General features: G+C 46.7%; 9 protein-coding genes, 2 non-coding genes and 1 pseudogene across 13 annotated transcripts; 7 read left to right on the top strand and 5 right to left on the bottom strand.

The window, feature by feature from the left end:
• Positions 1-16,905: 16,905 nt before the first annotated feature.
• On the bottom strand, positions 16,906-17,510 carry LOC120653700 (annotated as a pseudogene).
• Positions 17,511-29,466: 11,956 nt separating this feature from the next.
• LOC120653701 lies at positions 29,467-29,994 on the bottom strand. Its single transcript, XM_039931385.1, has one exon. The coding sequence runs from the start codon at positions 29,992-29,994 to the stop codon at positions 29,467-29,469; it is 528 nt and encodes a 175-aa protein (XP_039787319.1).
• Positions 29,995-44,786: 14,792 nt separating this feature from the next.
• LOC120657811 lies at positions 44,787-44,895 on the top strand. Its single transcript, XR_005668347.1, has one exon. It is a non-coding gene; the product is annotated as a small nucleolar RNA R71 (small nucleolar RNA).
• A 16,093-nt stretch (positions 44,896-60,988) lies between these two features.
• Positions 60,989-63,984, top strand: LOC120653702 (probable pectinesterase 8). Its single transcript, XM_039931386.1, has 6 exons — positions 60,989-61,209; positions 61,364-61,529; positions 61,619-61,825; positions 61,897-62,156; positions 62,264-62,432; positions 63,859-63,984. Exons 1-6 carry the CDS (start codon positions 60,989-60,991, stop codon positions 63,982-63,984), a joined length of 1,149 nt encoding a protein of 382 aa, XP_039787320.1.
• Positions 63,985-64,290: 306 nt separating this feature from the next.
• On the top strand, positions 64,291-67,772 carry LOC120656847 (probable dolichyl pyrophosphate Glc1Man9GlcNAc2 alpha-1,3-glucosyltransferase). The gene is made up of 4 exons (XM_039935037.1): positions 64,291-65,084; positions 66,197-66,403; positions 66,501-66,738; positions 66,999-67,772. Exons 1-4 carry the CDS (start codon positions 64,362-64,364, stop codon positions 67,367-67,369), a joined length of 1,539 nt encoding a protein of 512 aa, XP_039790971.1. The 5' UTR covers positions 64,291-64,361; the 3' UTR covers positions 67,370-67,772.
• A 787-nt stretch (positions 67,773-68,559) lies between these two features.
• Positions 68,560-68,631, bottom strand: TRNAM-CAU. The gene has a single exon. It is a non-coding gene; the product is annotated as a tRNA-Met (tRNA).
• A 7,479-nt stretch (positions 68,632-76,110) lies between these two features.
• Positions 76,111-77,974, top strand: LOC120656848 (E3 ubiquitin-protein ligase ATL4-like). Its single transcript, XM_039935038.1, has one exon. It carries the CDS (start codon positions 76,508-76,510, stop codon positions 77,684-77,686), a length of 1,179 nt encoding a protein of 392 aa, XP_039790972.1. The 5' UTR covers positions 76,111-76,507; the 3' UTR covers positions 77,687-77,974.
• An 11,775-nt stretch (positions 77,975-89,749) lies between these two features.
• On the top strand, positions 89,750-92,778 carry LOC120656850 (adenosylhomocysteinase). 2 transcript variants are annotated; one of them, XM_039935040.1, is made up of 4 exons: positions 89,750-90,535; positions 91,598-92,134; positions 92,215-92,473; positions 92,523-92,778. In XM_039935040.1, exons 1-3 carry the CDS (start codon positions 89,825-89,827, stop codon positions 92,422-92,424), a joined length of 1,458 nt encoding a protein of 485 aa, XP_039790974.1. In that variant the 5' UTR covers positions 89,750-89,824; the 3' UTR covers positions 92,425-92,473; positions 92,523-92,778. The 2 variants fall into 2 exon arrangements, with proteins under 2 accessions (XP_039790974.1, XP_039790973.1); XM_039935039.1 differs by having other exon boundaries at positions 92,215-92,778.
• A 4,872-nt stretch (positions 92,779-97,650) lies between these two features.
• On the bottom strand, positions 97,651-102,646 carry LOC120653704 (cysteine-rich receptor-like protein kinase 6). Its single transcript, XM_039931387.1, has 5 exons — positions 102,340-102,646; positions 100,607-100,765; positions 100,296-100,533; positions 100,059-100,209; positions 97,651-97,950 (listed from the first exon to the last, which is right to left on the bottom strand). Exons 1-5 carry the CDS (start codon positions 102,644-102,646, stop codon positions 97,651-97,653), a joined length of 1,155 nt encoding a protein of 384 aa, XP_039787321.1.
• Positions 102,647-107,383: 4,737 nt separating this feature from the next.
• LOC120654207 (pectinesterase inhibitor 12-like) lies at positions 107,384-108,374 on the top strand. Its single transcript, XM_039931741.1, has one exon. The coding sequence runs from the start codon at positions 107,543-107,545 to the stop codon at positions 108,125-108,127; it is 585 nt and encodes a 194-aa protein (XP_039787675.1). The 5' UTR covers positions 107,384-107,542; the 3' UTR covers positions 108,128-108,374.
• Positions 108,375-131,451: 23,077 nt separating this feature from the next.
• Positions 131,452-133,984, top strand: LOC120656851 (probable purine permease 11). 2 transcript variants are annotated; one of them, XM_039935042.1, is made up of 3 exons: positions 131,456-131,825; positions 132,001-132,064; positions 132,683-133,984. In XM_039935042.1, exon 3 carries the CDS (start codon positions 132,763-132,765, stop codon positions 133,756-133,758), a length of 996 nt encoding a protein of 331 aa, XP_039790976.1. In that variant the 5' UTR covers positions 131,456-131,825; positions 132,001-132,064; positions 132,683-132,762; the 3' UTR covers positions 133,759-133,984. The 2 variants fall into 2 exon arrangements, with proteins under 2 accessions (XP_039790975.1, XP_039790976.1); XM_039935041.1 differs by lacking the exon at positions 132,001-132,064 and having other exon boundaries at positions 131,452-131,825.
• Positions 133,985-139,680: 5,696 nt separating this feature from the next.
• On the bottom strand, positions 139,681-141,376 carry LOC120656852 (serine/arginine repetitive matrix protein 1-like). Its single transcript, XM_039935044.1, has one exon. The coding sequence runs from the start codon at positions 140,900-140,902 to the stop codon at positions 140,018-140,020; it is 885 nt and encodes a 294-aa protein (XP_039790978.1). The 5' UTR covers positions 140,903-141,376; the 3' UTR covers positions 139,681-140,017.
• Positions 141,377-142,342: the final 966 nt, after the last annotated feature.

The following is a 142,342-nucleotide window of genomic DNA, read 5'->3' on the forward strand; positions in this document are numbered from 1 at the left end:
AGGAAAGAAGAGACCAAAGAGATCTGAACAAAGTGGGGGAGCAGCGGCCCGGCGACCTCCGTGCAGGTGCGATGCCGATGAGCAGCAGACGGGGCAACAGCAACCAAATTGTATATGATATGCATGCCCCTTCAAATTGGGAGTCAGGGCTGGTGCCAAAGCGCCTGTCAGGCAGCCCTGCTTGCTTTCAGAGACCACTCCACTCCACCCAACCGAACGACGGAACGACCGGGCATTATTGCTGTGCTCGTGGCCTGGGAATTTTATAGGGGAAATGTCAATGGAGGAATCGGATACATTCACATCTACAATAACTGATGGGTGGAGAAAAAAAAATGTATGTGCTCCTACAACTAACTGTCAAGATATGCAAGTAATTGCAGAAAGCGCCTTGAGGGTGTGAAGCAGCTACCTGAACCTGAGCAGTGTAGGTGACACTTTCAGCAGCAGTTCAGTACCACAGGGGCTTTCGATTTTCATTGCAGATTCAGTCTAAGCAACTACTGGTAGATAGGCGTGCTGACACAAGGCTGCGAAACTGTACAACCAAGCTCACGCATGCTTAGTCGCTAATGCCGTAATGCGCTTTCACAACTCTCACGAATCATGGCCGTCACCACCGGTGTCTTTCTCCACTAAATGCAGTGCTCGAACCGAAGCATATGGGTGCTGTCAGAGCGGGGGCGCCACCCTTTCCTTTGGCCCCAAGCTCACACTTCTCCACGCCATGCTCCTCCTCCCGTTCTTTAGCCAGGCCAACCACCTACTCTGCTGTGGCTCACATTGCCATCCTTGTCCCCATTCTTTTCAATCCTTTTCTTGCCTTCCATCCGCATCCTCTTTTTTTTTCCTTCTCTAATCTCTTTCACACCATGCAGCTTCTTGGTTGGATAAACACCACAGGCTCTCGCGTACAGCTAGGTGTTTCAGCCTTTAATTATGGTAACTGATGCTGCCGGAGACTGATGAGAGTGTGTTTCCTGGAGGAGCGCCAATCTCGCCAATCGCCATCACATGCGCTGCCTTTTTATTATTACACGCCTCTGATCTTCCTCATGTGAGCAAGCCCCAAGGTCACACCACCTCTCTGCTCTCTGGGCTCAACAGCTCCCCCCCTGTTTCGCCAACCTTGCCTCCTCTTCCCTCTCTCACCAGTCAGGCAGAGTCATCACACACAGGGCACAGTGCTCTGGCTCCTCTTGAACGTGTGCGACCTTCGAGAAATGGGAGCGTGTGCGGTGTACGTGCCACTGTGTCTGTGTGTGAAACATCATACGACTGCACACTGAACCAAAGCTGGGGGCGTCACAGCTATCCTCCCGTGGGATCCAAGGCCATGATGATCTGGTGCCACTGCTAAACCAAAAATCCTCCGATCGATGCACTTGCAAGGAGCAAACATGTATGTGACCCTAGAATACATGGTTCCGACTTTCAGACATGAAGCTCATCCGATCCTGTGATCGATCACTTTATTCTTCAGTCGAAAGATTGATCCTGAAATTTTAGCTGTTTCCCCCTAAATCTTCAGCAGCTACTCCTACTCAAAGCAAGCAACAAACCCTAGAGATTAAAGCACTAAGCAGTCAGGGTTTCAAGATCGGCAGGTGATTTGCAGCGGCATGTCCCTACGCAGCAGCTCGAGATCACAAAGGGGGAGTCTTTCCCCATGACGCGGCGCATGCATGGCCTCTGTGCCTGACCTCAGATTTGTTTCTACTGACCGCAGCATGCAGCTCGCAGCTCGCAGCAGCAGCGGCAACCATTACTCCGTTCTGGTGAAGAGCGCCGGGTCAGATACCTAAATCGCGATGGCCCGATATTATTGTCAACTAAGACCTTGTTTGTTTTCAGAGATTTTTTTTAGTTCTTGTCACATCGAGAATCTTATCATTTAGAGATATTAAATAAAATTTATTTGACAAATGTGTGCTAATTTGCAAGACGAATCTAACGAGCCTAATTAATCCATGATTTGCTACAGTAATGCTACAGTAACCATCCGCTAATTACGAATTAATATACCTCGTTAGATTCGTCTCGCAATTTAGCCTAAGGGTTCTGCAGTTAGTTTTGTAATCAAATTTTATTTAATATTAATAAATATCAAAATTCTTTTGAATGAGACATAATCTAAAATTTAGCCCCAAGAACTAAACAACCCCTTAAACGTGTGCCCGGGCGGCCAGGGCCCCCTGTCATGCCCTTCCAAAGGGTCGGTCCTGGCACGCCCTGTGCGTTGCCCATCTAGTCCACAACACCATTGCACTGTCTTTTGATGCCGTCCTACTGGGAGCCAGGATCGAGGCCAGCCGAGCCCAGCAGTCCCAGCACTCACTCACCGGCCGATCCCCATTCAAAAACATGAATAGGGACACATACACTAGGCTGCTACTGGAGAGGAAAAGAGAGAGGAAGAAAGAAAGAAATATGGGAAAAAGGGTCGCCGTTGTAGACAGGAATTGATTTGGACTTTGCGAACCACATGAAGGCAGGCCAACCTCTTCAGTCCTCCCACACCCCACTTGATGCCAATCACATGAAATGGGCAATGCTTATTATTGTTTACTGTTGCTTCAGATTCATCTTTCGAAAGGGAAAAAAAACTCTTTCTTCAGATTCCTTTTCACCAGGTGTACAACAAATGTTACCGCTTATTACCTGGGTTTAAATAAGGTGCCGACCTAACTAGATTTGAAATGATAGTGGCATCTTACCAGTTACCACACACCGACACACGTGAAAACATAAATATTTTTCTTATAAATTCGCTAAAGCATAAATTCTTCACTAAAGCGGTGCTCATTTTACCTTTACATGCTAAAGAAGTAAAATCAAAATATTTTTTTTCGCAAACATGTTTTTTTTATAGATTGCGGGAGCACCCTATATCATTTAAGATAGGGGAATCAAGCGATTTTTTTTTTCTCAAACATGTTGACAAACCCGGTAAGTTGGTCATCCTATATTCAGTTTTCCGCACAAAAGGATAGTTTCCTCTCTCTCTCTCTCTCTCTCTCTCTCTTTGGGGTGCATGTGCATGTGGGCTGCCCATAGTTGCCCACTCATGCTGGTTCACGAAAGAGTAGTCCACCTATAAAATGGGATCCAGCCTCCAGATGGTGCCAGCTACCCAACAGTTTTGAAACGAAGCGATCTTACTGAATAGGCCAAGATGCAAACCTAATCCAATCAGCATACCGCGACGAGGAAAGAAGGAACACATCATTTTCTTCGTGCATAATCTAGATACCATGAGCCTGACCTAACACATCTGATGGCTATTAGTTTGATGCAGCACATGGTACAGGTCCAAAGTAACTAGAGTAAGATAGAGTAGCTAGAGTACATGGTATATTAGGTTGTGGAGGCTCGTATTGATGATCCAATCTAACTGAACGGGGTTCTCGTCTCGTGTCGATGTCCCAATCTGACGAGGCAGAGTGAGTATAGGCTCGGGTCAATGATCCAATCCGGCCGGGCAGAGTAAGTTGAGGCCCGGGTCGATATCCCAATCCGACCGGGTATTTGTTGGAGTTGAGTCCGGCGTGTGCTGATGCCCCAATCCAGTTGCCCGGCTTTGCTCTGTAGTTTTTTTTCCCATTTGTTGTTTGTCCAGTCTGGGCTTCATCTTATTTTTAATATAATCGGCAGCTCTCCTGCCTAGTTCGTTTAAAAAAAACAAGGCTACAAATTTTGACCGGGCAAATATGCTTACAGGATTCTTTGCTTGATCATAAGGTACAAAGGACTTCACTAGAGTTCACAGGTATGCATGGGAAAAAGGTTGTATGCTGCCAATTAATAACGTTGTATTATACCATCACACGACTAAAGTTGTTTGGTCACGACTTACACGGTACAAGTATGCCATGTGCTTCAAAAGAATCATGGCATACGTGCACCAATGGACATGTATGCTTAGAGTACAATTTCACAATCTATGATAAAATTGTTCATTGATAAGTTGGTTCAGAACTACTTGTATCACTTAATGCTATGAATTAAACTGCTGCTATTGTCCCCATTTTTCCTTGCACCCCATATTATTTATTTGTCTGTTTCTTTATAAAACTCAAAGAAATTAATCACGAAAAGGTTCAGACTTCCGAGACTTTTGTGCTAATTAAGTTCATCCAGCAGCTGGAAACTTCTACATGGTATGGTTTTAAATAGCGGGCTATAGCCCTGCTATAGCTCCGCTATAGCCTTTTTCGAGGGTCTCCGCTACGCTATTTGTATTTGTGCCGCTACGGTAGCTACGGATGCTAAATCCCGCTATAGCTGCGCTAAACGGTATAGCTTTAGTGCCGCTATAGCCTTAGGCTTAGCTCTATGCTACTGATTTGCTCATTTGGATTGTATGAATCTTGTTGTATTGTTAACTTAAGCAATGTTCCTTGGATTCTTGTAGCCTTGGAAACATATTTGTGATTATGATATTTGTTAAATATGATATTTTGTGCATCTATTACTTGTATTTTTCATGATTTGATAGTAAAACCGCAATTTGTCATAGCCCGTTATAGTTTCCGCTATAGCTTTATAGCCCCTGGAAAAATGACTCCGCTATTTGCCATAGCCCGCTATTTAAAACCATAGGTAGCACATACAGTGATGTAAGACTGATAATTGATCCATGACTCTGTTTATCTTAGGGCAGAAGCATAGGCTGCATCTGAGTCACGATCTCATCCAGCAGCGCTGCTAGATGACACCAAGAAACATAAAGAGATGAAGAAGAGCGAAAGGATAGCGGCGGTGGAATAAAGCAGGAAATATAAGGCAGATTAGGAAAGCCGCAAGCAAAGCCCATTGGTTTCAGGGGCTTACACAAAGCAAGCCAGAAACAGGGATTGGCATCATCCTCTCCATTATAGAGCCCACCTACAAATACTCCCTAGGATGTTAAAAAAATAATGGAAAACGGCCAACTGAATGTAGAATGGCACCAATTGGAAGCTGAATTCAATTCTTTGATGAGCGTGACTCCACCAAAAGAAGAAGCTAAGTGAAAAAAAAGAAGGAAAATTACCAAAAGGAAGCACCGAAGGGAGAAAACTTTGGCAGGTAAAAAGAAGTGAGGGAATCGCTTCGGAGGGCCGTGGTGGGTTCGTTACATGCTATGTTGGGTGAGTAGAAAGATGCTGAAAGCAAAGTGGATAGGGATGGATGGTCCTCAGTACCGGCTGACAGATAACAACTGAGGCTGATCTTGTTTAAAGATAATGAGTTCAGCTCTGACCATTTTCTGAACCACTTTCGATTACTTACGTTAGAAACATGATGTTGGATACTCCAAGGCAAAGCCTTTAAACCTATTCGCGAAGATGATTACACACTTGAGAACTGCAAAGATTGCGAAGTGGGAAATAAGTCACACCTCAGTACCTAACACACACACTTGCATTGCCAGTCAATTACAAGACAATGAGCACTAAGAACCAAGTTTGGACAGGACGACAGGTTATCCCTAGAGACAACTCAACATATCCATAGTATATATATCCTGAGTGAATACAGGTTAGCATTTTTGGTATTTATGCAAAGCATATCCATAGTACATGCACGAGCTAGCTAACTTTGAACATAGCTTCTGAAATTGATTTAAAAAAAAACTTGCATGGACAACACTTTGGCAGGTGGCTTTTACCCTGGACCGTGCTAGTCCACTCCATTAGCATATTCAACACTGAAATTTTAGTATCCCCTGGTGTTGCAGTATATCACACCCTCCACGAACTTAAACTTATTTGAGAATTATTAGTAGTGAGTTTCTACATCATTGTTCTAGATAAGATATTGGATATAGCTTTTCCGATTCAATCACCTAATACAATCAACTACATTGTCCCGTGACAAAACTGAATGAGATAAACACTTGAGTGCGGAATCCTTGCAGATATGTATGGGGTTGAGAGAAGAAAATATCATATCACCATCACCACTTGACACTTGCTTCCATATGTTGATTTAGCTGGCCATCACCAGCAAATTGAGGTCCAGAATCTGTTGTCAATGGATAATAATAGAATTAAGGTAGAAAATTATGTTGGGGAGGATTCCTGGGTGAGCAGTGATAGTGAGGAGGATAACATTGGTTCAGTGGAATTCAATGCAATAAAAAGTTTATGTGGTGAATTAATGGAGGAAGTCTATGAGGAGGACAGCTTACACCTAAGTTGTGTAATAAAAGTTGTACCTACTAAATGCAAGTTTCATGTTAAACCATGCTTGAAAAGGACTTGTAAGATAAAGCTGCCCAAAAACTCTCAGTGTAGTGCGAAATGAAAGAATTTTTTTTGAATAGCAGAGGTCTAAGCGACTTGGCTAAATCAAGGTTCCTAGCAGATTCTTCCAAAGAGCAGAATTTAGATTTTATTGCTCTTTTGGAAACTGGCAAAAAAGTATTCTCCCAATCCACTTTAGGTAACTATTGTGTGTGTGTGTGGGGGGGGGGGGGGTACTTTATTTGGCATTGTACAACACCTCATGGGAGGTCGGGAGGGATCCTTTTGGGGGTGGATATGGATAAGATAGACATTGGGAGCATAGAGGAAGGGGATTTTTTTTGTTAAGTTTAGACTAAGAAATAGGAGGGATGACTTTAAATGGATTTTGGTAGCTGTTTAACGGGCAGCTCAGCCAGAGTTCAAAGAGAGTTTTCTTACAGAGTTAGTCCACACGTGCAGCAAAGAAAAATTGCCATTGTGCATTGGGGGTGATTTTAATATCATCCGAAATGCCAAAAAAAAGAATAATGACAGATTTGATGGTAGATGGTCTTTTCTTTTTAATGCTATTATTGATGGCCTGGACCTTAGGGAATTGGAGATGTCTGGTAGGAAATTTACATGGGCCAGTTCTCTACAAAACCCAACTTGTGAAAAGTTGGATAGGGTTTTGGTGAGCACGGAATGGAAACAAAAAATTTCCCTTAGCTACTGTGGATGCTTTAAACAGAGAAATTTCTGATCATACACCTCTTTTGTTGAACATGGGGGAGGGGATCGAACGCAAAAACCAACCTGAGTTCAAGTTTGAATTGGGGTGGCTGCTGCGAGAAGGTTTTTTTGAGCTAGTCTCAGAAGTGTGGACAAAGGAGAACAAAGGATCAACACCTTTACAAAAGTGGCAAAATAAAATTAGAAGGCTAAGACAACACCATACTATTGACCAGAGAGCATGTCAAGAGTTCTCTCATCTACACCAAGCCCAACCGGAGAAACAAAAGCAATAGCACTGGAGGAATAAATTTTCTTTACAGGAGTCTATGACTGGGGATATACCCCAAGTCTCCAAAACAGAAAATGAAGCATTGACGGTGGTTTTTGTGGAAAAAGAAGTGAGAGAAGCTATTTTCCAACAAGGGATCAACACCTTTACAAAAGTAGCAAAATAAAATTAGAAGGTTAAGACAACAATGTACTATTGACCAGAGAGCATGTCAAGAGTTCTCTCATCTACACCAAGCCCAACCGGAGGAACAAAAGCAATAGCACCTCCCAATAGCACCGGAGGAATAAATTTTCTTTACAGGAGTCTATGACTGGGGATATACCCCAAGTCTCCGAAATAGAAAATGAAGCATTGACGGCGGTTTTTGTGGAAAAAGAAGTGAGAGAAGCTATTTTCCAAATGAAGTACAACAAGGCGCCAGTCCCAGATGGGTTCCCTGCGGAATTTTATCAAGTCTTTTGGAGTATCATTAAGGATGACTTGATAGCCATGTTTAGAGATTTCCACAATGAGGACCTTAGGCTTTTCAGCCTAAATTTTGGGATAGTAACATTAATTCCAAAGCTAAACGAGGTTAAGAAAATTCAGCAGTACGGACCCATTTGTATGCTTAATGTTAGTTTTAAAATTTTCACTAAGGTTATAGCTAACAGACTGGCTTTGGTGGCAAGTAAGGTCATAGGGCCGTCTCAATCTGCCTTTCTACCAGGACGATATATTTTAGAAGGAGCTATAGTTTTGCATGAGACCTTACATGAACTAAAAAGAAAAAAGATGGATGAGCTTATTCTCAAACTAGATTTTGAGAAAGCTTATGACAAAGTTAATTGGTCTTTCTTGCAACATGTGTTGAGAATGAAGGGCCACAAAAATGGTGCAAATGGGATACTTTTTCTGTGATAGATTGTGACAAGAGGAAGTGTGAGTGTTAAGGTGAATGATGAATTGGGATACTTTTTTCAGACAAAGGAAAGGTTTAATACAAGGTGATCCCCTCTCACCAGTGTTATTCAATATAATTGCAGATATGCTAGCAGTTTTGATTGAGAGGTCCAAATCACTAGAACATTTTGGGGGTTTAGTGCCCCACCTTGTTGAAGGGGGACTGTCGATTTTGCAATATGCATATGATACAATTCTTTTTCTGGAAGACAATTTGGTGAAGGCCAATAATTTGAAACAAGTACTATGGGCTTTTGAAAATCTTTCAAGCCGTAAAATCAATTTTCACAAAAGTGAGCTATTCTATTTTGGCAAGACTAAAGAAAAGACAAATGACTATGTGAGTTTGTTTGGGTGTAGGGAAGGAACGATGCCTTTTAAATACTTGGGTATTCCTATGAGCTATCGGAAAATTTCTAGGAAAAATTGGGGTGATATTGAGGAAAGATTTCAGAAAAAGTTAAGTAGCTGGAAGGGCAAGATCTTATCCTTTGGGGGGATATTGGTGCTGATTAATTCAGTCCTCTGAACCCTACCAATGTATCTAATGTCCTTTTTTAAATTACCTAAAGGTGTATTGAAAAAATTGGACTACTATAGATCAAGTTTTTTTTTTGGCAATGTGATGGTTGTTGGAATTGATCTCCACCAATTGGCCCAACGGCCAACTGGTCCCTTGACCTCGCGCCCTGATCGGGGCCCAGCCCAACACGAGGCTGGTGGGCCCCCGTCGCGCAGCCTATAAAGAGGAGATGGGGATTGACGACTCGAGATATGAGGTTCACCACAGCCGTCATTGCCCCATTGTCTAAACCCTACCCGATCCAGAGGGAGGACTGCAGCGACGGGAAGCTCACCGACGCCAGGATGTTCCCGCCACTCTACTGCAGGAAACGCCGTCGCCGCGCCTCGACGCTTCTCCACCGGCGACGTCGCAGCGCCCGGGACATCCCTGCACCGCCCGTCGCCGCCCTAGAGCGGATCTCCATCACCGAACCACAGATGGCCGGCTCCAGTTCAATCCGCGGCAGCGAGGGTCCATCCTTTTAATCTCTCTGTTCTCTTTGTTCATATACTAGATCTAGGACCTCTTGTTGTAACTCATGTGAAAGGTAAAAGAATCCCATCCGATATGTGCACTGCGTGATTCTAAATTCTAACATTGGTATCAGTCGCCTACACCAGTGTAGATTGAGATGGGGAAAGAAGGATTCGGTAACGAATCGGAAGAAATACGATGCAAATCGAACGCAGAAAATGCAAATCGATCTTGAATCGAAAAGGAAAAGCAAAACCCTAACCCTAGAGGAAAAGGGGCCGCCGGGCTTACCTGGTCCGCGCGCCACCGCCGCCACCGTTGTGCGGCTCAGACCCGCGCCACCGCTCGACGGGGTCGTGGCACACAGACCGGAGCCGCCACTTACCCCGGGACGCTGGAGGCGCGTGCGCGGGCTTGAAAGCAAGGCGTCGTCAACCGCCTACTCGACGGCGGCGCGCTCACCCTACGGCGAGTGCGCACACCGGCGAGGAAGCCGCGGCGGCGCTGCCACTTTGTCCTTCCCCAACCACCCATGGCCGCCATTGCCGCTCGCTCGGCTCGCGGCGCTCAAAGAGAAAAAGGGGAAAAGGGAAAGCACAGGGCTGCGGAGAGAGGGGGGGTGTGCGCCGCCGACTCGCCGGCGCCGCCGCTGCCTCCTCCGGCCGCCCAGTGGCCGCCACCGCCGCCGCCGCGGTGTGCAGAGAGAAGGGGAGGAAAGCCAAATGAAACTAGGGTTTTCGGGGGGAGCTCACCGGTGCTGCCAGGTTTTGATCCGCCGAAAACGGCGGACGGCCGTTGGATCTGATCCGGCGGCCAGGGATCGCCGCCGCTCTAATGGGCTGGATTTTGGCCCAGGCGGGGCTCTTGCGCGGGCCATTTTTCCGGCCCAGGCCCAGGTTACTGCCTGGCCGCGGGGGGAGGGGCGCGATGAACGGGCCGCGGGCCTACTCGGCCGCATTTCGGCCCACACAGTATCGATTTTTTACCGTTTTCTATTTTTCCAGAAGCATTTTCAATAGTATTTCGAATGAATTTGTTTATAGTTTGATCTCTATTCAATTTTGCACCATCGTGTACATTGTTTAGAGATAAAGGGCCACAGTAATGCTTCTGAAAATAGAATTCCTACATGTTTCCGCTGCAAAGTTTATATTGTTGCTCTCTAATTTAATTAGAACCAACGGGACAATTAAATTTTAAGAGCATGATTAAAGAGTTTAATTTGAGTACGTTTTGTACTATTTTATCTCTATTCAATTTTGAACCAACGAGATAAATTGTTTAGAGAGAAAAAGAGTACAAAGTACAATTAAAGAGTACAAAGTGTTGTATCTGTAAAGAAAAGGTTTTCCGCTGCTACAATGATGTTATCTTTCAATTAAGTCGGAACCAACGAGAAGATTTAATTGAAATAATAGTATAAAAACTCTTAAATGAGTTTTTCCCTATGGGTTAAAGACACATTTATAGTTTAAAGACTCAGAAAAGCTTATGGTGTCTTAAGTTAAAGTTAAATTCTGGCATCATTTCGCCATTTAATGTCTCAAAGTTGAGCATTGGTTTGTCTTCTTAATAGTAGCCATAAAGAAAGCTCTCAAAGAAGAGATTTTTAAAGTTAATTATAGTATTGTTATTTTCTGACCAACGTTGATGATAATAATATTATAATTTTATGAGTCATAGCTTAAAGTTTAAAGTCATTTGTAAATGTTGCATTAAAGTGATTTTTTTTTGAGAGAATACATAAAGAACTGCTGTTAAAGTAAAGAAATGTATTTTCTTGTTTCCGCTGCAATAAAGTTAATCATCCTCTAATTAAATTCGAACCATTGGAAGAATTTAATTTTGAGGAACAGATACATGGTTTTAAAGTTTATTGAGTTTCCCATACATTAATTCCGTTTCTGCCCAACGGTGATACAGAATTAATGTAAAAGATTATTCTATTTCTGCCCAACGGTGATATAGAATAGAACTTAAAGTATTGATTATTGACTTTTCAGACAAAGAGTTCTATGTTGTCCTTGAAGGACGAAAGATAATGAACTGGGTACTTGTGACTCAGAAAGAAAGAAGGTCATTACATAAGAGAATATATTCTCTGTAAAGAACGGCTTGACAGGAAAAGTATTCAGGATATTTATCCAAGAAGAGTAGATAAAGCAATAAGAGTTCATTTTGAGAAATGTCTCTTATGTACTCTCTATCAAGAAGAATTCATTTTGAGTTCAGTCAAAGTTGTGATAAGTCAATACATGTTTAATTTGACCAACGTCGGATTAAGCATGTGTGTCATGAAATATTCAGATTTATTTCTGAATTTGATATGAACCGATCCTGACATTTTTTATTGGAAAAGTATGAAATATGAAATAACCCGCATGACGGGATAAAGTTGGCTTAGTGCTAATCCTGCATGGCGGGAGAAAGTTGTCATGACTCATGTACTAGTTTATCCCATACTGGGAGAAAAGTTTGTAGTAGCTTTGCTATTCTAGAATTGATCGGGCACTTCTATTGTGTCACAGCGATTAAGCACTCAATGAGTTTAAAAGAATGGAAAGTTACATGCGAACCTCGAGATAAGAAAGATATGCAAGCATGACTTGCTAAAGTACTTGTAATAAAGGACTCTGTTGAGTTCGTGAAATGAAATGAGGAAAAAGTACTACCATATCGAATAAAGGACTCTATTGAGTTCTCAAAGCAAAATGAATAAAAGGTACTCACGTACAAATTAAGAAATTACTTTGTTCTGCATGACGTAATCATGTGGATGAAGTAATAAAGTTTCCTCATTCACAAAAGTTGTGAATAGTTTTCGAAATTGTGGCAGAAAAGTTCAAGTCACATTTCGAGGGGGAGAAATATGAGACAGTTTAGAAACATACTCCCCTGTAATATGCATTGAAAGCAAGAGATGATCTATTAAAGGATGAATGTGACCGTCAAGGGGGTACAACGGTCACTATGCTGATACCCCTATGTAAAGAAATAGCTAAATTTTAGCATTTTTTGCTGGACTGCCCTCAAAGATAGTAAGATGGTGCTTACGAGCACATATAAAGTTTACGGGGCATAGATAGAACCCAAACCAAAAGATTTATTGATATGCCATCTTTACAAAAGATGGCAAAATCTGGGGGAGCATGGTATGTAGATACCTTAGACTTGATGAGAAGTGGGAATGCGTGTCCACTTCGATGATTCAAGAACAACAAGTTTCTCGTACGTGCTGATGTTGTATACAACACATGTTGTTAGCTCTCAAAGAAAATGAATAAAGTAAAGAAGAATCTTGTTATGCAGGATCTCATTAGTCCATAGCCATTTGGCAAAAGGAGCAACAACATTCCTATACAAATTAAAGAAAATCAAATGGAGGTCGATTCCACCTCATTTGAAGAAGTCATAAGAATTCCGTGGGTTAAGTCCATATAAAGAAAAAAAAAGGATGTGATTCCTGAAAGAATCATCACAGTAGGTTATAATGGACCTACAAAATGTCAATGTGACTCCAGAGGGAATGTTGAAAGATATAAAGCAAAATTTGTGACAAAAGTTTTAGTCAAAGAGAAGAAAGAACATATGGGATACCACAATAGTAAATTCATTTATGGATTGAAGAAAGCCACGAGACGGTGGTATCTAAAGTTTAAATAAAACAGTATAAAATTTTGGGTTTAAAGAGATTGAGGAGGACAATAGTTTTAAGCAAAGTAAAAGAATGGGAAATCTGATTTCCTCATCTTAAATGAAGATAACATCCTACTTTCTAGTGGTGGTGTTAAAATATTATTATGGATAAAGAATTCTTGTCCTCAAATTTTTGATCTCGGTGATGGGTTTTCATTCTACGAATTGAAACTCATCGAGATAAAAGGAAGGGGTATTATGATTACAACAAAGGCATACTTGGAAAAGATTCTAAAGAAATGAAGTATGCATATGAATAAACTCATGCCTGTTCCTAATGTCAAGGGTAATAGTTTTGGGAACCTTAGTGTTCCAGGAACCAATGTGAAATGGAAATAGTTCCAAATGCTTCAGCTGCTGGAAGCTTTATAGGCGCGCAAGTAAAGAACTTACCCTGACATATTTTGTTTATCCGGGTTATTTTGGCAAAAGTTCAATCCATATATAGATCACTGGAATAAAATTAAGAATGTCGGCCTCATGCTAAGTTGGAAAGATCAAGTACTCTCAAAAGATTGTGAGTACAAAAGTAGAACATGTGAAATGTGTAGCGAAATCCACAATTGTCGCTAACTTTCACACTTGGAGGTTTTGTGTGGAAAAGCTCCAAAATGAAACAATTATCATCAATGTGATGCAAAGACATGGTATAGCATGATACGAGGCCGAGGGACAGGCAAAATGGTTAAGGGAACCTGAACCCGGAGTTTGATAATGGTTGACAACAGCGATAATCATTTAAGTAGTTTGCTCCTATGACAACGAGTCAAGTGTGGTGCCAAACACATTGACACAAAGTTATACGTTGTAAAGGAGAATGTCCGGAATTATGTTGAAATGCATTGAGTAAAAGAATGACAGACATGTGTTTGTGGATCCACTTATTAAAGGCTTGCCGCCCAGTGTGTACAGAGAACACACAGTCGACATGGGTTTATGGTATAGCCTATATTTTCCGGACAATAAAGGGCCCCAAAGTTAAGTATCTATTTCAGAACAGAGATATGTATTGTAGCTGTTGAATCTATCGGCAACCGACCGTGATGATGAAACTGCTCTATACATTAATTTGTGATGAAATATGAAAAGAAGTAAAAGATATGAAGATGAAAGTATAAGAGGAGATCAAGGGGGAGAATGTTGGAATTGATCTCCACCAATTGGCCCAACGGCCAACTGGTCCCTTGACCTCGCGCCCTGATCGGGGGCCCAGCCCAACACGAGGCTGGTGGGCCCCCGTCGCGCAGCCTATAAAGAGGAGATGGGGATTGACGACTCGAGATATGAGGTTCACCACAGCCGTCATTGCCCCATTGTCTAAACCCTACCCGATCCAGAGGGAGGGCTGCAGCGACGGGAAGCTCACCGACGCCAGGATGTTCCCGCCACTCTACTGCAGGAAACGCCGTCGCCGCGCCTCGACGCTTCTCCACCGGCGACGTCGCAGCGCCCGGGACATCCCTGCACCGCCCGTCGCCGCCCTAGAGCGGATCTCCATCACCGAACCACAGATGGCCGGCTCCAGTTCAATCCGCGGCAGCGAGGGTCCATCCTTTTAATCTCTCTGTTCTCTTTGTTCATATACTAGATCTAGGACCTCTTGTTGTAACTCATGTGAAAGGTAAAAGAATCCCATCCGATATGTGCACTGCGTGATTCTAAATTCTAACAATGGTCACAAGAAGAAGTACAGACTTACTAAATGGAGTATACTAAGTACTCCAAAAAAAAGTATTGGAGGTTTGGGGATTTTAGATTTGGGGGTGCAGAATAGATGTTTGTTAAGCAAGTGGTTATTTAAGCTCTTAAATGAGAAGGGCTTATGGCAAGACATACTCAAGAAGAAATACCTACAAAACAAGACTCTATCTCAGGTTGAGAAGAGGGGAGATTCACAATTATGGACGAGTTTAATGGAAGTTAAGTATCATTTCCTTGCTAGGGGTCGATTCGTGGTCCACAGTGGCCATCAGGTTTCCTTTTGGAGGATTTATGGATGGGCGACAAACCTTTTAAGTTGATGTTTCCATCACTTTATAGCCTGGTCAGAAATAAAGGAGCAATGGTGGCTCATGTTTTGAGCACCTCTCCTCTCAATGTGACTTTTAGAAGGGCATTAGTGGGGGATAACATGGATAAATGGCTGAGGTTAGTTGGTTCCATACTGCAGGTGCAGTTAGATGACCAAAATGATTGTTTTAGCTGGTCCCTTAGTAATAAAACTTTCTCTGTGCAATCTATGTATAAGGACATAATGAGAGCTAAGGGAGTTCCCCAACAATGCATCACCTGGAAAGTGAAACTTCCACTAAAGATTAAAATCTTTCTTTGGTACCTAAACAAAGGTGTCATCTTAACCAAGGATAACCTTGTCAAGAGGCGGTGGAAGGGAAACACTAGCTGCAGTTTTTGTGATACAAGTGAGACTATTTAACACTTGTTTTTTGATTGCCATAAGGCAAGAATGGTGTGGAATGCTGTCAGCATTACCTTTGGTTTCCCTCCGCCAACAAACACTAATTCTCTTTTTGGTTCTTGGTTAAAAAACTTCCATTTTAGACTAAGGAATCAAATTTTGATTGGGCAGCAACTGTCAGCTGGGCTTTGTGGTTAAGCCGAAATGAAGTTGTGTTTCAGAAATCAAAACCTAACTCGTGTTTGCAGGTAATCTTCAGAGCAACGTACTGGATCAGGAGTTGGGCCATCCTCTCTAAAGAAGAAGAGAAAGAAGCTCTAAAAAGGGGCTATCAAAGTTTAGAAGTCAATGCTATGGATTTTTACAAGAATTCAGGCTGGAATATCTTGAAGCGGATCAAGAACTAGTTCCTTTTCTGATTGTTTTGTCCGGTATCTCAGGGCAAGCTCTTTTGCATTGTCTCAGTGATGTATTTCATATCCTTTTGAACTTTTGTGTTTACAGCCTATGTGCTGTGCTTTTGTTTTAACCTTTTCTCTCGGTTGTAAGCCTACAAAACCTTGTATGCGGAGATCGGATTTTTATCCTCTATCTAAAAAATCACCAGCAAATTATTCTCAATAAAAGATTGGCAAAGGAGAGGGATGGCCGGAGGCGGACAGTGGCTAACCAAATCTGAACAAATTTACAGATGGAAGACTACCAACTAACCATTTGAAAAAAACAAACTACGCAGAATATGGCCATTTTCAATTTATACCTCAATCAAGAGTCAGGATTGCACAGACAAACAAGTATTACCCGGATGCAATGAAGGTTCCAATTAGAATGGGCCAGAATTGCAGGAGCACAGGTTGAGAGAAGGTGCCAATACATAAACATGGAGTAATGATTAACCATTAGAAGTTGCCAATATATAAACATCGACGGCCCAATAAGAATAAAGTTTCTGTTACCAGTTCGTTCGTGAACCATCTTTTTATCTTCTTTTTTTTTTGAACATAAGGCAGGAGCTCTGCCACTCAATTAAAACGATAGAAAAATATTTACAAGAAAGGTTAGCACAACAGGAAGCCAATGGACTTTCGAAAGCTAACCAACCCACGCGACGCGGTTGAGCACAAACACGACACAACGCCATAGGTCATCGTTGCCGAGCATGGAAGCAAAACCGCCAGCAGCTCCGACTTCCCATGGCAGACCACCCACGAACCACACACCGATGGATCCGAAGCAAACGGCCACAACCGGTTATCGTTGCCAAGCTCAAGTATCTTTTTATCTTCAGACTTCAGTACATTCTAAGCACCATGACCTGATTCCCTAACACCAGCAGCGCTGCTGCATGAAAACTTTATTCAATTATAAAGGCACCATTTTTTTTAATCTCTCTCCAATACATTTCAAGCAACTTTAAAAAAAATCAAGATTCTAAATAGCCAGTTATGCCATTTAGCCTGTTAAAGTCAGTTATAGTCCGCTAAACGCCGGCTATAGTCCGCTGAATGCCATAACGGCAGCTATGCTGCTAAAAGCTTTATTTAATTAAATCCAGGAGAAAAATATCATAAATTCATGACCCTTGCGAGTTGCGACCTATGAATCCATGATCATCACTTGCGAGTTGCGACCCATGATGACTTGGAGGCTTACTCTCTAGCAGACGAAGGATGTCACTTGCTAGGCCGGCCAGAATGCTGTTCTCCGTGTTCTCCTGTTGAATGGGATCCTTATGGGCGTTCCCCTCAAACAGATATATATCGCAGTCCATCGGCCGCGCGGAGGCATTGGCCGATATCTCGAACGAGGCATCACTGAATCGCCCAGCGTCCAAATCGACACGGACGTCCGCCAAAGACTGCAGCATATTACCGTAGTACTCGCGGCAGGTGCTCAGCTCGCCGACGAGGTAGGACCGTAGGAGATGACGCGCAGCGTGGACACGGCCTTGGTCGTGGTAATGTTGACAGCGGCCGACGCCACCCCGCGGACGTCCGTGGCAGCGGTGGCTGCCGGGTCGCCGGAGAGCACGCCCACGCAGTAGTCGTAGGGCCATAGGGGTTTGAGCTGCGCACACGTCGCGTTGATGACAGACGAGCCACCGACGGCGAGCCCAGGAGCGATGGCCACGGCGAGGAGTATTATGGTTATGGCCTGAACCATGGATGATGAGCTCATTGTGGCCGGTGTATGCTATTCTTTGCATATCGCAAGAGATCCCGTGAGATTTATGGAGAGGGGAAGGAGTCTTGAAAAAGAAAGTAGAGGTAGATCGAGCAATAATCAATCACCATTAAATTAGATATAGTACATACTCCATATATACAAATATATGATCAATGCCCTTCCTGATGGGTGAATCATTCAGGTGCTAATGATAAATGGTTTCTATCCCGATTCTACCACATGAAAATCGTGAAATGTTGTCACCGCTGAAACCAAACTAGCTAAATGGCTGAAAATTCTTTCAACTCGTGGCAAATTAATTGTTTTTCATATAGTACTAGTGGGGATGCACGTACCACAAGTACGCATTTTAAAAAATTAAACCCGAACAAGAATTTTATATTTATAAAGACCCAAGTCGAGTGACGGATCAAATGAAAAAGATTGGGAGCCGACAAACCTGGACCGAAATCGAGCGCCGCCGCTAGCCGCGTTCACTGTCCTCGATGAATTATGCAATTGGATAACCCCTGGTGAGTCACCAGAACAAACTACGAACAACAAAAGAAAGAACAAGAGATCAAATCAGAACAATAATTTAAATGAATCAGCAAAAAAAATCAATGAAAAAACCTTGGATTCGTGGGCCAGCGTGCTGGTCCCGCTACTCTCGCCGTCGCCGAGTCTGGACTTCAAGTCGTGGTCTTGATGCTGCTTCTACAGTGGTGTCGGTGGAGACGGTGTCGCGCCGCCGCAGCCCAGCAGCCGACCTAGGGCGGCTACCCTTGCCACCTCCACGATGGACACGACTTCGGCGATGGGCCTGGAATAGCTGCGGCGCCTGCGCCGGCACCACCGCCATCGGCCTCCACGCCACGAGCGCCTCCCACAACCTCGAGCAGAGGAGGGAGGCCGCGGCGCTCTTTCCCGGAACGGGGACACTCCGTGTGTTTGAAGACGCGGAGCAGGAGGCGTTGCGCGGCGCGACGAACGTCTACTTCGGAGATAGCGACGAGGACCCCGAGGACGGCTCCCGTCGCCTTCCCCCATGCACTGGCGAGATGCGGAAAGAATGAGAAGGAAGGGGTAGGGGAGTGGCAGAGGATGGGGACAGGAGCGGGAGTGGGAGGGGCGAGCCACGCTGCGGCGGGCGAGGGGTCGGGGTAGAGAAGGCGGCGGTGGAGGTGCGGAGGTTGATTGACTGATTGATTGATACTAATTACTAAATAATAGGAGCAACAATTTAGGAACAAATTAGATTTGGGTGCAACAAAAGGCAAGGCTGATAGTTTGTCCCACGAGACATGTATTTTTTATTTCACATCCATGCCATATATATAATCATATAATATTTATATCCTTTGATCAGAGAATACATGATAGATTTCCATCTATAATAGTATCCATAATGTAAATATTTTTAATGGAAGCTACATAATTTGATTCAATATATAGTGATTTATATAATCTTCTTCTATAGGAAAGTATCATGTGATTACATCCCTACCATGCAAAGTCATGAGTATATTTAGAGAGATGCAAGGAAAATTTCACACCCCTGCCATTCTTCTCTCTCCAGAAAGTCATTAGCTTTTTCGACTCACCATGTCTTCTCCTAAGTCGACTACAAGCCCCACCGTCCAATGGTGCGACTTATCTGTGGATCCAAGCAACATCATCATTGGTCATATTAATGTGCTGGACGTACTCAACTTCTCATCGATGTGTAGGCTGTCTAAACCCTACCCGATCCAGAGGGAGGGCTGCAGCGACGGGAAGCTCACCGACGCCAGGATGTTCCCGCCACTCTACTGCAGGAAACGCCGTCGCCGCGCCTCGACGCTTCTCCACCGGCGACGTCGCAGCGCCCGGGACATCCTGCACCGCCCGTCGCCGCCCTAGAGCGGATCTCCATCACCGAACCACAGATGGCCGGCTCCAGTTCAATCCGCGGCAGCGAGGTCCATCCTTTTAATCTCTCTGTTCTCTTTGTTCATATACTAGATCTAGGACCTCTTGTTGTAACTCATGTGAAAGGTAAAAGAATCCCATCCGATATGTGCACTGCGTGATTCTAAATTCTAACAATGGTCACAAGAAGAAGTACAGACTTACTAAATGGAGTATACTAAGTACTCCAAAAAAAAGTATTGGAGGTTTGGGGATTTTAGATTTGGGGGGTGCAGAATAGATGTTGTTAAGCAAGTGGTTATTTAAGCTCTTAAATGAGAAGGGCTTATGGCAAGACATACTCAAGAAGAAATACCTACAAAACAAGACTCTATCTCAGGTTGAGAAGAGGGGAGATTCACAATTATGGACGAGTTTAATGGAAGTTAAGTATCATTTCCTTGCTAGGGTCGATTCGTGGTCCACAGTGGCCATCAGGTTTCCTTTTGGAGGATTTATGGATGGGCGACAAACCTTTTAAGTTGATGTTTCCATCACTTTATAGCCTGGTCAGAAATAAAGGAGCAATGGTGGCTCATGTTTTGAGCACCTCTCCTCTCAATGTGACTTTTAGAAGGGCATTAGTGGGGGATAACATGGATAAATGGCTGAGGTTAGTTGGTTCCATACTGCAGGTGCAGTTAGATGACCAAAATGATTGTTTTAGCTGGTCCTTAGTAATAAAACTTTCTCTGTGCAATCTATGTATAAGGACATAATGAGAGCTAAGGGAGTTCCCCAACAATGCATCACCTGGAAAGTGAAACTCCACTAAAGATTAAAATCTTTCTTTGGTACCTAAACAAAGGTGTCATCTTAACCAAGGATAACCTTGTCAAGAGGCGGTGGAAGGGAAACACTAGCTGCAGTTTTTGTGATACAAGTGAGACTATTTAACACTTGTTTTTTGATTGCCATAAGGCAAGAATGGTGTGGAATGCTGTCAGCATTACCTTTGGTTTCCCTCCGCCAACAAACACTAATTCTTTTTGGTTCTTGGTTAAAAAACTTCCATTTTAGACTAAGGAATCAAATTTTGATTGGGCAGCCAACTGTCAGCTGGGCTTGTGGTTAAGCCGAAATGAAGTTGTGTTTCAGAAATCAAAACCTAACTCGTGTTTGCAGGTAATCTTCAGAGCAACGTACTGGATCAGGAGTTGGGCCATCCTCTCTAAAGAAGAAGAGAAAGAAGCTCTAAAAAGGGGCTATCAAAGTTTAGAAGTCAATGCTATGGATTTTACAAGAATTCAGGCTGGAATATCTTGAAGCGGATCAAGAACTAGTTCCTTTTCTGATTGTTTTGTCCGGTATCTCAGGGCAAGCTCTTTTGCATTGTCTCAGTGATGTATTTCATATCCTTTTGAACTTTGTGTTTACAGCCTATGTGCTGTGCTTTTGTTTTAACCTTTTCTCTCGGTTGTAAGCCTACAAAACCTTGTATGCGGAGATCGGATTTTTATCCTCTATCTAAAAAATCACCAGCAAATTATTCTCAATAAAAGATTGGCAAAGGAGAGGGATGGCCGGAGGCGGACAGTGGCTAACCAAATCTGAACAAATTTACAGATGGAAGACTACCAACTAACCATTTGAAAAAAACAAACTACGCAGAATATGGCCATTTTCAATTTATACCTCAATCAAGAGTCAGGATTGCACAGACAAACAAGTATTACCCGGATGCAATGAAGGTTCCAATTAGAATGGGCCAGAATTGCAGGAGCACAGGTTGAGAGAAGGTGCCAATACATAAACATGGAGTAATGATTAACCATTAGAAGTTGCCAATATATAAACATCGACGGCCCAATAAGAATAAAGTTTCTGTTACCAGTTCGTTCGTGAACCATCTTTTTATCTTCTTTTTTTTTTGAACATAAGGCAGGAGCTCTGCCGCTCAATTAAAACGATAGAAAAATATTTACAAGAAAGGTTAGCACAACAGGAAGCCAATGGACTTTCGAAAGCTAACCAACCCACGCGACGCGGTTGAGCACAAACACGACACAACGCCATAGGTCATCGTTGCCGAGCATGGAAGCAAAACCGCCAGCAGCTCCGACTTCCCATGGCAGACCACCCACGAACCACACACCGATGGATCCGAAGCAAACGGCCACAACCGGTTATCGTTGCCAAGCTCAAGTATCTTTTTATCTTCAGACTTCAGTACATTCTAAGCACCATGACCTGATTCCCTAACACCAGCAGCGCTGCTGCATGAAAACTTTATTCAATTATAAAGGCACCATTTTTTTTAATCTCTCTCCAATACATTTCAAGCAACTTTAAAAAAAATCAAGATTCTAAATAGCCAGTTATGCCATTTAGCCTGTTAAAGTCAGTTATAGTCCGCTAAACGCCGGCTATAGTCCGCTGAATGCCATAACGGCAGCTATGCTGCTAAAAGCTTTATTTAATTAAATCCAGGAGAAAATATCATAAATTCATGACCCTTGCGAGTTGCGACCTATGAATCCATGATCATCACTTGCGAGTTGCGACCCATGATGACTTGGAGGCTTACTCTCTAGCAGACGAAGGATGTCACTTGCTAGGCCGGCCAGAATGCTGTTCTCCGTGTTCTCCTGTTGAATGGGATCCTTATGGGCGTTCCCCTCAAACAGATATATATCGCAGTCCATCGGCCGCGCGGAGGGCATTGGCCGATATCTCGAACGAGGCCAATCACTGAATCGCCAGCGTCCAAATCGACCACGGACGTCCGCCCAAAGACTGCAGCATATTACCGTAGTACTCGCGGCAGGTGCTCAGCTCGCCGACGAGGTAGGACCGTAGGAGATGACGCGCAGCGTGGACACGGCCTTGGTCGTGGTAATGTTGACAGCGGGCCGACGCCACCCCGCGGACGTCCGTGGCAGCGGGTTTGGCTTGCCGGGTCGCCGGAGAGCACGCCCACGCAGTAGTCGTAGGGCCATAGGGGTTGAGCTGCGCACACGTCGCGTTGATGACAGGACGAGCCACCGACGGCGAGCCCAGGAGCGATGGCCACGGCGTAGGAGTATTATGGTTATGGGCCTGAACCATGGATTGATGAGCTCATTGTGGCCGGTGTATGCTATTCTTTGCATTATCGCAAGAGATCCCGTGAGATTTATGGAGAGGGAAGGAGTCTTGAAAAAAGAAAGTAGAGGTAGATCGAGCAATAATCAATCACCATTAAATTAGATATAGTACATACTCCCATATATACAAATATATGATCAATGCCCTTCCTGATGGGTGAATCATTCAGGTGCTAATGATAAATGGTTTCTATCCCGATTCTACCACATGAAAATCGTGAAATGTTGTCACCGCTGAAACCAAACTAGCTAAATGGCTGAAAATTCTTTCAACTCGTGCAAATTAATTGTTTTCATATAGTACTAGTGGGGATGCACGTACCACAAGTACGCATTTTAAAAAATTAACCCCGAACAAGAATTTTATATTTATAAAGACCCAAGTCGAGTGACGGATCAAATGAAAAAGATTGGGAGCCGACAAACCTGGACCGAAATCGAGCGCCGCCGCTAGCCGCGTTCACTGTCCTCGATGAATTATGCAATGGATAACCCCTGGTGAGTCACCAGAACAAACTACGAACAACAAAGAAAGAACAAGAGATCAAATCAGAACAATAATTTAAATGAATCAGCAAAAAAAATCAATGAAAAACCTTGGATTCGTGGGCCAGCGTGCTGGTCCCGCTACTCTCGCCGTCGCCGAGTCTGGACTTCAAGTCGTGGTCTTGATGCTGCTTCTACAGTGGTGTCGGTGGAGACGGTGTCGCGCCGCCGCAGCCCAGCAGCCGACCTAGGGCGGCTACCCTTGCCACCTCCACGATGGACACGACTTCGGCGATGGGCCTGGAATAGCTGCGGCGCCTGCGCCGGCACCACCGCCATCGGCCTCCACGCCACGAGCGCCTCCCACAACCTCGAGCAGAGGAGGGAGGCCGCGGCGCTCTTTCCCGGAACGGGGACACTCCGTGTGTTTGAAGACGCGGAGCAGGAGGCGTTGCGCGGCGCGACGAACGTCTACTTCGGAGGATAGCGACGAGGACCCCGAGGACGGCTCCCGTCGCCTTCCCCCATGCACTGGCGAGATGCGGAAAGAATGAGAAGGAAGGGGTAGGGGAGTGGAAGAGGATGGGGACAGGAGCGGGAGTGGGAGGGGCGAGCCACGCTGCGGCGGGCGAGGGGTCGGGGTAGAGAAGGCGGCGGTGGAGGTGCGGAGGTTGATTGACTGATTGATTGATACTAATTACTAAATAATAGGAGCAACAATTTAGGAACAAATTAGATTTGGGTGCAACAAAAGGCAAGGCTGATAGTTTGTCCCACGAGACATGTATTTTTTTATTTCACATCCATGCCATATATATAATCATATAATATTTATATCCTTGATCAGAGAATACATGATAGATTTCCATCTATAATAGTATCCATAATGTAAATATTTTTAATGGAAGCTACATAATTTGATTCAATATATAGTGATTTATATAATCTTCTTCTATAGGAAAGTATCATGTGATTACATCCCTACCATGCAAAGTCATGAGTATATTTAGAGAGATGCAAGGAAAATTTCACACCCCTGCCATTCTTCTCTCTCCAGAAAGTCATTAGCTTTTTCGACTCACCATGTCTTCTCCTAAGTCGACTACAAGCCCCACCGTCCAATGGTGCGACTTATCTGTGGATCCAAGCAACATCATCATTGGTCATATTAATGTGCTGGACGTACTCAACTTCTCATCGATGTGTAGGCCCTGGGCATCGATCTGCAAGGAAAGTAATATGCATGCTAAGATTACACAAGGAAAATAATTAATCAATTCTAAGTGAATAAGAAAAGTAAAAAGGGAAATTTTAGAAAAAAATAATATACACGCTAATGTTACACAAAGAAAGTAATTAATCAATTCTAAGTGAATAAGGAAAGTAAATAGAGAAATTTTAGGAAAGAATAATATGCATGCTAAGATTACACTAGTAAAGTAATAAGTGGATACAAAGGTAGATAAACAAAAGTGCTTGGTGTAAAAAGTATTGATATTTTGGCAGAAACATTTTAGAAACGTCAAAACCATGGGTCTCCACATCTCCTGCCAAACCTCTCGCGCTGACAAGTGGGGCCTCTGTGAGGAGTAAGGCGGACCTAATCTTAGTGAGAAAGAGTTTCAGTTCTTTCATCCTTTATAGTACGAACTAGTGGAGATGCACGTACCACATTCACGTGTTTTAAAAAATCAAACCCTAACAAGAATTGTATATCTATAAAGACCCAAATGGAGCGATGGATCAAATGGAGAAAAGATTGGGAGCCGACAAACCTGGACCGAAATCGAGCGTCGCCGCTAACCGCGTTCACTGTCCTCGATGGATTATGCAATTGGATAAACCCTGGCGAGTCACTAGAACAAACTACGGACAACAAAAGAAAGAACAAGCGATGAAATTAGAATAATAATCAAAATGAATCAGTAAAAGAAGAAGAAATTCAATGAAAAACCTTGGATTTGTGACCAGCGTGCTGGTCCCGCTGCTCTCGCCATCGCCGAGTCTGGACTCAAAGTCATGGTCCTGATGCTGCTTCTACGGTGGCGTCGGTGGAGACGGTGTCGCGCCGCCGCAGCCCAGCAGCCGGCCTAGGGCGGCTACCCTTGCCACCTCCACGACGGCCACGACTCTGGCGATGGGCCCTGAAATAGCTGCGGCTCCTGCGCCGGCACCACCGCCATCGGCCTCCACGCCACGGGCGTCTCCCACAGCCGCGAGCAGATGAGGAGGCCGCGGCGCACTTTCCCTGAGCGGGGACACACCGTGTGTTTCAGGATGTGGAGCAGGAGGCGTTGCGCGGCACGGCGCTGCGGGTGTCTACTTTGGAGACGGCGAGGAGGACCCCGAGGATGGCTCCCGTCACCTTCCCCCGTGCACCGGCGAGATGCTAAAAGAATGGGAAGGAAGATGTAGGGGGGTGGCGGGGGATGGGGACAGAAGGAGGAGTGGGAGGCACGAGCCGCGCGGCGGCGGACGAGGGGGCGGGGTGGAGAAGGCGGCGGTAGAGGTGCAGAGGCTGATTGACTGACTGATTGATTGATTGATACTAATTACCAAATAATAGGAGAAATAATTTAAGAACAAATTAGATTTGGGTGCAACAAAAGGCAAGGCTGATAGTTTGTCCCACGAGACATGCATTTTTTATTTCACATCCATGCCATATATATAATCATACAATATTTATTTCCTTTGATCAAAGAATACACGATCGATTTACATCTATAATAGTATCCATAATATAAATATCTTTAATGGAAAGCTATATAATTTGATTCGATATATAGTGCTTTATATAATCTTCTTTTATAGGAAAGCATTATGTGATTACATCCCTACCATGCAAAGTCATGTGTATATTTAGAGAGATGCAAGGAAAATTCCACACCCCTGCCATTCTTCCCTCTCCAGAAAGTCAGTAGCTTTTCCGACTCACCATGTCTTCTCCTAAGTCCACTACAAGCCCCACTATCCAATGGTTCAACTTACCTGTGGATTCAAGTAGCATCATCATCAGTCATATTGATGTGCTGGACGTACTCAACTTCTCATCGATTTGCAGGCTATGGGCATTGATCTGCTAGGAAAGTAATATGCATGCTAAGGTTATACAAAGAAAGTAATTAATCAATTCTAAGTGAATAAGAAAAGTAAATAGAGAAATTTTAGGAAAAAATAATATACATGCTAAGGTTACACAAGGTAAGTAATTAATCAATTCTAAGTGAATAAAGAAAGTAAATAGAGAAATTTTAGAAAAAAATAATATGCATGCTAAGGTTACACAAGGAAAGTAATAAGTGGGTACAAAGGTGGGTAAACAAAAGTGCTTGGTGCAAAAAGTATTGACATTTTGACAGAAACGTTTTAGAAATGTCAAAGTCATGGGTCTCCACATCTCCTGTCAAATCTCTCATGCTGACAAGTGAGGCCTCTGTGAGGAGTAAGGTGGGCCTAATCTTAGTAAGAAAGAGTTTCAATTCTTTCATCCTTTATAGTATAGATTTATAGTATAGACTAGAAATGCACACGGCTTTGCCGCGCAGGGCCTGTATCTCGTACTGCGGTATTGTAGTTAATATAGTCTTTCATGCATATAGTAATTATTGTATATAGGCATATGTACAATTTTTATAAGCAACGTAGGTAATCCATCATTATTATTTCTGCATATGTGTCATGATCTACAACCTGCTGTTGCACTTGATATATATTTGGGCACCCTATTATTATGGTGCTATTATTTAAGTAATATGTTATTTTGGGTATCAAAATATAACTATGGTATTTTTTGCGATATTTATTGTGGTGAAAGAAGGGGTTAAATTATTTATTAGAGAGTATGAAGCACAATTGGATGGAAGCTTAATGTAATTGAGAAATTAGGAGATTTCGACTTGTAATCATGTGACAATTAATAGATGTGATGATATTTTTCTAAAAGAAGTAGTGGTTATATTAAAATACGACACATTATTGTGAAGGTAGCATTAGAAGCTATAGGAGATCGGTGGTACAATATTATATTTTAAGTGAAATAGGAGCTTATATTGTTGGTACTTTATTTACAAAAGTAGTGTCAGTATTAGAAATGACGTATTTCTACAGTCATCTATGGTTTTGTCGTTACAAAAATAGGGTCTCCGATTGTAGCGAGTTAGTTGTATAATGACATGAAGGTTCTTTTTTTCAAGAATAACATGTCATGAGGTGGAGCATAGATCGATTTCATGGAAATATCATGCTCCTTTTGTGAAATTGTTGGAAAAACAGGTTGCAGATTAATTTCGTGAGGAAATTAAAAGAGGTCTACTCTAGAAATTGATGAAGAGAATGGTTGGTTTCGTGGGTTCATTTCGTAAAAATCTGAGGTTTCTTTTGTGAAATAACCTAAGTCAGACCACGGTTAATTTCAACATAATCTGATAGAGGTTTTGCAAAAAAAAAAAACTGAGGCCCTCAGACTGCAGGTTGATTTAAACAAAGCTTGAGAGGTTTTGTGGAAAACTTGCAAGGACTGCTGGTTGATCTTCAATAAGTAGAAGGGCCTTTTTGCACAAAAAAGTCGAAAATTTGCACAATCTAGCCATCGGATCGACCGGCGATGTGGCTACGTTCCATGCCAGCTTTTAGTGTGTGGATCGTATATAGAAATTCCTATTCCTGTAATATTTTAAGAGTGACATGTACATTTATGTTTTTAATATAATAAAAATGATGTTTAATGTATTGTATAAACTTGTATAATCGCTAGTAAATTACTAAATTTGAAATTGAAATAAAAAATCTGAATTCCTATTTATCAGTTTCGGAAATGGCCGACTGCTAATCCTAATCGTTACCGCGTGTCATGCACTTGATCAGAGGTGGCCTAGCATACAATGACTCAAGATTTATACTGGCTCAGACGTAAAATGCCCTACATCCAGTCGGGGGTTGTTCGTTAGTACTGCTTGAGCCCAAGTGCTTGAGAAAGTCGGAAAGTTATGAGCTCAAGAGTGAGAGTGGACGTGGATGCTACTTGTTCTATCTCTGGCGCGAATGCGAATTTACGAATGCCCTACCCTACGTGGCTGGCCTCCCCTCTTCAAGGGGTCGCCTTAAAACGGGCCATGGGGAGAGAGAGAGAGATTCTGGCCTTGTCGATCGGGGTTGGGGTCGTCGTCTCTATCAGTCGGGAGCGCCTACTCGGTCAATCGAGATCTTCGGGTGGTCTCCGCCCATGCCTTTCATTATGTTAGTGGTCCTCGCTGCGCGTCATGCTTCGTTAGTCAGAGCAGCCGATCCGTTGAGGGGTACAACATGGCGGTCTTTCGGTGCCCCACCCTGTCATTCTGTCCTGGGGTGTGTTTATAGATCCGTGAAAAGTTGGTAAAAAGGGTCACATCGGATACTGTAGTATACTGTAGTACTTTTCGTTTGTTTGTGGTAAATATTGTTCTATCATAGGCTAACTAAGCTCAAAAGAATCGTCTCGCAACGTACATCAAAACTATGCAATTAGTTTTTTTATTTACTTACATTTAGTACTCCATGTATAAGTCATTTGTTATATTTAATATTTCGATGTGATTTCGATGTGATGGAAAGTTTGAAAAATTTGAGGAAAGTGAACACAGCCCTGGTGGTGGCGTGGCCGCGGTAGGATGACGATGATGCCGTGCTGGTGGCGATGAAATGATGGCTCCCTGCCCCATCCACTCGTGAGGACGGGAAGGTTTAGGGCCTGTTTGGCAGGGCTCCGGCTCTTCCAAAAACAGCTCCGGCTCCGGCTCCTTAGATGGAGCAGCTTCTCTGGTGGAGTTGGAGCCGTTTTAGAAAATGTTTGGCAAAACAGCTTCACTTGTTAGATTGATGTGTAAGCCGCGTGAAGCCACGATTTCATGGCTTCACCTTGCCTGTGTAAGCCGCCGATGGCTTCAGGACCGGCTTCACACGTGAAGCCGGTTACAAAACAAACGTTTAGGAGGGCTTCACCTAGAGCCGCTCGTGAAGCCGCTCCAGAAGCCCTCCCAAACGGGGCCTTAATAGTGTTCCCTGTTGCGGTTATGAAGTGCACTGTTGCCCTCGTGAGAAGAGTGGTTGCCTCATACGGTAAGTTGACTAGTTGACTGGGGCGTTCGTCCTATCAGATTAGTTAATATTGTTTAGTTAATATTGTTTGAAATTAAGGCTAGAGATTATCAGATTACCATGTTTGTCGGGACGTGGAGCTGTTTGTAATTCTATAAGTATGAGATTACTTTTGCGTGTGTAGGCGTCACGGTAACTCTATCAGCAAACATATGTATATTTTAGGCAGTACTGAGGGTAATTTGGTGAGCAAAACCGCTTGGATGTACACACTACACAGCGTTTCATAATGAAAACCTATTCAATTATTCAAGCATCGTTTTTTTCCCTCTTCAATACATTTCAAGCACGATACGAAAAAACATCATAAACTAGATCCATCTACCCGTCAGCAGATTTAGAATGGAACTTGCTAGGCGGACCAGCAGGTCGTTCTCCGCGTTCTCCTTGAAAATTGGATCCTTATGGGAGTTCCCCTCAAAGAGCAGTATATCGCAGCCCTGTGGGTACCCGGTGGCATTGCCCGACATCTCGAACGACGCATTCTCGAATCTCCCAGCACCAAAGTCGGCGGCCACGGTCGCCAACGACTGTAGCATGTCAGTGTACTGCCCGCGGCAGATGCTGAGCTCGTCGACGAGGTAGGAGATGACGCGCAACGTGGACGCGGCCTTGTCGGCGGTGATGTTGATTGCGGCCGCCGCCAACCCGCGGACGTCCGTCGCAGCAGCGGCTGCCGGGTTGGCGGAGAGCACGCCGACGCAGTAGTTGTAGGGCTGCAGTTTTAGCTCCGCACACGTCGCGTTGATGACAGACGAGTCACCGACGGCGAGCCCAGGAGCGATGGCCACGGCGAGGAGCACTATGGCTATGGGCTGAACCATGGATGATGAGCTCATAGTGGCAGCAGGTGTATATGCCAGGTTCTTTGCATATGGCAAGAGATCCCGTGAGATTTATGGAGGAGAAGGGGTCTGAGAAGGAAAGTAGAGGTAGATCAAGCAATAATCAATCAGCATTAAATTAGATATACTACATACTATATGAGCAATGCCCTTCCTGATGGGAGAATCGTTTATGTGCTGATGATAAATGATTTCTATCCGATTCCCCCACATGAAAATCGTCAAATAATGTCACCACTCCCACATGAAAATCGTTTAAAGTAGAAACCAAGCTACTAGCTGCATCGCTGAAGATCCTTTGGAGTCGTGGCAAATCAATTGCTTTTCATGTACTGTATCTCCATTTTGATATTTTGACAGCGATTGGTAATTTACTTCCTCTAACAAATGATACATGTCGTTTTTATGTCCCTGCGGGTTAAATTATTTTAACTTTGACAGCCGACGTACTCCCTCCGTCTTGAAATGTAGGGCATTCTAGAATTCAAATTTTGTTCTCAAATATAAGACATTCTAGATTGAAATGGATCCAACTATTTTAATTGTGCATCGTTTTCGGGTCTTTCTCAATATAAAGACATGCATACAACCATATAGAGGAGAGGGAGGTACATAGGAAATGGCATGCTACCTTAATTAGCACATATTTAATGACCTAAATAGAGTTCCAATGCATAATAATTAGGGGTAGGAGAGTCTTTTCTACACAACCATAATTTGTGCTAAAAACTCCAGAATGCCCTACATTTCAGGACGAAGGGAGTATAGAAAAGTACATAGATAATGCAACGCACAGAGGTAACCGGATTCACCAAAAATAATACTCCTAAAACTTGTTATTACCTTTCTTTCAAATGCCATATCTATAGAAATTTCATTTGAAGTTGGACTCTACAAACCATAATGTCTTAAACGATGTGTATTTTTGAACCGGAGTACACTGATCCAGTCAATAAAATTTCCAATCAGATCTTGTTACTAAATTGTTAACAAGGTCTCCAAAGCACAACACTAATTAAGGTTGTGTTCAATCGCAAAAAAGTTTAGATTTTGGTATTATAGCACATTTCATTATTATTTGTCAATTAATGTTTAATCATGGACTAATTAAACTCAAAAGGACTTTTCAACCATTTTTGCTTGTGCTAGATTCGTTAAAAAATGAAGTACTAGCCTAACTCCACTACCCTAATGAGTACAAGTCACAAGAAAGTGTGAGAGAGAGAGGCTTCCGAGTGGTGTGTGTTGAGTGGGAGAGGAGAGGCCCTTTTTATAGCTTGGAGAGGTCGGTTCCCGCCATCTCCTCATATGGAAACGTGCCAAACCGACTTTAGGAGGATAAGATCGAGCTTCCCGCCAAAATGTACCTGGACAGGGGCTTGTCGAGGTTCAGTCGAACCTATGGTTCGGCCGGCCCCACTTTGGCGCCCCTGGCCACCGCCTTTCTCTGGGTGACTGCTTGGTGGGCCCACGTGTCAGGTTGTTAGTGCCAGGGTATGGTTGGTCGGTTTGGTCTGTTAGGTGGGCCTGTTTTGCTCGTGTTACGCAGGACGTGATCTTCTGCGACTTTGGCTGCGTATTCTTCGTGTTTTTTTCTTATTCCGGACTTTGTGCCCCTGAAAAGATAAATTCTCCAAAATAACCACGGAGCTAGGTTAGTGATACAAATATATGAGTAAGAGGCATGGTTTTCCTTCTTTTGTGAGTATAGTTGACGGTCAGATTTTGCACTTAAGGACTGTCAACAACACCCCCAAGCTAGCCTTTTGCTCGTTCCAAGCAAAACTTGGCTCATGTTGTTGATCAGGAGTTGCTACAATGTTGAATTTCCATCTTATACATTAGGCACAACCGAATGCTTCTTACCTAGCTTTTGAATAAGTTGGCATTTGTTCTTACCTCTAACCTTACTCCTGTGGGGCTTATAACTTCACCTCATCTTTGGGGGTTGAGAGTCAGAATAGTATCATAGAGTGCTCATATATCTTTCTCTTAGCTCAACCGTCAATCCGGAGGTTTTGTAAATTTTTCAAAAGAAATTTATAAGTTACTCGGATGATCTTTCGGATCGCTCGATGTGTATAATTTCTCACCAAGGCTTTTTATTGTGCCTTTCTTCCTCATCCTATCTCTAATGGCTGTTTTTGTTGAGCTGTAGGTATGGAGGATTTGAAGTCATACTTGCTTCTCATATTTTGCGAAGTCAAAGACCGGATCCAAAGGAGAAACAAGTAATAAACTTTGATCAAGATGTGCAAGTGTATGGATATTTTTGGTGGATGGTTTATGAACTCCTTTGTATGAACCATCTCTCCTTTTCTTTTCTTTTGGATAAGGGGTTATCTTTTTTTCTCTTTTTTTTGACATGCCTAAGCATGTGGCATACCTTCTTTGGGTATGCGTTTTTTCTTTTTTTTTTGACATGCCGAAGCATGTAGCATACCTTCTTTGAGAATGCATCTTTTTTTTGCATAGCCCCATATCCTTTATGTAACTTTTTGAGAGAGAGGTGTCATACGTCAACATGGAGTTTCTATTTTGTGGATGGATGGGTGTTTGCTTATTTCTATTGTAGAAGCATAGCATGTGGTGGAAATGTGTACGTGATCTTGATCGTGGGAGTATGAAATGAATCTCACTGAGGGTCACAACAATTTGAATAAACTCAATAGGATAGCAAGTTGCATATGTGGAAGATTTGCAATGAAAACCACATATGGCTTTGGATAGGAATTTCATATTATCGAGGAGCTTTATTTTTGTGTTTTCAAAATTAAATACTCCGAAAATCAAGCATCACATAAAATAAGATCATAGCAACTCTACTTAACCATATCATAGCTCACAACAAATTAGATTCGGATCATACTTTTTGCTACCCACAAGTTTCAAGCTTAAGATTTGAACTTTTAGCCAACAAACTCAAAACTAGGTAGAGCATAAAGTTGTAACTAAGCATATGATGGAAATTAACAGAGCAACTATTCATCATCTCAACAAGGAAAACTCACACCATACTTACTACACATATTAAAGAGATATTTTTGGTATTTTCTGAGTTTTACAAATTTTATTTGTTTTTAGTTATGCAAATTTTTATGGGTTCTCTATATTTTGCAAATTTTTATGGGTTTCATACAAGATTTAGACAGCAGTAAACATACATGATACAAGTTACCTCTCATGGGGGTCACCCCTTAAGCTAGCTTCAGACTCACTACTGCTGGTCGGGGTTGAAACCCGTCCAATGGTAGTAGACCCTCCACTCCTCCTAGTGTTGCAGCTGCCTCTGCTCCATGTCGTCGAGTCTCTCGCCAGTGTGACGCTGCCATGTTTGGGATGTCTCGATGTGTTGGTGCAGTGTATCTTGAATGTTGTCGCTCTGCACCCGCAGTTCACCTAACTACTGGGTGATGGCGCTGAACTCGCGGGACGAGGCCATCCATCTAGCGAGGCTCGAAGCTCTGCTGGAGCTGGAACTGGTGGACCGGCGACTTGGTGCATGCCGTGCCCACTCCTCGGTGCTAGCGTTGTGCCATGACAAACCACCTGTCTCATGCTGATATGAGTACTGTGGTTGCTGAGGTGGTGGTGCAGGTTCTGCTTCCCTTCTGACCCTACTTCTTGTCATCCTGCTAGGCAAACCAGAAGTGCTATGCCTACGGCTCCCTTCTCGTGGAACGAGAGAGATGGTTAACGAACGACAATTATACAAATGGAACTCCGCATTGGGTAGCAGAATCTCATTTGTATAGCCCATGAAGAAGAAAATCAAAGAGTCATCCGGGCCTTTCTTGAGTGTGTGACCTTGGATCAAGTAAGCCTCGTCGATATACGTGCGGTGACCCTCAATGAAAGGAATGAAATTTCCCTCTAAGGCCCCGACACGTGCAGCGATACGAGTAATCAAAGAAGTGCACTCAATAGGATCTGTCATCTTGAAATTCAAAAGCCATTGCTTAACCAAAGCTTGTGCGGGGGAGATTTTGATCTTGTTGATCATGGCGTATAGTATGAGCAAGTCATCGTTGCGCACGGGTCGGACATCATCTCTTGGAAAGAGTAATGGCTAACCACTTGTGCATCAACTGAAGAGTTGGATTGTGTATGTCGCTGCACCGAGGGGCAAACTTGCCATGGACAACTTGACCCAAAACCTGGCCCCAAAACTCATGATGATTAAAACTGTGGCAAGCTTGTTCAAGAGAAATTGGCCAATATTTGTCGAAATCGAGGTGGCCTGCAAAAGTTTTCCAAGAACGCAGATATCCTTTCCCGAAAAGTCGAAAATAAACCCCATTTTCCACCTCACGAAGAGTGCAAAGGAATTGGATGGTGAGGAGTCGAGAACCATACTCCTCAATGGGAACGAAGTTATCTCATCCAATTGCATGCCAAACATTAGCGAAGTCTTCGTGCATACCTGTTTTGACGAGGAATCCTGGATCGAAGGCTCGAGTGTGGACGAAGCTTCGGTTTTTTAGGATGGCGTTGACGGTCGTTAAGTGCGAAATATGACCGTCAACTATACTCATAAAAGAAGGAAAACTTTACCTCTTACTCACATATTTGTATCACTAACCTAGCTCCACAGTTGTTTTCGAAGATCTATGATTTCAGGAGCACAAGTCCGGAATAAGAAGAAAACACGATGAATACGCAGACAAAGTCGCAGACGATCGCGTCCTGCGTAACACATACAAAGGAGGCCCACAAACCAGACTAAACCGACCAACCAAGCCCCGACACCGACCATCTGACATCAGGACCCACCAGGCAGCAACCTAGACGAAGGCGGTGGCCAGAGACGGCCAAGGGGGGTCGGCCGACCCCACCTGGAGGCCCAACCTGGAGATTTTTGGCGGGAACGTCGTTCTTATCCTCTAGAAGGCGGTTGTCAATGTTCCCATATTTGTTGAGGGTGGGAACCGACCTCTAGCACTATATAAAGGGGCCTCCCTCACCCTCTCATACACACACCACTTGAAGGCCTCTCTCTCACACACTCACTTATGACTTGTACTCCTTAGGGTAGTGGAGCTAGACTAGTACTTCATCTTTTTAGCGAATCTAGTCATCCTCGGGGTCGGCGAGCAATCCTCGGCCTCTGGTATGGCTTTGTATTCCGACTTTAGTTATGCTATTCATATTGAGTTTGTTCTTAGTTATCTTGCTATGTTCGTAGCTTGCTTAGCCTTGATCAGTGCTTCATCAAGTTATACTAGTTGCTTGCTTAGACCAAATGATCTGGGTAAAGAAATCGGTTCGTTGTGCTTTCGCGCTTGCCTTAGCATCTGAAAGTGATCGGGTGCTCTAGCCTAAGAAGGGGAGGGGGTGAATTAGGCACTATTAAAATCTTAACCTATGGCTCCAACTAGTTTGCACAAACCTTAAACTAAAACAAGCTATCTAGATGTGCAACTACGGTTCACCTTAGTATGTAACCCTCATCCCAAAAGAGATTTGCAACCTATAGCCAATCCTAGCAAGATACTACACTAAGAAGGTAAAAGCACACAAGTTGTAATATGAAATGCGGAAGCTTAAAGAAAGGGATGAGAGGAAGCGAACTCTCGACATGAGGATTTATCCCATGGTTCGGATTGCCACAAAGGCGCCCCTACGTCCACGTTGTTGACGCACTCACGAAGAGTATCGCTTCCCGGTAATCAAGTCTCTTCCGTGAACACAATCACGGTCACCTTGATCCCGATCTTCACTAAGGGAGATTTCCCACGAAGGAGGGGTCTCCGTCCCCCGCACAATGTCGTCGACGCCGCTCCACACCAAGCCGGAGGGTTGTAGACTTGCCGGCGAGCCACCAATTGCTCCAAGGGGCCGGTGCACCGTAATACAAGTGTGGTTCACTCTAGAACCAGCCACAAGGATCTCAATCTTGCTTGTTCACTCACTCAAGAGCTAATCTAGCACTCACACTTTACAAAGCTAGTGCTAAAACCTAAGGATATGATCAATGAACTCTTGTATGGCTTGGAGGTGTTCTTGGGTGTGTGTATGACTTCTAGCTACTCCAGCAAACTTCAAATGGCCGGGGTGAGGCATATATATAGGCCACCAAGTTTTGTAGCCGTTGCTCCAACGGTCAGCAGAAAACAGCATACCATCGGATGAATCGATGCCTCTGCCTGGGGTGGCGTCGGTTCATCCGGTCACTCTCAGACCCGAAGTAGCCGTTGAGCTTCTGACGCACTGTCTGCGACACCACCGGTTTAACCGATGACTTTGTGTCGGTTAAACCGGTCACTCACAGCACTCAACTAGCCAGTTACCTCTTTCTCTCCTGCTGACATCATTACACCGGTGCTATGCTCCGATGCATCACCGGTTCAACCGGTGCTGAAGACTTGGCTCCTGCACGCTTGACATCGTCTCTGGAACATAGTACATTGAATGCACTGATGCCTCTCATGACACCGTCGGTTCATCCGGTGCTTCACTTCTTTCTTCACTTGATCTCCAGAGATGCACAGACTTGTGCCAATGCTAGGGCGTCGGATCTTTCTACAACCATCGGATGCACTGATGCTATGGGCATCGGTTCTTCCGGTGCTACTGATTTCAGTAGAACTCGTCCAATTTAGCATTTCTTTGAGTTCTTTCTTCGTGTTTTGCTTTGTATGGCCTTTTTACTTCATCCCTGGGATATAGAATGGTTCACTTAACAAAACCATTAGTCCCATTGATTGTGTTGTCATACGATCACCAAAATCACTCGAAATAGCATAAATGGTGCCATGTTCATTACAATCTCCCCCTTTTTGGTGATTAATGACAACACAATCAAAGCAATCATAACATTTGCAAGAATTGACAAATTGAACCACTTACACTTGCTTGGATGCTTACCATCATCCAATGACGGTTTGGCCTCCGCCTAAAACCATGATCCCCTTTTGTTCCTCCCCCTATTTGCTACTCCTCTCTCATATGTTGACTTGATCCACTTGGCATGTCTCCCCCTTTGGAATATTTTTCCTTCTTGGGAACATCTCTCCCTCTTTGTTGGGAACATGCCTTGCTTTGATCCACATTTCTCCCCCTTTGGAATCAAATCACCTAAAAGGTCTTGTACCTAAAAGGTCTTGCAAAACAATATAGCTCAAGAGAAGATTAGTGGCCTAGGGAGTTAGTTCCATGACTTATGATCCGAATGTATGATATCAATGAAGATACCAATTGAAAATTTATGAAGGTGGATCACAAAATCACGAAACTAGCATGACATGAGCTAAGCTTTCCATAAGTATGTGCACAAAATAATAATGTGAAAATCAAGTGCACAATTAGATGTTATAACTAGAAAGTTTAGATCTTATCATGCACGGAGGTAGCTCTAAAATAAGATAAGAAATTGACAATCATACCAATTGAATGAGTTTAGAACCTTGCATACCACCGGGGGTCTCTTTGTTTTATCTTGCATGTACCAATTGAAAGCGACTTGCAATCAATTGAAAGTCTTTAAAGGAAGAGCACTTGGTACACCAAGGTTAGGCAAATGTATGAGCACATAGTCTATGAACTTAGGTATGAGCATTTAAGTTCAATAAAGCATGACTCAATATGCATGAAAGCACAATTTATCTAATCACTCTTATAGAGTTGTTTGTTCACATTGATCGTGAGAAACATTCTTTTAGAGTGTTAACTCCACGTGAGACTACAAAAGATAAACTTGCAAACATATTAGTCTCAAAATCACAAGCCATAGGATGAACTCTCTCTAAATGTGTGCATTTAGTGTTTGAATCACCAAGCAAATGTATGCACATTGATTTTGACATAATTGGGAAGTTTACCCTATAGCTTGTGTTCATGGTACACATATGAAATACATACCTCATGAGATCCATGTACCATGAAGGGTAACCTTGTGTAGCTTTCTACATACTTATCAAACCATGTAGGTTGCTCATGGGTTAGAATTATGACACAAGCAACCCACCATATATCACACTAGGAGATGCAAGACATGCAAATATCCTAGCAAGAGTAATGGAGCTACATGATGCTTGAATTGAAATCTAGCTACCATTATCTTATGGGGGACTTGGGCAACAAATGTCCAGGTTGTGAGCTTAACTTCTTTGGCTTGAACCTTCACTTCAACTTGTAGGCTAAGCTTCCAAATCCCCCGATTCCATTCTTGGGCTTCAACTCTCCTTTGGAACCCACACCATTTGAGGCCCCTTCATATTGGTGATGATGTCATTGGGCACCCAAATGGAGTGGTTCCAACTCCTTTCCTTCTTCCCAACCTTGTGAGCAACCACCTTGTCATTGGTCTTCTTTTTTATCACATAGAAGGTGCTATTGCTTTTGTTCCTTCAGTTGGGCTTGGTGTAGATGACAGAACTCTTGATTATGAGCTTCTTCTTGTTCTTCTCATCTGGAAGCTTCTTCCTTAGTTGAGGACACTTGTTGGACTTGTGGCCCTCTTTGTGGCACTTTGAGCTAGTCACGGTGGACCCCTTCTCAAGCTTCTCCACCATGTCTTCACGGTTATCTTGAGAAGGTTGGACATTGCTCTCTATGCCTTTGCCCTTCAATCTATACAAGTCCTTCATGAGCCTTTCCACTTCTTGCTTGAGCTCATCATTTTCTTTGGCAATGAGATTATCACATGATTTTACAACAATATTCTCATAGCATTTCTCATTGCAAGGGTTAGAGCAAGAATCATCAATTAAATCAATGCAAGAAGTTGAAGCATCTACCCTAGAGATAGGAATTGCACAAGGGATAGTTTGCTTCATTTCCAAAGAGTCATTAGTATCATTAATGCTCTCAAATTTTAATTTGAGCTCTTCATGCTCCTTGCTAAGCAAATTGAATTTGCACATCAAATCTTCAAAATTTGTAGCAAGAGAAGCATTTAGATCATTCAGAGCATTAAGGTTTTTAATTTCTATTGATTGCTTCTTAATGACTTTTTGGTGCTCATGAACAAGGTCAAGAAGTTCATCAATTGAAGGAGAGTCAGAGTCATCATCACTTACATCACTATCCATACCTTTGGCTATAAAGCAAGTGTTGGATGATGATACCATGCAGGTGGTGAATTTCTTGTTTGATTCATCACTTGAACTTGTACTTGATTCTTCACCACCGCTTACCCATTCACCAAATATGGTAAATGATTCATGCTTGGGCTTCTTCTCCTTCTTTTGCTTGTTCTTCTTAAACTTCTTCTCAACCTTCATGAGTTGATGGTGAGGCCCATCCTTGAGGAAGACCATATACCCCATTGAGTTGATTTACTTCAAGTATTTGTTCATCTTTTTTACTTGCTTGTAGAGGTTGGGGTGTATTGGCTCTTTTTCATCATTTGAGGAGCTTCTTGCATCCTCTTCTTCCTCATCACTTGAGCTACCTTTGATGGCCATCTTCTTCAACTTCTTGAGTTGTTTGCATGCAAGAGCGCTATGCGTTGGTGAAGAAGAAGGCGCTTTTCCCTTGATGTCATTGTATAGCTCATGGGCGATCACCTTATTGAGGACTTGATTTGGTGTCATTGTGTTGAGATCTTTTTCATATAGAATTGTTGTCACCAAATCATAGTCCGGCCTTCGGAGTGAGTGAAGGATCTTGCGAATGAGTTCCAAATCTTCAATTTGCTTCACACCTAAAGAATTAACCTCATTCACAAGAGTATTCAATCGTGAGTATATAGATTCGGCATTCTCATCATCAAGTTGCTTAAAGCTATTAAGCTTATCAATGAGAACATGATATCTTTCATTTGCAACATCCTTCGTGCCCTCATGGTTCTCGATGATAGTCTTCCATAGCTTTTTAGCATTTTCATAAGAATAAACATGATTGAACACATTATCACTAAGAGAAGACAAAATTATGCATTTTGCGGTGACATCATTTTGCTTATCTTGTTGACTATTATTTTTTACCCCTTCACTCACTACTCTCCAAACGTTTAGCCCCGTCGCTTGGAGATGGGCTTGCATCAAAACCTTCCATCGTTGGAAGGCCGTGCCATCGAACCGTGGAGCGGGTCTAAAAGGATCCATCATTTCCCCCTAAGAGCTAACTCACTAGGCGGTGAAGCCTACCGATCTAATGAGCCGGTAAACACAAATTTGCCAATGGAATTGGCTTTCTTTGTGAGAGAAGTGAGTCCCGGCTCTGATACCAATTTAAAGTGATCGGGTGCTCTAGCCTAAGAGGGTGGGGGGTGAATTAGGCACTATTAAAATCTTAACCTATGGCTCCAACTAGTTTGCACAAACCTTAAACTAAAACAAGCTATCTAGATGTGCAACTACGGTTCATCTTAGTATGTAACCCTCATCACAAAAGAGTTTTGCAACCTATAGCCAATCCTAGCAAGATACTACACTAAGAAGGTAAAAGTACACAAGTTGCAATATGAAATGCGGAAGCTTAAAGAAAGGGATGAGAGAAAGCGAACTCTCGACACGAGGATTTATCCCGTGGTTCGGATTGCCACAAAGGCGCCCCTGCGTCCACGTTGTTGAAGCACTCACGAAGAGTATCGCTTCCCGGCAATCAAGTCTCTTCCGTGAACACAATCACGGTCACCTTGATCCCGATCTTCACTAAGGGAGATTTCCCACGAAGGAGGGGTCTCCGTCCCCCACACAATATCGTCGACGCCGCTCCACACCATGCCGGAGGGTCGTAGACTTGCCGGCGAGCCACCAATTGCTCCAAGGGGCCGGTGCACCGTAATACAAGTGTGGTTCACTCTAGAACCAGCCACAAGGATCTCAACCTTGCTTGTTCATTCACTCAAGAGCTAATCTAGCACTCACACTTTACAAAGCTAGTGCTAAAACCTAAGGATATGATCAATGAGCTCTTGTATGGCTTGGAGGTGTTCTTGGGGGTGTGTATGACTTCTAGCAACTCCAGCAAACTTCAAATGGCTGGGGTGAGGCATATATATAGGCCACCAAGTCTTGTAGCCGCTGCTCCAACGGTCAGCAGAAAACAGCATACCATCGGATGAACCGATGCCTCTGCCTGGGGTGGCGTCGGTTCATCCAGTCACTCTCAGACCTGAAGTAGCCGTTGAGCTTCTGACGCACTGTCTGCGACACCACCGGTTTAACCGATGACTGTGTGTCGGTTAAACCGGTCACTCACAGCACTCAACTAGCCGTTGGCCTATTTCTCTCCTGCTGATGTCATTACACCGGTGCTATGCTCCGATGCATCACTGGTTCAACCGGTGCTGAAGACTTGGCTCCTGCGCGCTTGACATCGTCTCTGGAACATATTACATTGAATGCACCGATGCCTCTCATGACACTGTCGGTTCATCCGGTGCTTCGCTTCTTTCTTCACTAGATCTCCAGAGACGCACAGACTTGTGCCAATGCCAGGGCGTCAGATCTTCTGACAACCATAGGATGCACCGATGCTATAGGCATTGGTTCTTCCGGTGCTACTGATTTCAGTAAAACTCGTCCAATTCAGCATTTCTTTGAGTTCTTTCTTCGTGTTTTGCTTTATATGGCCTTTTTACTTCATTTCTGGGATCTAGAAATATTCACTTAACAAAACTATTAGTCCCATTGATTGCGTTGTCATACGATCACCAAAATCACTCGAAATGGCATAAATGGTGCCATGTTCGGTATGGCATCTTACCTGTCCAGCCAAAGGGTGGGGAACCCGGGGGTGCTAGGGTAGTGATCTCATATGCGAGCATGGTGTCCGAGGATGCGGGATTCTTCGAATATGATAGTGCTCCACAGTGTGACTGGGGTAGACTGCAGGTGGTAACAGTCCTGTCGGTCGGCCGGGAAACTGCTTCTCAGTTAGCGTACTCCCCGACGTTCGGGTATTGTGTAGGAGTTCATGCAAAGATGAAACGGGACTAGATGTTCTCCAGTGCGGGTCATTCTCCCCGATGTCCCTAATTTCCCAGCACCTGCAGCTCTAAGCATGTGCCTAACATAACTTACCTGCCTATGCTCCCACTAACCTTAGGTTTGCTTGTTTATTCTTTATTCATGAGAGTTGGTTGTTCTGTGTGTGTCACATTACCCCTAATTATCCTTTGTTTATCACTTACCCTTGTATAGTCATGGTTATTGAACTAGTAAATATCTTTACACAACCTAGCCATCCCTTGGGAAAATATAAATAACGATACCCTGAATACTTCCGAGTGAAATGCTACAACGGTATATCTGTGCGCTTGCGGATCTTTCTGTAAATATTAAGACATAACAACACGGTATTTTCGTGGCGGCGTTGCTAGGAACTAACCCCTCCTAGTGGCGACACTAAGAAACGCCAACATGTAGCCTTGCCGTTCACGAGTGTTTCACAAGTCAAGGTAGTGAGCGTCATCTTCATCAATTTCCATGGCCTCGGCTTGCGGTTCGGCTCGCATTTCTTCGTGTTGTTCTTCTTCTTCTTCATAGTCCATCATGCTTGGGGTTGGCGTAGGTTCGGGACTGTGCGAGCTCGAGCCACCCCGAGAACGAGGTGAACTTCCATCTGTCATCTTCTTGAATGTGCTAAAACCTTCCGCCCTATGCCCTTCATGATTGGACAAAAACAAACACGTACAACTCGAAACGGGTTACGTTAGTAAAACCGAAATGAACGTTCTTACCCGCGAGTTGTTTCTCCTTGAAAGTGAACTTTCTTGCAGCAAAGAAATGAGAGAGAGAGAGGTTTCTTGAAATCAAATTTGAGAAAAAATCCAATGAAAATCCGAGAGCAAAGTTTGAGAGGGAGTGAGTGAATGAGAGTTGAGTGTGAGAGCTCAACACCCACCCCTCAGCCTCTATTTAAAGAGCAAAAGCCCGGGCACAACGGCTAGTAGATGTTGGAAAAAGCTGACAGGGAGACACTGACAGGTGGGGTCGGCCGACCCAAGGGTTCGGCCGGCCCCCTGTGGGTCCCCTAGCTGACAGCTAGGGCCTAGGTGCTCCCCAATGGCTCTTTACTTTGAAAACTTAGGTGCCCGACCAAACTTTGTCTCGAAAGATGTTCAAAATTATTTTTCCAAAGGATTTTGATGCTCAGAAAATATTTTTGGATTTTTTTAAAAAAACCAAAAAAGGTGCTAGAAATATTCTAGCATGCAAGGGTGTTTTGAAAATTCAAACATGAAGTGGAAAAAAAAGTCGAGAAAAGCAAAATGGTGGAAAATAAATATAAGATATGTACCGATTTACCTTCGGCAAAGGCTCGTCGTTTCAAGTCTGACGAGCGGGACCTTTCTCCTGCTTTTCTTACCATTGTGCAGCTCGTCCTGGAGAAGTGGACGAAGACGAACTTTCGACCTTACGCCACACTTTCTTTGAATGTCTTCTTTTGGATCGTGTGGTCGTAGGTTTTTCAGGCTGGGGTTCTGGGGCACCCCAAAGTGCTTGCCCTTCGCCGTCCTGCTGGATCTAAACACGTTGCTCCTCCCATTGCTTGAATCTGAAGAACATGTTCTCCTTCCCGATGCAGAAGCACATTTCTCCTCTTCCTACGTCGATCCTTGCTCTAGCAGCCCTCAGGAATGGTTGCCCAAGAATGAGCTCGATTCCGAGGTTGCCCTCTATATCCATTACCACAAAGTCGGCAAGAATGAAGTAGTCTCGCATGCAGACTAAGACATTTTTGACTATCCCCTCGGGATATCTGATTATAGAGTCTGCGAGCTGCACACACATATGTTGGTGAGAGGGCAGGGTATAGGAGTTTTTCATACATTACCATGGGCATGATGTTCACGCTGGCCCCTAGATCGCAAAGCGCATGCTCATAGTATTGATCGAAGATGAGCAGCTGATCATTGGGACCCCTGGATCTTCTTGAACGGCTGCTACCAGGCCATCCCAAGTATCATTCTTCGGGGGATTGTACCTGCCTGCATGGTTAGTGCGGGGAGCCCACCTGGGAATGTTGCCCCATCCGGTAGACACCATATTTGCAGTTTCAACAGGAGATTCGGGTTGCCCCGGAATCTTTCCGGACTCAAAAGCAAGAATCGCAGCAGCGATTTGAGAAAATTGTGTTTCTATAGTTTTGTTGAAACTCAGTTGGTTTTTAATTGCAGAAGAAAGAATTTCAACTTTTGCATTTATGTTTTCCAAGATTTTTTTTATAGAAACACTTTAAGGGAAACCCCTAAAGCTTAATTAGGTACGTCACCCAGGGTTTGAACCCAGGGCGGGAGCACCCCGACAAGTGGTCTGTGCCACTGCACCATGAGCCCCTTCGCTCCAAAATTTTATCGTTGGCAGCAAGCTTTTTATTTAAAGATTCGTTAATTTTAGCTTGGCCAAAAACTTGATCTCTTAAGGAGGGTTGGTTTGAATATTACCTCCTTCTTGGAATGGTGGGCGTGCTTGACCCCACCCTTGGCCTCCTTGTGAACGGAACCCGTTGTTGTTGATGTAGGTTGCGTCTTCACGGGTCTCGGGGCGGTCTTTCCCCGGGTGTCCACCATCACCACAAATCTCGCACGCTGAGTATTAGTTCATGGCATGGACGGGAACGAACATTTGTTTGTTCCCTTCGTCGAGTTTCTTTAGTAGGAGGTCCAGTTTGGCGGCAAGCATATCCGTCTCCTTGACGGTATGCATTCCGCCCTTTGTTCGGGCTGGAAACGCTCCTCGTTCCAGCCCTGGTTGGAGAGCACCTTTTCAATCTAGGTCGAAGCCTTGACAATCGTCAAATCGAAATAGGCTCGTCCAGCAACAGCATCAAAATGGGCTCTTGATGTAGTCGTTAGCCCATTGTAGAAGTTTTGGAGCATGAGCCACTCGTCCATCCCATGACGAGGATTGTTGAGTATGTATTCCTCGAGTCTCTCCCAAGCTTCTGGGATGGATTCCATCCTTGTCTGCTGGAAACTTGAAATTCTTCCACACAGAGCATTTGTTTTGCCCAACGGGAAAAACTTGGCGAGGAACGCCGTGGAACATTTGTCCCACGTGCTGATGGCTTCTTTGTTCTGATAAAACCATTGTTTCGATTTCCCCAGAAGGGAGAAAGGAAACAGACGGAGTCTGATTGCGTCGGCCATAACGCCCCATATGGTTACGGTCTTGCATAACTCCAGAAAGTTCTAGAGATGGGCATTGGCGTCCTCGTTTGGCTTGCCATAGAATGGGCCGGCCTGCACCATGTTAATGAGGCTGGACTTCAGCTCAAAGTTCACTCCCAAACATCAACAATGGGTCCAGTCGCCACATTGGCGGCTAAGGAGACCGAGAAGTCACGGAGAGTCTTCTCAGCCATGGGTTCGGTAGTTGTAATGGTGCTTGAAGAGCTGGTTCGCTTGTCGACAGCGAGAGCTGAGGAGGGACGACGTGAGGTTGGACCCTTCTCACGAGTTTCTCGGGATTTTCAACAAAGTTTGTCGGCAGGGAGAAACCAGACATACACTACCCTGTTTTCATCCAATCAAGAGAAAACAAAGGCACATTGCCATATTTATGCATTAGTAAAATTTTTACACCTAGTTCCATTCCCCGGTAACGGCGCCAGAAATGCTTGTTGACATTTCTCAACATCGCTACTAGGAGGGGTTTGTTCCCAGCAACGGCGCCAGAAATGCCGGTGGGCATTCCATAGCATAATGACTATGAACTGGTTAGGTTCATAGCAACGACGCCATGGAACACCGTGCGATATGTCTTAACGATTACAGAAGGATCTGCAAGCACATGGATATACCATTGTAGCATTTCACCTGGAAGTATTTGGGATATCGTTACTTATATTTTTCCCAAAGGATGGCGAGGTGTGTAAAGATGTTTACTAGATACATAACCATAACAGTATGAGATAAGGTGCAAACTGCTGATTATACAGGGGTAAATGATAAATAAAGAATAATCAGGGGTAATGTGACACACACAGAACAACCAACTATCATGAATAAAGAATAAATGAATACACCTAAGGTTAGCGGGAGCATAGGCAAACAAGATCCTATTATACTATTCATGTTTGCAGAGAAGTTATGTTAGCAACATGCTTAGTGCTGCAAGTGCTGGGAAATTAGGGACATCAAAGAGAATGACCCGCACTGGAGAACATCCAGTCCCATTTCATCTTTGCATGAACTCCTACACGATACACGAACGTTGAGGAGTACGCTAACTGAGAAGCAGCTTACGGGCGGTCCGACAGGGCTGTCACCACCTGCGCTCTACTCCAGTCAAACCGTGGAGCGCCGTCATATTCGGGGGATCCCGCATACCCGGACACGATGCCCGCATATGAGGTAACTACCCTAGCTCCCTCGGGTCCCCCATCCTTCGGAGAGACAGGTAAGACGCTAAGGCAAGCCCGAAAGCACAACGAACTGATATCCTTATCTAGATTATCTGGTCTAAGCAAACAACTAATACAACTTGATGAAGAACTGATCATGGCAAAGCAAGCTAAGAACATAGCAAGATAACCATGAACGAACTCTGTATGAATAGCATGACGATAGTCGGAATACATAGCCATACCAGAGACCGAGGATTGCTCGCCGGCCCCAAGATGACTGGATTCGCTAAGAAAATAAAGTACTAGCTTAGCTCCACTACCCTAAGGAGCACAAGTCACCAGAGAGTATGAGAGAGAGGCTTCCAAATGGTGCGTGTTGAGTGGGAGAGGGGAAGCCCCTTTTATAGCTTGGAGAGGTCGGTTCACGCCATCTCCTCATATGGAAACGTGCCAAACCGACTTCAGGAGGATAAGATCGAGCTTCCCGCCAAAATACACTTGGACAGGGGCTTGTCCAGGTTCGGCCGAACCTATGGTTCCGCCGGCCCCACTTTGGCGCCCCTGGCCACCGCCTTTCTCTAGGTGACTGCTTGGTGGGCCCTTGTGTCAGGTTGTCGGTGCCGGGTCTGGTTGGTCGGTTTGGTCTGTCAGGTGGGCCTCTTTTGCTCGTGTTACGCAGAATGCGATCTTTTGCGACTTTGTCTGTGTATTCTTCGTGTTTTCTTTTTATTCCGGACTTGTGCTCCTGAAAAGACTCCAAAACAACCATGGAGCTAGGTTAGTGATACAAATATATGAGTTAGAGGTATGATTTTCCTTCTTTTGTGAATATAGATGACGGTCAAATTTTGCACTAAAGGACCGTCAACACCGCGGCAGCCACCGGAGGGTTGAGCGGCGGTGAGGGTCCCCCCAGAGAGCGACATGTGTGTGGGTGGGGGGGGGGGGGCTGGGGGGGAGGGGGTTACTCGCCGTGTGATCCCCCGGTGATTGCCTGTTTCTTGATCATTTTGCTTCCATTACCACGTTCAGTTGTTTTTTTAACAAAATTAGCCATTCGGAATTGTTCTGAAATCAGAACCATTGTTGTCTATTCGCTAAGGTTTCCTAAACACGAGTGTTCCTCTTGTATGACCTCGTGATGCTGCAACTCGGTCGGGCTCTCCATTCCAAACATTTGCATTGTTCGTCGTGCACGTGTGCGCGGCGACAAGAGGAAAAGGACGCCACCATCACCACCACCGCCACCGTGGTCGTTCCAGGAACTAAGGCTCTCCGCACTCGTCACTCTCTAAATTCACTCTCTAAAAAGAATATTCCTGCCTGGTCATCAAAATTCTCCTCTCTATATTCAGTTTCTCCGCGCCCATCTATTCTCTATATCACTCTCTATACCAACTACCAGCCGCGGGACCCACATGTCGAATTCTTTTTATCTCTTTCTTTTTACCGCACCCTCCCTTCCATTCTCTCTCTCCTCTCCCCGCCGCCTCTGGACCTCGACGCCATCGCCCCCTGGACCTCGCGCCGCCGCCGCCTCGGTGCGCCCCTCCCTGGATCCGTCGCCGGCGAGGCGTGGGGCCGCAACACCCCCTCCACTGCTCCATGCACGCGCAGCGGGCGGAGCTCGCCGGCTCGGCTCGGCCCTCCCCGGCGGCGGGCGACCTGCGCGGAGCGGGGTGCGGCGGCCCTGCGCGAGGCGGCGGGGAGGACGCGCGCGACGGGGAGGGCCGAGCGGCCATGGCGAGGCGAGCAAGGGCGGCCTGCGATGGCCACGGCAGCAAGCAGGGCCGCCCCCTGGAGCTCCGCGGCGGGGACGTGGCGCGCGGCGGGGACGGCTCCGCGGCGGGGACGTGGCGCGCGGCTGGGACGGCTCCCCTCTCTCCGGCTACTCCGCCCTGGCGCGGACGGCGGCGAACGGGGTCGAGCTCGGCGGCGAGCCCTCCTCCTCGGCCTCCTCGCCGCGCTCCCGGCCGAGCTCCGCCGCTCCCTCCTCCCCCCTCCCCTGCTCGCGCGGCCGGGCGCCGCCCACGCTGGCCGCCGCCGTCGGCGGAGGAGCAGGGTGCCGCGCCCCACGCCGGCTCCCTCCGTGGACCTCGAGCTCGGGCACCCTCGATTCGACCCAGCAGCGGGAGCTCGAGCACCTCGAGGCCATGGCGAGGCGGGGCCCCGCGCGCCGCGGCGTTCGCCCCCCTCCCTCCCTATCCGGCGGGCCGGCGGCCGGGGCCTGCTCGAGCTCCGCCGCGGCCGTGGGGGCGCACGGCCCGGCTCGGCTCCGGTCCCCCGCGCGCGGCCCTCCAGCCGGCCATGCCAGCGGCGGCGCGGCGCAATATCTCGGGGAGGAAGAAGCGGATCCACGCCGGCGCGCCCCTCCTCCTCCCTCCACCCTCGCCGGGACGGGAGCTGCAGCGGCGCCCCGACATGCCCCGCGTGGAGGTCGCGCGAGGCCATGGCGGAGCAGAGGGCGCTGCGGGCGGTTGGGGGGAGCTCTGTCGCGGCGGGCGGGCTCGGCGGCGGTTGGGGACGACTCCAAGGACGAGGGGGCCGCGCGCGTCAGTTTACCGCGTCGTCCGTACCGCGCTGGATGTACCGCGCGGGAGCTCGCTCTGGATGGTAGAGTATGGGATAGAGACGCCCGCTGCAGCGTTTTTTGCGCCAAAATGGCTCTGTAAAAAGCGTAGCGAGTGGTTTAGCGCGCCCACTGCGGGCAGCCTAAGGCAGGTCTATACTGAACCAGTGAACCAAGGCGCCACCGTGCTGCACTATAATTTTTTTTACTTCCGTAGCAACGCACGATCATGATCCTAGTACAGAATATAATTAGTTAATGACTAATTTTTGAAATTAAGGTTAGATATTATTAGATTACCATGTTCGTCGGGACGTGGAGCTGTGTAGTGTGTTCAGACGACTGTTACGGATGGAAGGGGACGTGGAGCTGTTTGCAATACTGCAAATATGAGATTACTTTTGCATGTGTAGGCGTCAGTGCGTCACGGTAACTCTATCAGCAAACATATGTATTTGAGGCAGCACTGAGGGTAATTTGGTGAGCAAAACCGCCGGATGAACACACTACACAGCGTTTCATAATGAAAACTTATTCAATTATTCAAGCATCTCGTTTTTTTCTCTCTTCAATACTTTTGGAGCACGATACGAAAAAATATCATAAACTAGATCGTTCTATCCGTCAGCAGATTTAGAATGGAACTTGCTAGGCGGACCAGCAGGTCGTTCTCCGCGTTCTCCTTGAAAACTGGATCCTTACGGGAGTTCCCCTAGCAATCGGGATTCCCTGACTCAATGAAGGTAAGTTAGGGAACACTGTTCCCGTGGCTTTTAAGTTTTTGTGGGTTGTCTGCTCTGAGATGGAGGGATATGGTCGATCGCTACAGTACCCATGCTACAATGTCCCATGAACTGCACCTGCCACTGCGTTCCGTGAACATCACCTGCTACAGTGTCCCGTGATGGGAAGACTGTTCATTCAAACTCAGAATACTGTTCCTCTCTGTGACTTCGCTTTATGGGATGTGTTTAGTTCCAAAAATTTTCTCTCCAAATTTTCCTATTCATCTATCACATCAAATCTTTTGACTCATGTATGGAACATTAAATATAGGTAAATAAAAAACTAATTGCATAGTTTTGATGTACACGACGAGACGAATCTTTTGAGCCTAGTTAGGTCATTATAAGACAATAATTAACACAAACAAACGAAAAGTACTACAGTATTTGATGTGACTTTTTTATCACTATTTTACGAATCTAAACACAACCATAAAATCAGATAAGTTGGATCGCTCAAAGAGCAGTATATCGCAGCCCTGTGGGTACCCGGTGGCATTGCGCGACATCTCGAATGACGCATTCTCGAATCTCCCAGCACCAAAGTCGGCGGCCATGGTCGCCGACTACTGTAATATGTCAGTGTACTGCCCGCGGAGATACTGAGCTCGTGGCTGTGTGTTTGGTTATCCATCACATCAATTTTTTTTTAAAAAAATAAATATTTCAATGGAGTACTAAATAAAATTTATTTGTAAAACTTTTTCAGAAATGGATTTAATTTTTCGAGACGAATCTAACGAGTCAAGTTCCACCATGATTGGCTACAATGATGCTACAATAACCGTCCGTAATTATCCTCTAATCATGCGGTTAAAGATTTTATTAGCTACAACATATGCTACAGTACTATAATTGTGAAAATTGTTTTGTAGTTAGACTTCATTTAATACCACTAATTAATGGTTAAATGGGCAAAAAGTTTTCACAGCCGAGTTAGGAGATGACGCGCAATGTGGACGCGGCCTTGGTCGCGGTGATGTTGACGGCGGCTGCCGCCAGCCGGGTCGCCGGAGAGCGCACTCACGCAGTAGGGCCTATTCGCTTGGTTGGTGTTGGAAGCTATTGCTGAAGTGGTGTGTGAGGAAAATACTATTCACTGGCTGGTGCTGGAGGCTGCTGCTAGAGTGGTGTGAGAGAAAAATACTACTGACCAGCTGGAGGCCGCCGGAGCATAACAGGGTGGTAGTCGTAGGGCCACATGGGTTTGAGCTCCGCACACGTCGAGTTGATGACAGGCGAGCCACCGACGGCGAGCCCAGGAGCGATGGCCACAGCGAGTACTATGGCTATGGGTTGAACCATGGATGATGAGGTCATAGTGGCAGGTGTATATGCCAGGTCTTTGCATGTTCCAGGAGGTCCTGTGAGATTTATGGAGGAGAAGGGATCTGAGGGCACGTACAATGCACAGCTGTCTGTAAAATTCTAAAAAACAGCATACAGACGGCAGTATATACAATTTGTACAATAAACTATCTGTTAGTATGTCTATTAGCTAATTAATGTATGTATAAGCACATAAAATATGATGGATCAATCATACAATAGATCATTGTATACTATTTTGTTGTCTAAAATTAGAGGATTGAATATTATATACTCATGTTAGATCAAACATGATGGATCAATCCATGTTGGTACCGCACCATGCATACTCTCGCCATGGCCCAGGCTTCTCCGTTGTCCTCCTCCTTTCCCTATGCTGTGCCTTGGGATGCTCGGGCGTGCTGAGCTAGCAGGGTGTGCGCAGCGCGACAGTGCCAAGCCTACGAAACAGAGTGGTGTGCGACTCTGCGAGAGGGACAGGGATGGCGCCGATCTCTGCTTTTCATGTCCTTTATCCCTGCCTCAGCCTTGGTTTCGCGGCGGGAGCACGGGATCGAAGCTGCCGTCGCCTTCTCGCATCAGCTGCCTACAACGCGGAGCGAGCCGTCTGTATTCGCTCGGGACACGGGCACGGAGTCGTTGCGGGAAAAACCAGAGTTAATGAGCCTCGATAGTCATAATAAACCAGATAAAGACGACACATTTATGGGCGTTGTATATGCCCTGAGAAGGAAAGTAGAGGTAGATCGAGCAATAATCAATCAGCATTAAATTAGATATACTACATCCTATATGAGCAATGCCCTTCCTGATGGGAGAATCGTTTAGGTGCTGATGATAAATGATTTCTATCCGATTCTCCCACATGAAAATCGTCAAATAATGTTACCCAATTAGAAACCAAGATACTGGCTGCATCGCTGAAGATCCTTTGGAATCGTGGCAAATCTGCTTTTCATGTACTGTATTTCCATTTTGATATTTTGACAGCGATTGGTAATTTACTTCCTCTAACAAAAGATACATATCGTTTTTATATCCCTGCGGGTTATATTATTTTAACTTTGACAGCCGACGTATAGAAAAGTACATAGATAATCTATATTTCTATATTATAGATGAACGAATTGAAACTGTTTCTCACCAAGATTAGACCCGCCTTACTCCTCACAGAAGTCCCACTTGTCAGCGCGAGAGGTTTGACAGGAGATGTGGAGACACATGATTTTGACGTTTCTAAAATGTTTCTGCCAAAATATTAATACTTTTACACTAAGCACTTTTGTTTACCCATCTTTGTACTCACTTATTACTTTCCTTGTGTAACCTTAGCATGTATATTATGTTTTCCTAAAATTTCTCTATTTACTTTCCTTATTCACTTATAATTGATTAATTACTATCCTTGTGTAACCTTAGCATATATTATTTTTTTCCTAAAATTTCTCTATTTACTTTCCTTATTCACTTAGAATTGATTAATTATTTTCTTTGTGTAACCTTAGCATAAATATTACTTTTCTTGCAAATCAATGCTTAGGGCCTGCACATCGATAAGAAGTTGAGTATATCCGGCACATCAATATGACCGACGATGATGTTTCTTGAATTCACAGGTAAGTCGCACCATTAGACAGTGGGGCTTGTAGTCGACTTAGAAGAAGATATGGTGAGTCGGAAAAACTAATGATTTTCTGGAGATGGAAGAGTGGCAGGGGTGTGGAATTTTTCTTACATCTCTCTAAATATAAACATAGCTTTGCACAGTACGGATGTAAATCACTTGATGCTTTCTTTATAAAAGAAGATCATATAAATCACTATATATCAAATCAAATTATGTAGTTTTCCATTAAAGATATTTACATTATGGATACTATTATAGATGAAAATCAATCGTGTATCTCTGATCAAAGGAAATAAATATTGTATGATTATATATGTGGTATGGACGTGAAATAAAGAAATGCATGTCTCATGGGACAAACTATCAGCTTGCCTTTTGTTGCAGCCAAATCTAGTTTGTTCCTAAATTGCCGCTCCTATTATATGGTAATTAGTATCAAAACCTTCATATTAACCATGCACCAGATCCACTGAGGCCCCCCATCCCATTCAATCCGATCGAGAGTCAGTATAGAAGGAGAAAAGAGGTGCAGGAGCTAGGAAAGAGGAAGCTGTGGATGACAACACCGCCGTTTCCGGAGTCGAGCACTAGGAGGAGGAGAGCGCCGGCACCGCCAGAACATCTTCACCGCGCCGGTGCCGCGATCATCTACACTAGCAACCCTGCGCTTCACGAGACATCCCCGCCTCTCCACTGCGCCCTGCTGTCGTCCATCAAGCTCACCAGTAGATCACGCCTGGACAACCATCCATCTCCTTTCTGCCGCCCATCTCGTTTGCAGGAGCCCAACGCCGATGCTCCGCCGTAACCTACATCCCGCCTAGCCCTACCGGAACCAGAAGCTGTCGCGGTTCTGTTCGCCGGAGCACGGCGCGCGCGCCAAGGCCCTGACGCGGAGGGTCCCCGCTCTGGGAAAGAGCGCCGCGGCCTCCCTCCTCTGCTCACGGCCGTGGGAGGGGCGCGTGGCATGGAGGCCGTTGTGCCGGTGAAGGCGCCGCAGCTATTCCAGGGCCCATCGCCGGAGTCATGGCCGTCGTGGAGGTGGCAAGTGGAGCCGCCCTAGGCCGGCTGCTGCGCTGCGACAGCGCGACGCAGTCTACACCGACGCCACCATAGAAGTAGCATCAGGACCACGACTTGGAGTCCAGACTCGGCGACGGCGAGAGCAGCAGGACCAGCATGCTGGCCCACGAATCCAAGGTTTTTTCATTGAATTTCTTCTTCTTTTACTGATTCATTTTGATTATTGTTCTGATTTGATCTCTTGTTCTTTCTTTTGTTGTTCGTAGTTTGTTCTGGTGACTCGTCAGGGTTTATCCAATTGCACATTACATCGAGAATAGTGAACGGGTCTAGCGGCGGCGCTCGATTTCGGTCCAGATTTGTTGGCTCCCAATCTTTTCTCCACTCGATTTGGATTTTTATAAATGTAAAATTCTTGTTAGATTTTAATTTTTTAAAACATGTGCCTGTGGTACGTGCATCTCCACTGTGGTACGTGCATCTCCACTAGTGCAACGCAAAGATGTAATCGGATTCACCAAAAATATTACTTCTAAAACTTGTTATTACTCCCTCCGTCCCATAATGTTACCATTTCAAGCATTCAAAAACCAAAATAGCATACAGAGGAAAAGATGCACGTGCCCCTGGACTCTGAGATAGCAGCTGCGCCACCGCCGTCGCCCTGCACCTTCTTCCCCGCCACCGTTGCTACTCCCGCCACCGCCCCGCACCTCCTCCGGCCACCACGCTCCACACCTCCTCCAGCCGCCGCCGCCGCGCCCTGCACCACCTCCCGGTGTTCAGCGACCCGCACCTCCCGCCACCGCCGCCGCACGCAACGGCACCCCCACCATCGCCGCGTCCTGCGGCACCTCCCGCCGCTGCCGCACTCCGCACCTCCCACAGCCGCCGCCGCAGCGCACCACGGCACCCCCACCATCGTCGCGTCTTGCAGCACCTCCCGCCGCGCGTCGCCGAGCCCCGGGCCTCATCCCACCGCCACAACCCAGATCTGAGATGAGTGAGGATCGGTGGGGGCTGAGGATGGAGAGGAGAAGGTGAAGACTGGGGAATTTTTTTTGGGCCAGGAATTTATGGTTAGTGGGACCCACATAGTCTAGAAATGCTTATATTGTGGTACAAATTTTCAAGACTAGGAATGCTTACATTATGGGACGGAGGGAGTACCTTTCTTTCAAATACCATATCTATAGAAATTTCATTCGAAGTTGGACTCTACAAACCATTATGGCTTAAACGATGTGTATTTTGAAACGGAGTACACTGTTCCAGTCAATAAAATTTCCGATCCGATCTTGTTACTAAATTGTTAACAAGGTCTCCAAAGCACAACACTAACTGAGGTTGTGATCAATCACGAAAAAGTTTAAGTTTTGGTACTGTAGTGCATTCTATTGTTATTTCACAATTAATGTCTAATCATGGACTAATTAGACTCAAAAAGGACTTCAATGCTAGTGCTCCTAGAAATGAATGGATTTTCGTATGAAACAGTTAAATTGTGTAACTAATTTTTTTTTCAACTGCATTTAATGCTCTAGTATGCATGTGTTTGAAGATTTGATGTGACGGGTACACAGTATGAATTTTTTTGGAACTAGACGTGGCCTAATACTACACTCTATCATGAGAAAATAAAAGTAAAATATTCTAATACATTTCTCACAAGTGATTAACCCACACATCCCCTCACAAACCTTAACTTTAAGATCCACATGTTGTTGGCTCGGGAAATGGCCAACTATCAAACTAATTGATTGCTAGTGTGTCGTGCGTTGGATCGGATATGGTCTAGCACACAATGACTCGAGAATTTAGACTGGTTCAGGTTGGAAAATGCCCTAAGTCCAGTATGGGGGGTGGTTTTCTCGCTCTATTGCTCGAGCCCAGGTGCTCAAAGTTCAGAGGGGAGCTTACAAGACTTCAGCAGTTTGTTCAATCTCTCGGAGTCGAACCCTCTCCTACGTGGGGGGCTTCCCCTTTTATAGTTCAAGGTGGCCCCCCCTGTTTACATATTTCTATCGAGGTGTCTTGGTTCCGCCCGGGGGTCCTTCATCTTCGTCAGCTGGCGGGCCCTACCCGGTCGGTCGGGAGTGGAGAAGCTCGTGTCAGGTCGGTTTTCTTGGGCGACGGGTTGTCAAACTGTTGTCCTGTCTCTTGTCAGTCAGGCTGGCTTCGCCACTCAGTTGGTCGATCGGAGGTCGTCTCCTTTCTTGTCTGTCCGTATGTGTTCCTCCGTCCGTATCGCCGCTGCACGTCCTTCCCTGCGTGGCTTCTGACCGAAGGACGGCACGCCCGTTGAGGGGCACCCTGCCTTGGTCAGGCGGCGCTGCCCTGTCACAGTCGATGGCGTAATGGAGTGGCGTTCAAGAGAAGCCATCATTACGGCGTGCGGGAGGGAGCTCGTTGACGCCTTCTCCTACCTCCCATCCGTTGCGTCGTGCTGGTTGCACGGTCTGCACTATGCCTCTGTCAGGGGGTCCTGTGGATTGTGCAGGCGTGGCGTGAGGAGGGAGTGAGCAACGCGTGCGGTCGTACGGGGGCTGGCTTGACCGGCACGCCCGTTGTACTGGGCGAAGTTCTTGGAGCGCACGATCCGGGTCGCTTGATACGGCGCTGACCCGGAGGGTCCTCGGTCGGGAGGCCTCCACGTGTCCCCTAAGGGGTCGGCCTCTGGTCGGGCCGGACGCTAAAGGCTGGCGTTCGTTCGTACAGTTCGTGGGCTTTGCTGGGACACACCCAATAGGTTATTGGGCTAGTATTTGCTTAAGGTGGGTCCGCTAGGGACCCTGGATTTATACCTCCATCACATGTAAGGCTAAATGTTTGATAGCATCAGGGTAGACCAAAAAACTGAATGAAGGAGAATGATTCCACCCAAAATATTTTTTTTGTCACACTGGTCTCCCCTACCACCTGCATGTATCCGCCTGCACTTTCCTTTTTTTCTTCATCCTTCCATGATTCCATCTCGATCTCGCGCTCCCGTGCCTTGCGTGCCCGCCGCCGCAACGCCACGAGCTCGGGGCCCTTGACCCCAACGCGCAGCACCGCTCTGCCCGACGCGCGGCCCTCGTGACGTCGCCCCGCCGCGACGCACGACCATTGGGGTGCCGGCGTGGGGCCCGCCGCTCCATCGCGACGTGTGGCCCCTATGGTGCCGGCACCCCAACGAAGCATCCACCGACATCTCCAACGTCATATCCGTCGCCGTCCGCTTCCGCCCTCCCAACCTGGTCGCTGCCAACCTCTCCCCGGGCGCCGCATTCGACAGGTTGGCGGTGCTGGTTCCGGCGCCACGGCGTGCGCGTGTCCGGCGATGTCCGCAGCGTGCGCGTCTCCGACGACATGGGCGGCGGTGGCTCCATTCCCATCCTTTGTTGCGTGCGTGAGATGAGAAGCTCAAAGGCTTCTTGCCCATGGAGATGAGAAGAGGAGGAGGCGCATGGGCTTCGTGCGCTGGAGAAGAGGAGGCGCACGAGAGGGCGTGCGCGTGCGTGAGGGGGCTGGGGGTGCACGCGCGTGAGGGGTCTCGGGGTCAGGTCGTGATCCAAATCTACAATGAAGCATGTTTGCATTCTAAAGGAGTCAAATCTACAATGAAGTACTTGTTTGACTATACGATGTGCGGCTCGAGTCATTACGAAATACCATCTGCAAATTCTTACAAGTCGCTTAATTAGATTGTATTTATATTGCATTGCTATGATATACTAATAAATAAATTAAATGTTAGTAGTTCTGATGCAATTCAATTATTTTTAAATAATTATTTTTAAGCATGTGCATGTGGCACTTGCATCTCCACTAGTGAAAAACATAGAAAATAGTTTGCAGTTATTATGAAACTATTTTCTAGCACTAACCTACTTATATCATTTTCAAAGACAAACACACAAAAATACTTTATGATCAAAGTATGTTTCAGTATTCTATTTACAAACAAAAGACTGAGTGGTTGCTAGAGAGAGTATGCTACAATATACAATAGTGGTGGTAATAGATCATAGCACTTATGCACCTTTAATTATTTTTAGCTTAAAATGATATAAAATATGAGCTTGATTTTTAACACAATCCTTAAATTATTTAGGCTAGATTTTTAGATCATATACCACCCCTATATATATACAGTGCACACCGTTTCAAACTAGTGTTGGTTACCTTTGTACAATAATTATTGTTCCAATAGAAAAACCTTGAACAGCAATTTATTTTGTTGTTAAGCCTTCAAAGAAATTTTTGTTCAAATAAATAATATATTTGTATTCTATTAAAAAAAGATTAGAGTATCGGTGTTTGTACACCAGCCAGTGATTATGCGTCGCCCTTATCCGTAGCTGGATGACTAATGCTCAAATACTAAAGTTTATATTGGTTCAAGCAATCTACCTACATCCAATTGGGGGTTCGAGTTTGTGTTCCTTGTATTTGTTCGTCTTGAATTGTAGGACATTCTCGGATTCAAAATTTGTCCTAAAATATAAGTCATTCTAGGTTGAAGGTGGACCCAACCATATTAATTGTGCATTATTTTCGGGGTTTTTCGAATAGAAAGACATGCATGCAACCATGTAGGGGGAGGTGCATGTGGGGAAGGTGCATAGGAAAAAGGCATGCCACTTTAATTAGTATATATTTGATGACCCAGATAGAGTTCCAATGCATAATAATTAGGGATAGGAGAGTCTTTTCTACATAACCATAATTTATTATAAAAACTCTAGAATGTCCTACCTTTCAGGACGGAGGGAGTAGGTGCTTGCAAACGAGTGTGGGGGACAGTTGAATGTCCGGGGGAGCTGAGGGAGCGAAATAGAAAGCCGAAGCTCTCGTTGGGCTCAGGGGCTAGATAAGCGAGAAAAAAGGGCTCTACGACTACGAGGAGGTTAGAGGAGCGCCACGTGTCCTTTCCCGGCCTCTGGCCGGGAGCCCGGGCTGTTGCCCTTCGCACGGCCCCAGTTGTTAGCATTTCCTGGGCTTGCCAATGTTGGGCCTTGCCCTGTCGGGCCGCACGGGTACCCGTCAAGTAGGTTTCTAAGAGGGTACGGAGATTATAAATATTAACAAATACACATAATTGATTTTTAGGTAATCTAAGATTGTAGATTAATCGAACATCTAAAGAACATCTAACAAGTCCATCTCAAATGCACTTATTAAATAATAATAATACTAATACCAATAATAATAATAATAATAATACTAATAAAGTCATTTGTAAATAAGGAGATAAAATAATTTTTTTTTATACAGATTTGGAAGCAAAACTGTCAAATAAAGAGTATTCTAATATTCATATACCGATCATTGGAAGTTACTTCTTATTTAGATTAAAGCCCTCCCAATCTTTAGAAGTTCAATAGGAAAAGTATACTAGTACTTGATTCTTGCGGTCTTCCTGCTGCTCAAAGATCGGCTGCTAAGCATGTGGCTCTTCCGGAATTTGGGCCGGCACTTCTTGCTTCTTAAAGATTTGTTGCTCTTCTTGCGGTGCTTGATGGTCTTAAGCATCGGCAACAGATCATACTTGCTGTCAATAACAAAGAGTTCTACATGAAATGCGATGCAAGATGAGCACGATATCATAAAAATTTAAATAAGTATCTGGGCAGTCATTCACCAAGTAAATCAACAAACTAACTACCTAAAGAAATACGAGTGATGCATTAAGATGGTATTGTTCAGATTCAAAACTTAATTTTAACCCGAAGCATCTCCTATGTTAACTCACAGTCTACTAATGAGGCGCGAAGCATCTAGCACGCCTCATTTGTAGATTGTGAGTCTATTTGTGTGTGTTTTTACACTCTTGCTTTGTGCTAACTCTAGTACACCTTTGAAGTCTTTTGGCTTTCCTTCTTCTTATTAATATGATAGGCAGCTCTCCTAATATATTAACTCCATAAATCAAAGTTATCAAGTTTACATAAGATGTCTTATTCATTTTCATAAAGAAAGAGCATATAACTAATTAATTTAGTGAATAAAAATATGAAATATGTCAGTTCATCTTCTCAATGGTGCTAACTGGATAAATCATAGTACTCGTTACCCACAGCAAAACTTTAGCAAAATAAATAACGGAAACATATGTATAAAATATATTACAAATTGGGTTACTAAAGCTAAAAGTAAATAAATTTACCAAGTAAGGTTATGAATAAATTCTGGTGACAAACAAAAACTAGCATTATAGAGCTACTAATGAAGTGTTCTACTTTTATTTACCAAGAGTTTTCTTAAACAAAAACTATTTAATATCTTAGAAATACACTAAATTAGTTTACTTTAAATTTTACATGTTTTTTAATGCACCAAAATATTAAATATACAATAACCCACATTATTCATGTACTAACTTTATCAAGGGAAAAATAGACATTTCATCAGATCTAGTTTAGATCTATTCTTACCAGAGCCAACAAAGTTGATTTAACATTTTTAGCATTTTTTAAAATTTTATATGCATTTTAAGTTTTTAACGTTTTCAGCTGATTAAACAACACAAAAGAAAATCACTGAAACTGAATACTAGCAGTACTTTTTCTACCGAACAAAAGCCATCCCAAGAACATGTCTAACCATTGACAAACCGGGCCGCGGTCAACGCCACCCGCACTGGTCAAGGCTAGCCATGGCCGGACCATGACCGGTCGTTCCCGGCGATGCGAGGTCGGCAGGCGGCGGGGATCGGCACCATCGCCATAGGAGCGGCGTGGCACGCACAAGGCACACCGCGTGGTGCGGCCGAAAGACCTGCCGGCGATGGCCGGCGGCGAGCAGCGGCCCGGTCAAGCGTTTCGGCCAAACGACCGGCGAACGTCGCAAAACAACGGAAAGACGAGCATCATAGGCTTACCAGCGACAGCGAGGCAGCGACCCATTTTGGGGGTTTTACTACTCTAAAAACCAACGGGGTGCTCGGCTGCTTGCAGTTTTGATTATCATCGTTGTGCTGCCGTGTCAGCAGAGTCGTTGGAGGCCGCTGTGATGATGGTTGGGCCGATGGAGAGCTGCAGCTTCATCTTCGCTGTCGCCGCGTTGGGTTCTTGAGAGAGCACTGCGATGCAGTCTAGAAATGTAAATGGGCTTTGCCAATTGGATGCAGTGCGGCGAGCGCGTCGATCAAAATAGCGACCAAGCTTGGAAATGTCAAGTAGACATGTTACATGTAGTAGCCTTTGTTGCTGCAGAGGTTTCTCAATGCTAATCCAGGTCGTAAACTTGAACGTGACGACAACCAAAATTGGCTGCAATTCGCCGCGTTGCTTATCTGAAAAAACAACTGCACTTCCAAATTTCTCAGTATAAAGTCGCCTGTTCAACGCTGCACATCATCAGTTCTTCAGCTGAATTCATCACTCAAAGCTTAGAAATTTTTCTGGCAAGTTTCACAAGCACCTCAAGATGCTCCGTCTAGGCGTAGCTGCTGCACTCGTGCTCGTCTTCTGCCACTTCTCGCCATCAGGCAGCACCGCGTGTCAGCTGCTACCCAGCTTCCCGCCGGCGGTCTTCTGCGTCGACGCCAACGGCTGCTGCAATTTCACCACCGTCCAGGCAGCTGTCGACGCAGTTCCGCCCAACAGCCAGAACCGGAGCATTGTGTGGATCAATTCTGGCATCTACTTGTAAGCATACATCAAACATTTACTCTAGCATGTGTTGATTCAACATGATGAACAGTATGATGTGATCACCTACATCTAGTCAAGAATGTTTTGAGTCGACTTCATGTACAGTAGCGATGTGAGCTGAGCTGATAATCGTGTGTCTGCGTTTCAGTGAGAAGGTGATTGTGAAGAAGCCGAACGTCACGTTTCAGGGACAAGGCCTGAAGGCGACCACGATCGTGTGGAACGACACGGCAAATTCTACACATCGAACACCCAAGAGCGCGTCTGTCCAGATCGATGCACCTGGCTTTGTTGCAAAAAACATTAGCTTCAAGGTATAACTGAATCTTTTATGCAATGATATGATGTTTCTCTTCAGCAAACATGGCAGGCCTGATGTTCTTTCTCTCATTTCTTTCATCAGAATGCAGCACCAGCTCCGAAACCTGGAGCTGTAGGTGCACAAGCTGTTGCCATAAGGATCAGCGGTGACATGGCAGCGTTCTGGGGCTGCGGCTTCTTTGGCGCCCAAGACACTCTTCTTGACGATCAATTCAGGCATTATTTCAAGGAATGCTTCATCGAAGGAAGCATCGACTTCATTTTCGGGGATGGACGGTCCTTGTACGAGGTGATTTTCACGCTGCTTTGCTATCTCAATGACCGGAGCATTCTGAGGTGTTAACCTGTTCAATTTTTCAGAACTGCAAGCTCAACAGCATCGCCGAAGAATTGCCCCAAGGCCAGCACTCGATCAACGGAGCAATCACGGCACAAGGTCGAAAGTTTCCAGATAACGATACCGGCTTTTCATTCGTCGGCTGCACCATCCAAGGCTCTGGTAATATCCTGCTCGGACGGGCGTGGGAAGCATACTCTCGCGTGGTCTTCGCGTACACCTACATGCCAGCCATCGTGGCATCAGAGGGATGGGACAACTGGGGCCAAGAGAACAGAAACAGGTTCTTGCTGTCAATTCATTTTGCGAGGACGTCTATGTTTTCAACTCACTTGCAACTCTACAGTCTACACCTCGATCGTGCTAAATTGTTTGTTCATGGATTCCCAGCACCGTCTTCTTCGGCGAGTACGGATGTCGCGGAGACGGCGCGAACATGGCGGGAAGGGTGCCGTATGCCAGGAAGCTCGACGACTCGCAAGCTCGTCCATTTCTCGACCAATCATACGTTGACGGCCACGAATGGCTGAAGCCATTCGACGACTTACTCATTGCCCCTGTCGCTACTCCTTGAATTGGTCGCAATACTCCTTGAACGCGTGTAAGTGTAAGATGTGAAACTCTGAATGTCTGAAAGACAACACTGGATACACAATGGATACTACAGGGTGCGCGATCCAAAAATCAAAGGCCACAATCGAGCCATTTGCCTGGCTGGGCTACCCAAATGACCACCGCCGAAGCCCAACTCCCCCGTTAACGGGCTACAGCCCAACACTACCGTGCCCCGCAGACCTTCCCCAACGGGCGCCGTGCTCGCGCTCCACGCCTCCGCGTTGCCACGAACACTTCCAATCTTCCCCTCGCCGGACTTCAGATACCTCCAGTGCTGCGCCACCGGCCGGCCAGTGGTCTGGGCGCTGGACAGGACTAAGGTTTTTTCAACCAAATCCTTATATTCCTTTCTTTCCAACAGGGGAGTTTGTGTGAAGGAAAGTGACAACATTTGGAAAACCAAAGTCCGTTTGAAAATAAATTTTTTCCTCTGGCAGATCGAGAATGATAGGCTTCCGACTGCATATGCTCTTAAAAAACGAGGGTGGCGAGGGAGTCATCTTTGTTGTTTATGTGGGCGAAAGGAGGATGTTAATCATGTTCTTTTTAGATGCTCCATGGCTCGGTTTATTTGGTGTGAAGTTCGGAAAGCCCTGGCAGGGAAAAACATCCCCACCTCCTGGGAGGACTGGCGGGGACCAGGGTTAACCAAACCGACCGGTCCGGTCAAACCGCCGCCCTCCGGTAGCGGTTTACCTGACCGGTTTGACCGGTAACCGGTGGAAACCGGTTGAATTCAAATCCAAATTCAAATAAATTCCGTGCAACCGGTTCCGACCGGTTTACCAGCCGGTTTGACCGGTTTACCGGTCGGTTTGACCGGTTTGAATTCAAATCCAAATTCAAAAGCTCCCGTGCAACCGGTTTACCGGCCGGTTTTACCGGTTTACCGACCGGTTTGACCGATTTACCGGCTGGTTTGACCGGTGGGCCTTAATGGGCCGGCCCATTTTTTCTTTTTCTTTTTTGATTTAACTTTAAATCCCTGCAAACTATACTAAATGAACGAATTTTTGAGAAAATTTGACACTATTAGATTCATTGCACCTTGAAGTATTTTTAGGAATTTTTCATTTTTTGAATTTAAATTTAAATTTTGAATTTTGACCGGTTGGGTACCGGACCAAACCGGAACCGGGCCGGACCGGTTTGACGGTAACCGGTCAAACCGGACCGGTTCCCACCGGTTTGGTGAACCTTGGCGGGGACTCCAGTTAGTCAATGAATTCAAATTACCAAAACGTTTTACTATGTTTCTTTTCTCCGATTTAGCATGGGCGCTTTGGAAAACTCGCAATAAAATGGCTATTGAGCACATCTACCCAACTCAAGCTATGCAGGTTCTTCACTTAGGTGTTTCTTTCATGCAGAAATGGCGGCCACTCTTAAAAGCTTCTGATCAAGAAAAGATGAAGGAGGTGGTGGACCGTCTGAAGCACTGGGCGATGAACTTCTGCCCGAGCGTAGCCTGCGTCTCAGATATTGAGGAGATCTGATTTTGTTTTGCTGTAATAGGGTTAATCCTACTCTGCTTGTTGGATTCTTCTGTTAAGCTGGTATCCCCAGCTCCTACTTGTGTACCTGTTAATTGCTTTTAATATAAAGCAGAGTTTTCTCCTTAAAAAAAATGGCCCCGCACTCCTCGGCGCCGCGTCGTCTCCGTCTCCGTCTCCGTCTCCGTCTCCGTGCCCGGTTCAAAACTCCTGCGCCGCCGACCCAAAATCCGCCAACGGCGGCAGCCACGACACGGCACGGAAACTCGGCCCGTTCTGTAGCGGCCCAACAAACCCCAAGACCCGCGTAGGACGCAACCCCTCCCGTCCCCACCAGTCCCCGAGATCTCCAACCCGAACCACCCACCCGCGCCGCTTGGATGGCCGCCAGCACCTCGCCGGCGACGGCGGCCTGGGCCTTCGCCGTCGCAACCTGCGTCAAGCTCCTCCTCGTCCCCACCTACCGCTCCACCGACTTCGACGTGCACCGCTACTGGCTCGCCCTCACGCACGCGCTCCCCGCCCGGCAGTGGTACACCGACGCCTCCTCCCAGTGGACTCTCGACTACCCGCCCTTCTTCGCCTACTTCTCCCGCCTCCTCGCCCTCCCCGCGCCGCTCGTCGACGCCACCCTCGTCTCAGTCCCCGTGCCCGACTCCCCGCCCTTCGCGCATCTCCTCTACCTCCGCCTCACCGTCGCTTTCTCCGATCTCCTCCTCCTCGGGTCCGTCCTCTTACTGGCGAGGGACGCGCGGCAGAGGCAGCGGCCATTCCTCGCTCTCGCGCTCGTCCTGTGGTCGCCGGCGCTGCTCGCTGTCGACCACATCCACTTCCAGTATAATGGATTCCTCATGGGGCTTCTGCTGCTTTCGCTATACTTTCTCGAGCAGGGGTGGGATCTTGCTGGGGGATTCGTGTTCGCTTCGTTGCTGTGCTCGAAGCACCTGTTCCTCGTGGCTGCGCCGGTGTACTTTTTGTATTTGTTCCGGCATTATTGCTGTGGCCGAGGTGTCGTGAAGGGGCTAGGAAGGCTGGTGCTGATGGGTGCTGGAGTGGCTGCTGTTTTTGCCGCAGCATTTACGCCCTTCGTGTACTATGGACAGGTGAGTAAGCTTGCTTGCTTGATTCAGTTTTGATGAAACAACTTGCTGTGTTGTCTCCATACAGTAATTAGTCAGTAATGCAATTACTTCAGTTATTTTGACCTTGAATCTGGTAGCAAAGGCTTAAAATTTAGTAGTGCACCATGTACCTGTTATTATCGAATTTCTTATGATAGGAACTCCAGCATGACCCTCCTAACAAGTAACATTGGTTTCAGCTGTGCAAATTTCTGTGGAGTTTGACTTGATAGATTGTTGGTTCTTTGTTATGTCTGCAAGCTCTGAATTAAAATGATGTTTCCATACAGCTTCCTGTCATGCAATTTCTGCATTTTTGTGCTATTAATCATTTTGCCAAATGAGTTTTTGAATTCTGGTTCTAGGATATTTGAATGTTTAGAATCTGCACTCTTAAACACTAGTTTGTATCGATAAACCTCAAAACTCATGGGGATTTTGTGGCTCCACTTTAACAATATGTATATCCATGTACCAGCCTTATTCTCAGTTTGACTTCATGATGGCATTCCCTATAATACAACATTGTATCTGCAATTTTCCTGGAGTTAATTGAAATGATTTGATGTTGAATCTGGTAAAGAATGCATAGAATTTAGTATTAGTAATGCACTGTGCAACAGTTTTATACTTTTATCTTCTTATGATATGTGTTTAAGCTTGCATCAAATCCCCTAGCATATCTATGAAATTTTCTTAGTAATACCATATTGTTCACCTTGGTCTATCTGCAACCTCTGAGTCAAATGGTCTTTCCATACGCAATTTACCATTGTGCTGTCCTGTTAATCCCATGTGCCAAATGAAGTCCTGCAGTCTTGTAGATATATGAATTTCCAGAGCTCTTGTCTCTTGAACTTAAGGGGTTGGATAAATTGAACTTTGTAGGAAGTTCAGTGCTAACCTTTATCAATATATGCCCATATGTCACACGTTTTATACTTTGTTTGGGTTAGCAATGGCATTCATAACACAAACATTGTCTGTAATATATGCCTTTTCTGTTCTGGACAATCCTCTCAACAAGGGCATTCATATATGTGGTATTTCTTTTTGACATGACTACAATTCTTACTGCACTAATAATTCTGCAGATCCAACAACTATTTAACCGATTGTTTCCCTTTGGTCGAGGCCTATGCCATGCTTACTGGGCTCCAAACTTTTGGGTATTCTATATAATACTTGACAAGGTCCTTGCATTTCTTCTTAGAAGACTAGGCTTCAATATTGCCATACCTGAAGCTTCATTTACCGGGGGCCTTGTTGGTGATTCATCTCCTTTTGCTGTTCTTCCCAAGGTTCTCTCGTCTACCATCAGTTCTTTGTTCCTTTTGTTTATTCCAATGGAACAAGATGGATGTATGATTTCATATCTGTGAACTTAATGGATTGCAGGTCACCCCAATTACTACGTTCTTATTGGTCCTACTTGCCATGACTCCTTGTCTTGTCAAAGCATTCTCAAATCCCCAACCCAAGCATATTATTAGATGGGTCTCATATGCTTGCACATGTGGATTTATGTTTGGATGGCATGTACATGAGAAGGCATCACTTCATTTCACTATCCCGCTTGCCCTAATTGCCATGGATAGCTTGAACGACGCCAGGCATTACTTTTTGCTGTCCATAGGTATGTTTTGCTCTTGGTTATACTTCAATATTTACTCAGTTCCACTTGCAACATTTCCTGAAAAAAAAATTTGGTGCCTTTTCTGTCCATGAAAAAAATATTCTTTTGCCATATTGCCCGCCTCAATATCTGCAATATTACCCATATTACCGAGTATGCTTTCTAGTAATACTATGATTGTGACGTCAGAAATGTGATAAGCCTAGCTAGTAGCTACAATTTAAATGCTGATCATTTGGTTAAACAAATTATGTCTGCAGTTTCATGCTACTCTCTATTCCCGCTGCTGTTTGAGAAACAAGAGTACCTGATAAAGGTGATGCTGCTGTTGACCTACGCTGCCCTCATGTGGGTAGGTTTTACATCCCATTTTGCTGCAAACTCTGACCAGGAAGGAAAGAAAGTAAATCGGTCAGGCAGCACAGTGAAGAAGAATGGCTTCATTGGATGGATTGGTTTAAGCTATCTTTTGGGAATTGCAGCTATAGAGTTATGGTCTCGAGTATTGCACCATCATGTATTTGGCGATAGACTCCCCTTCCTACCGCTCATTATGGTGTCATTCTATTGTGGAGTCGGAATGATGTACTCCTGGATGTGGCAGCTCATATATATAGTCAGACATACATGATATAACTGGTGATATATAGAAACATTCACTTGCCTTTCTTTGGTTGAGACTAACTGGGATGACATGCTGCCTGGACTAATGCATCTGACAAACATTGTCATGACTGGGACGGCCTTCTTATAGTTTCTGAAGTCATAGTTTGTTTGAAAGAAATTTTGTAGATGTGGTGATCGTGTCATGATGTAATGTCTTTTTGGAGATGTGTGATAGTGTCATGATGTAATGTCACTTTCTGTAACAGAGCTGTATGTATCAGCCTGCTTCAAAGGTCGGTTCCTTTTGTTCCCCTCATTTTTATGATTTTCATAACTTCGTACTGCGTCGAGCAATTGTGTGTATGATGATGTATGTACGATTCAATTTCATAGGAAGAAATGAAAATAAATAGGATGTATGATCTTTTTGTTATGGTGCTGCTTGCATGCCTCTTTCATTCGTGACAATGGACATGTAAATCTGCCTATGCTCATGAATGCTTCATAAGTGCATCCTGATTGAGTTTGCAAAACGCCCTTCTGCGACGATGATGAACGCCGAGCTGGCTAACACTTAAGTGATGCAAGCGAGTTGACGATTGCTCCACCGGCGTGCTCGTAGTCTATTTCTGTTTTCTTGATGGCATCCTGCTGCTGCGTGTTCTCTGCTCAGCTAACTTCCATTTGCTACTAGTAGTTTGCCAACGCCACATTTGCAGAGTGCTAGTCGCGGAGTTGCCAGAGCTGCACGTCTGCTGATCCTGAAGTAAATGAGTGCACGGCAAGGGGCTCGCAAGTTCGGCCGCCGTCTATGGCTCCAGTGCCTCCGGCACAACTCGACGAAGACAAATCAGGAGATCACCCGGCCCAGGTTGAGGATGGAGCAAGTCGAAGCGATTCGACAAACTATGGCAGCAGTTCAGAACACCAGATACGCGCCAGTCTGATGAACCTTTGCTCTCAGCAGAAAAGGATGCGTGATTACACTCCTGCTGACTGCTCTGATGTGCAAAGCTAAAACTTATCCGGACGATATTGAAATAAAAGAAAAAAGAAAAGAGCTGCTGACTGCTCTGATGTGCAAAGCTAAAACTTATCCGGACGATATTGAAATAAAAGAAAAAAGAAAAGAGATGAAAGAGGTGAAGAACAAAAAAAAACGGAAAGGTAAAAATGAGACGACGAGAAAAAAAGGCCGGAAAACCCATTGAAATTTATCAGAGCCAGGTTTCGATCCTGGGACCTGTGGGTTATGGGCCCACCACGCTTCCGCTGCGCCACTCTGATCTTTGTGATAGGCTTACAGTTAAAATTTATATATACTTTTCTGGGTTAGTAGTCAGCAGCATGTAGTTTTTGTTTGTTTGAAAGACAGCGAGGATTTATTAGAACTTACACTAAAATTTCATGGATCACGTAACATCATTAAGTCGCACTTGCTAGCTTCACCGCGTATGTCACAGGTAACCGTCTTCGAAACCGTGATGCTGATTCTATGCATCCAACAGCATTCTCACATAAGCCTCCCTTAAACTTTTCAAAAAAAAAAAACATAAGCCTCTTTTAAACTTGGCATCCACGGCACAAAAACGAAAAAACAAAGAGCTCGACAAACAAAAGCCAAAGTGAAACGCTGACTCCTTTTTGCCCTGATCTCAAGCCTACCTAAATCGCCGATCACCTACGGGCTTACTACCAACATCTCAGCCTTTTCTCCAGTTGTCCAGAAACCCAAAAAGGCGCCCGGACACTTGCTTTCCTCTTTCCACCGTCCCGGATTAGGATGTTCACGTTCTTGGTGAACAACAAGTTGCAGTCTCGCAGTCATGTTTGACTCGTTTACCTTCACAAAAGCTCTCTCAGACACACATAAAACTTGCATGGACCAGCTACTTGTGAAGCTACTTGTGAAGCAGAATCATGGAGCCAAGCTGCAGTCACCAGTCAGCCACGGTTCCTGGATTTTCCGTATGGGTCCAAACGCCTGAAAGCTCATGGGCTCTGTGGCAGCATCTGGTGATCGGCGACGGGTGATGTCATGGGGAATTAAGTCACATGAGAAGACGCGTCACCTCGCCTGGATTTGCATCCGCCCTTCCAAGCAACCGGTAGTGACAATATTGTAGCTGGTAGTAAAACCCCGTGTTCAGAGTCGCGATTGTGACTGTAATTTTGTTTAATCTTCAGGAAAGTTAACATCACGTGTTGTTAACATTCACACCAGGTGGTACTCCGGACAGGGATCAAGCAATTGACTAACCAAGAGTCGTTGGCCGGCTGCGTTGCCTTGCACGTCAGCAGATCACCTTCTATGAAGCTGTTACCACGTCGGTATTAGGATAAGATTTGCATTGCTAGTCAAGAATTCGATTTGATGATGGCGAGTAAACACGCGGTTGTCAAAGGTTCAGTTTCACGGCAGGTAAACTGAACGCGCCCCTGGAGCAAAATTCAGCAGAATGAAGGGCTCCGGCAGGGTACAGTTTCAGAGCCCTTTTCTGCTCCATTGGATGGGATTATGGGGAGGGGTGCAAGAAAATAAAAAAGGAAAAGGCAAACATGCAAAGAGATAGCAGCCGTATTCTCGAGTATCATATGGACCGTTCGGTTGTTCTTGACAACTTCCATCATGACATCATAGCCCTGGGAGTATTGTTCAAAGACCAAAAGGTTACGCTGCAGGCAAGTGCAACTTGCTGCTGATGTCCATCATGCCATGGCATCAGGGATGAGCGAATGAGCTGGGAGAGAGAGGGGGGGGGGACCGGAAAGACAGGAGGATCTTGTGAATCATGAGGCATGGAAGAAGGAACAAGAACTCAAATTGAGCACCAAACAGCTGCCTGCTTCCCAGGATTCTCAATTCTCATGTCTCAAATGGCATGACTGCCTGAGGTATCCAAGAAAATGCAATGCAGGCCTGCCTTGAAGCTGCAGCCTTAGCATTGTTGGTCACCAAATTTTTTTTATAAGAATTGGCATATGTCATCTAGTGCAAGCAGCAGGCAGCGCTTTCTTCTGGTCCATAATAACAGAAAAGAACAGGGAATCATCTTTTGCACTTTTTTGGCTACTTATAAAAGTGTAAATGTGATCATAGTTCAAAAAAGTGCAAATGTGTAGTAGAACCGGTGGACACTAAGTTCAGCAAGTCCAAGTGCGATCTTACTGTAAAAAAAGGGACTCACTTTTACTATATGGTGCAAGTACTACTAGCCAGTACCAGTAGGAGCTAACGGCATTTCACATCTCAAGAACAGATTCCAAATGGAACCACGCACTCGATCCAGAGCCAGTACGAACCATCGGTATTGGCAGCAAATTTGACCGTTAATGACATCATAAACAACAACAAAATTGGCCAATCTCGATCGTGTCAAAGAAAATTGACGGTGCCTCACCCTCACACACCTCGGTGCCGGATCCCTAGGCCCCCTGCGCTGCCCTGCCGGCAACATGAGAAGAAGAAGAAGCTGTAGAAACATCAAGCAGAGGCTTGTGTTGCATTGCACTGTTTGCCCATACTTTAATCCTCTCGAAGAACCTAGCATGCTCGCAAATACTACAATATTCCTGAACTCCTCCCGGTTCCAATGCCCCATGGATGATGGCATTAAACAAGGCCAAGACGCACTAATCTAACTTTGTTTGTTTGTTTGTTTGTTTGTTCTCATGCTCCCGGCCACGGCGAATCGGCGATGTGATGGGTGCGTTGTGGCTTGCTGCTTTGGAATTTCTCCGGGGGCCCGGATGGGAGGACAAAGAACAAGGTTGTAGTGTGTCTCAAGGCATCTCTAGCTCCGTAACTTATGCAGCTAGCTTATCCATGCCAGCCCTCTCGGCCCCAGGTTATGTTTGCGTCAAAGGTTTTGAAGTTTTCTGCACAAGGGACAAGGCACAAGATTACAAATCCTGGGGCACCTCGAATTTGTGCGCATGTTTTCCCATATTGACCTATGCGGACTCTAAACACAAGCCTAGTGACATAGAATGCCTATAATTGTGTGGTAATTAACATCAGAATTACAGGCCGGTTGACACATGGTCGGCAACGGCAAGTATACAGCTTCTCAGGAGGGGGAAATAAACTTGACCATTCTACTTCTAGAAATCAGCATTGGTCACCAGATCCAGGCAAGCAGTTACAGCATTGCTTGGTTAAAAAAAAACTGTGCATGTAAATTTTTCTTCGATGAAATAAATACTGTTACCTCGATGCTAATGGATGTCGTGTACGATGGAATTCCGATTGATCCGTGCAAGGACGCGAGAGGTTGGGCGGTTGAATCCTCTTGCCCCGTGCCGGGTAGTAGTACAGGTCCGATCCACCAGCTCCCACTGTTAGGCTTTACGATACGGGAGGCAGCATGGACAAACAAGGGTTAATTCTTGGGGCCATGCATGCACCATTGCAGGCTGCTCACCGTAGTCGCCGCCGTGCATTCAGATCTGCACCAACTTCAATTTGTGTGCGCGCGCCGGCGGCCACGGCAGCTGTGTGGCACATCACACCTCGCGCTGCGTATCTACGCCTGTTCCCTGGAAGGCTGGAAAAGATACCGCATGAACTCCTTCAATTGTTGGAACAGGCTAACAGCATGAGGTTATCCAAGTGTTGGGACCCTTTTAAGTTAGCATGATGTTCCAGACACGACGACGACTCTGGGCCATGGTGGCTATACATACATCAGATGCCAAGTGGTCGATCGAATCCCACCAATAGTGCTTGGGCAACTGGTGGCGAGCTACAACTCAAAACATGGACCCAGTTCAAAAAATAACATAATATTATAAAGTATATTTCACAATAAATCCATTCCATAAGAAGGTTTCAAGCATTCTTATTTTCTAAAAAATATAAAATTGCTGCTCGGCAGCTTGTCACTGACAATAAACATAATCGCAAAAGGATGTCAAAGTTCTTGTGCGAACCCCTAATTCTGCAGTGGAATGAGATAGTGTAGAGGTTAGTATATTAATATAGTATATATATGAGAGTTTGTATCTTATAATCTGTTTTGTCACCAGTGTGTTAGATCTCCTGTTCATCAATGCTTCGCAAAGAAAAAAAAGATTTCCTGTTCATTCCTCTGGGCAAAAATAACCATCCAAACAGAAACGCTACGATTGATTAATTAATGAGAATGGAACATGACATGTTCAACAACTTCCACTGAAGTATTGGTATTACAGAGCACCAATGAAACCTGCCGACGCGCTTTGCAGATACTATACGAGCAGTATTAATTTATCCAATCCGATGCAAACATTTGCATCACACATCGGCATTTACATGCGCTCGTCGAAGTGCATGTGAGGCAATTAAGTGATGAGGAGACAGCTAGCATATCTCGCTGTGCTTGCTGGATGCTAAAAAATAATTCCACGCCTATTCCTGATTAATCGGTCATGGAATTATCCGTACGTGATATCGTAGAGATGATAATATATAGTTTCCTGTGCTCGCTGCTCTGTAGCCAGTACTAGTACACTGCAGGTTTTACCGGCGCATTATTATTTCTAGCGGCACGACGCTCTCCTACCCCCAACAACCACTCTATGCATGTGCAAGAGAATTAGGAAATGGCTAAACAATTCCAGGTCAAATTCCAACATGGTCTCCAAATCATTTTTAACGATTGCGAGTGGATTGTTTAGTCAATGCAAAATTATCGAGGTAGCTGGTATCATAACTGACAGATCGGTTGTCAACATAGTATAGGCATGCCTCTGGATACATAAGTATACATATAACTATCGACCTAGCCAAATAATTGAGAGATTTTTTTAAAAAAATTAATTATGTGGGCTCTTACATTTACCAATACCAAGCATATTTCTTCAACAACAAAAAAACAGACAGAGTTACTCCAGCATATAGAAGAGGGGAATCTAAATAAATCCAAAAGACCTTTTCTTCTAGATTTGCTGGTAAATAAATCCTCATAGTAGGGCAATCCCAACTCAAGACACCACTAGTAGTTTCTATACTTACTATGTCATATAGACATTACTCATAGAAACTACATCCCAATGAATGATTTCTTCGAAATAAAATGTTATCTAATCATATTTCTTCTCTCTCTTTTCTCCCTCCAATCACATCTTCTTTTGTCTTGGTTTTTGCATAGATTTGGTTTCTTGCATGAGATCCGATTTCTTCATGTTTTTTCTTCTTTTCTCATTAACTCACCTGTCAACTCAGTTTTTTGCTTATGTGGCATTATATTTAATGCTATAAAAACCAGCTGAGTTGGACGGCTGATACTGCCGTACAGGCCATGAGTGCAGTGAAAGCAAGGGGCCCACGAGGTTGATACGTGTCTGATGGAGTCCATAAATTCTCATGGACGAGATGTTATGGCAGCAGCATGGCACGTACCGAGAGCGTACCAGCAGGGGCATTACATTGCTCAGAGTACTTCTGCTCGATTGATCTGACGGTATTGCTCCCTATAGAGCCCTGTTTAATCTCGCAGCCCGACACACACACACACACAAAAGGTTACCGCAGTGCAAGTACGTTTTTCTTTGACCAAACAGGTTAATCGCACGAGTTAATCAATTCAACCGCGAGCAAACACTTCGTTGATCCGTAGAGCGAGAGGTCTGGATCGCTGGCTAGGGTTTTACCACACAGTACACGAGCTAGCTTAGGCACTGCTGCCGCTAGTGATCTGATGCGAATTCATGGCTGATTTGATGGAACTAATTCTGCCTCAACTGATCTCTTGTCGGTGCTGTTATCCTAGCTCGCGATCGTAGCCTGTTCGGCACATTGCGCGTGCTGCGCATGATCGGAAAAGGGCCTGAGCAGCTTCTTCCTGAAGCACCCCTGGGTTAGCCTGGCCCTGGCCTTTTTGAGGTGCATGCAGCTTCCCAAGTAAGCCCCATAGATTGTGTCTGATCCAAAAGCTGATTGGATGTAGACCCCGAAAACATAAGGTTCTTTTCTCTGCCCACACGGCTCAGTTGCTGATAGTCAACAATGAATATTAGCACAAGGGGTTCTTCAGAGAACATTATCAGAATTAAGAAGGTGCATTGGAATCTAATGATGTACGCCTGTACCTAAGAGGTGCTTAGCAAAAAGAAAAACAGGATGCTGGGGAAAGACGTCGTCCCCGGGGGTTTTGGACTGAGAATGGTAGCAAGATGATGACTCGAACAGAAACCAGGTAGTTGCAACCTTTGTTACCTGGCTACCAGTAGGCATGCTCCATTCTTGCCTCCATGAGACATCAAGGCATTCATCCAAAGGAATTAAAGCTTAGTTGAAGCAATTTTTTTCCTGGTGTCCTATTGCTGTTCTGTTATCTTCATCTATCTTTCTAAGCCATTTACATTTTTTTTGGTGTTGTGAATTGTGACACTTTGCTTGCCATGGATGATGTTAGATACTAGACAGTGATTGATCCATTACTTTGCAGGACAAGCTGCCAATTCATTGTCAAGTGTGTGCTGTGTAGGGGTGGCTAGTTACTTTGCCAAATGATCAAAGTGCATGCATTAACTTATCTTGAGACATCATTTGAAGGGATATGGAGCCCTAATATACTGGCGGTAAATACTATCCTTTACGCTGAAGGAAAATCATAGGGGTCGCTCTTCTTTTCGGAAACGGAAAAACTACATCGAGAGCCCTCTCGATGTAGGCTTATCTCGAGAGCCCCCTTCCTACTTCCTTGAGCACACAGGAGGAAGTAACAAATTGAGAACGCAGCTGCTCAACGGCACTTGCCATCTTCTCCAGCGACGGAATGGGCGGGAGGTGGGCAGGGCGGTCGGCGGCGGGGCCGCCGCCGGCTGCGGGTGGCGGTGGAGGCCGGCGGGGTTAGGGTTCTGGGTTTCTGGGGTTGGGGTAGCTCCATGGCCGGCGACCTTAGAGGGATGGTCGTGGGCGGCGGCCAGCCCGGCGGAGGAGGCGGATTGTGGGCGGCGAGGCCGGTGGCGATGGCACCGCGCGGGCGGGTGGTGGTGGACAACTGGTGGGCGGGGTCGGTGGCGGGGGCGAGCGGTGGAGGTGGCCGGGATGGGGGAGGGGAGGGGAAGAGGTTGGAGCAGGGCGGCGCTTGCCGGCGTCGGAGGCGACGCCGGCGAGGCGGGCGGCAAGGGCGAGGCGGGGGTGCTCCTCCGACGCTGGCGAGGCGGGCGACAGGGGCGAGGCGGGAGTGGGGGCGGCACAAGTTCGGGCGACAAGGTGGGCGGCGGGGGCGGTGGCTCCGCGCGCCGGAGCCAGTTGGACGGCGGCGGGGGTCGAGGTGGGCAGGCGAGGATGCGGATGGAGGCGGCATGGAGGAGCACGAGAGGAAGACGATGCGGGAGGTAAGTGATAAGGTGGGACCCACGCGGCAGGGGTAACGCGAGAGCCCGAGCTCTCAGTGTAGAGCTAATGCGAGAGGGCTCTGCACATAGTTGCCTCCGCATGGGGGTATGATATGGTCTGACCACAGGAAAAAGTTATTCAAAGCTTATAAGCATACTACACAATGATATTATTTCGCAAAGATGGTGCAATTTCGCGTGGTCGGTCTCGGTAGTATTCATGATGGGTATTCGGAAAACAGTGGCCGCACATTGTAGAAAAACACTTCCGTGACCAGATCGACCAAGTAGCTTGAGAGAAAAACGTACTAGAGCAAGCCACAATCCCCTGGAAATTACAACAACCGGCACCAAGAAAGTTCATTTGACTTTAATTGCGAATTATAATTAACAAGAGCAATTGGTTGAGTTGAGTCATCGACTAAACTACAGCCGGTTGACCTTACTTGAGCAATTTTGCTACACCTCACACTCACACCCCGAAAGAGAGAAGTTCAGCACAAATCCCAGATGAGCAATGAAAATCTTGTAGATGAGAAACTGAAAAAAGGTGTCACATCCTCAGCTTCCTGTGAGCCACCCACGCTGTGATCTACTACCAATGCAAGACTACAATTCCATTACTCCTAGTAGTAGAGGTTCTTGTCCTGTTTCCTCCTCCCACCTCAGCGGGCAGGAGCTCATCTCTTACCTATGGCTGCAGCGGCTGCTGCCCCCCGTCCACCACGCCACGCACTCCAAAACCCATAAATAAAAGGCGCGAGGCCACACACGCAGCAGGCCGCCTTAAGCACCCCCACCCCCACCCCTCTCGTGGGCTGCGGCTGCTCCCCCCGTCATGGACGCCCTCCCGCCGCCCGCCGCCGGCGACCCGTTCTCGGCCACCCTCCCGCCGTCATTGCCGTCCCCGCCCCCGCCCCCGCCCCCGCCGTCGTCGTCGTCGTCGCTCAACCTCTCCCCGTCCCTGCTCATCATAGCCGCGCTGCTGGCGTTCGTCTTCTGCGCCTCCGTGTCGATCCACTTCCTCCTCCGCTGCCTCGCCCGCTCGTCGTCGCACCCGTCCCCGAGCCCGTTCCCGGTCAGGGCGCGCCGCGCGTCCGGGGCGGAGGCGGAGGAGGTGGGGGCGGGGTCCGGAAGGAGGAGCGCCGCGGCGGTGGGGCCGGAGGAGGCGCATGCCGCGGAGCCGGTGGACGACGAGAAGGAGCGACTGATCGCGTCGCTGCCGCTGTTCACCATGGCGTCGGCGCTGGCGGCGCTGCCCAAGAGCTCCCCGGACTGCGCCGTCTGCCTCTCGCCCTTCTCGCCAGACGCCGAGCTGCGGCTGCTCCCGGCGTGCCGCCACGCGTTCCACGCCGCCTGCGTCGACGCCTGGCTCCGCACCACCCCGTCGTGCCCGCTCTGCCGCGCCGCCGTCTCGCTCCCGCACCCGCCGCTCCCCACCGCGGCGCCCGCCGCCGCCGCGGGGCCGGGCGCGCAGGAGCCGCTCGACGCGCGGGTCGGCAGCAGCAACAACAACTCGAGGAGCTTCCGCGTGGAGATCGGCAGCGTGAGCAACCGCCGCTCCTCCGCCGCGGGCGACGACCGCCGTACCTACTCGCTCGGCTCCTTCGACTACCGCGTCGACGAGGAGGTGGAGGCCGTGGTGTCCCGCATCACCCGCCCCGCGGTGTCGGCGGCGGCCAAGTCGGCGACCCACGAGGCCGCGCCGGCGACCCCCGGCGAGGCGCTGGCGGAGGCGGCGGGGTCCCGCGGGTGGCTGCGCGAGTACGTCGACCGCCTCGCCTCCTCGGCGTCGTCCCTCTCCGGGCGGTGGAGCGCGCGGTGGAGCCAGGGGCACCACAGCGCGCGGTGGAGCCAGGGCCACGGCCACCACAGCCGCAGCCAGAGCCAGAGCCACCAGCCCGACGACTCGTGGCGGTGGGACCCCGAGGCGGCGGCGGGGGCGGCGATGCACCGCGCGCCGGACGAGGAGGAGCCCGGGTTCGTGGCCCTGTACCGTTGGATCGTCGGGGTATAGCCAGCTGTAATTACGGGACCTCACGAGGGCGTTTTTGCCAACTCCTTCCGTATTCTTTCTTTCTTTTCTACGTATTTAGGACTCCGTTGTAAAAACACAACAAACATCCAGGACCCCAAGGTGAGCGAGAGTTTATCGTCTCCGAAGCTTCTTCCATTCCGTTCATCGATTTGTTCGTTGGCTGTGTTTAGATGAGGCGAAAAGGGGAGAAAAAGTCACATCAGTCATTGTAGCACACTGTAGCACTTTTCGTTTGTTCGTGGTAAATATTGTTCTACTATGACCTAACTAGGCTCAAAAGATTCGTCTCGCAACGTACATCAAAACTATGCAATTATTTTTTTTATTTAACTACATTTAGTACTCCATGCATGAGTTATTTGTTATATTTAATGTTTTGATGTGATAGGAGATGTGATGGATGTGATGGAAAGTTACTCCATGCATGAGTTATTTGTTATATTTAATGTTTTGATGTGATAGGAGATGTGATGGATGTGATGGAAAGTTTGGAAATTTGTTGGAAACTAAACACACCCGTTGTTGTTTTCTGGAGCTGCCAAATGCAATGCGATTTTGGAATTTGAGCTAACCGAACCAGGAGAGGCCAGGCCAGGGAAACCGTGCGGCAACGTGCTTCTTCCTCTCTATGCCTCGCAGCTGGTTGGGTCGTCCTCTCCTCTGAGACCGAGGTGGTGGTGCCATGGTGGATTGGTGGTGGTGCGCGTGTGGTTGTCACTTGTGTGGCACCCATTCCATCCATCCATCCATGGACGAACTAGTGCGCTGCAGTCTGCAGACTGCCACCAGACTCTCAGTCAGTCGTGTCCACTGCCCAGCAACAGATACGTGGGCCTTGTTTGGATGCGAATCCTAGCTCAAGGACTGAATAAAGTCTATTGTCAAAATCTTTTTAGAAATAGATATATCTTTTCGCGACGAATCTAATGACGGTAATTAATTGATGATTTACTACAGTGATGCTACAGTAGCCATCCTCTAATCTCGCGGTCAAAGGCCTCATTAGATTCTTAAAGGTCACTAGCGCGGGAGTTCTGGAGTTAGTTTTATAAACTGATTTTGTTTGACACCCTAATAAATAGTCAAAGTGTCACTATTCACTGACACGCTACAAAACCAAACGCCGTGGATGGGGCCGGGCCGGGTGCGCACAGATTTCAGCCAGGCCATTGTTGGAGATCCCTTTCCGGCGACGACGAGGTCCATGGCCGTTTCTTGCAACTGTTCAGGATCAAGACAAATCCAGACGAGTCAAGTGTAGCAGCACCGTAGTATACCAGTCCAAATTCTAGAACCGTTAGGATAGATTCATCGTCCATGCTCATCTCGGCCTTAGCATGTGCCGGCGGTGGCAAGTCCGTCTTTTGTCGTGGCGCCGAGGAACTTAATAAACCTTGGCTGCTGGTGCCTGGCGGGGCGGTGGTCCAGGCCCTTGGAAACGGGCGGTGTTGCCGTGTTGGTGCGAGCGTCGACTAGCATGGGCACGCGCGGGCGCATCTCATCGTCAAGTCGTCGTGGCATCGACCAACCACGCCAAAACTCGGGTCCTTGTTTATGAACCCCGGTCTGCATCCTTGTTTACCAATCTGCATACGCGTCGACGGACGCATACGTACACTCGACACGGGAGTAGTGTAGTGTACCTAACTGGCTAACTCTGTGAGGTCACTTGATCGACCTCACTGCCCAAATTATATCCATAATATTCATTCGAGAAAAAAGAACATATATCCATCGACGTGGACATGCTCATCAAGTCATCATCAGCCGTTGATCAAACGTTGACGCGCTTGCCCACGCCAGCCACCAAACGCACTGCCCCGCCGGCCGGCCGGCCGCCGCCCGCAGAGAATCCGGCGGTCGCCGGTCGGTGCTACCGAAGCGCTGCGGCGAGGGGCACGGCGGTGGCCACGCATTGAATTGAGCCGATGGTTGGCCCCCTGGACTCTGGAGCAGCGACCGCAGCAGCCAGCGCTGGTAGCGGCAGCGAGCGCCCAACCGCGCGAGCCCGCCCCCGAACGGAATGAATGCGGAATGCCCGGCCATTAACTCGGCCTTCCTACCGCGGCGGGGGGTCACCCCGCTCGGCGCCGGCCGCTGTAGCAGTGTAGCCTGCCGTGCTCGCGCGGAAGAGGAGCCGCCGGCCGCGCCGCCCCGGCGGCCGTCGGTCCAGTAAAAACCCGCGCGCCGCGTCCCCCGCGCGCGTGCAGGAACGTGATTTCCTCGCCGGCCAGCCGGGCGGGCGTCGGCTTCCTTGGCTTGCCCGGTGGCAGTGACGGCACGAGACGAGCGTCATGTGGCTGCCTGGCTGGGCTGAACCTGAGAGCGGGCGGGTGGGTGAAGGGATTGAGTACCACGACGTGATCCGGCGTCGGTTTGACCGTAGTGTGCTGCGCCCATGCGACGCGTGCGCCAGCGTATGCTCCCTGCCCTGTGGACGTTGCGCAGGGCTGGCTGGCAGGGGGCACTCGCCATGGCCGCGCGCCATGCGGACACGTTGACGTGTTGCCACTCCGTGGTAAGCTCGGACGCCGCCGCGCTGCGGCGGGGGGTGACCCCACACTGCGCGTGCGCAGAGAGGCCTTTAAACTGCCTGGACGACGAACGGCACTGTTTAAATCTTTATCTGTAAATTTCGTAAACGCAAAAAAAACATCACATCAAATATTTTAAGATATACATGGAGTACTAAATGAATTCTATTTATAATTTTTTTTGCATGGATGAGCTGTAAATCGCGAAACGAATCTAATGAATCTACTTAATTCATGATTTGCAACATTGATGCTACAGTAACCATCCACTAATTATGAATTAATCATGAATCAATTAGCATCATTAGATTCGTCTCGCGATTTACAACTCATCTGTGTAAAAAAATTTATAAATAGACTTCATTTAGTACTTCAAATTAGTATTATTCCATCGAAAAAATTTTGCGTCGTAACTAAACACGGCCGAACACGGTAGGACATGGGTGATGGGTTCAGACTTCAGACGTTCAGTCCAGCCGGTTCAGTTTCTGGAGAGGGAGGAAAGGGCGTTTCCCCTGTGCGGTGCACTGTAGAAATAGAACATGAGCGAACGCATCACGCGCGCGCGCACATTTCGTCACAGAGCGACACTCCTCGTCCAAGGACAGGAGAGGGCGAAAAAGGTTACAAGCCTAAAGGTTGTTGTAGTAGTACTAGTATGCAGGCACAGACGCCCAGTACCTGTCGAATGCGACCGCTTCTTGTCGCGTAGCCCTGCCCGTGATTGTGCCCCTCAACGCCGAGCCACGATGGCATCCAGGTTTATCTTTTTGTTTTTTATCGAATCCCGCCAACTGCCGGAAACGAAATTTCTGCCGAAATTTCGCTAATTCCGAACGGAAAGATAATTTAAATTCAAAAACGAAATTTCGATGAATTCCGACCGAAATTTCGGTGATTTCGACCGAAATTTGGTGATTTTCGACCGGAAAATGATGTCAGTTGTGATTTTCCTACTGTTTCCGAGGTCAAATGAAAAACTTTTAAATACCAACTTTGTTCAGTTTTTCGAGATCTACAACTTTTGTTTCAGTAACTTTTTCATTTGATCAATGGTTTGAAAGTTATTTAATTATTTCAAAAACTACTAATTAAAAGTCTTGTCATTTCATGTGACAACTTCCATTTTCTCTCTTAGGCCTCAACTAGACTTTTATTATTCTTGTTATTGCGGATATGCCTATAAAATTTCAGGGACATTGGTTGATCCAATTGAAAGTTGTTTTAAATCCAGGACAAACATGATTTGAATTGGTTATCAATTCATGTGACAGTGTTTGAATTTTTTTTGGATTCAATTTGTATAGAGAATTGTTAAAGCATTCTGAAAGGTGTGCTTTCCTACTTCGTTACCTCTCTTGCTAACTTTCAACTATAAATTCTACCTCATTAGACTACAAATAACCTTGTTTTTCAATTAAAATGCAATTTTAGCCTAGCAAATGATCTTAGATTTGAGTGTGTTCTAGTCCTATTTGCTCAGAAGAACACATAGTTTTTTATCATATTTTTTCCGAATTTTTTATAAATATTTTTGAATTTTTAAATTTGAAAACAAAAAATAGCAAAAAGTACCGAAATTTCTTTTCCGGTGTATAGCGAAAACGAAAAAAATATCGAAATTTCGGCGAAATTCGACCGAAAATGTTAACCCTGATGGCATTGCGTCAAGCTACTGTAACGGGACAGTCCCGGAAGAGGAGCCAGACGACGACCACTCGCCGCGCGGCCGCCCGGTTTCCTGGTCCCCTCCTGGCTGCAGTCTGCAGATGGTAACCGTGACGGCATCGGCGGCGGCCATTAGCGGCCGCGTGTAATTCAGGGTCCGGATTTTGACGTGTGATCCATGTGTAATTCAGGCCACGCTGTTTTGTACATAGTAGTTCTAGTCATACTGAGTTATCTCTAATAAATTTCAGTCAATTTCGATAAAATTTTATAATGTGAACGCGAGGTTTTATTTTTAAGGTCCGGCTCTTACGGGACTGACTTATATATAATCATACTGCTTTGCATAAAAAATTCATTTCAACCCACCCCAATCCACTCCAATCTATATTTACATAAAACTCACTCCACCCCATCCCCATTAGATAATATAATCAATTTAAACTCATCCAAACACAATCCATATCAAAACCCAAGCCATTAAATCTATTTCAACCCAAACTATTAGCAGGCTCTGCAGATGGAAACCGTGACAGCATCGGCGGCGGCCATTAGCGGCCGGTCCAGTTCGGCCGCCTACTCCGCCCCGCCCGCGTCGCCGTCGCCCGTCGGCCCTCGGCGACGCGAGCACGCGCTGGGGCCATCGGTGGTATGCGATGAGCATGCCAGGGGTTTTCTCTCCAGTTCCGTATAGTATAGCTGATGGAACGGGTAGGTGGTTAGTAGTGTCATTTAGGTAGACTGGAGCAGTATCGGCAGCAGCAGCTGGAGAGATTTTGTTGGTCTGACCATTAATTGGGTTCAGTACAAGTACAGTTGCTGGTAGCAGCAGGCAGCGCCACCTGCCACACGGTGAAGCCAAAGATCTCTGCAAATAAAAGGACTCGATCTCAACGGAGAATAGCGCTGGAGAGCAGACATGTGTTACCGTACACAACAAAGTTCACGAGCATGGATGAAACTTGCACAACATCACGTCTGTAAGTTGACCTTAGAAAAAAGAAAACAGAAGTATCTAAAGGCAAGAGAGTGCAGCGCCTGCTTGGTGGGCCTGGTAAGGAGGTCTGCCTGTGCCCAGTCGGCGCCCCAGATCGATGAGGCAACGGCTTTGGAGGGCCGGTCAGGGCGTCTTGCTGATGGGCCTCACTGGGAGGCCTGGTCATGGCGCCTGTCTGGTGGGCCTGCAGGAGGCTCTGGGATTGGAAAAAGTCCATTATACAACCTTCAATTATTACGCTCTTTCGATTTTCAACCTTGATGTATATAACCAGAAATCTTGCAACCTCCAAGTATGAAAACCGTTTGTTTTTCACCCTTCTCCGGTTTTCAGGGTAGTTTGCGCTGGCATCGGAACGGTTTTTCCTTTTTTTTTCTCTCTCTCTCCAAATTTCATAGCAAGGGAAAAATAGTTAAATGGGTCTAAAAATTACGAAATATTTTAGAGAGGTAGAGTAGGTGATAGGGAGCCTATTTTAACTATTTTTTTAGTTGAAACTCAAAAAATTTGGAAATATACATATTTGAATATGGGTAAAATTTAAATTTCATTGAATTTTTAGGGCATTAAAACATGCTCTAAAATTTACTAAATTCGAAACCTAAGGTTCATTTTGAACGTAGTTTATCATGTTAATTTCATTTCACTCATGTTCCATGGAAATTTTTCAAAATATGTTAAAATAATCAAGTTTGGCGCAAATTTGGCTTTTAAGAACAAACTTACAATATTGCTATGGAACATCATCAAATAAAATTAACATGGCAAACTAAATTTAAAATGAACCTTAGGTTTAAAATTTGATAAATTTTAGAACACTTTTTGATGCCCTAAAAATCAATAAATTTTAAATTTTACCCATATACAAATATTTATATTTCAAAATTGTTTGAGTCCTAACTAAAAACAATAGTTAAAATAGGTTCTCTATCACCCACTATACCTCTCTAAAAAATTTCATAATTTTTAGACTCATTTAACTATTTTTCCCTTGCTATTAAATTTGGAGAGAGAGAAAAAAGGAAAAACCGCTCTGACGTCAGCGCAAACCGCCCTGGAAACCAGAGAAGGGTGAAAAATAAACGGTTTTGATACTTGGAGGTTGCAAGATTCCTGATTTTATACACCGGGGTTAAAAATCGAACTAGCGCAATAGTTGAAGGTTGTAAAATGGATTTTTTTTTCCTCTGGGATTTAACTATGTGTGTCAATGGGCTGATGATCGACTGCTATGTTGGGCCGGTCGGGCACAAACGGTGAGATTTTGCCACTTTATGGCTGCTGGACTGGAAGTTGTGCGACGGACTGGGCCTTACTGGGTCCGCGCCCTGGTTTCCATCATGATGTCAGATATGTGTTCATGTCAAGGAACACACATTTGTCATTTATGTAGGCACTTCAATCGTTGGCCTTGAATTTTTGCTTATGCTTATGCACGACGCATTGCACTACCTACTTTTGAGGCAGAAAGTTTCCTTTAAGATATTGATGCCACCATGCCAAGCCTTCCTTGCCAGTTTTAGACAGTAGGATGATGTTATCCTTTTCTTTTATAAGTGATGCTACCCTTTTACGCTTACCACGAGTCTACGATGCCGTCAGGTGAGCTTCTTTGCCAATTCAACGTGAATGCTATTTCAGGTAAGAGTTTGGCTGCTCATTGTTTTAATTGAGCATCAGGCACTCTTAAAGTACAAGGAAATTGAGTCATCATGCTTACGTACAAAGTGGCATCTCAAGATATGGCACTCATAAAAACATTTAATCACCAATCCACATATCTACTATTTCTGATGAGCATTGACATTCACCTGTTTTAGACAGTGCCGTGAATTGATGCATCGACTTTGACACTGCAGCAAGTTTGGTACCATCCTGTGTTTATGTGTGTTGTACTAAATCCCTTGCTTCAGGCATCTGTTATATGGTTTTCTGTATGTCCTTTTTCAGGTACCAGCCTGCTTGTCTACTCCTGAAGACCGGTTGATGCATTTTTTTTTGCTGGATTTTCCATATGATCTTGTCACTTGAAAATGTTGCTACAGTATAGTTTTCTCTTTTAGATCGGTTTATTTACTTTTTGCTTGATTTGCCATATGATTTTACGACTTCAAAATGTTACTAGAGTTTAGTTACTAGAAAAAACAGCTAAGGGTACCGGTTCAAATTAGCCTTAACCGGTACCCCGGAAGTGGTACCAAAGGCTCGAGCCTTTGGTACCGAGTAAAATAACCGGTACCTAAAGGCTCCTTGTACCAAAATATCCTTTGGATAGGAATTGAACCAGCGACCTCTGGTCTCATGCGTTTCTCCTTTATCATCTCACCTACGCAGCAGTTTTGAAAGAGAAGGAGATATTTTCCTTTTCAAGTAACACATGGATGAGCCTAAGGTACCGGTTGGTGTTACCAGCCGGTACCTAAGACTCCTAAGGCACCGGTTGGTAACATCAACCGGTACCTAAGGCTCGTCTATAGGTACCGGTTGGTGACACCACTAGGTACTAATGTAAAAATTACCACCCGGTACCTATGGAGAGGCTTAGGTACCGGTTGATATTACCAACCGGTACCTAAAGCTCATTTATAAATTCCATCCACCCCAAAAGTACCGGTATGGAGATGAACCGGTACCTATGTTAGCATAGATACCGGTTCATCTCCATACTAGTACTTTTGGGGTAGACCTAAGACTTGTTTTCTAGTAGTGGTTGTCTGTTTTATTTGGACAGACCATGGATCAGGCTTTGACAATTCACGTTGTTATAACATCCCTGAATTTGCTGCTTACTCTTAATTCATGGCGCAGGTAAGGCGTCCAGCAGAATATCGAGGGGGGCAGTGAAAATTATAAACGAAGAGACACTCTCGGAGATCAATTATTCGAGTTCGGATGAATATCAGTAAGACTGAAAGAGTGTTATAATTGTAACGCGGACGCTCTTAGAGCATAGGATTACTGAGCATCTCCATATTCAAAACATATTCTCTCTCCATTATCACTAATTATTTTTGTGTTTTATAGTTGTTGTAGCAAACTACCAAAATGCAATCATCGGGAATAGGGCAGAGGAAAACCCTCCTATATTTTAGGGTGTGAGAGGTGTGTTTTGGTGATTACCAAAAACTTATACATAATGGAGATTGGATTGGTAATCTGCTAGAGCACCTCCATCACCAAAACATTAATTTTTGGGAAAAGTTTGGTTTCCATCCTCGAACTATCACAAAAGTCTAATTTTCAACCTTTAACTACAAAACCGGATAATAGAGGTAAGGATGGATCTAGACATCCGAATTCTTAGAACAAATTTGATATTTTAAAATAGATATGCTTAAAATTTTATGCTAATCTTTTTTATATTATCAAGCATATTATTACACATAAGAATAAAATTTTGTATAGATTTTTTTATGTATTATTTGCTCCCTACAATTAAAAAGGTGAAAAAGATTCGAGTCCGTATTTGAATTTTTATATCTATTATTTGAGAATATATATGATAAATTTGAGGTTTAGTTTTTATGAATCTTTACAAGATCAATGTTAAATACAAGGCTATGAATTTACATAGTAAATTTTATATCTTATTTGTCCATAATCGAAGAAAAATGACCAAAAATCTGACATTCGAATAAACATCCGAATCCATCCTTAAATAGAGGCCATCCAACTATTAAAACCGAGTAAATTTAGCCCCTTAGGTGGTTTTGAAGGTGTTTTTTCATTTTCTAAGAATTAAAATATTCAACTTTAAAGTCAAAATTTGTATGTAATTAATTCAATTTAAAAAAATTATAAAATGGGTATACATTTTTTTCTAAAAATGTAACCTATCTATTGGCACAATACTTATCAAGTATTCAGTTCCAATTTTTTATGTTCATAATATTAGGTTGCTTATAGTTATGCCTATTATTTTTTAATATTTAAGATTCAAATGGAGCAATAATAGATATGTTACATTTTTAGAAAAATTTTGGTACTAGTTTCATATTTTTTTGATTTAAAATGAATTACTTTTGATTTTTTAGATCTAATTAATTTTTTTAATTTTTTTAGAAAATGCAAAACCACCTTCAAAACCACTCCAAGGGTCAAATTTGCCCGGTTTCAAAAGTTGGATGGTCTATATTGTCCGATTTTGTAGTTGAAGGTTGAAAATCAGATTTTTTTTTTATAGTTCGAGAGTGTAAATTAGATTTTTTTAATTTTTTAGTATTGGGGAGAGATGATCTGAATAGTTGTTTCTCCTATACTATGATGCCTGACGCAGATTAAAACAGTTACACCTAAAAAAATTACCAGTTGATGCGTCGCAATGGTGTTCTTTTATACTACGAGACAATGACTGTTTTTTTTTTTAGAAAAGTGGATCTGAAATGTGGCAGTCTCGTTTAAAATGCAACTCATCTGAGCATCTGGCAGGCAGCGGCAAAGGCAATGCCAGATCTTTGCGCTCTTGCACTTGCACGCCGTGGGGCCTAGAGCACACTTGAATGGTTGGCGGCACGCACGGGCCACCAACCACGCGGCGGGCGGGGACGGCGACAGGTCCTGTCCGCTTGCGTATGCGCGCACATCGGCTCCGCAAGAAAGGGCGAACAGGCCCGTCGGCGTCGAGCTCCCGGGCCCCGGCCGTGAGCGCTCCACGCCTCCACTCACCACACTCACCAACCCCCGTGTGCGCCCGTTGACGGCGAGGCATGCCCGGAGCGAGCGCCAATGAACAATGATCGTGCTGAGCAATGTCCCTATGGGAGTATGGGTTGCCAACGTAGTAGGCTAGTAGCAGCACGTGTCGTAGCAAAAGCTGTTCTTGGTTTTCTGGTCTGGATCACCGGAAAGCTTCGGGGACAAAAATATCTGGCCGGGTTCCGACCCACACTGGCTTCCCGGTGCGTCGTGGGGGTTCGTTGAGAGTGCTCGAATTGTAAATGTTTGCTATTTTTGTCCAACAGCTAATGTTTTCTTTGGGGTGCACATATATTCCTTTTTTACTAAAATTGTTTGGAAGGTCTGCTATATAAAGTACAAACATGTCCAAATAAATTGTTCTTATAACCGTGCAATTACCCTGGCCATTCGAATTGGTATATAATTTGTTGCATAAAGTATATTTTACTAGAGGACAGATCTGCAAGAGACGTGCCCTTATATATATGGTACAGTCACATCCAATAAGAAAAATGCATATCATTGCTACAAGTGTGCCGTCGCAAAGCACTATGATCACTAGCATCGTAGTCAAATTAGTGATTAAAGAAATCCACTGCTTATTGCTGAAGCATTTTTTTTTTAAAAAACATTGCTCGAGCATGTCATCCCCACTGCCTATGGTGGTTGGTGAACGTACTCGGTGTCACGGAGATTCGGATCCATCCTCCATGGTTGGTGGTAGCAGCATACGTTGACATGGACCACCAGCCGCAGGCAAGGCAACCACTGCTAGCTCTGTAGGTTTGGTGTGGTAGTAGTTCTACGTTGCTGTCAAGGCGGTTCGACCAGCATTGGAGACAAGAGGGAAAAGTTGTGGAAAATTAGCTGCCACCGGCGAGTGATGATTTTAATTTCGTCAATGGTTCTCAGCCAAAGTTCGGCGAAAATCTACTGGACTGGACTTGATTTTTGGTTGGCGAGCGACCTGAACCACGTGCCTGGCGGCGAAAAGGATGTTCCGTTAGGCGCGTACTCCTCGAGTCTCAATCCAAACTGATCCACGATCAAGTGCGGGGAGCAATCCAAACATGAACCCTTCTTTCCAATCCAGTTAATTTTGAGATCTTGATTTAATTTACGTGTACTATCTGACATTTATGATCAATAAGGAGGGCAAACTTGCACGATCTTGATTTAATTTACGTGTACTATCTGACATTTATGATCAATAAGGAGGGCAAACTTGCACGCATAGCAGCATATTGAATCATGGGGGTGCTGGTGTCTACCGCCGACAGATATGCGGTGATAGGGTGGTAATTGCATAGAATAGAAATTAGGCCATGTTTAGTTCTTAAAATTTTTCAAAATTTCCCGTCAAATCAAATTTTTAGACACATGCATGAAACATTAAATATAGTTTAAAAACCAATTACACAGTTTAGCTGTAAATGATGAGATGAATCTTTTGAGTATAATTAATCCATGATTAAACACTAATTATCAAATAAAAACGAAAGTACTACAGTAACTGAACACAAAAAATTCGTGAACTAAACACGCCCTTAGAAAAAGGATGATAATGATTTAACTGCATTTGTATAAGTGGTGTCGGTGATTGAAGGGATAAAAGAGAGAACACGATGTCGCTGTATTTGTATATCGTGTGCTTTTGATGTGAAAATAACAACATTCATAAGTTTCAATCAATAATTAGCCAATCTTTACAAAAAATATTGTGAACTACATAAAGTTATAACTAAAAATAAATTTTGTTTTCCAATTTTTTTTGTATGATGTTGGTTTTATTCATCTGATACTACACTATCAGAAAAATTAAGGGCAACCATTTGAAGACTTCTCATACTAAGATACGCCTTATAAGAAAGGGGCAATTGCAATTTTCGAAGAGTTATTTGACGCTAGGAGATTTCAAAAATACCACTGCAAATGTTGCTTGGGTAACCTTTTCTTTGTTTGATATGAGATCTAGCCCCACCAGGGACCTAACGGAGGGACCCAACACAGCAACGAAAAAGTTAAAAAAGATCTCCAAAACCCCTCACCGGCTCACCCACCCCCACCAATCCCCCGCTCAGATCCGACAGCTGCTGTCCGCCGCTTCCGGCATCCAACGGCGCCGCGCGGTCGTCTCTCGCCATAAAAGCCTCTCCATCTCTCCCATTCCACCCGCCGTCTCCTCCCCTCCTCCCATTCCCCCACTCCCAATCCAATCCGCGAGCTCTCCCGCCCGCTGCAATGGCGCTCTCCGTGGAGAAGACCTCGTCGGGGCGGGAGTACAAGGTCAAGGACCTGTCCCAGGCCGACTTCGGCCGCCTCGAGATCGAGCTGGCCGAGGTCGAGATGCCCGGACTCATGGCGTGCCGCGCCGAGTTCGGCCCATCCAAGCCCTTCGCCGGCGCCAGGATCTCGGGCTCCCTCCACATGACCATCCAGACCGCCGTCCTCATCGAGACCCTCACCGCGCTCGGCGCCGAGGTCCGCTGGTGCTCCTGCAACATCTTCTCCACGCAGGACCACGCCGCCGCCGCCATCGCGCGGGACTCCGCCGCGGTCTTCGCGTGGAAGGGGGAGACGCTCGAGGAGTACTGGTGGTGCACCGAGCGCTGCCTCGACTGGGGCGAGGGCGGCGGCCCCGACCTCATCGTCGACGACGGTGGCGACGCCACGCTCCTCATCCACGAGGGCGTCAAGGCCGAGGAGGAGTACGAGAAGACCGGCAAGGTCCCCGATCCGGAGTCCACCGACAACGCCGAGTTCAAGATCGTGCTCACCATCATCCGCGACGGGATCAAGGCTGACCCCAAGAAGTACCGCAAGATGAAGGATAGGCTCGTTGGAGTCTCGGAGGAGACCACTACCGGAGTTAAGAGGCTCTACCAGATGCAGGAGACCGGCACTCTCCTCTTCCCCGCCATCAACGTCAACGACTCCGTCACCAAGAGCAAGGTGATTCTTCCTTTTCTTGCCCTTGCGTAGATCTAGATCTTCTTTTACCATTCTTCCACAACTCCAAAGTCTTTATAGATGAATCATGGATGCATAAAGTCTGAACAGTAGCTCTCCTGAAGTGCTTGTTGGCTGGTTAATAATTGGTATTGCGTTCGTTATGGATCTGTGATTTAGATCTCTGTTGGGCAGATCTGTTAACTGCGATGGCTTATTTTGTGTGTGTGGTTCAATGGTCGAGTGATTCATAAATTACAGGAATTCAGGTCAATGTTGTCGTTTTCGGTTTGATCTGGTCCATGGGTTGCGTATGGCTCCTAATATTAGTTTTTTTAAATCTTACTAACCGTAGTGGCATGTTTAGTGGATGTGATGGCACTATGTTCATATCTTGTACCCTGTTTGCGTGGTCTGTAAGTAGAAGCGTCATTTTTTTAGATCAGTATAGGTATTGTACTGTATGCCTGGTCTTAACTTAAGTGCCTGCGCCGTGCATTTTCCTAGATACTTTAGGGTGTGTTTAGTTCCACCCCGTAAACGCAAAAACGCAAAAAAGCCGTAAACTCATTAAAGTGAAAAAGAATCTTTCTAATTTGAAGTACTAAATGAAGTCTATTTATAAAATTTTTTGCATGGATGGGCTGTAAATCGCGAGACGAATCTAATGAGCATACTTAATCCATGATTTGCAACAGTGATGCTACAGTAACCATCCGCTAATTATTGATTAATCATGGATTAATTAGCATCATTAGATTCGTCTCGCGATTTACAACCCATCTGTGCAAAAAGTTTTGTAAATAGACTTCATTTAGTGCTTCAAATTAGGAAGATTCGAAACGCAAAATTTTTTTGCCTTTACACCCTACCGAACTAAACACGGCCTTAGTGTACTCTTTCTGAAATGTCACTTGCTATATGATACCTGTAAGTGTAAAACAACTATAATTTTTCAGCTACAAATATGTTTTCTTCTAAATGGTCTGGCATGTTACTAGTTTTGTTGTTCCGAAATGCAACTGTTAAGTTTTACTGCTCTGATGTGGTTTTACCTCTGAACAGTTCGACAACCTGTATGGTTGCCGCCACTCCCTTCCTGATGGTCTGATGAGGGCCACCGATGTTATGATTGCTGGCAAGGTTGCGGTAGTATGCGGTTATGGTGATGTTGGCAAGGGCTGTGCTGCTGCCCTCAAGCAGGCTGGTGCCCGTGTCATCGTCACTGAGATTGATCCCATCTGTGCCCTTCAAGCCCTGATGGAGGGTCTTCAGGTCCTTACCTTGGAGGATGTCGTTTCTGAAGCTGACATCTTTGTGACCACCACTGGCAACAAGGACATCATCATGGTTGACCACATGAGGAAGATGAAGAACAATGCAATTGTCTGCAACATCGGTCACTTTGACAATGAGATTGACATGCATGGTCTTGAGACCTACCCTGGTGTGAAACGCATCACCATCAAGCCTCAGACGGACCGCTGGGTGTTCCCTGAGACCAAGACTGGCATCATTGTCCTTGCTGAGGGTCGTCTGATGAACCTTGGATGCGCTACTGGTCACCCCAGCTTTGTCATGTCCTGCTCATTCACTAACCAGGTAAATATGTCAACCAATACCCATGTTAGCTGATGCATCAGCAGTTGGAATTATATCACTGAGTCTTGTTCTTGATACAGGTCATTGCTCAGCTTGAGCTGTGGAAGGAGAAGAGCTCTGGCAAGTATGAGAAGAAGGTGTACGTGCTCCCCAAGCACCTTGATGAGAAGGTTGCTGCTCTCCACTTGGGCAAGCTTGGTGCCAAGCTCACCAAGCTCACCAAGTCTCAGGCCGACTACATCAGCGTCCCGATTGAGGGTCCCTACAAGCCCGCTCACTACCGGTACTAGGCTGCCCAGCACAACTAGAACACCACTTTGCTGGCTGGCTGTGTTATGTGCCCATTCGAAGTTAGCCACATCGGGTTATCTTTTGAATGCTCACATGCGCCTTTGCCTAGAAGGAATTTTTATGGTCATTGCTTGAGCGGTTTAGTTTGGTTGAGTGGGGGAGAGGTTGGAAGAGCTGTTTGCTTTTGCGGAAGAATAATGGTGTAATTGGTTGTAGGCTGAGGCGGTGTGCGTTGCCAGAAACTACATAGTTTCTGATTATCATTTGCAAGCGATTTGCTCAAGTTATGTGTCTTTCATGAATAACTTGCTTTCTTGAAGAGCATATTTAGTCTGGTCCTGAAATTTTGTTTACGTCTGGTTGGTTTATGTTCAGCAAGCTCGTTGCGCCTAATCATTTGAGTGTCTTTTATTATGCCTCTGGGACTGTTTCAAGAATTCTGATAGAATGGGGATGTATCGGATGAGCTTTGCTGCAGTTTTCGAATGGTGTATATGTTGCAATGGTTCAGTGTCGTGATGGAAATGGAATGCTCCAGCTTGCCTGTCGGGGTCGTGTTTCCGTTGCCAAAGCCCAAAGTACGCAAGTTTGTTGAGCTGGATATGGGTGTATTCCAGAGAGGAACTGGGAGAACTGCCCCTCCAATAATACATCTGGCATCTACTTCCTCGCCGGTTCATGCACCTGGAATTTAACTTCTGTAGCATTATAGCACAACATAGGATGTTTTTTTTACACTGGTGCTTAATTAGCTAGCACATGGCAACTGAACTGAATAAGCTGAAGAACATGCTTATGTCATGCTGAGTACACTATTATCGAATGTTTGATGGCGTCAAAAATTAGTAGTAGCAGGGTTTACTGATTTAGGCGAACTTGAGTAGTGCATGGAAAACTGAACTGAACGGGATGGAACTCAACAACCGAACTTCTGATATCCAGGAGAGCTATGGCACAAAACCTGGGAAGCAGAGCAGCGCAGCCGCTCGGAACTCAACAGCCTAACTTCTGATATCCAGGAGAGCTATGGCGCAAAACCTGGGAAGTGGGAAGCACAGCAGCGCAGCCGCTTTCTCTCCCTTCTCTCTGCGAGAACAAGATGAACGGGCTTCTCTCCGGTTCCGTATATCTGATGGAACGGATAGATGGTTACTAGTGTCGTTTAGGTAGACCAAGACAGTATCTGCACCAGCAACTGGACAGACTTTGTTGGTCTGACCATTAATCGAGTTCAGTACAGTTGTAACTTTGCTGTTGGTGTGCAGCAAAAGAAAAAGGATGGCTGTTTGGCCGTGCATGAATCGGACTCCGTTTTGCATTGGCCAGCATGTATTATATGCATTGCTTGGGTCATTTGCTCGTGGGGCCGGTGGATTAAGCAAGGGCCCAGCAAGCACGGCGTGAAGATGCCCGCGGAATAAAAGGAGCCTATTGTAAGTGAAAAGTGATAGAGAATGGAACAATGAATGATGGTATTGATTAGTGGGGAACCACATCCTTTTTATATATGCCGAAAGGACATGCCCCTTCGGGTTGACCTTTTCGTGAAAGGTAACTGCTAATTACATCATTAATCACTAATTATCCAATATAGAAATTGATCATTAATCTATTTTCTTCATAACACTTCCTCTTGATTAATTTCTTCTTCTTGTGTGGTCTTGTAATCAATCGAATAACTCCTTGAAAACTCTATGGGAAAAATCAGAAGATGTATGGATATGTCACGGAAAAAACTCCTTAAACCTTTTTTAAAAAAAGGTGAAAATATTGATATGATATGTGTTGGAATTTCATTAAAATCTAGTGGGGAAAATATAAGAAGAAAATGATATGGAATATTATTGATCGTAAACTTATATGAGAAAAATCTTGAAAGAAAAACTCATAAATAAGTTTGGATGTATTATGATCTACGGATGAATGGGTTAAGTTAGTAATAATTTTCCTCCAAAACCCGATGGAAAAATATGAGGAGAAATAATATCTTGAATATCTTCTTAAAAACTCCGGTGAGAAAACAGAAGATATGATATGATATGATATATGTAATATGTCTCAAATATCCCTTTAAAATCTCCGAAAGGGAAACTTAGAGATATGACATAAAATATTACCTTATTAAAAACCTATATGAGAAATATTATCTTGAAATATTTATAGACTACAATGATCAGTGCACTAAAACAAAGCAAGGTGAACACCCGGTCCACGAGCGGAAGGTTGAGCAAGGCAAGACGATGAGTCGCAGCATTGAAGGTAGCACCAAGGCGCTCTAGTCGCCGACCGCAGCCCAAGGGCCGAGACACTGGATGCTGGTTGCTAATCAACATGTGTTGATCACGTGAATTAATCAGGAGTTCACATATAAGAAACCGCATCTATGCTAGTTTATATAACCCTTAAAATAATCATCTCGTAGCAGGCAGTCACAAATAAGATAATAACCATACATACATATATCCAAGGCATGCCTATATCCAATCCAACCAACAGGTCTAGAATCCACAAAGTACCAAATATTTCAAGTTCCAGGCAAGGCAACAAGGCGATGCACCAAATATTACAATATTGTTCGAATATACTAGCAGATGATAGTCTAGATTAGGTTAAAATAGCAGTAGGCAGGTCATAGACTTGCTGAACCAGCTCAACACTTGATCCATCACCCATTCATCCTAGTCATCTACTCTTCTCAATCTCCAAGCAAAATGATAGGAACACAAAGCAATAAGCAGCAAGAGATAAGCAAATCATTTACCGCTTTTGCTTGTCACGTCCGCGCCGCTGCCGCCCTGGACAGCTTGCTTGCCCGTGCCGGCATCGCCTCCTCCCCGGCCAGCAACCTCGACATTGACAAGCTCGAGCAGGTGCTTGGGGCTGGCGCTTCCAACATTAGCGAAGGGTCGACCTTGGTTATTGGTGCACACAATTGACGAGGAGATACTCCCCAACGGCACGCGCCGCCTGGCGCGCCTTCTCCGATGTTGTGTTTGCCACTGTGGTCCGCAGGCGCTCCACCTGCGCCCTCGCAATGCCGAGCAGCTCCTCCAGACCATCGGCGTGACTCTCCGCTACTTGGACACGGGACCTCACACACTCCACCTTCTCTTCAGACCGTCGAGCTTGCTCGGCGGCCTCGTGGAGCTGCGAGGTGAGCTGCCCGGTCTGGGACGTGTACTCGAGGTCCCGCTCTTTCGCCCTCGCACGCTCCCTCACTGCCTGCTCTTCAAGGTCATGCAGGTGGGATTGCATCCGGGCCTGGTGGGAGCGTATCTGGGCGTCACATCTCTCGTGCTCTCGGCGAGGGTGTTGAAAATGAAGTTCATGCACCTTGTCGCATCCTGAGTGGTCGTACTGGAGCAGGGGAGCACCAACCTGTTGCTGTTTCTGGTAACCGTGGTAACCGCAATGGATGGTTCGGGCGGCGAGGTCCGCGGTGTGGAGGAACCCGACACTGTTGTCACCGGCGCATCGGCCTCTGAAGTTGCCGCCCCCATAGGCTGCATGCTGGCAGCCGCCGCACGTGGCTAAGTGGTGGCTGGCGGTGCAGGAGAGGTTGCAGCGTCTGAACTCACGACCACATGCTGTGTCGGCATCCTAGGAAGAAGAACAAGAAGCTAACAATGTGAGATGTGGGTGTTCGCCACGATGAGAGAGAAGGAATGACAAACTCCTTACCGGGTGACGTGACGTCCCAACCGGAACTACAACGAGGGCAAATCCTCCTTGGTGGTCGGCGTGGTCACGGCTCGCGGCGTAGCAGTCTGCAGGGTCGTGGACGACGGCATGCCTGAGCCCATGGCAGGATCCGTAGGCGCCACCGTGTTACTTGCAACCGGCGTGAACGCAGAAGGCACGATGTCGATGGTCTCCTGGGGCAGAATAGAGGAGCTGGAGCTCAGATCCGCAGGCGCCACCGCACCGCTCACGAGCACGGCGCCACTCACCGCCTTGCTAACTGCGACCGGCGTTGGCAGTTTGGCACAGGAGGCATGCCACCGCTCACGCGCGATCTAGCACCCCTAGGCGCCGGCACAAGATTAATGCCCAGCCCCAAGGTGGTGCACGTCGCCGCCGCCGCACCGCTCGCGGTTACGGCGCCACTCGCCGTCGTGCCAACTGCGACCGGCGTTGGCGTAGAAGGCATGCCGCCACTCACGCAGGATCCAGCACCCCCGGTGCGCCGGCACAAGATTGCTGCCCATGCCCAGGGTTGTGCTCGTCGTTGCCGTCGTGCTAACTGCGACCGGTGTTGGTGCAGGAGGCACGTCGCCGCTCACGTGGGATCCCAAACCCCCAGGCGCCGGCACAAGATTGCTGCCCAGACCCAGGGTGGTGCTCGTCGTTGCCGTTGCACCGCTCGCGGGCACAACGCCACTCACCACCATGCCAACTGCGGTCGGCGTTGGCGCGGGAGGCACGCCACCGCTCACGCGGGATCCCGGACCCCTGGGCGCCAGCACAAGATAGCTACCCAGGGTGAGGGTGGTGCTCGTCGTCGCCACCGCACCGCTCGCAGGCATGGTGCCACTCGCCGCCATGTCAACTATGACCGGAGTTGGCACAGGAGGCCGCCGCTCACGCGGGATCCCGGACCCCCGGGCGCTGACACAAGATTGTTGCCCAGGCTCTGGATGGTGGGCGTCGCCGTCGAGCTGAGCTTTGCGCGGGTCTACGGGGGCTCCGGAGATTCCCCCGCCTCCTCAAGGCGGGGACGCTTCAGAGCAGAGGTCACGTGTGCACCACCCCTGCACTAGCCGCAGACCCCTCCTCCGGCTCCCTAATGGTTAGACGGGTTTGAGCCAGTCGTGCATCGGCGCCGAGCAGGACCATCCGAGGTAACCCTCCATGCACACCCGCCTCTCGGGAGTGCTGAGATCGCACAAGGCCCTCGCTTCCTTGGGTGGGTCGATCATGTCCTGTTTGTCGATCCCGAGCTCCTCCAAGTAGCTCTCGAGCTATTGAGTGCCAAAGTTGCCCTGCTCTGTGCATAACCGACTGTCCGCACTTGTCATACTCTATTTTCATCCTCTAAAAAAAATATTCTTGCCTAGTCATCAAAATTCTATCCTCTATACGAATTTCTCTCGTACCCATCATCAACTATATCTCATACTCTATACCAACTACCAACATGTGGACCCCGTATATTTTTCTTTTTCTTCTCACCTTTCATTCTATCTCTCCCACCCCCCCTCTCTCTCTCTCCCAACGCCACCACTCTATCTCTCCCACTCTCCATCTCTCTCCAGCGGCGGAGACTCCCGGTGGGGCGCCCCGGTCTCCCCGGCGGGCGGCGCGGCGGCTATGCCGGCCTCTAGCGATGCACAGAGCGACCGGACCCTAGCCTCCGGCAGCGTCAAAGATCTCGCGGTGGGAAGTCTGGCCGACGCGCGGCGGTCGGCGCGAGCGGCCCATGCAGCGGTGAGAGCGATGGCCGGCGCGAGCGGCGGGAGACTTGCAGCGGAGACGGCGTCGAGGCGCGCGGAGGCGGAGGACGGCGAGTGAAGTTTCAGTACCTTCTGCTACCAGCTCAGTAGCTTCGGTCTGCTCAAGTATGGGTTATTCATCGAGGGTGTTGTGTAGTGGGGATCGGTTGCCTTCCAGGTTGGCAGTGGATGTGGTGTAAGTGGCTCGCTTCTTTTCTGGTGCCATCGAGGGTTGGTTTTCGGGCTGAGATCATGGTGGGCGCCGTTGTTGGAATCTTTGCTTAGTGACCAGCCAGACAGGGAACATACAACGTAGAGAACGTTAAAGGACAATGGTGGCAAAATAGTAAATACGAGGCTAGATTATAAAGTTGTCAACCCATTACAAGGTAGTGAAAATGGACTATTTATACCCAGACCTTCTCCTCCTAATCCCTAGAATGCCCCTCACTGACGCACATGCAGGGGGCATATTCTGAGCTTATTGGTAATTGGCATAAGGTTGCAGTGTACAAGTCGGAGTTCTCTACATGATCACGCTTCTCATGCCTCCTCTGACGCCCTCGTAGACCTTCGAGACACCAGCTTCACATTCAGCAATCTTCTCGCAAAGGAACATCAATGTGCTCCGGTGACCTTTGCGCACCGTCTTCATTATTCGGAGATCCCTAATGACCTCCGACACTGAAGGTGAGAGTGGTCCTGTCGGGCTTTTCCTCATCCCATTCTGGACCTTCGGTTTGTTCTACTTACTCCAATCCTGCGGCCAAGATAGGGGAGAGATAGACATGAAAGCTTAGTCGAAGTATCCGAAGGTGCATTCCGAGTCATTTGACCTTCGAGTATGACACTGAAGGTGGCAATCCCCAACAATTTTCAGCAAGAAAAAATTGTTAGAGCCTAATTCACACCCCTCTTAGACATCTTGATCCTTTCAAGGTTCATTCCCGTCTGGAACTAGAATTGGAATCGGATTACTCAAATCAAATTTGTTTCTTAAGATCCAAATGGGCTATGGAATTGTGTCTATGTCTGTACTTGTAATCGCAATGCATGCTTTCTTTTGAAATAGCACTAGATCGAAACCAGGCTTGACGAGTGAACCATAGGTAAGAGCCCATTAGGATATTGTCGCTGCAATGAATATGATACAAATTATAATATGGTGTTTCTGCTATCTTAAACTATTGGTATCTTTTTCAACGGCTCATTTAAGCAAAAATGCCAAATTTGAGAGAGAAAAGGAGATAAATTTGCATTGCCGAAAGAGATCACATTCTTTTTCTTCGTCATGATCGAGCTAAGAAGCAACAATAGTCAGGTTGAACCATGTGTACATGTAACATGTATGTACCTTCAGGGTTTCAAATAAGGTAAATGCTAGTTTCCATCTTATACTCGTAGCTGCAAATTATCGTCCTTGCATGGTGGTGATGGACACGTCATTAGTGTTCATAGTCGTGGAGTGCGACAACTGCCGCAGTAGCCTAGGTTCTGGCAGCGATGCGGCACCATCTTTAACTACCAGCATTGCCGTCACATCTACCATGGTTGGACAGTCTGTGGCGCTGTCCTGCACACACAACATTGCCACTTTGATGCACCGCATGATGGCCTCCACCTCACCGCACACGCCTAGTAGCGGACCGATCAGCTCGGACGCTCTCCCTTCCCTCCATAGTTGCCACACCTATGAAAATCAACACATGTCAAACACAATATTCATCTTCAAGTGAATGTTTGGTGGTTGGAGGGGGTGGAGCTAGCGGTGGGTCTAGGGGGGGCACCAGCCCCCCCAAGACCCCCACAAACAATGGAGCCCCCTCCCCACTCCATTTTTTAGAAGAAAGAATGAGGAAGAAGGGGAGGAAGAAGAAAGGGAGGGAGCGAAAGAAGAAACTCAGTCCTCCTTGATCTATTCCTGGATTCGCCATGGAGCCGAAGAACAAATCACGTTTGCGAAACCAATTCATTCGGTTTTCAGGTCACCACCTGAAACCACCTACAGCTAGGACAACTCGTTGGCCTAGACTCAATTTCTCACATTCGAAACTCTACTGAAAATGGAACAATAGAAAGCACCAACTTCCACAGAGGTATTGCTTTCTGTTCTGTAACAAGTGCAGAAGAACGAAGCGCATTTGTACCAGGTAGACTAATCACTGGCAACTTATCTCTGTAAAGTAAAAGTAGATACTTACATATTTGACTATGTTGTTGAAGACGTTGTACTGATTGTGACGATTGTTCCGCTTGCTGCTAACAATCTCCAGCAGCAACATACCGAAGCTGTAGACGTCGGACTTGACTGAGAATGTTCCGTTGGAAATATACTCAGGAGCCATGAAGCCACTACAGTAAGCATCAGAAAGGAATGTAAGTTGTCATAAATTGGAAGCATTTTAGAATTTAAGAGTTACATGCTATGCAACTCTTACAATATACCGGCGACTCTGCCAGTGTTGGCTTCCATCATGTTCGAGGGGAAGATTTTAGCTAGGCCGAAGTCAGAGATCATGGGGATAATGTCCTTGTCAAGCAAAGCATTGCTGGCCTTCAAATCTCTGTGGATCACACGCACCCAGGAATGCTTGTGTAGGTAGAGCATTCCCTCTGTGATTCCTTGAATTACGTGCATCCTCTTCTCCCAGTCCAGCAGTGGCTCCCTCTGCTGGTCTGCAAGATCACACAAAATCAGCCAAAACTTTAATATAAAAAAAGACAGTATGGTGAGGTCACCGATTATTACCGAAGATTAAACGGTCGAGGCTGCCATTAGGCATGTACTCGTAGACGAGCAGTTTCTCCTCCTCTGGACACAACAGCCCACGAGCCTCACGAGATTTATGTGCTGCAACTTGACGAGCAGCTGCACCTTGGTCTTGAACTGCTCCACTCCCTCCTTGCTCTTGGAACGCAAAGACAAACGCTTTACTGCAATATCTGCACCACTCTGCAGCTTGGCCTGCAGCGGTGTCATTAAATGAGGAGTAAGTTTATGGTTAATTAAGTACTAACAATTAGTATTAGAGCTGAAATTCAAGATTCTGTATCTAATCTAGTTGGTCCATTGGAGGTGGGGGGGGGGGCTCAAGCCCCCTACCTTCAAGAACTCCATTGGAGGTAAAGAGGAAGGAGGAGGAGGAGAGAAGGGAAAGAAGGAAGAAGAAGAGCGCCACTGTAGTAGTGTAGTTCATCACTGCCTCGAGAAGATTTTCACGCCAACGTTGAGTTCCACCGAGGGTGTCGAGACGTTGTTTGTCACTGGTGTAGAAGTCGATGTCGCCGAAGTCGTCGCTACTGGTGGCGGCAACGATGTTCTTGTTGGAGAATCTCATAGAAATCCTGGAAGACTATTGCGTCTTTATCGTAAAGACATATCTGCATACCTATAAGAACTGCCTAATTTGCACTCGGTTTATATGAAATTATCGAATCAATCCATCAAGCCGTCTCTCGACACGCCACGTGCTAATCCACATTTAGAGGCATTTGACCAATTCAGAATCACATAAAACAAAAGGAAATCCGGTAGACCCGGTATGTGCTCCACAAAATTCCTAAGATCAAGCATACACTTACCGTTTACAAATAAACATATCGCCAAAGAACCATATAGAGAAATTTTAGTCATTACATGAGTTTTTATGATGAGGATTGGGCAACATTAATTAACTTAACTAGAGAGCAAGTTGTTAGTTTAGAGAGCTCATGCTTAATTATGCAATAATTACTTAACCTTAAAGCCTCACCCTTGGAGCCTTAGTTGCATGATCCTTGTTTATATAATCGCGTAAGTCTTGCATGTGAGCCGGGGCTTGTGTTTGGCCACTCCTATTCAAGCCGATCCCAGTGCGGGAGAGGAGTAGATCATTGTGGTTACAATGGCATCCTTGATCAGCGACGCCATTGTCTTGTCGCGTTTCAGTTGCTTTATCCGCTGCGTAGCTCGTCTTTTGTGAGAGCATGAAGAAAATATCAAACTAAGTTTCATATCTCCTTTTAATGTTACTCGTGAGCCCAAGCATTGTAATGTGGAGCTTGAACCTTTTAATTGCATGGTTTGAACCTCCTATGTCTTGAACTTGTAATGTTTAATGTTGAACTCATGTAATGACTAAAATTGCTCTTTATGGTTCTTTTGCGGTATGCGCATTTGTAAACGGTATGTGTATGCTTATCTTAGGCATGTTGTGAAGAACATAACGGGACTACTGGATTTGCTTTCGTTTTATGTGATTTTGAATTTGGTGAAATGCAGTTGAAAATTGACATGCCCATAAGTAATTCTATAAAATGATTTTTATTGCAAATATAAATCTCATGAGTTTGTTTTGATGTGTTCTCTGTATGCTCAAGACAAGAAATGAAATAAACTCATCCACAACACATGTACATGATGCGATGTTATGCTTTAGTGATGCTCATGATGGTGTGGCTTAAATTTTAAACACACTTAGAGTATTTGGGTCGTGACAATACCGTCCATGCACGCTGTTGTGATGCAGTCCCAGCATGACGAGGCGGAGGTGTCGCGGCGGCAGAAAGCTGCAGTGTTTGCAGAGTCGGGGATTTCCCCAACCGTCGCCACCGCGAAGACGTTCGAGGAAGATGTTGTGCTATTTGAAAGGTCTTTTGCGAGACGAAGGAGGTTTCTCTCGAAACTGTTGTTGGGGCTGAACTTCCCCGTTACACCACAAATGCTGGTGACGCTGTCTCCAGCTGGGGTGGCACTTGAAGCGACACGGATGCCGACCATAGAATGCAGCGGCAGGCGCGGCATGCTCATGGCGCAGCGTGCTTCGGGAGCAAGCAGCTAGATCTTTGGTTTGTCTCTGGGAGTTTCAGGTTCAATTATTTATGCGCTCTCACCATGATTAAGGTGCAGGGAACACAGAAGATATTGAGATTGGGACGTTCGTTATACAACTCAAGAGACCAAAGTCGGACCGTCTCAGCATTCACAATCTTTCCCCTTTCGGTAGGGTTGGTGGGCGGATTTGAATGGTCTCTTGTGGGCTGAAATGATGTATGGTAGGGCCGGAGCCAGTGTGGGTGCAGGGGGGGGCTCCACCCCCTACCCCAGGAACTCCATTGGAGCTCCCACAAACCTCCCCTATAAATTTGAAGAGGAAGAAAGAGGGAAGAGAAGACGGGAGGAGGAAGAAGAAGAGGAGAGTCCCCTGAAGCTCAATCCTGCATCTGTCACTGATGGTTTGTTACATCCAATTAGGGTTATGACATCTTTGACTGGTGCACGCCGCAATGACAGTAGTAGCAGACCAATGGTCACGTTGACGCGGGTGCCGCGCGCGCCACGCTCCGACAACAATGCTCGACGGCCGACCAACCATGCATGGGCGGGCGGGCATCGATCTGCTGTTACCTTTTCACCGAATGGTTGCATGCCGCATGCCGCGGACTGTGTGCCTGCTAGCTGCTTCAGTTTTCATGCGTGAAGAAATTGAACACGTCTGCCACTGTGGGTGTGCATCACACGATAAGATTGGAATTCAGACCCTAGCTCTGCTTCTTACTCTGCGCATATATGTTCCAAAAAAATTGTCTTGTGCGGGAGAAACATGTAATCTATAAACACAACCCAATATATTATCTAAATGTTGTAAATAAATTCCAAATAATTGGTTTAACATATAAGGCCTATTTATTAAAAATTGGGAATAAATGTATTGTATATATTAACATTCAAACGTGCTTAGGTATTTACCAGGCTTCATCGTTCTAGAATACATGTCTGCGTGAAACCATGCTAGATTTGAACCAATTAGTATAGTGAGCGCACAACACATTTCTACATTACGTCTACTATCATTGCATTTTCATTTACCTACCAATCATAACCACAGGATGCCCAAGCACTGAGGCAAAAGTTGGTGATCGATGTGTTAGTGTTCGATGGGAATGCATATCGGAGAATCCTTCCCCAATGTGTCAAGATATATCTTAGCCGAATCACAGGAAAAAACATTTCGTAGCGAGATCTGGGTGCTAAGATGTTGTGAGACTTGGCTTGTTTAATTTGAAAACTATTTTTGTAATTTGTTATTGTGTGTTGATAATATTAAACCTTCAAATAATATGTATTTTATATATTTTGTTTTGTTTGTTTGGAAATATTCATTGTATGCCATTGCAACGTACGGACACAAACCTAGTATATTATATATTATATATCATCACCTGAAATAGTGGTTGCCATCGTGTCCTCTCGATCCTCAAAAACTTGATGCTGAGCAGTACACTTTGGTGAAGAGTGGTTGCTACGGTGGATTTGATTTGGTGTTAAATCTAGTTGTACCACTGAAAATTGATGGAGCAAAGGGGCCGACGGATCCATGGTAGTGTGGCTTAGCCGCTGCTACTTGTGGGTTTGCCCATTCGACAAAGGGAGGAGGAAAGACGTAGAGATGTGTGGATCAAATTAAGCAGAGCAGAGGGTTAGAAACAGCTAGCCACAGTCCTCTGCCTCACGGAGCCACTGAGGCATATGAGAGATGGAGCTGTGGCGTTGCACCGGTACTCTGGTCCACCATGGCTGTTGCTCATCTTTTCTTGGTGGTAGTCCGTAATCCTAGATTCCTGGTGGAGCAAGGTCTCTGCGGGGAGGAAGACGCCTGGGGGTCGATACCAACTAGCAAGCACTCTGCGGCTCGGTGCAGGAAGAGGGAGGACCCTGACTTGTGGGGAAGCCGAAGGAGGCTGTACGTGCCACGGGGAAGTTGTATTTACATGAAGATAATGTTGGAGTATCGTTCTTTACTGAATTTGCTTTTGTTTTATGTGATTTTGAATTGGTCAAATGCAGCTGAAAATTGACATGCTCATAAGTAATTCTATAAAATGGATTTTGCTGCAAATTTAATTCTCATGAGTTTGTTTTGATGTGTTCTCTGTATGCTCAAGACAAGAAATGAAATAAACTCATCCACAACACATGTACATGATGCTATGTTATGCTTTAATGGTGCGCATGATAGTGTGGCTTAAATTTTAAACACACTTAGAGAATTTGGGTCATGACAATACCGTCCGTGCACGTAGTTGTTACACAGTTCCAGCATGCCGAGGCGGAGGCGTCGCGGTGGCAGAAAGCCGCAGTGTTTGTAGAGTCGAGGATTTCCCCAACCGTTGCCGCCGCGAAGATGTTCGAGGAAGATGTCGTGCTATTTGGAAGGTCTCTTGCGAGGCGAAGGCGGTTTCTCTCGAAGCTGATGTTGGGGTTGAACTTCCCTGTTACAGCGCAAATGCTGGTGATGATGTCTCTAGTTGGGGCGGTGCTTGAAGCGACACAGATGCCAACCATAGCAAGCAGCAGCAGGCGCGGCGTGCTTCGAGAGCAAGCAACTAGCTCTTTGGTTTGTCTCTGGGAGTCTCAGGTTCAATTATATATGCGCTCTCACCAAGATTAAGGAGACGAAGGATACAAGGTGCAGGGAACATGGAAGATATTGAGATCGGGGCGTTGTTGTACAACTCAAGAGACCAAAGTCGGACCGTCTTAGCATTCACAATCATTCCCCTTTCGGGAGGGTTGTCGGGCGAATTTGAATGATCTAGCCGGAATGGTGTATGGTTTGCAAGGGCGGAGCCAGTGTGGGTGTAGGGGGCTCCTGCCCCCCCCCCCCCCCCCCCCCGAAACTTCATTTGAGCTCCCACATGCCCTCAGACATTTGTTTGTATAAATGTATGTTGCATAATTCATGTGATATAAATATATTTTATACTTTTTTACTATAGTGTTTGTATATAAATTTTGTAGGTGATTAAGGAGACCTGCGGAGCCACGTGCTAGTTAACCACTGGTGCCTCTGTGGCATCATGATGGCGGAGTTGCGCCTCCACGGGCCCGAAAAAGCTGACACGTGTGTTAAGAAAAAGAGAATGGTCCGTACACATACCATACCACCAGCTGCTGACTATAAAAATTATTTGTAGTTTTCCCTCATCCCATTCATATATAATTGAGCTCTTCACTATTAATACATGATCCACTTGTCACTCTCACAAATTTTCTTATTAATACATGATCCACTTGTCACTCTCATAAATTTTCTTTATTTTGTGCATAAGCATACTGTAAGGCCAGTCTCAGTGGAGTTTCATGAGAGTTTCATAACATTTAATTTTGCTGATGTGACAGGATATTTATGAGGAAAGAGGAGAAAGTTTCATGAGATGTGAGAGAAGTTTCATCCCCATAAAACTCATTCGGTTTGTTTATCTAGTTTTTTGTCTAGATAACCGTGTGATGAAATTATGCATTGAGACTGGTCTAAGCTTACAGCCCACCTCCTTTCTCTTTCCTCTCCTCTCCCATCCATTTCACCATTTAACCAATTTACAGTTCATCTCCTTTTGCTTTTCTCTCCTCTCCTCTCCTCTTTACTTCAATATTTAGCCAATTTACATCCCACTATAATATTTGCTCTAAAACAAATCGATGGTCAGTTTCGATCTTGGTGCGCGCTCGCGGATTCGCATGCCTAGACATGGTACTAGGAAGCAGCTGGAAATGGCTATGCGAATCTCATTATCAGGACTGAAATGGTGAGCCTATTTTGCTTACAGTTTGGGCTGACCAATGATTTCCTGTACCGGACCAAAGCCTCAGCCCATTTTATTCCGAAAAATGCAGCCCATTTCAGTATCACCTGGGCCTGCTCGTTGGTTTTCAAATTCCACCTGACGGCTCTTGTACAAACTAGTCAGGTCGGCGCGCTACGCACGCTTGTAAAAAAAATATGGACCTAAAATATTAATAGAAAGATATTATCCGTTATTATGTTCGAAGCAACATTGTATCGGTGTATTGAGTTAGATCTAAAAATTACAGTAAAGCGGCATAGTAGTTTTGTGTCTGAGAGCGCGTCAATCTCAAACATTATAGTTTAGAGGTACAGGTAATTTTTCCTTAGGAAATTTTTTAATGTCAGTATGTATAGTTTAATTACTTTAGTAGGAAAAAAATAAGATTAGAAATGAATGAACAATTTAATTATATTTTGTGGGTTTACGGAGGGAAATCAAAACCCAAGAAGTAGTACAACTACCACATGTAGATATAGTATACAAAGTTTAGTTATTATTTTTATATATAGGAAGTAGTTAAATATATTTTGTATTGTCAAATAATAGAAGGAAATTATTTTTTTAAGATAAAGAGACTAACTTAATAGAATCGTGGGCCCCACGTGGGTCCCACCTGAATAGTACATGGGTCCTACGTGAGTCCCGCCTGAATAGTACATGGGTCCCGCTTGAATAATATGTGGGTCCCGCCTGAATAATACGTGGGCCCCACGTAAATAGTACGTGGGACCCCGCATGAACAGTGCACGGGCCCCACGTGGGGCCAGAACTCATGGGAGGCCAGCATTTCTTGGCCCGATAGTATAGTTACTCAATTACTCAATTCTTCAAGCATTTTGTATCAACAAATCCTTCGAACATTCTTCTCCCAGAAAAAAAAACTTCGAACATTCTACACACGGAGGCCGTCTGCACCACCAGTACTATTTAGCCGCGAGCTGGCCACCAACCAACTGGCAACTGCCGGCCGTCTACAATCGTCATCACACACACTCAAAACCTCACTACCAGAAGCCACACCTACCGGCTACCGGAGCTTTGCTTCCAACGCAAATCCATCGAGCTAGGCCACACCATGAAGCTGCTCTCCTCCGTGCTGTTCCTCTTGCTCGTCGTGCCTGCTACGTGCAAGTCTTCCACCACGCTGGAAGACGCGTGCAGGTCCTTCGCCGCCGGCCACCCGTCCGTCGGCTACGACTACTGCATCAGAACCTTCCAGGCCGACAGCGCGAGCGCCGCGGCGGCAGACGCGCGCGGCCTCGCCGTCGTCGCGGCCAGGATCGCCGGGGCGAAGGCCAACGCCACGGCCGCGCGCGTCGCGGTCCTGAGAGCCACGGAGACGGACGCGAGGCGGCGGGACCGGCTCGCCGTGTGCGCGGAGGTGTACTCGGACGCCGTGGACCAGCTCGCCCAGGCTGCGGAGGACCTCGCCCACGGCGAGGGCGGCGCTGGCGCCGACGACGCGGTCACGCAGCTGAGCGCGGCGCTGGACGCCCCCGGGACGTGCGAGGACGCGTTCGGTGAGGCCGACGACACGTCGCCGCTGGCCGCGGAGGACGCCGAGTTCAAGAAGCTCGCGACCATCGCCCTCGCCGTTGCGGCGTCGTCACTGACGCCGCCGCTGCCACCGTCGACGCTGACGCCAATGATTAGTGATTAACATGTAAACGTGACTAATAATGGAGTAATAAGCATGGGCAAGGAGAGTAATTAAGTACGAGTTACTAGAATGTGTTTTGAGATCTTTGTGTTCGGTTTCCCTTGCTGTATGGAGTTTTGTTGTGCGTGCCTCAGATGCACGCATGCATGCGATGTGGTGTCGTTTGGTGTAATGGGCGAGTGGCGCCTGGAATCGGTGTCGCGCCTTTTGCTGGTCTTTGAACGTGGATTGTTAGCTGTGCGGGACACTTGAGCCTTGAGTGGAAGCAACGCGTGCTGCCGGCTGCAGTGCACTTTCGCCTTTCATGCCTAGCTTTGGGCCTTCTTTTTTTCACTTATGGTATGTGGGCATAGTGGGCGTACGTCCGTGGTGCCGCGTCCATAAGCCCGGATGGGCAAAACAGTTGTTAGTAGTAGCCGACGGGCGACGGCAGGCTGCTCAGATCAGATGCCGAAATTGTTTGGACCCGGTAGTTCCATAAAGAAAGAATCACACGGTGCGTCAGAAGAATTTATTGGTTCATGGTGCGTCGTACTGTCTGTATATCCGCCGCAGACCAGCTAAAATACTACGACGTGGCGAACGATTTTGTCCTTTTGTTTTTTTAAACATTTTGTCCTTTGGTTTTGAGAGAGAGGGCAACCTATTTTGTCGATCAGTCTTGCTTCCGAGTTCCGAGCTTCGATATTCCAGTCCAGCATCACGTTCCGAGTAAACTCCAAACTGACGTTTTGGAATGTTTTTTCTTTTGACATTTCGGAAATGTATGACCCAAGGCCCAAGGATCAACTGGGCTGGCCGAACTGTTAAGCCCACAAAAAGGCCTCTGCTCAGCCCATAACAGAAGAAGGCCGAAGCCCACGAGGTGAACATGTTAGTACCACCAACACATCTACTTCTTCAGCCGGGTTGTTCGCTTTGGCCCAAGGTTCCCGGTGTGCGTGTGTCGGGCCCGGCTTGGGAGCGGCCCGTGTAAGTGGCGTGAGTGAGCATCTTGTTGCTCGGCGGGGTTGCGTCTACAAAAGGGAAAAGAGAGATGAGCTGAGTATGAAAATGTAACAGACAAATATTTCTCTACGAGAAATCTGTCCTCCGAAACCCTTCTCCAAGTTTGCTGCCTCCTCCTCCTCCGATCGCTCTAGGTTGCTAACATTCTGGTATCAGATTCACTGTCCTGGATCCCCTTCCCCCTCACCACCCCTTCACCCGCCTCCAAAAGCGAGCAGGCGCCATGGATCCCGCCGTCAAGATCATCCTCGATGAGATGCAGCAGCGGTTCTCCGACGAGCTCCGCAAGGGCTTCTCCGAGCATGACGAGAAGTGGGACCGGCGGTTCTTCGACCTCGAGCAGTCTCAGGGCGCCCGGCTTGACCGCCTGGAGGACGCGGCCCAGGTGTTCGACGAATGGCGTCCCCGCATCGAGGCCACCGTCGACGATGTGAAGCTCGAGCTCGGCAAGGTCACTCGCTTCTGGGACCACTCCTTCCGCGAGCGTGCTGTCCCAGAGCCCCCCATCTTCCCCACCCCGCAGTCGGCGACGGAGCGCCTACCTGCTCCTACCGGCGCTGACGGCCCCGCTAGGCGCCGCGTTGAACAACAATACCGGGATGAGGGGTTCGGATCGGTGTTGATCCACACCCACGTCCTGGTCAAGGGTGCGTTATCTCATTCTTCCCCTCCACCCCTTCCCTCCACTAATCCTGTTGCCTCTGGTTTTTCCCGTGACAACCCCATGCTAGGCAAGTTACCCAAACTGCATTTTCATCGCTTTGACGGCGAGAATCCTAAGCTCTGGATCTCTCGCTGTGAGGACTATTTCGAGATGTACTCTGTTGATTCGAGTTTATGGGTCCACTTGGCCCTCAATCAGTTGGACGGCCCGGCCGCGCGCTGGTCCCAATCGGTGACCAAGCGCCTGAAGGCGGCCCAGTGGTCTGAATTTTGCTCTCTGTTGCTTGAACGATTTGGTAGAGACCAGCAGGAGTCGTTGATTCGGCAGCTTTATCATATTAGCCAGGATACCACAGTCGCAGATTATGTTCAGCGTTTTTTTGAGTTAGTCGATCAGTTGATTGCTTATGAGCACACTACAGATCCCATGTATTATACTATTCGTTTCATAGATGGGTTGCGCAGTGATATCTGTGCTTCAGTACTTGTTCAACGTCCATCTACGCTAGATTCTGCTTGTTCCCTTGCGTTGTTGCAGGAAGAAGTGGCCTCTCCAGCCCGCCAGCAGGATCTCTGCCGCCCTGAAGCTGGTTTTCAGTGGAAGCCTCCACCACCTCGGACTCCGCTTCCTCTCCCTGCACCACCTAGGGTTGATAAGTCCGCTCCGGCTTCTTCCTCTGCGGTGGATGACAAGCACAACCAGGACATCGGCATGCCTCCAGCAGACAAGTTTGCTGCCCTGAAGGCCTATCGCCGTGCTCGTGGCCTTTGTGACAAATGTGCTGAGCGCTGGCGTCCCGGCCATCAGTGTGCTCCGACGGTACATCTCCATGTGGTGCAGGAACTCATGGACCTTCTGGCTATGCCCTCTGAAGCGGCCGAGACATCACAACCTGCTGCCGAGTTGTCTGATGAGCATGATATTTCAGGCTCTGACGGTCAGTTGTTCGTTGCCCTGTCCACTGCTGCTTTTGCTGGAACTGACGGCCCTAGAACCATGTGTTTCTTTGGCTCGATTCAGAATCACGATGTGCTTATTCTTGAGGATTCCGGCAGCTCCCATTCGTTTCTTAGTTCTGCTATTGCTGATAAACTACCTGGTGTTCAGTTGATGCCTACACCCATCAGAGTACAAGTGGCCAATGGTGACGTCGTGCAGTGCTCCTCATTTTTGCCGTCTGCTTCATGGGTGCTTTAGGGGTATAATTTTGCTTCTGACCTGCGAGTGTTGCCTCTTCAGCACTTTGATCTCATATTGGGAATGGATTGGCTCGAGTCTTTTAGCCCTATGAAGGTGCACTGGAAGTCCAAATGGATGACAATTCCGTATGGCAATTCTACAGTATTATTATAGGGTATTCTACCTGATGTGCCTGCCGATACTCTGGTTCAGATTTGCAGCATTGTAGTGGCTGATTAGCTGGCTGAGTTGACTGCTTCTCTTCATCCTTCAGTCACTGCAGTTTTGTCAGAATTTGCAGCAGTCTTTGCTCCTGTTGATGGTCTCCCTCCCGAACGATCTTGTGATCACTCCATTCCCTTGGTTGCGGGCGCCAAGCCTATTTTCATACGCCCCTACCGTTACCCGCCTACTCTGAAGGACGAAATTGAACGCCAGGTGCAAGATATGTTAGACAAGGGTCTGATACAGCCCAACAGTAGCCCTTTTTCATCTCCACTGCTGTTGATCAAGAAAAAGGACGGTTCCTGGCGGCCGTGTGTTGATTACCGCTACCTCAATGCCTTGACTGTGCGTGGCAAATTTCCCATTCCCATCTTTGATGAACTAGTGGACGAGTTGGCTGGCGCTTCCTGGTTTTCCACTCTGGATCTCAACTCGGGCTTTCACCAGATCCGAATGAAAGCAGGCGAGGAGTTCAAAACTGCGTTCCAAACGCACTTCGACCATTTTGAATTTAAGGTGATGTCCTTCGGCCTCACTAGAGCCCCGGCATCCTTCCAAGGCGCCATGAACAGTACCCTTAAACCCTTGCTCCGCAAGTGTGTTCTTGTCTTTTTCGACGATATCTTGGCGTACAGTCATTCCTTTGAGGATCATCTGTCCCACCTTAGGGCTGTTTTCAGTTGTTGGCTCACGACAAATGGCAAGTTAAACTGTCCAAGTGTTCCTTCGCGCATCGACAAATCTCTTATCTCGGACATATCATTAGCACAGAGGGCATCTCTACTGACTCTAGAAAAGTGCAGGATATGGTGTCCTGGCCGACTCCTTCTAATGCTAAAGAATTGCGCAGTTTTCTCGGCTTGGCTGGCTATTACCGGAAGTTTGTCCGTCACTTTGCAGTGATTGCTCGTCCCCTATCTGATCTCCTCAAGAAGAATGTGATTTTCGTGTGGACACCTGACCATCAAGCAGCTTTTGATGCTCTTAAGGCCGCCCTCAGTTCTGCGCCAGTCCTGGCTACTCCAGATTTCAGTAAGCCCTTCTCGTTGGAAACATATGCTTGTGCTAATGGCGTTGGCGCTGTCCTCATGCAATCCGGACACCCACTGGCATATATCAGCAAGCCCCTGGGTCCCAAATCATCTGGTTTGTCCACATATGAAAAAGAGTACCTCGCCATTCTTCTTGCTGTTGAGCAATGACGCTCCTACCTCCAACATGCAGAGTTTACTATTTTCACCGACCAGCGCAGCTTGACCCATCTCTCAGACCAACGGCTGAACACCCCGTGGCAGCAGCGGGTCTTTACCAAACTCCTCGGCCTCCAATATAGGATTGTCTACAAGCAAGGCTCTGACAATCGTGTGGCTGACGCCCTGTCCCGACACCCTCACCCACCTGAACATGTTCTGTTGGCCACTTCCTCTTGTGTGCCATCCTGGACTTCTGCTATTATTCAGGGCTATGATCAGGATTCTGAGGCTCAGCAATTGCTCTCCAAGTTGTCCATTGATCCCTCTTCAGTTCCTCAGTTTTCTCTCCAAGATGGCATTCTTAGATACAAGAAGAGAATCTGGTTGGGATCCAACAAAGCACTGCAAATGCAACTCCTCTCTACCTTGCACGACTCTCCCATTGGTGGCCATTCTGGTTTCTCGGTTACATATCGCAGGATCAAGCAGTTATTTGCCTGGAAAGCACTGAAGTCTGATGTCAAGACCTTTGTCTCGAGTTGTTCTACCTGCCAGCAAGCCAAGCCCGATCGTTCTAAATACCGGTCTGTTGCAACCCTTGCCAGTCCCATCTTCAGCATGGCAGATCATATCGATGGATTTCATCGAAGGCCTTCCGAAATCTCACGGCAAGTCTTGTGTGATGGTAGTTGTTGACAAATTCACCAAGTACAGCAATTTCATGGCCCTGGCTCACCCGTTTTCAGCTGCTGATATTGCTAAAGTGTTCTTCGATAACATCTATCGGCTCCATGGCCTCCCTGACTCGATTGTGTCCGACAGGGACAGGATTTTTACAAGTGCATTTTGGCAGGAGCTCTTCAAGCTGGTCAAGGTCTCTCTGCGCATGAGCACAAGTTACCACCCGCAGACAGACGGGCAAACCGAGCGTGTCAACCAATGTCTCGAGACATTCCTCCGTTGCTTTGTCAACTCATGTCCTTCCAAGTGGGTATTGGTTGAGCTCCGCTGAGTATTGGTACAATACGTCAGCTCATTCCTCCATTGGGTGTTCTCCTTTTGAAGCGCTGTATGGCTATTCCCCACATAGCCTGGGCCTCCCATCTGTGCAGCACGCGTCTGCTGATGTATCTCAGTGGCTCCAAGAGAAGCAGCTCATGCACAGACTCCTTCAACAGCACCTTCACCGCGCCCAACACCGCATGAAAACTCAAGCCGACAAGGGCAGATCTGACCGCTCCTTCCAGGTGGGTGACTCGGTATACTTGAAGCTGCAGCCATATGTGTAATCTTCTCTTGTGCCAAGAGCTAATCATAAATTGGCTTTTAAGTTCTTTGGCCCGTATCAAGTTATTGCCAAAGTCGGACCAGTGGCTTACAAATTGCAACTCCCTCCGACATCATCCATCCACAACGTTTTCCACGTCTCCCAACTGAAGCAAGCTCTTCCTAAGTCAGGTCTGGTATCTCCTTTCATTCCTAATCTTGATGACACTTGTCAGTTCCCAGAGCAAATCCTGGCCAAGAAGATGGTTCCAAAGGGTGTGAACTCCATTCAGCGCGTCTTGGTGAAGTGGTCTGCCTGGCCCGCATCTCTGGCTACTTGGGAAGACATGGAGGCCCTCCGTCAACGGTTCCCATCAGCGCCCGCTTGGGGTCAAGCGGGTCCTTTACATGGGGGAGATGTTAGTACCACCAACACATCTACTTCTTCAGCCGCGCCTGGGCCTCGTCGTTCGCTTCGGCCCAAGGTTCCTAGTGTGCGTGTGTCGGGCCCGGCTTGGGAGCGGCCCGTGTAAGTGGCGTGAGTGAGCATTTTGTTGCGTGAGTGAGCATTTTGTTGCTCGGCGGGGTTGCGTCTACAAAAGGAAGAAGAGAGATGAGCTGAGTATGAAAATATAACAGACAAATATTCCTCTACCAGAAATCTATCCTCCGAAACTCCTTCTCTAAGTTTTCTGCCTCCTCCTCCTTGTGGCAGTACCGCCCTAATTAATCCGGCTCAAGTGCGCTAACCATCATCTTAAAGACAATCCCAGCTAACACGCACTTCAAACGGAGTAATTCGGCAGTGCTGTCGGGTAAAGTCCCGAAGAATCCACCTGAGCGTCGATCGAACCCAAAGCTTACATGTAACCCACACGAAGGTGAGTCCAGAGAGTACAACATTACACAAATATATTACATTACGGAGTCTTAACTTAATTATTACAAACCAAGTTCGAAATCTTTGAAAGGTACTTGAAATTCGAAATGAAAGTAGTTCAGAGTTCACTGCAGCGGAAATAAAACGAGTTCTAAACGACGATACATGATGTCATGATGAAGCCCGTACATGACATCACTCGGCATTGCCATCGTTGGCCGGAGTCGTATCCCACTCCACCGACCAACCAGGGGGTAAGGTACACGGCCAAGTCAAGCTAGCAATCATGTCCTCAAAAGTATTACCTGAAATAAAATTGAGCCACAAGCAAGGCTGAGTATACTAATACTCCGCAAGGCTTACCCGACTAGGATATAACTAACCTTCTAACTAGACATGCAAGGCTTTTGGCTTGAGGGGTTTGTCTTTGCCGGAAAGCAGTAAGTCCTTATTTTCCGATTTTAGCTTTCAAGTTCTATTATGCTTAACCATTCTACATTAGCATCTATCCTAAAGCATACATGGTGGAAAGCAATTATTTTTCATCATTCAACCATATTTCTCATCATCATTGTTCCACTTCTTACTCTATGTGGCAAAAGGGTTAAGCAGTCTCAATATCCGTGAGAGACGGACGATTCGAATCGAATTTGTTAACCTGGCCAGGCAGACCTAAACACACGCATGGGGAATGCAGTCACCCACGCGACTTTTCCCCTTTTTCCCCGGGCATGAAACAGGCCCACCGTCCTAGGGTGCCCTGCACCCGTGCGTGACCATAGACCAGACAGTGGGGAGTATGTTCCACGGCCGGTTCCATCAGGTACTTAAGCTTACCGATTACCATATTCTCGGCATGTGGTTAGTACGTTCAAACGCTTAACCACCACTACCACACACCGCGACCTTATCCATTTTGACTAAACAGACGGGGTATCACAAGTACAACAACCCCGCCCGTAAACCTTATATGGCAGTGTGTAGTAAGCATTCAACTCCTACGAGCTCGCGAGTGACAGGAAATCACTCGACTTCTACCGAACCATTAGCATAGCCGACTAGCGACCTACACATACTAGTGTTCAAGCATAGGTACCTAGGATCATGCAACTAAGGTTCCAAACAATTCCTGCAACTTAAATGCACAATAAACAGGAATACAAATAGTTGCATAAATTAAAATAGGTAGGACATGCTCCGGGGCTTGCCTTCCTGAGCGTAACTAGCTGGGGGCTCTTCCGAAACTGGGTTCGGGTCTTCAGTAGCTTCAGTTAGATTCACTTGAGCTTCACGCTGCTCACTCTCGGACTCTGGCACCAACTCGTACGTACCGTCAGGGAGAGTAGTCGAATCTATATGAAATGCATATGCGTGAGTTATTTTAGTGATACGATTTAATCAATTCTTCACTAAAGACTCGTAATTCAACGCAACTCAAGATGATTTATAAAATATTCTGTTACATTATTTGGGCAACCATTTATAGAGTAATAATCATTATACTGACTCCACAAAGTAACTCGGATGGGTTGTCTCTTTTATCCCTATGCAGCAAAAGAAAGATTTTACTTATTTATTGCTAGGTTAAGCATGTCCTTATCATAAATAAAGTTACACAGAGATTCTAAGTTTGAAATTTTTATGTAAGATACAAATCTAAATAACTTGCCTACTGTGAAATTTTCAGCCCATTTCATGCAGCCTATTAACCACGAAAAATAAAACAAACAGCTACTACTGGAAACAAAAATGAATTTTACAGGTCAAACTATGCAAGTAATGGTAATGAAATTTTAACTGAGGTTTGTCTACCTAAAGATGAGCCTGCCATAATTTTTTCACAATTAAACAAGCATTGTACAGGGCATGAAAAATAATACAATGTATAGTTGCATGGATCAAAACTAAATTCTACAGACGGTTATAGCAAGTTACAGGGCCTCATCTTTTACCAGAACGGTCACATACTCAAGATTAACCCCTAGAAAAATTATTAGAATTTTTCATGTACAGAAACTATTTTTCTTGATTTAGTGTAAATATCTATACTATTAATTAGTTGGACTGGTTCCACCTATCTAAAATTTCTCAAAAATTTTGTACAGTAACTAAATATCAAGTTAAAGTCACTGTAAAAGTTTAAGCTCATTAAACCAAGTTAAACAGTATGTACAAACAAACTAATTTAAACAAGGCATAAAGCAAGATTTAAATAAAACCGATATCTAGGCATGTCAAAAGTCTATGAAACTTTTACACAATGTTATACATCTAACATGTACCCTACTGGCCAAAAATGGCTAACAACTCATGCTTGTAACTTGAGATCTAATATAAAGTATATTTTCTTTGTATTTTAATTGAAGTAAAAACTATTGAGCAAATGAAAAAGTACATGTAACAAAAGTTGTAGATCTATTTTCAAGGAGTCCAGAACAGTTGAGTTTGCATTTTTCTGATTTTTCTACGATTTTTAAATGAATTTACAAGTTCACTGGAAAATCTAGAAAATACAAAAACACAGATTGCAAAGGGGTCCCTGGAATTCTCACAGAACCCCCCTGGAAACCTAAAACTATTCGCGCAGGGGTCCCTGGCCGGAGTTGGGGACAGAGGCGGCGGCGGTGGGGGTTTTCCCGGCGAGGAGGGGCTCGCCGGCGGCTGGGATAGGGCCCAGGGGAGAGAGCTCACCGAGCTCTACCTAAGGATGGGTGATGCGGTCGACGGGGGCGGCCGGAGCAGGGTCGGCGGCGGCGCCCAGGGAGCGGCGGCGGCGGCTGCAGCGGACGACGGCGCTCCGGTGTGGGAGGAGGGGCAAGAGCAGGACGGGGAGCTTCACGGCGCCATGAGGAAGCTAGCTCGGGGGTCGATTGGAGTCGGGGAAAGGCGAAGCAGGGAGGTCCGTGGCGGGCGGGTGGCCGGCGATGTCCACGACGGCGACGGCGGTGTTCCGCGGCGCTGGGAGGCTCTGGGTGAAAATGGGCGGGCCTGGGAGTTGCCTGGGGGTGAATCGAAGCTAGCTGGGTACTCGATAGGGGTGGAGGAGGGCTGAGCTAGGCTCTCCGCGAGAGCCGTGGCTCGGCGGGCGGAAAATGGGGGCGCGGCGGCGCTGCGCGGTGGCGCGGCGGCGCCGGCCGCTCTGGGCGAAGGGGTGGGGCAGATGCGAGGGGAATGGGGTGCGGGCGTGCGTGCACACGTGTGGCGCGAGCTAAATGGGGGAGTGAGGGTGTGAGGAGGGGGCGGGACGCTCGGCGGAGGAAGCAGGGCGTCGGCGGCGAGGGTAGCCGTGGCGCTCCGCGTGCGCGTTTATGGCGCGCTGGCGTGGCTGAGCGGCGAGGCAGCAGCGGGGCAGCGACGCAGTGAAGGCGAGGCGATGATGGCGGGGTGGCGTGCGGGCAGCAGGTGCACGGCCGGCCCGTTTGGGCGCTACGGCGGCGAGGCGGCGCGTCGCCGTGCGCTTGTCGCGGCGTGCGCGTCAACGGGCTGGGCGCGGCGAGGACAGCGTGCGCGCTCAAGTGGAGGGGCGTCAGCGGCGCGGCGAGGTAGCGCGGCGGCAGCGAGGCAGCAAGGCCGCGGCAGCAGCGCAGCGAGGCAGCGAGCGCACGCGCGCTCAAGTGCCTGCGCGCGCGCACAGAGCAGAGAGGAGAGAGTCAGCGGGGAAGAGAGAGAGGGGAGAGAGAAAGAGAGTGGAGAGAGGGAGAAAAAGTCAGCGGTTTGACTTGGTTCAAACTTAAGATTTTCAATGGAAACTCGAAAAATTTTGAACACGAAAGTTGTTCAAAATTAAATTTCCTACAACTTTCCTTTTAGGCAAAAATGCATTTGAGCGTTGGTTTGAAAGTTTAAAATTTGAAATCCAGTTTAATGATCCCGCTTGTGTTTCGGGGTTTTTCTCAAATTTTCATGTTAGAACTTGAAAAACTTTGGACACGAGAGTTGTTTATCTTGTCAAGCTCTACAACTTTCTTGTTGGGCAAAAGTTCGTTTAATCAAAGATGCGAGAGTTGACTTTTTTTGGTGTATTTAAACGGAACCCGGCTTTTAAGTAATTAACCGACTAGGGTTAACTGTGTTATTGCATGTTAATTGCTTGTTTAATAGTGCCAAACACCTGAGGTGTTACAGCCTACCCCCCTTAAAAGAATCTCGTCCCGAGATTCAGATAAGCAAGCTAAGTGCTGGAAAGAGGTGTACCTCCAGTTGAATTCAGAAAACCGGGGAATTTCTGATTTAGGTAGCTTTCAGTTTCCCAAGTAGCTTCCTCTTCGGTATGGTGACTCCATTGAATCTTGTACATTTTAACTGCTTTTCTTCGAGTGACCCTTTCTTTTTGATCTAGAACCTTGATAGGATACTCGACATAAGAGAGATCAGGTTCCACCAATATCTCTGTTTGCTCAATGATCTCGGTTGGAACCCGAACACATTTCTTGAGTTGAGAAACATGGAAAACATCATGTACTGCTGCCAGTCGAGGAGGAAGTCGCAGTCTATAGGCCACGGGTCCACAAACCTCAGTGATTTCATAAGGGCCAACATATCGTGGAGCTAATTTGCCCTTCACGCCGAATCTCTGCACACCTTTGGTCGGCGAGACTCGAAGATAGACATGATTACCCACTTCGAATTGCAAAGGGTCTCTCCTTTTATCAAAATAACTCTTTTGCCTAGACTGGGCAGCCTTTAGATTCTCTTGTATTACTCTTACTTTCTCTTCTGCCTCTGTTACGAGATCGGGTCCGAATACCACTCGTTCTCCGACTTGCGACCAACTCAAAGGGGTACGACACCGTCGACCATATAAGGCCTCAAATGGTGCCATATTCAAACTCTCTTGATAACTATTGTTGTATGAGAACTCCGCTAGAGCTAGACATTTGTCCCAACTCTTGTCATAATGGATGACACAAGCTCTTAACATGTCCTCCAGGATTTGGTTTACCCTCTCCGTTTGTCCATCAGTTTGTGGGTGATAAGCTGAGCTTCGAATTAATTTTGTCCCAAGAGATGCTTGTAACTGTTCCCAAAAGCGTGCAACGAACTGTGTCCCACGATCAGAAATGATGGTCTTGGGTACCCCATGCAAACAAACAATACGATCGAGATAGATCTCAGCGTACTTCTTGGCAGTGTAAGTAGTATGTACTGGAATAAAATGTGCCGTCTTAGTGAGTCTATCCACGATAACCCAAATGGAATCATGCTTCTGGGATGTGTTGGGTAATCCAACGATGAAGTCCATACTTATATCTTCCCATTTCCACGACGGGATAGGTAGAGGTTGAAGCAAACCGGCTACTCTCAAGTGGCTGGCTTTGACTCTCTGGCAGGTGTCACATTTCGAGACATATTTAGCAATTTCCCTTTTCATCCTAGTCCACCAGAAATTCTGCCTAAGATCTTGATACATCTTGGTACTGCCTGGGTGAATAGAAAATTTGGAAAGATGTGCCTCGTCGAGAATTTGCTTCCGAAGATCATGATTTTTCGGAACAACTAAACGACTTTTGAACCATAGGACTCCCTTATGGTCCTGACGAAAACACTTATACTTCCTTTCTCCTTGAGAGAGTTTCTGTTTAATGATCCCAACACCTTTATCATGTAATTGGGCCATAATGATTTGATCATGAAGGGTTGGTTCAACTGAAATGTGATTTAAGGTACCTTGGGGAATCATTTCCAACTGGAGCTTCCTCATCTCATGACAGAGGGTTTCCGAATAGGATTCCACGGATAGGCAATGGCAATGAGCTTTGCGACTGAGTGCATCTGCTACAACATTAGCCTTGCCTAGGTGATAGTGCACCTCAAGATCATAGTCCTTGATTAATTCCAACCACCGTCTTTGTCTCATATTTAGATCAGCTTGAGTGAAAATATATTTGAGACTTTTGTGATCGGTGTAGATATTGCAATGAGTACCCATAAGATAATGCCTCCATATCTTTAGAGCATGAATGACCGCTGCTAATTCAAGGTCGTGAGTAGGATAATTCTGCTCATGGGGTCGAAGAGCTCGTGACGCATAAGCAATAACTCTATTGTCTTGCATGAGCACACAACCAAGACCAGTACCTGACGCGTCACAATACACGTCAAAGGACTTGGTGTTATCAGGTTGAGCTAAGACAGGTGCTGTAGTCAACTGCACCCTTAGGGTGTGGAAAGCCTTTTCACATTTTTCATCCCACACAAACTTTACCCCTTTCTTCAATAGTTCGGTCATTGGCTTAGCAATTCTGGAGAAATCCGGAATGAATCGACGATAATACCCGGCTAAACCAAGAAAACTGCGAATCTGATGAACGGAGGTAGGAGGTTTCCAGTCCATCACTTCTTGCACTTTGCTAGGATCCACGGCTATGCCTTCGCTGGAAATAGTGTGGCCCAAGAACTTCACACTATCTAGCCAGAATTCACATTTGGAGAATTTAGCATAGAGCTGATGGTCCCGAAGACGTTGGAGAACAATGCGCAGATGATTAGCATGGTCTTCCTCATTCTTGGAATAAATAAGGATGTCATCAATGAAAACCACGACGAACTTGTCGAGCTCAGGCATGAATACCGAGTTCATGAGATACATGAAATAGGCAGGTGCATTTGTGAGACCAAAAGACATGACTAAATACTCATAGAGTCCATACCGTGTGGAGAATGCGGTTTTAGGAATATCACATGGACGAATTTTAATCTGATGATAGCCGGAGCGAAGATCAATCTTTGAGAAAATCCTAGCTCCAGCCAGTTGATCGAAGAGAACATCAATGCGGGGAAGGGGATATTTGTTTTTGATTGTCACCGCATTGAGAGGTCGGTAGTCCACACACAACCTCAAACTATCATCCTTTTTCTTTACAAAGAGGGCTGGACAACCCCAAGGTGATGCACTGGGGCGAATAAAGCCTTTGTCCAGAAGTTCTTGAAGTTGGATTTTTAACTCGGCCAACTCTTTAGGTGGCATTCTATATGGCCTCTTTGAGATAGGGGCAGTGCCTGGTTGTAGTTCAATAATAAACTCAATCTCTCTATCTGGTGGCATTCCTGGCAAGTCATCCGGGAACACATCGGTGTACTCGCATACCACAGGAATTTCTTCTAGGTTGGATGTGCTCAGGGCAAATGCACAAGAATTGACACACTCTCGGAAGGGTAAATAGAGAGTAGTGGCTCCATATTTTGGCGAATTTAATTCGACCGCCCTGGCGGGAATATCTATTATAACCCCATGCTGAGTCATCCAATTCATCCCCAAGATGATATCTATACCCTGAAGTGGTAGGAGTATAAGGTCGGTGTTGATGGTCAGGCTACCCAACTTGATTGGCACAAGCCGTGTTATTTGATTCGAAGCGATTTTACCCCCTGGGGTTGATATCATGTACGACCCTTTTGTGTGAGTAAAATCCAAACCCATTTTTGCACCAAATTTTGCACCAATGAATCTATGCGATGCACCAGAATCAAATAATATAACTGCAGGCTTGTTGTGGATAGAAAATGTACCCGTCATCACTGGTGCGCCCTCAGGAAGTTCTGCAAGAGTGGTGAAATTGATACGCCCTTGCTTGACCTGAACAGTTTGCCTTCTGCCCTTGTTCTTGTTGTTTTGATTAAAGCCTTGGCCCTGGTTTTGTCGCCTAGGTTGCGGGCACTCACGGGCGAAATGAGTTGAGCTCCCACAATTGAAACAACGGTTTCCCTCACTTGGACGAGCTGGCGGTGGAGCAGTTGGCCTTGGGCCAGTTAACTGAGGAATAGGGAAACGTGCAACACTTTGCTGCAGTGGAGGCCTGATAACCCAACGCCCTGGCTGAGGGGCTTTCTGAGGAATCTGGGGTGCAACATTCTGTATTATGCGATATCTCTGTGGCTGCGCACTAGAGGGTCCAGCTGGCGCTTTCCTCTTTTTCTCAGCACGGTGAGTCATGATACAGTCTTCTTGAGTGAGTGCGAGATTTACCAGCTCATTGTATGTGTCGACCCTAATGGGGTTTAGTCGTTCCTTGAGCTTGGTGTTTAAGCCTCTACGAAAACGATCACGCTTCTTAACATCGGTGTCAGCATGATAGCCCGCGTACTGACAGAGATTGTTGAAAGCTTGGGCATATTGGAGAACTGTACGTGTCCCTTGAGTAAGAGCCAGGAACTCATTCAGCTTCCTGTCCATGAGTCCTTCTGGAATATGGTGGCCCCTGAATGCAGCCTTGAACTCATCCCAAGTGACAACTTGATCAGCTGGGAGCATGCCAAGGTAGTTATCCCACCAAAGACGTGCCGAACCGCGAAGCTGTTGCGCGGCAAAGCGAGCTTTGTTTTGTTCTGAGCATGGTGCCAGAAGTAGTGAAAACTTGGACTCAATTGTGCGAATCCAAGCGTCCGCATCCAGTGGCTCTTCTGTCTTATTGAACAGAGGGGGCTGAGTTGCCAAGAATTCCGGGTAACCAGCAGCTTGAGGTTGATGAACATTGGGTCCACCCCGTTGCTGTTGCTGTTGTTGTTGCCCCTGGACGAGTTGAAGTAGTAACTCGGTTTGGGCGGCCAGATATTCCGCAAAGTTGGGGGGCGGGGGTGGCGGTCGCTGCGAACTGCTACCATTCGCGTCCCCGAAACCCTCAGGGTTGCCACGTGTCGCTCCCACCATCTGGAATGGCAAATTCACTCATTAGTAGGATGACATATGACAAACCCCAAGAACAGAAGAGTAAGCGCGGAAAAGTAGAACTGAAAGGAGCGTGTAACAATAGGGACAGCAACGCTGTTTGTTACAAGAAAATTCATAACTTGCACTCTGTTCATCGAAATGCGCCCAAATTTTTACAGCAGATAGATAATTTATCATACTACAACTTTGGTATTCAACTCCAAAGCTGAATCGACAGTTAAGGTGGGCTAAAAATTCAATTTCTACTGCTCTGTCCAGTCTGTTTTTCAGCAGGCCGAGGTGTAATGCTCGGGTCGTGAATTTTGACACACAGGTCTAAAAATGCTGAAATTTGGTGAGCACTTAGATCATGAAATTACCAACCACTTTGGTATTCAACATACAGCCCAGAAATACAAAGAAACATGGATAAAAAAAATTCAGACAAGTTTCTGCAGCGATAGACTCCACTGCAATTAAACCATTACAACCATGCATCAAGTTCTTAGCTACAGCCTAAACGATTAAGATACTTTTACATAGGAGTGGTACTCTTTGACAAAAGCGGGGGTACTCAACTCTTAGTTAGCCTATTACATCACCATCCAAATTTAGGCTACCCTACAGAGGAGTATGCGCGAACGACTACTTAAGACATCATCTAAAAGTCGTCTAGGTTGTTGACGGAAGACTCGCTCCTCACTGGAGAGTGAGCTCCCGAAAGTGGTGGCAGGGGCACTCCAGACATAGTGTCAAGTCCTGAGATACCCTGAACCTCCTGGGGCTCCTCCTCCATGGCCTCAGGCTGGGCCTGCTGAGCCTCCAACATCTCAATGTGATCAAAGGCAGCATTCAACTGAACCTGTTGGGCGGTGAACTGCTGCTCCAGAAGTGCAAAGTCAGCATCCCTGTTGTCCAAGAGAACATCACGCTCCTCAATTAGACCCTCTAGTTCGTCAACATGGGCATCAAGATCCCTGATCTGCTCATTCTTAGCAATCACTATCTCATGACTGGTCCGTGCAGAAGCAATGATCTGGGTCATGGCCTTGGCCTGTAAAGTCTGCAAGCGGTAGAGTGCATTCATGCACTTCACTGTCATGGAGATAGTCTCTGCAGCTCTGTTCTGCTGAAGGTACCCAGTGTGTCCGACCCGACTAAGCCAGTTAGGGTCATGGGGCTGCTCTGCTGGGAAGAGGCCAATAGGAGCTAGTGTGACAGCTGCATAATTCTTTTCACAAAACTTGTTGAGTGCTGTCATGGCTGCAACTTCCCACGTGTCAACCAGACGGTGTCCAACTACCTCCAGCTCCAAGGAAGCCCAGTGATCTGGAAAAGGGTGGGGAGCATGAGTCATGCGCACGCGACAGCGCGCAACTCCCATCTCATGGAACTCCTCGCCCACGTAGCGCGGGGGACTGGGATATCCGGCATCGCGCATCACCTCCCAAAGAATGGAGGGAAAACCCTGCCAGTGTGTGCACTCAGAGTGTGCACGCCCATCCTCATCAAATACCAGGAGAGCAGGGGCAGCCATCTGTACAAAAGATGTACACAAGTGAGTGATGGCTAAAACAGATTTTAGGTAGTGCACAAAAACGAGTATAACTGAAAGCACGGAGCTCTAAAAATTCTCAAAATTTACAGGGACATTCCTTAGGTTGTTAGAAACAACTTTGCTAGTCAACTCAAGAGCTAGATCAGAGCCTAAGAAGGTCTTATCCTTATAGTTTGCTTTGCTGTCAGCCCAAAATTTTCAGTGACCAGAGAGCTAGTAAACTGAGTGCTGCGGTCGAACCACTAAGCCTAAAATCACCAAATTTTTACAGAAGCTTGGTGAGTAAATTGGGCATAAGTTTTGTGTTGAACACATCTGCAGAAAACATTTCTAGGACGGCCTAAAAATTCGTGCAACACAGGTGCTCAAAGCTGACAGAAAAACAGGGTGTCAAAGTTTCTAGTGTACCCTATGGTATACAAGTTGGAAAATTCTCAAATTTAAACAGAAGCTAGTAGACGAGTTTTGGAGCAAAATTATCCACTGGCGCTTCTACAGATAAAGTCATCTACCATGTCAAACAAATTCACCTTCCAGGCTATAGCAGAAAATGACAGATTTCTAGATAGACCTTAAGTGAGAGGAGAGGAACCGTGCTCACGGGCAACCTTAACATTCCCGACTAACTCACATCTATCTTCTTTGGCTTTTAATTTTATGAGCATGATGCATGCACGACCTAATCGTCCTTCCAAAGAAAACAATTGCCAAATAGTTTTGGGCTTACGGGGTTAGCACAGGTGGCATGGCACAACTTACGTCTCTCCCTATATATATTTCTAGCCGAGTTCTAACCGTGCTTAACTTACGTAATCGCGGTTAGTGTACCTGCAGAAAATTGACAGATATAAATTTCATTGAACCTTTCATGCCAGCACACATGAAAGCGTCCCCATACATTACCGCTCACTATAGAAGCGGCATCCATGCGTCCAACACTGCATGGACAGCGCTCATACGCTACTGAGGTGACGTATTCACGTTTTCTTTTACTCCCAATATAAACGACCGATGGTCGGTATATTGGCAGCAGCTCAAGTAGGCCACTGCTTGAGCACAGCGTTCGGTTCGCATCACCGACGGGAAGGTCAGACTCCCTCAGCTGACTGAGTATACTTTACTCCCAATATAGCCAACTAATAGTTGGTATATTGGCAGCACCTCAAGTAAGCCACTGCTTGAGGGCAGCGTTCGGCTCGCAACACCGACGGGAAGGTCAAACTCTCTCAGTTGACTGAGGATTCTTACCGTCTTACCTTAGCGTAGGTGCGTCGTTACATAATGTAAAGTACTGAATTTAAAGTACAGAAAGTAATGTGCTGGAAGTCAGTTATAAATAAACCATAAGTTAGATAGCCACCTAAAACTCCCATAATATTCCCTAGGGCTTTACGTACTATATACAATCCTTAACGAACCAACGTATTTACCGAACGCGATTTTGTGGCTAAGTTTTAAGTAAAAATTTTTAAAATCTAGTCGCACTCTCGGGTGTGCGCTTTGTTCGGCTCTGATACCAGCTGTGGCAGTACCGCCCTAATTAATCCGGCTCAAGTGCGCTAACCATCATCTTAAAGACAATCCCAGCTAACACGCACTTCAAACGGAGTAATTCGGCAGTGCTGTCGGGTAAAGTCCCGAAGAATCCACCTGAGCGTCGATCGAACCCAAAGCTTACATGTAACCCACACGAAGGTGAGTCCAGAGAGTACAACATTACACAAATATATTACATTACGGAGTCTTAACTTAATTATTACAAACCAAGTTCGAAATCTTTGAAAGGTACTTGAAATTCGAAATGAAAGTAGTTCAGAGTTCACTGCAGCGGAAATAAAACGAGTTCTAAACGACGATACATGATGTCATGATGAAGCCCGTACATGACATCACTCGGCATTGCCATCGTTGGCCGGAGTCGTATCCCACTCCACCGACCAACCAGGGGGTAAGGTACACGGCCAAGTCAAGCTAGCAATCATGTCCTCAAAAGTATTACCTGAAATAAAATTGAGCCACAAGCAAGGCTGAGTATACTAATACTCCGCAAGGCTTACCCGACTAGGATATAACTAACCTTCTAACTAGACATGCAAGGCTTTTGGCTTGAGGGGTTTGTCTTTGCCGGAAAGCAGTAAGTCCTTATTTTCCGATTTTAGCTTTCAAGTTCTATTATGCTTAACCATTCTACATTAGCATCTATCCTAAAGCATACATGGTGGAAAGCAATTATTTTTCATCATTCAACCATATTTCTCATCATCATTGTTCCACTTCTTACTCTATGTGGCAAAAGGGTTAAGCAGTCTCAATATCCGTGAGAGACGGACGATTCGAATCGAATTTGTTAACCTGGCCAGGCAGACCTAAACACACGCATGGGGAATGCAGTCACCCACGCGACTTTTCCCCTTTTTCCCCGGGCATGAAACAGGCCCACCGTCCTAGGGTGCCCTGCACCCGTGCGTGACCATAGACCAGACAGTGGGGAGTATGTTCCACGGCCGGTTCCATCAGGTACTTAAGCTTACCGATTACCATATTCTCGGCATGTGGTTAGTACGTTCAAACGCTTAACCACCACTACCACACACCGCGACCTTATCCATTTTGACTAAACAGACGGGGTATCACAAGTACAACAACCCCGCCCGTAAACCTTATATGGCAGTGTGTAGTAAGCATTCAACTCCTACGAGCTCGCGAGTGACAGGAAATCACTCGACTTCTACCGAACCATTAGCATAGCCGACTAGCGACCTACACATACTAGTGTTCAAGCATAGGTACCTAGGATCATGCAACTAAGGTTCCAAACAATTCCTGCAACTTAAATGCACAATAAACAGGAATACAAATAGTTGCATAAATTAAAATAGGTAGGACATGCTCCGGGGCTTGCCTTCCTGAGCGTAACTAGCTGGGGGCTCTTCCGAAACTGGGTTCGGGTCTTCAGTAGCTTCAGTTAGATTCACTTGAGCTTCACGCTGCTCACTCTCGGACTCCGGCACCAACTCGTACGTACCGTCAGGGAGAGTAGTCGAATCTATATGAAATGCATATGCGTGAGTTATTTTAGTGATACGATTTAATCAATTCTTCACTAAAGACTCATAATTCAACGCAACTCAAGATGATTTATAAAATATTCTGTTACATTATTTGGGCAACCATTTATAGAGTAATAATCATTATACTGACTCCACAAAGTAACTCGGATGGGTTGTCTCTTTTATCCCTATGCAGCAAAAGAAAGATTTTACTTATTTATTGCTAGGTTAAGCATGTCCTTATCATAAATAAAGTTACACAGAGATTCTAAGTTTGAAATTTTTATGTAAGATACAAATCTAAATAACTTGCCTACTGTGAAATTTTCAGCCCATTTCATGCAGCCTATTAACCACGAAAAATAAAACAAACAGCTACTACTGGAAACAAAAATGAATTTTACAGGTCAAACTATGCAAGTAATGGTAATGAAATTTTAACTGAGGTTTGTCTACCTAAAGATGAGCCTGCCATAAATTTTTCACAATTAAACAAGCATTGTACAGGGCATGAAAAATAATACAATGTATAGTTGCATGGATCAAAACTAAATTCTACAGACGGTTATAGCAAGTTACAGGGCCTCATCTTTTACCAGAACGGTCACATACTCAAGATTAACCCCTAGAAAAATTATTAGAATTTTTCATGTACAGAAACTATTTTTCTTGATTTAGTGTAAATATCTATACTATTAATTAGTTGGACTGGTTCCACCTATCTAAAATTTCTCAAAAATTTTGTACAGTAACTAAATATCAAGTTAAAGTCACTGTAAAAGTTTGAGCTCATTAAACCAAGTTAAACAGTATGTACAAACAAACTAATTTAAACAAGGCATAAAGCAAGATTTAAATAAAACCGATAGCTAGGCATGTCAAAAGTCTATGAAACTTTTACACAATGTTATACATCTAACATGTACCCTACTGGCCAAAAATGGCTAACAACTCATGCTTGTAACTTGAGATCTAATATAAAGTATATTTTCTTTGTATTTTAATTGAAGTAAAAACTATTGAGCAAATGAAAAAGTACATGTAACAAAAGTTGTAGATCTATTTTCAAGGAGTCCAGAACAGTTGAGTTTGCATTTTTCTGATTTTTCTACGATTTTTAAATGAATTTACAAGTTCACTGGAAAATCTAGAAAATACAAAAACACAGATTGCAAAGGGGTCCCTGGAATTCTCACAGAACCCCCCTGGAAACCTAAAACTATTCGCGCAGGGGTCCCTGGCCGGAGTTGGGGACAGAGGCGGCGGCGGTGGGGGTTTTCCCGGCGAGGAGGGGCTCGCCGGCGGCTGGGATAGGGCCCAGGGGAGAGAGCTCACCGAGCTCTACCTAAGGATGGGTGATGCGGTCGACGGGGGCGGCCGGAGCAGGGTCGGCGGCGGCGCCCAGGGAGCGGCGGCGGCGGCTGCAGCGGACGACGGCGCTCCGGTGTGGGAGGAGGGGCAAGAGCAGGACGGGGAGCTTCACGGCGCCATGAGGAAGCTAGCTCGGGGGTCGATTGGAGTCGGGGAAAGGCGAAGCAGGGAGGTCCGTGGCGGGCGGGTGGCCGGCGATGTCCACGACGGCGACGGCGGTGTTCCGCGGCGCTGGGAGGCTCTGGGTGAAAATGGGCGGGCCTGGGAGTTGCCTGGGGGTGAATCGAAGCTAGCTGGGTACTCGATAGGGGTGGAGGAGGGCTGAGCTAGGCTCTCCGCGAGAGCCGTGGCTCGGCGGGCGGAAAATGGGGGCGCGGCGGCGCTGCGCGGTGGCGCGGCGGCGCCGGCCGCTCTGGGCGAAGGGGTGGGGCAGATGCGAGGGGAATGGGGTGCGGGCGTGCGTGCACACGTGCGGCGCGAGCTAAATGGGGGAGTGAGGGTGTGAGGAGGGGGCGGGACGCTCGGCGGAGGAAGCAGGGCGTCGGCGGCGAGGGTAGCCGTGGCGCTCCGCGTGCGCGTTTATGGCGCGCTGGCGTGGCTGAGCGGCGAGGCAGCAGCGGGGCAGCGACGCAGTGAAGGCGAGGCGATGATGGCGGGGTGGCGTGCGGGCAGCAGGTGCACGGCCGGCCCGTTTGGGCGCTACGGCGGCGAGGCGGCGCGTCGCCGTGCGCTTGTCGCGGCGTGCGCGTCAACGGGCTGGGCGCGGCGAGGACAGCGTGCGCGCTCAAGTGGAGGGGCGTCAGCGGCGCGGCGAGGTAGCGCGGCGGCAGCAAGGCAGCAAGGCCGCGGCAGCAGCGCAGCGAGGCAGCGAGCGCACGCGCGCTCAAGTGCCTGCGCGCGCGCACAGAGCAGAGAGGAGAGAGTCAGCGGGGAAGAGAGAGAGGGGAGAGAGAAAGAGAGTGGAGAGAGGGAGAAAAAGTCAGCGGTTTGACTTGGTTCAAACTTAAGATTTTCAATGGAAACTCGAAAAATTTTGAACACGAAAGTTGTTCAAAATTAAATTTCCTACAACTTTCCTTTTAGGCAAAAATGCATTTGAGCGTTGGTTTGAAAGTTTAAAATTTGAAATCCAGTTTAATGATCCCGCTTGTGTTTCGGGGTTTTTCTCAAATTTTCATGTTAGAACTTGAAAAACTTTGGACACGAGAGTTGTTTATCTTGTCAAGCTCTACAACTTTCATGTTGGGCAAAAGTTCGTTTAATCAAAGATGCGAGAGTTGACTTTTTTTGGTGTATTTAAACGGAACCCGGCTTTTAAGTAATTAACCGACTAGGGTTAACTGTGTTATTGCATGTTAATTGCTTGTTTAATAGTGCCAAACACCTGAGGTGTTACACTCCTTCCTCCTCCTCCTCCGACGATCGCTCTAGGTTGCTAACAGAACAGTTCGGACACGGCCTTCTTTTTCCGCCGCCGTTGTTCCCGACCGCCTCGCTCATCGAGAGGGCGGACGCGCCGACGGCGGCGGCGGCGCGCGACCAGCTTGTGGCCAGGAGCCGTGAGCATTCGAGGCCGAAAAATCTCGCAGTAGACTAGGCACCACCCTGTGAGCCCGTTTAGTTACAAAAAAATTTTCACCCAAAATTTTTTGCCTCACCTTTAGACACATATATGGAGCATTAAATGTAGTTAAAAAATAAAAGTAATTGCACAGTTTAGATGTACACGACGAGACAAATCTTTTGAGTCTAATTAGTGTATGATTAGTCATAAGTGCTACCTATATATGCTAATGATGCGGTCAAAAGCCTCAAAAGATTCGTCTCGCGGTTTCCAAGCGAGTTCTGAAATTAGTTTTTTAATTAATGCTCGAAAATCGCTTCCGACATCTGGTCAAATATTTGATGTGATCTTTGTACCAAAAATTTTCATCTAACTAAACACCCCTATATTATAGATGCGGTTTTGTGGAATCTCATTCCCCCAGCCCGATTCACCATTCACCACCGCGACAGCAACAGTAGCATCCTGTCCCGTTTCACCTCTCACGCTATCTTCTCGGTGTCATCTGCGTCCCCAGCAGCAGCCCGCGTCGAGCACAGTATTCCCACGTCACCATCGCGGAATCGTTTGGGTGTCGGGTCAACTCCGGCCGCCGTAGCGTACTACTCACAGGCCATGACGAAACCGTGGTTCGGGTTGGGTCCCGCCGCCGCCGTGTGGAGTGAAAAGAAAAAATGATTGCGATCGGGAGCGGGCGAATGGGCGAGCGCTGAAGTCCCTTCCGGCCTCCGTCGCGCGACAGCGACGGCGGGCGGGTGGCCAACGGGAAAGGTCCGAAAAGAGCGGCGTCCGGGTGTTCCACGGGAGGGAAGGAGGAAGGTGCCTCGCTTTTCCAACGCCCTCTCCCTACCCCCTTTCCCCGTGCGGCGCTCCCACGCTGAGTCGCTGACCACGGCCTCGTCCTCCCCCCACGTCTCGCGCCATCTCGTCTCCTCTCGCATCCTCCTCACTCGTCGCGTGCGCCGCTAGCCCAGCGGCCCACTCGAGTCGGATCGAGCGCCGGGGGACGGCATGGCTGGCGACGACGGCAGCAGCGCGGGCGCCGGCAGGGGAAGAGGCAGCACGGAAGATGAGGTCCAGATACAGATCGCAGGTCAGTCGCTCTCTCTCTCTCTCTCTCTCTCTCTCTCTCTCCTCGAACGTGGGCTTTGTTTGGCTATCGTCATCCAAAGTGAAAAGACCGACGAGAAGAGCCCATGGATTAGATTCGAGTCCCGGTGTGTGCGTACCTCAGATTGATATCTTCTTCGTGTTGTTGGGTTTTCTAGGGTGCGCGTCGTTGGGCCGGGTCGGAGAACTGCACACGAGGTGTTCGATGAATTGCCTGCTGGTGTACGTCGGCCTGTTGGCTCAGTGGATTTTAGTTGGCAGTTCATGGTTGGGTTTTGGATCGTCTTTCCTTTTTTGTGCGCGAGTCCACGATCGCCTTGCCGTTGCTGCATGCCTGCATGTTCTGGTGATGCGAGCACGTCTGTTTTCAGTTACTGTTCCCACTGTACGGTTAACAGTTTAGAGCATGTGTTAAATTGGCTGTCTCCAGGAGCTGGTTCAGTCGGTTAATTAGGACACCAGATATTTGCAGCATTCCACCAATAGGTGTCGCAAACCTTTGCTTTAGTTACTATAAGCAGCCCTGTTTTATTCTTTCTTCTTTGGGAATAATATGAGTTTTTAAATAGCCCTTTTATGGTTTTTGGCAATAGTGTAATCCGTATATAGATATAATGGACAAATACCCTGCAGTAAATTTGGAGCACTATTGGGATGGCTGGAGTCCCATTCATCAGGATAAGCATAGTTTCACTTGGTTAGTTCGATTAGGCATACGTAGTTTGAAAGGAAAAATAAACTACTGTTTCATTGAGGATGTCCTGTAAGCGTGAGTGCTTAGGCTTAGCATTTGCTGTTTGACATGACCTGTTGACAATTCGTTCCATCTGTTATTTGCAGGATCATCCAAACCTGAAACTTCTTCTACTAACGAAACAGCCAGCCAAAGCTCTCCTACCAAGCATTGGCATTGGTGGTTGATGGTTGTTCTAAACATTTTCTTCCTCATTGCTGGTCAGACAGCATCAACACTCCTTGGGAGGTTCTACTACAACCAGGGTGGAAATAGCAAGTGGATGTCCACATTTGTCCAAACTGCTGGCTTTCCTGTGCTATTCATCGCCCTATATCTGTTCCGTTCAAAATCTACACAAACAGCCACCACTAGCCCTGAGACTTCTGGCACCAAAATTACTCTGATATATATTGCCCTGGGGCTCATCATTGCTGCAGACGACTTGATGTATTCCTATGGCCTATTATACCTTCCTGTATCAACATATTCGCTCATATGTGCTAGCCAGCTGGCCTTCAATGCTGTCTTCTCATATTTCCTCAATGCTCAAAAGTTCACTGCATTGATTTTCAACTCTGTAGTCCTCCTTACCTTTTCTGCTGCACTTCTTGGAGTTGATGAAGATTCTCAGGGTACTAATGGTTTATCGCATGGGAAGTACATATTGGGTTTCGTGCTGACGCTAGGAGCATCAGCCACATACTCCCTGATTCTCTCTTTGATGCAAGTTACATTTGAGAAGGTTATTAAGAGGGAGACTTTCTCAGTCGTCTTGAACATGCAGATATATACAGCACTTGTGGCAACAATAGCTTCTCTTATTGGGTTATTTGCAAGTGGTGAATGGAAGACTTTAGAGGGAGAGATGCATGCCTTCGGCTCAGGGAAGCTGTCCTACGTGATGACACTTCTGTGGACTGCTATATCTTGGCAGATAGCTTCCGTTGGAGTGGTGGGTTTGATCTTTGTGGTGTCATCACTCTTTTCAAATGTGATAAGCACACTAGCTCTACCCATCATTCCAGTTTTTGCTGTGATTTTCTTCCACGACAAGATGGATGGAGTGAAGATTATTGCTATGTTGATGGCCATCTGGGGATTTATTTCATATGGCTACCAATTATATGTTGATGACAAGAAAGCTAGGAAGACTTCAGTTAGTGTGGAGGAGAGTTCTTAAGTGCTTGTTACATTGTTCCCCATGCTCCTGCCAATATAAGTTGTTGGCGCTGCACTGAGTGAGTTACTAGTTCTTGTAGCCAAAAAAGGCTCAACCTAATGTTGCTCAATTCTTAGGTATATACCTCTATTAGTTCCTACGTACGGTTGTATCATCCTGAAAATAAGAAGATAATGATATTTTCAGAGGCTCTCTAAGTTTCTCATTGTCTCGTGCTTGACCTGAATGTTCTTGTTGCAACTATTGTGCCACTGCGATATTGTGGTGCCATGGGTTTGGCACAATTTAGTATTTCACTATTTCTAGGTGGTGGATGCTGGGTACTGTTTATGCTACTGCCCTTTTGTGATGGGACTCTGGGGTAAAGTTGATCTGATGCTTGTGGTATTTGGGGTGGGAAGTTGCTAATTCATTTCATCAGTTAACAACTTTAGTACCACTTTGACTTGTATTTATGTTTAAGCACTTGCCTCATGTTGACATATAGAATGAAACCCTTGTGCAGTTGTGCTGCTTGATCTGTAAACTCAGATGTCGTCATTACTTTGAAATTTCTAACCATGAAAGAACCAATTGAACAAATTCTTATTCTACATTTGATTCCGAGAGCCCTTTAATGCACAGACTGACATATAATGTATGATTTGATCTTTCACGACTCTAACAAAAACTCACTTCATAAATTTCGAGTTTCTTGGTTTCACAATGAATTAGAATTCCACCAAGACATATTTTATATGTATTACTGGCAGAGTATGGATGGACAGCATCTGTCACTTCTAGATCTCCATGCTGATGAAGCAGGATCATGAATCCTCGCCAACATATCTGAATCATGATGTAACAGGATACTAAAGATAAGGAAAATGTATAATTGGATTTGTCAGGCCTTAAAGTGGTAGTACAAGCTATTCGGACTTATATTTTGCTAATTGGTGATGCTAACAATTCTGCTTCAGAAAAGGTGTTTCAGTGTGATACATTCAGTGGTTTGATATACATCACTGTTGAATCTGACTCAAGAGAATCGTCCATGGTGTCTTAGCTTTATTGCTACATCTATGTGAAATCCAATTGAGCCACATTGTTTTCAGCTGAAACTATCTGCGTCCAACTTGGATTTTACCGTTTCAGATATCTCGAGGAGATAAAATCTGCAACTGGTGAACCTGAGCTATTATTTTGTTATGGCATATTGGACATGTTCGTCATGAGGATTCTGCAGCCTGCATGAGTAGGCTGATCATACCATAACAATGGGCCATCTTCGTGCTTATCCTTCGGTTGATTTCTATATGACCTAGACAACGATTTTGAGACGTTTGCATTTTTATGGAGTGTCAAAATGTATATATGCAATCATATGAAATATTGGGGGCTTGGGTAATTTCTGAATCCAATGGAATAAGAGTCTTCAGTCTATCACAGGAAGTATGTATTACCTTACTTATCATTATCAGAATATAAATGTACATGACACTGCAGGCTGAGCAACCATGCTGCTGTACTGAAGGAAATCGAGGCCAAGAAGATGAAAGGCGCCTCTTGCTGGCTGAACTGTGATTCAACAACGGAGTGGTAGCAAGCATTCACTTTGCTGCGCCAATGTTTGCTTCATTTGTGCACCTCAGATGTTGCAGAAATACAGGAATAATGGTCCTACGATCCTATCACCTCAGATGGATGCATTCGTTATGACTTGATGAGGATAACTCCAGATCTGTTGCCACTGAGGCGCTGGTCATGCTTTGTAAATATATATGTGGCGAGATTGCTGGGCTGAAGCTATTTTCGACTCCCATGTATGCCTGACAAAACTATTCGTATGACACCGTATGAGCGGATACATATGAGATTCAAGTTTCTTTCCTGTGTTATTCCAGTTGTTAAGTTTCTTTGTAATCACGATTTCGTAAGACTTGAACTTCTCCTCCTCCTTAAATGACACAACAGTGCTCCTGCTTTTATTTTATTTTATTTAAAAAAAAGGTCCGTCGTAGAGCAAAGCTCCTGCCAGTTTTAGAGTTGCTGAAGATGGAAGATGATCAGTTTTTGGCCTGCCATTTTGTACTCCTATGAGTTCACTTATCTGCACCTCACCCATAGAACTAAACTAAGTGAACTAACCAATGAACTAACTGCACTCCAGATCGACACGCTGTGCAGATCACTGGATCAGTCTATCAGCCCTTTGACTGACTTGACCACTTTGTTCGCGGACCACTCTTTGGCTCCATGGTTGTGGTCCTCGCCGCTCGTCAGTTTGGAGCCGAAGAAGTACACATGATTAGCTAGCACGGAACTACCAGGGATGGTCCCAAACCAACGGCAACACTTGATTCAAGCGCCTCCGGTCCGGTCCGTTGTGAACGCAGTTACGAGCCATCCGCTTCGCCTCGGCCGGCGTCGACAGTTGACGCACCAACTCTCTGCTCCGGTCAAGACCGGGGACAGACATGCGCTTGCATCCGCGAAACATTCCTCGCCGGCGACCAGCTGGATCCGAACGAGAGACGCGCGTGCACGAAGACGAAGCATCCATCCATCCATGGCCTTCACTCTCGATCATCCCGTCATCGCCTCGCCGGAACAACAGCTGTTCATGAAGCCCGAGACCTGAACGAACAGAAAGTTTGTTGCGACGAGGCGCACTCCGCCGGCTGCTGCCGCTACTAATTTTATCCTTGGCCGCCAAGGGAAAACAGCACGAAAACGAGCGACCGCGACCAGACGGGTCTCCTGCTGTCGTGCATCTGCCGCCGACCCTACAGGAAGGAGCCACCAACACCACCGCCGCCGCCACCTGCCCGATCCCACCACCACCACTGGATATTGTCGTGTGCGCGCTACGGCTCCGCCGCTGCGAATGCCGCAGCGACGGCACGCGCGCGCGCGGCCGCCGGTCGGTCAACCACACCGCACTAGCGCGCGCGAGACTGATCGGGAGCACAGCCGCGCCGAGTGCCCGGCCCGGGCGCGTCCGAGTCCTCGCCGTCATCATCGCGATGGCGCCTCCACCCCACCCACCACTAGAGCGCGCGGGGGGGGGGGGGGGGTCTCCGTGCATGTGTGCCGCCTCGCCGCCGGCCGTTCACGTCCGGCTAGCTGGGCGCCCCCGCGAAAACTACGGGCGCATTAAGCGTGATCTCGAAGGGAGGCGAAAGCTCCCCGGGTGGCAGACTGGCAACCTCCCGCCCTGGCCGACGCATGGTGCGCGCCAGGATGGCGTGCTCCAACTCCATGGTGGGGTTTCTGTTTCTACTTTCTACCGGATACGATTTTACTTCCGTCACTCAGGATGATATCCTGGCCAAACCATCTCAGCTTCGATGTCCATGTCACGGCCCATAAACGAACTTTGTGCTGATCGGGTAGACTTTGCCGCGGATAAATTATCCAGGTTGACTTTTTGCATTTTATATAAACCAGACCAAGCCACATCAGACAGGTTGACTTTCGCAGAAGCCCATTGGCTCGGAAATCCCAAGCGTGCCATGTGGAGACGCAAAACAAGTTGAAACCCGACGGGCTCTTGGCGAGTCAAACAAAGCCATGAAGCACATCATCTGCTAAGAAGGGTACAGTCTACAGAGTTTAGTCTATCCTTTTGCTTCCTGTCCAGGATAACATGCCTGGGCATTTCAAACACGGGAGCGATAGAAAAACACAAAACAAGCTACAAAGTCCAACCATCCGCCCCCAAATAAACTACTCGAACGCTTAACATATAATGTGTAGGTTCACACATCATCATCAGCCGGTCAAGCTAATATTCCCTCTCTTCTAAATTCGCTGTGTTTGCTTGGCTTGTCAGCCAACCAACCAGTAGTACTGTTCTCATACTAAATCAGCATCAGCCACCAACTACCAGCCAGTCAGCAGTATTGTTCTATTATAACAAATCAGCACTAGCCATCAGCCACAGCCAAGCGAACACAACGATTATAGGTTATTTTAGAAATCTAGATACATAACTTTTACCATATATCTAGATATAGTTTTTATCTAGATTTGCTGTGTTCGTATGGCTTGTCAGCCAACCAGCCAGTAGTATTATTCTCTTATACTAAATCAGCACCAGCCACCAGCTACCAGCCAGTCAGCATTACTATTTTCTCATAACAAATCAGTACCCACCATCAGCCACCGCTATGCAAATACAACTATCTAAATTTGCCAAATGAAAAAATTTGTTATGTAGCATTCAAAAATGACGATTTTCTTCGTAAAATACCACTGAAATCGTTCGGTCCCGTAAAAACATCGTTCCGTCACAATTTCTCCCGATACGTCAGCCACGATGTCTTCTTCCTCTCTGGCACGCCTGCTCCTGCCTGTCACCTAGCTCCGGCCGCTAGCATGGCCGTGTCCCTCTCCTTCCCCGTCCCGATCCCGTCGGCACTGCTCCACGCGGCCGCCCACTTCCTCCACCTTCCCACCACTCCGACTCACCATCCGCAACCGCCGCCAACTTTCTCCACCTTGCCGACAAAGGAGCAATGGCGACTCCACCATCAATGTTCCTCCGCTGCCTCCTCTTCTTCGCCTTCCCCTCTCACCATGGCTGCGGCGGGGCCTGCTCTGTTGTCCTCCTCCCCATTCAACGCCGCGAGAACGGCTGTGCGCTTGCCATCCTAGGCCTCGCACGGGCCCAGTCAGGCACGGCGCATGGCGCCCACATCGTCGACAACAACGCCGCGACCACCTCAGTGTCACACCGCGCCAGCGAGGTGGCCTTCGAGGCTGCATGCACTGCCGCGGGGACCCGCTACGACACCCGATGCCGGACACCACGGGAGGCTGCTCCCGCGGCCGCGGCTCCGGTGGATGGTGCTGCTGCTGCTACTCCGGTGACCTTGCGCACCTGTTCCCGGCACTGCCGCTACCCCCTGGGCTTGTTCTCCCTCTCCTCTCGCATCATCCGCCCCTTCTTGTCGGGCACGTCCGCCACCGCCCTCTTCTTCGCCTCCCACTCCACTCTGATGCAGCCGACTCCATCGATGCGTCGTCGCTGGTTCTGCCCGCCTTGGACGGCGCCAACTCCTCCTCGGCCTCCGCTTGACTAGGCCACGGCACTGGCGCCTCGGACAGCACCACCACCTTCTTCTCCTCCTCCTCCTCCTTCGTGTCTACCTCGGCCACCGGTGGCAGCGCGTGGGCGCTCTCCTTCTCCTTCTCCACTACCGGTAGCGAGGCAGCCACCTTGCCCCTGGCGTCGGATGCCGGCGCCGGCGTGGGTGTGCCCGAGGAGGAAGATGACGTCGTGACGGGAGTTAGCGGAAAACATGAGGGAATGCTACTTTCGAGTAAGGCTTGCAGTTTTTAGTGGTATTTTTACGGGGCTAAATAATTTTGATGGTATTTTACGAAAATCACCAATTTTCAATGCTATACAACTAATTTTTTCTTTACTAAAACGATCTACAATTTGGAGAGGTGGGAGTGCCCAACGAATACAGTGCCGTCATCATAGCATGTTTCTCTTTCACATCGTGGACAGCCGGGAAGTCACTATGAGAGGCTCTAATGCGAGGAGGATCTTGTCCAAATCGCCCCGGTTTCATGTCTGAAATTAGTGCAAGCATCTCAGGAAGACTGTACTGCTGGTACGTCTATCTTCTCTGTTGAAGAAGACGGAGCGCTTGTGACCACGGTGGACGTCAGCTGACTCCAATACGCACAAAGGGGTTGGGGATCACCGGATCATTGAATAGGTTGGTTTGGTGTACCAGCAAAAGAGGGAGTAATGGAGAAACTAGTGAGCACTGAGCAGCCATCCACCATCAATATGCTGCCTGCCTCCATGTGAATCCTCTGACCAAATGGAATTGAAGTGACCAGTATATAGAATGTTTCGACATATGGAGTACTAAATGAAGTCGCTACAGTAATCATTCGCTAATTACAATCGCGAGACGAAACTAAACAGGTGCCGGAAAAAGCTTGGATTAAAGAGAGTTCAATTTTGCAAAACAACAAGATTAGATAGCTAGCTGTACAAACATGAACAAATACTTGATACAAGCAGCTTGTTACATTGCCACATAATCATGTTGGGCCGACAAGCAGTAGTAACCTAACCTTGTACATGTCAACGGAGTGGTTTGGAGTTTGGGTGTGCCAATCTTACAGACAGACTCTTCTCTTCACAGGTGGACAAAATGTAAATCCAAAAAAGGAAGAGAAGCTAAGAAATTGGACTAGTAATCCTGATTAGGTGGTGATAATCAGGGGATGAAAAAGGGTAAACATGGAAAGATCACCGGAACCGGCCACCGTCGGCGAGCTTCCGGGAGCGGCAGCGCGTGACGGAGGCGACGGACGAGAGGTTGTGGAGCGGCGATGACCGGAGCTCGCTGGAGAAGGCGCCGGGGTCTGGCGGCTGGACCGGGCGGTGGCGGCGCCCCGGGCTGGGCCGCACTAGCGGGCTGAGGCAGACGGCGAAGCCCGACGCCATGCTGTTGGTCTGGCGGCGCCGGCACGGGGTCTTCCGCATCGGGGAAGGGGACGGCCTCCACGGCGGGTCCGCGGCGGGCGAGCTGCTCTCCTCGCCGCTTCCATGGCTGTCCCGCTCCGGCGAGAGGCCCCGGTTGCTGAGCACGCGGCAGAAGCGACTGGGCGGGGCCGACGGCGGCGAGGAGGCGGCGGCCGCCGCCGGCGCCTGCTTCTTGCGGCGGCGCGGTATGATTCCGACGAGCCAAGAATGCTTCTTGCGCTCCCTGGCGCCCCCCTGATGTTTGCCCTCCTGCGCCGATCTGTGGTGGTGGCCGAAGAGCGTGGCGAGGACCGAGAACTTCCCCGCGCGCCGCTTCTCGTACTCGTAGCCGATGTCGCCCTCCTGGAGCGCTGCGCCGCCGTAGGCCGGCCCCACCTGCGGCGTCCGGAAGAAGAGCAGGCTCGGGTGGTGCCTGAGCGCGCCGCCCCCGCCCGCGGCGTCCGACTTGCTGCGGGACACGTACGGCGACACCGACCTCGGGAACGCCGCGGGCTCGGGCGCCGGAGGGGCCTGCGCCTGCGCGCGCGCGGGCGGGGAGGACGCGCCGTTCCGCTCGGCCGCGAGCACGAGCAGGCGGCCGCGGAGACACGTGGCGCAGACGCCGCCGCCGCCGGCCGGGAACGGGTGCTTCTTGCACCTCATGCTCATCCCGCCGCGCCTCCCCTCATCTCGTCGCCGGAGCCTCGCGCTCCCTCGGCGCGGCCATGGGTTGGTGGGTGGATGGATCGACGACGACGAGGAAGCGGGGCGAAATTCCCGACGGCGCAGACGCCACCTGCCTTCCTCGCTTTCGGCTGTTTGCGGATCGCTTAAATTTGGGTGGGTTTTGTTTAATTAAGCGCGGGCGGAGGAGGAGCCGAGGAAGGAGCAGCGATTTGGCTTGTCTTGGATGGCTACGCGGCAGAGGTGCAGGCCGAGCGGGCGCGTGCGTTTTGGGCGGATGCGAGAGAGAGAAAGGATCTTTTCGTCTCGGCACTGGGGTTCCCGGGTTAAATAGATAGAGGCCCGTTCGGACGGAGCGCCGGCGTGGAAGGAAGAAGCAGGCGGACGGGGTGCGGGGCGGAGGAGAATGGTGAGAGGGACGACGAGGTGCCAGCAGCCGGCACGGGAGGGAGAGGCACGAGCGACCGACCCCTCTGTTGGTCTACTGGTGTTGGGTGAGCCGATGGGACCTCATGATTTCGTGGCTGGGTGGATTCGGCGTTGCCTGGGCCTGGATTGGATTGCGCCTGCAGTGGTGTGTGCGTGGCCACTGGTTTGTGGTGTCTCGTGGCAACGTGGTGGGTTTGGATTGCCGTAGCGACAACCGGGGCGAATCGGATAGGAAAAAATGTGTGTTTTGGAGTTTGGCACGCTTGCCCTCTCCGTGCACGCACGTAGCAAGTTGGTGCGAAATCTAAGATGGTCGCTGCTCGGTAGTGGCGAGTGCTACCTAACGGAACCGCCATGCCATGCCATGCCTGAAACAGATACTCCTGCAGGTCAAAAGCAGCCAAGAAATAAGTTAGCCAGAAAGGACGCTCCCATGCATGGAGAGATGTTTTGTCGCGCAAAGTGTCCCTTGCTACTTTGGATCGGGAGAGATGTTTTGTCGTGGGCTCACTTGCTACTTTGGATCCGACACCTGGGGCATTGTCGGGAGCATCGAGGACTTTTGTTGGTGCCGGATCGGTGGGCCCACGACTACTTTGGATCTTCGCCGATGACCACGTGCGTATTTTGCCAAGTAGTACTGCCAAGTACGCAGCGATACTTCCATGCTTCTTCGTCGCTGAGATACTCGAGTCCAGTGATTAGAGGCCTTTGGTTTGCTGCTACAATCCTAGCGCTAGAAGAGAATCTTTCTCGCATGAAGAACGAATGAAGTCTATTTGCAAAAATTCTTTAGTGATGGGTGTAATTTTTTGTGACGAATCTAATGACGTTAATTAATCGCTGATTTGCTACAGTTATATTACAGCAATCATCTTCTAATCGCGCAGCCAAAGGCCTCATTAGATTCTTCAGGGTCACTAGCGCGGGGTTCTGAAGTTGGTTTTGTAAACTGCTTTTATTTGACACCATAATTAACGGTCAAACTGTCACTAT

The sequence above is a fragment of the Panicum virgatum genome, chromosome 1N (assembly GCF_016808335.1).
Source record: "Panicum virgatum strain AP13 chromosome 1N, P.virgatum_v5, whole genome shotgun sequence".
Taxonomy (NCBI): domain Eukaryota; kingdom Viridiplantae; phylum Streptophyta; class Magnoliopsida; order Poales; family Poaceae; genus Panicum; species Panicum virgatum.

Excerpts from the sequence above, each read along its gene's own strand:
- LOC120656851 (XM_039935041.1), top strand. The coding sequence starts at position 131,744 with ATGGCTGGCGACGACGGCAGCAGCGCGGGCGCCGGCAGGGGAAGAGGC. Across the intron at positions 131,826-132,682 it reads GGTCCAGATACAGATCGCAG|GATCATCCAAACCTGAAACT; the intron begins GTCAGTCGCTCT and ends TGTTATTTGCAG.
- LOC120656852 (XM_039935044.1), bottom strand. The coding sequence starts at position 140,902 with ATGAGCATGAGGTGCAAGAAGCACCCGTTCCCGGCCGGCGGCGGCGGC.
- LOC120653702 (XM_039931386.1), top strand. The coding sequence starts at position 60,989 with ATGCTCCGTCTAGGCGTAGCTGCTGCACTCGTGCTCGTCTTCTGCCAC. Across the intron at positions 62,157-62,263 it reads GGCCAAGAGAACAGAAACAG|CACCGTCTTCTTCGGCGAGT; the intron begins GTTCTTGCTGTC and ends ATGGATTCCCAG. Across the intron at positions 62,433-63,858 it reads ACGACTTACTCATTGCCCCT|AAATGGCGGCCACTCTTAAA; the intron begins GTCGCTACTCCT and ends TCTTTCATGCAG.
- LOC120653701 (XM_039931385.1), bottom strand. The coding sequence starts at position 29,994 with ATGAGCTCATCATCCATGGTTCAGCCCATAGCCATAGTGCTCCTCGCC.
- LOC120656848 (XM_039935038.1), top strand. The coding sequence starts at position 76,508 with ATGGACGCCCTCCCGCCGCCCGCCGCCGGCGACCCGTTCTCGGCCACC.
- LOC120656850 (XM_039935039.1), top strand. The coding sequence starts at position 89,825 with ATGGCGCTCTCCGTGGAGAAGACCTCGTCGGGGCGGGAGTACAAGGTC. Across the intron at positions 90,536-91,597 it reads ACTCCGTCACCAAGAGCAAG|TTCGACAACCTGTATGGTTG; the intron begins GTGATTCTTCCT and ends ACCTCTGAACAG. Across the intron at positions 92,135-92,214 it reads CCTGCTCATTCACTAACCAG|GTCATTGCTCAGCTTGAGCT; the intron begins GTAAATATGTCA and ends TTCTTGATACAG.
- LOC120656847 (XM_039935037.1), top strand. The coding sequence starts at position 64,362 with ATGGCCGCCAGCACCTCGCCGGCGACGGCGGCCTGGGCCTTCGCCGTC. Across the intron at positions 66,404-66,500 it reads CTTTTGCTGTTCTTCCCAAG|GTCACCCCAATTACTACGTT; the intron begins GTTCTCTCGTCT and ends AATGGATTGCAG. Across the intron at positions 66,739-66,998 it reads TTACTTTTTGCTGTCCATAG|TTTCATGCTACTCTCTATTC; the intron begins GTATGTTTTGCT and ends TTATGTCTGCAG.
- LOC120653704 (XM_039931387.1), bottom strand. The coding sequence starts at position 102,646 with ATGAGCATGCCGCGCCTGCCGCTGCATTCTATGGTCGGCATCCGTGTC. Across the intron at positions 100,766-102,339 it reads CACAACAGCGTGCATGGACG|AGCAAGGAGGGAGTGGAGCA; the intron begins GTATTGTCACGA and ends TTGCGTTCCAAG. Across the intron at positions 100,210-100,295 it reads GGCAGAGTCGCCGGTATATT|TGGCTTCATGGCTCCTGAGT; the intron begins GTAAGAGTTGCA and ends TGCTTACTGTAG.
- LOC120654207 (XM_039931741.1), top strand. The coding sequence starts at position 107,543 with ATGAAGCTGCTCTCCTCCGTGCTGTTCCTCTTGCTCGTCGTGCCTGCT.